Here is a 144,179-nt window from a genome sequence, read left to right on the forward strand (position 1 = left end):
GAGGCGAGAACTGCGTCCTCTTCGATTTGCCAAAGGCCTCGAAATAACTAACCTCTGCAAAGTCATTCAGGTATACGTCCAAGGGATTCGAACATTCGCACTGGTCGATACGGGCTCAGCAATTTCGGTGTTACGCGCAGGACTTTGCCGACGAATAGGAAAAGTAACGACGTCACTTTCCAGAGTGTATTAGAGTACTGCGAGCGCAGAGCCTGTGGAACCGTTGGGAGCCTGCACTGCATGTGTTGTCATCGAGGAGACGCTTCATGTCATTGAATTCGTTGTGCTGCCGTCCTGCTCCCACGATGTTATCCTAGGCTGGGATTTCCTTTCGTCAAACAATGCCATCATTGACTGTGCCCGCGCCGAGGTGGAGTTGTCTTTTCTTGCCGATGCAGCCATGGACCAAGATGCTGTAACGTCTACAAAAATGCTTGTGGCCGAAGTTACTGATATCCTTCCTCAGTCAGCCGTCGTCGTCTCCGTATGTTGCGCATCAGCACATCACGCAACCGTGCTATTCACGCAATGTGACTTCTTCGTCCGTCGCCGTTCTCTTCCGTTGCCCTTTGGCGTGATCGCCCTCAGTGCTTGCAGTGGTGTCATGTGTGTGTGCAATGTGTCTATTCTGCCGATGACTTTGCATCGCGGAGATTGCCTCGGTTACGTTCAAATTGAGGATTCTTCAATGCTCTTCGATGCTCCCAACGACGCACATTCGACGTCCCTCGCCGCCCTCGACAGTGCCAATCGACCGCGGTTGGAGTGCTTCCATCCGTCAATCTCCGGTGATCTGACAACCACACAACGCACGCAACTTGTCAGCTTGCTACGCGAATTCACCGCCCCCTTCGACTGCCATCAACATTATCTCGGTCGCACCACCACAATATCGCACAGCATCGACACCGGTTCGCACGCCCCACTCCGGCAGCGTCCTTGCCATGTCTCAGCTTCTGAACGCCGTGTCATCGACGAACAAGTGGTCAATATGCTTCGGCGTGTCGTGATTCAGCCGTCCCATAGCCCGTGGGCGTCGCCGATTGTCCTCGTAAAAAATAAAGATGGTTCTATTCGCTTCTGCGTAGATTACAGGAAGGAGGAAAGAGAAAAGTAGAAGGCAGAGAGGTTAACCAGAATAACGCCCGCTTGGCTACCCTACACCGGGGGAATGGGAAAGGGGAAAACAAAGATCACAGGGAGAGAGAGGAGGGAAGGAAAGAAGGAAATTGCGGCGAGTTCGCTGACGCGTGTGGTCTTACAGAAATCGCGTTAATAGTCACAGATGGTCGCACAAACCCGTCGTCTTTAAGAAACACAAAAGCGCCTTCACCGCTTTATGGGCCGACGGGCGATGGGGGCGGTGTTCTAGCAGCACCTGCACAGAAAGCGGCCGATTGTCCAGTTTTTGGAAAGCTTTGGCAAGTTCTTGTCTCTCTGAGGCATATCTTGGACAGTGGCACAGCAGGTGGTCGATGTTTTCTTCGGTGCCACAGACCTCGCAAGATTACAGATGCCTTAACAAAATTACGCGCAAATAAGTATATCCCTTACCGCACATAGACGGTGCTCTTGACTGCTTGCAAGGTGCCGAGTTCTTTTCCTCTTTGGATTTGCGGTCTCGATATTGGCAAATCCTCATGGCAGAGGCTGACCAGTCGAAAACCGCCTTCGTCACACCAGACGGATTATACGAATTGAATGTCATGCCATTCGTCCATGCGCCCGCTACTTTCGAGCGTATGATGGACAGCATCTTGTGCGGTCTCAAGTGGCACACGTGTTTGTGCTACCTAGATGATGTCGTTGTCTTCTCACCTGATTTCCTGACTCACCTCCAACGATTAAGAGAGGTGTTAGGCTGCCTTACTAAGGCTGGCCTGCACTTAACATCAAAAATGCTTCTTTGCTGCCCGTAAGCTTACCATCTTAGGCTACGTCGTATCCAAAGAAGGCGTGCTTCCGGATCCTGCAAAACTCCGTGCAGTTGCGGAGTTTTCCAAACACACCAACCTAAAGACACTACGCAATTTCGTCGGCCTCTGCTCCTAATTTCGCAGCTTTGTGAAGAACTTCTCTATGATCATCGCCCCTTTGAACCAACTGCTGGCTGGAGGCAACGCCCTGTCCGCCTGGTCAAATGCATGGGATGACGCGTTCACGACCCTCCACCATCTGCTCACCTCTCCTCCTATTTTGTTACATTTTGACCCCGCTGCCCCAACTGAGGTCTATACAGATGCTAGTCCAGTCGGCCTTGGGGTGGTTCTTGCCCAACGCAAACGTGGTATTGGGGAATACCTCGTTGCTTATGCTGGCCGCACGCTTACAAAGTCGGAGCTAAACTACTGTGTTACATAAAAGGAGTGTTTAGTCATACTCTGGGCCCTTACAAAATTTCGACCTTAATTATACGGCCGCGAATTTGATGTAGTAACGGACCACCATGCGCTGTACTGGCTCTCCTCATTGGAATACCCCTCTGGCCACCTCGCACGCTGGGCGCTCCATTTGCAAGAATACAACATCCGGGTCGTGTACCGCTCTGGACGCAAGCATGCCGATGCCGACGCTCTCTCCCACTCGCCCATTTCACCTGACGCGCACAGTCTTTGCCCACTCAACTTTGTCCTGTAGCACTTGCCATCGATGAAATGCGCTCTGAGCAGAGCAAAGACCCGTGGATCTCTTCGCTTTTGGAGTTTCTCGCTGATCCTGCCACTGTTACAGCATCTAGGACGCTACAGCGGCAGGCGCATCGCTTTGTTGTTCGCGACCAACTTCTACCGTCGCAACTATCTCCCCGAGGGTCCGCAACGGCTCCTCGTAGTATAGCGCGTCATCTTCGGGCTGATTTATGCGCATCGATTCACACTGATCCCCAACGTACACACGGTTGGCGTGTTAAAGAGCTACACCTGTCTTAGGCTCCGGTATTACTGGCCTGGCATGTACAAGTTCGTTCGCAAGTACGTCCTCTGCTGCCTCGACTGCCAGCGCCGAAAGTCAGTCCCTACTTCCACTGCCGCACCTTTGCAGCCGCTTCCTTGTCCGTCCCATCCTATTGACCGCGTCGGAATAGACCTTTACAGTCCACTTCCTTGTACCGGGGCTGGCAGCCGCTGGATTATCGTTTCAGTGGATCATCTCACACGCTATGGAGAAACCGCTGTACTTCCATCTGCCACTGCCCTAGACGTTGAGTCATTCATACTGCGGCATTTTGTTCTTCGTCATGGAGCCCCTCGGGAACTTCTTAGTGATCGAGGCCGCGCTTTTCTATCTGAAGGCGTGAGGTCGCTTCTGAAGGAGTGTAACATCATCCACAGGACCACTAGCACATACCATCCGCAAACGAACGGGTTAACGGAGTGTTGCAACCGTACTCTTGGCGACATGCTCACCATGTACGTCGCGTCCGACCATTCCAACTGGGACGCTGTGCTTCCGTTCATCACGTTCGCCTATAATACTGCCACTCAAGCCACCACTGGTTTTTCTCCGTTTTTCTTACTGTACGGCCTCGAACCTTCCTGCACCATCGATACCATTGTACCCTACCACCCTGATTCATCAGAATCAGTTCCTGTCTCTGAAGCTGCGCAGCATGCCGAAGAATGCAGACAACTCGCCCGCTGTCTTACCACCGCAGATGAGACACACCAGAAGCTTCGTCGGGGTGGTTCTGACCCCCCAAGCTTCCCTTCCGATTCATTGGTTTGGCTGTGGATTCCACCTTTAGCTCCCGGCCTTTCTTCTAATCTGCTCCCACGATATCATGGACCTTAGTGTGTTATTGCACAAATTTCCCCCGTGAACTATGGCTCCGAGTCTGTGTCGCCGTCTTCTGATCAGCGCCGTCGCGGTCGCGAAACTGTTCACGTAGATCGGCTCAAGCGCTTCTACGATCCCTCTATGCTAACTTATACTTAGATCACCAGGATGGCGGCTATTTTTCCGGGGGACAAATGTAACGAAGAAGAAGCGCCGGTTAGCCCGGCGCATCTCCAGTGTATGAAATGTAACGAACAAGTGCCGGTCAGTCAGGCGCATCACCAGCGCTTTACGCGCGGGGCTGGTTCGGACTGCTCGCAGGGTTTTGGCTACCACACCGAGTTTGACCTCTTACACCATGCGTACCCTGTCAATAAACACCTTGACAACATATATATATATATATATATATATATATATATATATATATATATATATCATTCCGGATTCATCTTAATATGGCCTCCGCAGCCGCTAATCGAACCGGGGACTTCGTGCTCAGCAGCAGAACACCCCGTTCTGCCGATGGGCCGCATAATGTTGCAAGTAGTTTTACAAATCACGTCAAAAAAGCTTCCGTGGTTTTACCTGGCCTAATCATGATTTGATTTTGAGCTGCACCGTGGTCGAGGACTCCCGGTTAATTTTTTACCACCAGGGGCTCTTTAATGTGCACCCAGTGCACGGGAAACGCGCGTTTCTGCATTTCATTCCGGTTGAAACGTGGCCGCCGTGGCCGGGATTCGATCCCGCGCCCTCGGGTATAGAAACACAAAGCCATCCTCCATGCCACCACCGTGGGTGCGCGCCGAAAAACGTGGGCACAGGAAAGGAGAACACCTTGAATCTGTAGTGTTTAGGTTTCATTACTAAGGTATTACTCATGTAAGCCTACCCTATAAACGCCGTTCAAAAAAAGAAGCACGCCCACCTGCTAGAATAGGAGAGAGAAAAAAAGCGAAAGCGAAGAGGAGGGCACACCCTATCACATTACATGTCGAGCAGAGTTCGACCATTAAAGATGAAAGTCATGTCCCGTAGTTTACAGGTTTGCAAGCCTCGTATAAGGTTGAAGCGCGACCTTTTCAGAAATCATAAAACGTTCAGCGTAGTTTGAGAAAGATTATGTTGCTTAAACTTGAGCAGCAGCGCAGGGCAACAATGGTGGAAGTTTGCCAAGCTAACAGCAACTCTTCAAGAGTTTTCTGCCGTACCAACAAGCCGGGAATGAAGCTAGGGCTCATCTCACGTCCTTGTTGAAAGCGATGTGGTTCACTAACGCACTGGATACGTAACTCGGTCAAGACATACCTACTGCAGGGGGTTAAAGCCGGGCCATGGGTTTGTCTGGGATGATGATCCCTCGGCAATACGTTCGTTGGAGTTTATTCGGGAGGGCATGTCATCTTGAGCCACGTGAGAAGCCTGCCTGCTGGTGCAGCCTAACTGTAAGAATATTTAGCTGTTCTGCTGGGAGGGGTTCGATGCCAGCATCACGCAAACTTTCTTTTAATCAAATACCGAAACGATACGAGAAAGTAACCTACCTACCTACCACTGGGTGCCTTCAATGAGGCAAGCAATCCGTGGCATTTAAAATATTTGCAATTGTGAAGTGTTGCTCGTTTGTCATATTGGAATATCTTGACTCGAACTTCAGGAAAACTCCACGTACCATATAACAGCTTTGCCAAGTAACTTATAAACTGGAACGTTAATTTTATCCATATTAAGGAATGGATGAACTCTGGTTCTGATAATATCCGTGTGTGCTTTAATGTGGTGTTACGTAGTTAATCTTATGTTTCAAAATTCTAAAACTTTCTTCCGTTTTGGTCAACTCTTCTTAGCAAGTTGTAGCGTCAAACCAATAACATTTCCCCAACAGTCACATTACCGATTCTATCAATTGCATCGTATTTAATTCGCACGTAGAAGCAAATATTTCTGCAGTTCATGACAATTTGTAGAAACGCATCAACTTAACCTCAAAGCGTGAAATAGGCACCCCGGTCATTTACAGATACGATAGCAGCGCCGCTGCTGATTTTCCGAGGTGCTGAAGCGTAACATTCAGCAGCACAACGTAGCGCCACACGTGGATGTAATAGGCGCAGTCGTCCGTTGCGGGTCTCAGAGCTGCGGGTTCAATTTCGTACAGTGCTATGGAAGGTGCTGCTTAATCAAGTGGAGAGAGATCCCACAGACAATAATGAGCCGACGCTCAGCCACTGCATCAGAAGTCGCCGAAAGCATCCTTATACGGAACTACGCGCACCTGATCTGCCTTTTGTTTTTCTTCGCGAAGCAGAAGCAAATAAAGCGGCCGGGTCAAGATTCACTAGCTTTATCTGATGGTTGATTGCTACAGTAAGAATTACGTTTCCGAAGTAAGCCAGCCCCACCGCAGTACAATATCGGCAGCTACAGTCGCCATCACGTGCGGGCTTGATAGCACTGCACGTAATTACTTGGATCGTTCCTCCGTCGAGGTCGCTGGGGCAGGAAAAATTGCGAGAGAGTGCGGTGCGCGCGCGTTGTCAGCGCGCTTGGGCGAGGCACCGCCGCAGTGCGCAGATACGTGCGAACGTTTTACTGCTCGTGCGTTTGCACGCGTCGTCGGACACTGACATTGCTGCACTGCTATGCACCGTAAACAGTGTCCGAGTACGGAGACAGACGGCGATTTGCGCACGTAGTGGCCGTTCCCCGATGCAACCAGGTTGGTTCGTGGTGAGCGTTGCTTATCTATCCTCCTAGTTTTCATAATGGGAAGATTTAAGCAGATATAGTGCGAAGGAATCCTGGAACATATAGTGTAGGAGACAGTAAATGTTAGTTTGGTGGATAGGTGACTCGGCAATATAGGGAACACGATCGGATTAACACATTTAAAATTAGTGTTATCAAACGAACTATGAACTATTGTTTCCCGCGTCAACTCTCCAAGGAGGTGCGTATTACGAGCAGTAAACAGCGCTAAAAAACAGGACGAAGAGTGGGGCACGGACCACAGCGCACTTGGATGTGAGTGAGCGCTGTGGTATGTGTCCCTCTCTACGTCCTGTTGCTTAGCGCTGTTTACTGCTCGTAATCATGTACCAACCAGCCAAAACGCGTACTCTTCTGAGGTGCGTATTAATTGTTGTTTTGAAGATAGGGGATACAAACTCGCAGATGGTTACCATCAATTAGCGGGCCTCTCATTTCACCTATTTTCATATATGTACACATATATGTGCGTGGATTTTTGTAATGATTGTGCATGAATTCGTTGACAATGCCACAGCTTCGCTTATTACTCGTTTTTGTTTAATTTAGAAAGTTGTTAAACTCATACCTGATCAAACACAATAAATTCAATAAATTTCGCAATATTCACCGCCTAAACGATTCGCGACATGTTTCAGCGTGCGTGTTCTTAAATCTATGTGATTATTGCTACTATCACTTACCACATGTAAATAATCATTACATGCTAAGTGGTTAGTGTTCGCAGTGATTACGCGGTATTGATCTTGTTAACTGGCTTGCCCATGTAGCGTGGTAAAGCTTCGTTGGTACGTTGCAATAGGGACCAGTGTATGAATAATGTGTCGAATACATCGCGTGATATAGCGTGCGATGTGGGAATGTGTTTGTAATTTCCCGCCCTATTCCTTTTACGATCATCTCGTTGGGTAGCTCGGTGGACGTGCGCTCGAGCCGGTGCATAGTCCTTCAGATTCCGAACGAGAGATTCTTTACCTAGGTCAAGATGATCGCGACTGTTTTCAACACGATACGCTTTCACAGGATAGAAAGCACTACTTGCAAGATTGTACCTGTAGCGTACTTTCTGCAAGGTGCTTATGGGTCGGTAAGCAGAATGAACTTATCTCTGCCACGGTTTTTGTCAATGGCCAGCGCAATCGCCACATCTTCAGCGCCACGCTAGTGTTTATGTGCATCAGGGTTGTGACTTATGGAGGACAGCTGCACTTTCAGGGTCAGAAGTACAGCCAACAAAGTTATCTATGGTTGCGGCTCGCTTGGGGCTCCTGCATCTATCAGCTCTTTTGCGACCATGAATTTTGAGCTTACTGCTTTGGCATCATATGACACGGTAACAACAGGTCCTGTAATTCGGCTGTCGACTTGTTAATAATTACGGTATTCATTCCATTAATTACTGTTAAATATTATGTGCTATATTGCCTTCGAGGAGACGCAATTTCGAAATTTTGTTGATTGCTTTTTATAACAAGGAAGGTGCACTAAATATGCTTGAACACTTCATTTCACAACCAGTCAAACTATGGTGGGCAAGCAGTCACGACGGTAGCAACCCCCAATGTAGACCACAAGGGAAGGTTTTTGCATAACATCCAGATTATGTCATAAGTAATAGCGATATGAAGCTTACCGTTGCCATAGCATTCAAATCACAAGTTGATAAAATACTAAGATGAAGCTTCTACCTTATGTAACACTCAACAGAGTGGGGATAGGGTTCACGCCCGTACAACCACCCCCGTTTATTTTTGGTATTCAGGTGAAATGTGTTCGAATTATTTCTCTTAAACAATTCCGTTCTCATGCATAATCAGCACAGCTATGACGGCGTTTAACTTACGCACAGTCAAGCTCGTGCGAAAAAAATAATATCCTGGGTCGGTTCATTTTTTTCTTTCTTGCTTTTCATTTTTGCAGGAACGGTTCCAAATGCCAGGTACAAAAATACGCCAGTGTGTCCTGCTTCTCCTTTGGTGCACCAGCGCGCATGGCGGCGATGTAGAACGAGCGACATCTCTCGGCACTGTATTGGGAAGGAAGTTGAGCTTGCTGAACACCATTGTCGAAGAGTACATCGGAATCCCTTATGCGGAGCCTCCATTAGGGGAACTGCGCTTTCGTCCTCCGCTTCCTTCGAGGCCATGGACGGACACATTCGACGCCACGACGGAAAGGACAGCTTGTCCGCAGCGACTTCTTCCGGGCCTCATGGCGGGCGACGTCACTTACACCGAGGATTGCCTCCGCCTCAATGTCTGGACGGCACTTCCGCAGCAATGCCTTGACACAGACCTGTCACCAGTCCTAGTGTGGATCCACGGAGGCGGTTTTTCGTACGGCAGTGCCTCCTACGATAATTACACGGGTTCAATCTTGGCCGCAAAAACGGGCCTCGTGGTGATCTCTATGAACTACCGCCTGGGGGCGCTGGGCTTCCTTGACGCGAGCTCGCCGGAATCTCCAGGCAACGTGGGGCTCATGGACCAGAACCTGGCTCTTCGCTGGATCAGGGACAATGCTGCATTTTTCGGCGGGGATTCCTCCAGAGTCACCCTTTTCGGTCAGAGCGCCGGAGCCCTGAGCGTTCACGGTCACATGCTGTCTCCCATGAGCAACGGTCTCTTCGTGAGAGCCGTCATGCTCAGTGGAGCATTGTATACCGTCGACTCTTACAACTCTCCATCGTACAGCCTACGCACGGGAGAGCGACTCGCCGTGCTGACAGGTTGCGCGGGTGGCGAAAAAAACCTCACTTCGCACCCGAACGAAGTTCTGAAGTGTCTGAGGGAAATTCCAGTCGATAAACTCGTCTTGGCCACTGCTGAAGCTGGCGCGTCGAACGCTTTTACGTTCCTCCCGACTTATCACAACGATTTCCTGCCTAAGGAACCCAGAAAAGCCGTCGACGCTGGTTTTGCCAGCCAAGTTGACCTCATCATCGGGACCACGTCGGATGAGTTGTCATCTGTCCTCCTTTACCCTCCTGTCAAGGAATTCCTACAAGAGAGACTGGATGGCGTCGAGAGCGACAGAATTAAGGGGTTTTTTAATGCTGCCATCGGCGCCTGCTTGAAGTCCCACATGCCGGGAGATGAAAAGCATTACGTGGCCAAGACGAAAGGTGCGAACAACGTTGCACTGACGAGGGCATACATGCAGTACATGTCGGACAGGATGCTTAACTGTCCTGCCCTATACGTGGCGCGCAAGCACGCCGCTGTGGGCAACAATGTGTTCTCTTACGTGTACGACTACACTTACGTGTCATCTGACTTGCCCTCTTGGATCGGTGCGCATCATGGTGCCGAACTGCCCTTTATTTTCGGCTTTCCTCTAATAGACATTCACGGCGTCGCCGACAAACACAGTGCCATGAGCGAAGCACTTATCAAGATTCTTGCATCGTTTGCCGAATCTGGGTGAGCGAAATTGTCTGCTGACTACTTTTCGAAGGTGGCGGGCGTCACGGAGAAATATTGTCTAACTGCAATAGAATCTTGAGTTTGCAGATCATGCATACATTGCCTTTATAAGTACTCCATTTAAATGCAAGGAAGTGACCACAATGGAAAAGAGATATGCAGATCGTACGCGCTGGGGAATCGATGTTATGCGAAGCATTTTGCAGGAAGGCTATCCAGTATCGTGGGGGGTTCCCCAAAGCGTTATCCGGTGTCATTCATATCATGACATTCACATCTTCAATGCACGTCATTCTTGTCACGTCATGTATGCCTGCATGTCATGTGACACACATGTCGTGACATTGATGTCATGCGTATAATGTTATGTCATTGACAATTTGAAAGCATTTGTACTCCCATGCATTTTATATATATGTATACACATTTAAAGAAACGGCCATGGTTGCTTCACGACCGCGAGCATGTCATGTCATGCCTTGCATATGCTGAGATATATCCAGTTAAAGGGAAGCTTAAACACTTTTCGAAAAAAAATGAGTTCCCTGCGGCATTCTACAGTTTTGAGTCCACTGAACACAAATATCTCGTTTAAAAAGGGCGGAAACAAACGCAAGCGGCTGTTTTTTGCAAGAAAACGCGCACCAGCGCCTGAGGGCATCGCGCGAACGCCATTGTTCCCCGTGATTGGTTGGGACCGCTGTGACGTCATTCACGGGGATCGCCGGTCGGCGCCGCGGTTTCAGAGCGTAGCACGCTGTTCTGTTCTGGCTTCACAGTTAAGTTGTAAACATTATGGAACGGTCTCGCTGTCTCGGAGAGCTTGTATTTTCGCCGTACATGTTCGAACCGACAGCCGATACAGAAAACGACGGCGGCAACGAGGGCAACGACAATGTTGAGTGTTCCAACAGCGAGAGCGATGTGTGCACCTTCTTGCGTTGTAAATTTTAGCTGGTACGTATCTCTTTTCACGTAGCTGCACGTTCCAATGACGGGAGAAAAAAACGCGCTAAAGTGTAACTGGGAACTTGCTGCTGGAAGAATGCCGAAGCACTAACATCTCATTAGATTGTAAACACGGGTGCAATTCCGCGATGTCAAGCACCTTGCCGCTGCTTGTCTAAAGTTCCGTGGTTTTTTTGTGTGTTACATGATCGCGAACATAAATGCCGCGTTTGGCTACTTCAAACTCTTCAACATTATCTGCCTGTGTCACACTGGCTTCTTGAAACTCTTGGATTGGTGATGGTAGTGGAACAGGTTCATCAGGAGCTCGGTCCTCAAGGTGCTCTGCTAGAACCTGAAAGCGTGCAAGGCATGGATGTCATGAATTTCAGCATATCATGCATATCAGCAAACATGACAACAGTTGGATTAATTACAGTAATTGAAATACTTTTTCAGTAATGTATGTGATGGATTAGTTGCCTAGTGATTTAGTAATGCGAAATATTTGGTGTCTGTAATTTTATGGCTAAGTAATTTATTAATTGCGTTAAATATGCACCACTGGGCTTTTCTGCGATTTCTGCCCCTTATATTAACAAAACAAAGAAGAAAATGTCAGAACTTTAAATTAATAGGTCTGTTCTTCCCAACCCCAGCAATTCATGTAAATTGAAAACCGTTTCACCTTCCTTTTAAAGAGCTGAGCTCGATCTCATGACGACCCCGGGCAACTACCCAGCGGCCCAAATATCAAGGCATGTCATGCATATCTTGCTACCATTTTAACTCTTTTTTACCTTCACTACAGGCTGAAGTCCCCTCTCAGCGATCTACAATTACGCTTGTCTTGAGCTAGCTGATTTCAACTTCCGTCTGGAAGTTTCTTAATTTCATCACCCCACCTAATTTTCTGCCGTTCTCGACTACGCTTGCCTGCCCTTTGCACCCATACTGTAACTCTAATAACCACCAACATATATCCAGTTAAAGAAACAGCCACGAGCATATCACGGCCACTTACGCATACCTAGTGGCGCGAGCTACTTTGGTAGCTAGTTTCACTGGGTCAGCGTAAGAGACTGCTTAGATACGCTAAAGGTATCTAAAGTAGGAAGAAATGCGTCACACAGTAAAAGGCGATATGTCGTCTCCACCTTCCAGGAGTCGAGCAAATGCGTTTAAATGTCCTTCAAATGAGGCGCACCATAAAGATGCTTAAGTGCTTTTTTTATGTTTTTTCTCGTTCAAATGTTACCTAAGCTTCGGTATGGCTGTTCGTAATCATACGGAAAGCAAATCATTAGCCGGTACGTAGTATATTGCAGGTTCTGGAATATGGTAATGCGGTTGTGTTTACCACTTTTACAGCCTAAGCTGTTACGGGCTCATTCGAATAGGCGTTGCCGTTGGCGATGTTGTCCGCCGCCGTCGCCGGTTTCCGTCGCAGCTATCGCTGGGAATGAGGCAAAATAAATTCCCGGTTCGCGCCACGATCGAACACGCGCCCGCTGCGTGGGAGTCAACTACTCTACTACTGAGCCACGCCAGCGGCTCGCGAGCTTTTGTGGAAACACGCCCTTTAAACGTGTGCTAGCGCGCGAAGAGGCCTGCGATGTGACATGCACGCTGCGTAGCCTCGATAAATGCACACTTGACATTGCAGTTGCATATTATTGCAGCAGGTGGCACACCATGTAGCAGTCGCATCACCCACCAAGTTAATCTGAAAATAAAGGGGAAGCACAGCGCAGCAATAATGAAACATAGAGCATTTTGGGGCCACAATGAATATGATGCGGCGCGCAACTGAAACGGAGTAATGGCACAAGCGCTAAAGTTCGCCAATGCCATTCTGGGCTCAAAATCGGATATATTGTCGGGTTTGGAAGTTAACCAAACGTCAGTAGGCTGGTTGGCTTTGGGAGCCCACGGCAGAACCATGAATGGATCAGTGCAGGGTGATATGGGTTTGACCTCGTTTGAAGTCAGGGAAGCGCAGAGCGAAATTAGTTTTGAAGAAAAGCTGAAGAAGATGGATCAAAATAAATGGGTTGCTTAAGTGCACAAGTATCTGTACCTAAAAAGCGTGTAGACTGAAGGGAGGACGAGGTCAAGAAATTTGGCAATCAAGTACAGGGTAATTGAAAGTGCAAATAGACAACGAGGAACCATCGAAAAGAAAATCAACAGAGACAGTGCATTAGATGTAAAGAATGGAAACAAAAAAGGGTGTGGAGGGTAATTATTTACGAGAAATTTACAAGAACGGGACGAAAAAAATTGGAAGGGAAAATCTGTACAATAACACAAATGGCTGTGCCTTGCTATTTGAGGCTCCAGCTGCTTGCCTAAGGATACAAACAACCCGGAGCAAATATTCGCAACTACACGCGGCATGTGTATGCTGCAACAAAAATCCAGAGACCACTCACCGCATCCTAATGCAATGCGATGGGATTCACCCGGCGAGACTCGTAGGTGACGTGCACCTTCCAGAAGATTTTGGATTTAGAGTGGATGGAAGCATCAAGCAGTCAGCAGTCTAGATAAGCAGGAGACGTTTAATGTATCGGTGAAAAAAAAGCAAAGGAGAGATTGATACGACCGTATCCCTTACAGGAATGGGTGGCCAGCCGTACAAGGTAGATAGGGAATTTAGGAACGTCTGCAGCCGGCATAGTTGGTACATGGCTTTTAGAAATGATTCTAAGCGCAAAAAATAAGACGCGGACATATCCTGTTGTCCGCGTTTTATTTTTTGCGCCTAAAACCATTTTTAAAAGTAGACAGAGAAGTTTTGAGGAATAGGAAAAAGTATAAAGAGCTGTATACGAAAATGTTAGAATGAAATGCATTATAGCAAACCTTAGTAAATAGAGCAGGCTAGATGATTATTTGTCAACGTCCCGTTTGAAACGGGATGCCAATAAATCATCATCACCAGCAGCAGCATAGGTAGCGGTACAAGGCATATAGAAGGTTCGAGGAAGAAAAAGATTATGATGATGTATAAAAATAGCCAAAATAAAAAAAAGCATATATGGGATATCTGAATAAATCAAGCAGACTAGGTGAGTCTTTGTCACTGCCCAAATTCAAAGGAGGTGGCAATAAATGTTTCTCCTCCTCATCATCATCATTAGCAACTTCATTAGGATCGCATTGCGCCACTTAAAAGATGTGCACCGCGTATTGTTGATACGTGCACACTTTGTATTGCAGTTGCATATTAATAAACACGATGGAACACCATGTAGCGGCCGCATAGGTAGTGGTACAAGGTATAGAAGGCTTGAGGGAGAAAAAAACGATTAACGAGATGTATACAAAAATACTAGAAGGAAAAAAACAAACATCGCCGCCAAAGCTCTCCTTACAGATGGTTAACCAGCGAAGCTGGAACGTGCGGCGCCGGTATTTATCACTCGTTTAATCCCGACGTTTCATTAAACGACGGCTTGATAGGCTGTCGGATCCTCGGTGCGCATTTGCTGCTCGATACGTGCAAACTTTGTATCGCAGTTGCGTCGTATTCCACCAGGTGTCCCGACATGTGGCAGTTCCATTTAGCAGATGCATGCAGCATCTAGGCGGACCTGGTTAAGTCAAGCAGGCTAGGTGACTATTTGTCACCGCCCAGTTTTAAATTGGATGTCAATAAATGACCATCATGATCCTCAATAGCATGGTTATCATGCTACGGGTCAAGGTATGTGACTTGTGCGCCGCGTAGTCAGGACACCTGTGTTTAAACAAATTAGTCTTAATTCATCAACTTCTCAACTATTACAATTACATGAAAAGTGTAACATTGTAAATCGTAAATTGTAAGTCTAAGTTGCCGAGCAACATGAAAAACTCCCGATGCAGCTTTATGTTGCTCAATACGTGCTACATAAAGGTGTTTTTCTTAGCGTGAAAGAAGGGCGCGAATACACACAAAGTGCCTCCAGCGGCCAGTCGCGCGGAAATTTTGCGTGCATTTGCGGGCTGCTATCAGGCTATACAGTACCAGTAACACTCACGACGATAAGGTGAGAGAGAATAGTCTAGAGGAACTTGAAATCCCACAAGTAACGCCGGAAGAGGTAAAGAACGCCTTGGGAGCTATGCAAAGGGGGAAGGCAGCTGGGGAGGATCAGGTAACAGCAGATTTGTTGAAGGATGGCGGGAACACTGTCCTAGAAAGATTGGCCGCCCTATATACACAATGCCTCATGACCTCGAACGTACCGGAATCTTGGAAGAACGCTAACATAATCCTAATCCATAAGAAAGGGGACGCCAAAGACTTGAAAAATTATAGACCGACCAGCTTACTGTCCGTTGCCTACAAAGTATATTTACTAAGGTAATCGCAAATAGAATCAGGAACACCTTAGACTTCCGTCAACCAAAGGACCAGGCAGGATTCCGTAAAAGCTACTCAACAATAGACCATATTCACACTATCAATCAGGTGATAGAAAAATGTGCGGAATATAACCAACCTTTATATATAGCTTTCATTGATTACGAGAAAGCGTTTGATTCAGTCGAAACCTCAGCAGTCATGGAGGCATTGCGGAATCAGGGTGTAGACGAGCCGTATGTAAAAATACTGGAAGATATCTATAGCGGCTCCACAGCCACCGTAGTCCTCCACAAAGAAAGCAACAAAATCCCAATAAAGAAAGGCGTCAGACAAGGAGATACGATCTCTCCAATGCTATTCACAGCATGTTTACAGGAGGTATTCAGAGACCTGGAGTGGGAAGAATTGCGGATAATAGTTGATGGAGAATACCTTAGCAACTTGCGATTCGCTGATGATATTGCCTTGCTTAGTAACTCAGGAGACCAATTGCAATGCATGCTCACTGACCTGGAGAGGCGAAGCAGAAGGGTGGGTCTAAAAATTAATCTGCAGAAAACTAATGTTTAACAGTCTCGGAAGAGAACAGCAGTTTACGATAGGTAGCGAGGCACTGGAAGTGGTAAGGGAATGCATCTACTTAGGGCAGGTAGTGACCACGGATCCGGATCATGAGACTGAAATAACCAGAAGAGTAAGAATGGGCTGGGGTGCGTTTGGCAGGCATTCTCAAATCATGAACAGCAGGTTGCCACTATCTCTCAAGAGGAAAGTGTATAACAGCTGTGTGTTACTAGTACTCACGTATGGGGCAGAAACCTGGAGGCTTACGAAAAGGGTTCTGCTGAAATTGAGGACGACGCAACGAGCTATGGAAAGAAGAATGATGGGTGTAACGTTAAGGGATAAGAAAAGAGCAGATTGGGTGAAGGAACAAACGCGGGTAAATGACATCTTAGTTGAAATCAAGAAAAAGAAATGGGCATGGGCCGGACATGTAAGGAGGAGGGAAGATAACCGATGGTCATTAAGGGTTACGGACTGGATTCCAAGGGAAGGGAAGCGTAGCAGGGGGCGGCAGAAAGTTAGGTGGGCGGATGACATTAAGACGTTTGCAGGGACAACATGGCCACAATTAGTACATGACCGGGGTAGTTGGAGAAGTATGGGAGAGGCCTTTGCCCTGCAGTGGGCGTAAGTAGGCTGATGATGATGTTGATGATCAGGCTCGCAAAAACATTTTATGTGTTACGTATTGAGCAGCAGAAAGCTGTATCAGGAGTATTTCAGGGCGCTCTACAATGTTCTCAATGACACTTTTCATCTAATTATAATAATTATAATGATAAGTCAATCAAATAAGACAAATCATCTAACGAAGTGGAATGAAAAAAAAATAATTTTAGTTTCTCCAAGCGACGGCAGACAACATTACCTTGCTGTTTTCCAGGTGTACGTGGCGTTCGTATATTTTTAAACTCTGGCTTAAGTTAGCTGGCACATCTATTATAAGGCGTTCTTAATAAAAGCTGAATAATAATAATTGTTCTAGTGTACTTGAACTTTGGGAAAGATTGGCAAGGCGGTAGAAACGGAGATTGCGAAAGAAAATGCGAAAAGCCTAAATGAAAAAAAAATGAAAGTGTTAAGTACTGTCAATCCATTATAAAGGCCAGTCACCATGAACAAAAGAATATTTAGGGGGACTGTGGCGGAACAGTTTGTTTAGCAGAAGTACGCACTAAAAAGTGTACTCCATATGACATGTATCTTGTCCCCTAACCAATAATCGTCATCCTTCTTGCGCTCATCCCTGTCTTTCCTTCCTTCCTCTCAATATTTCGCTGTCGTTTTGTTGGCGTTTCCTTTGTTGAAAACTCCGCGCTAGTTATTTTCCTGTAAATTATGCTACGCCACAGTGATAATGTACATACCATTCGTGACCTGGACGTACAGGGCGTGCAGCAATAAAGAAAGGAAAGCCGCGCCTGATAGATAACGCTTATTGGTTGGGGACAAGGTAAGTCCCCAAGGCGTGCAACCTCTTTTGAGAGCTTAGTTTTCTAAAAATGAGACTCGCATCATAAGTACCATGCTAGTGCTCATAATTTTGGTACTAATCTGATTCCTCCCAGGGATAAGCAAGAACAGCTCAAGGGTCTCCTCCACAAATTGAGGGACTTTTTTCGTCCTCATCAAGGATACGGCAAACACCTGTTGCTAAGCATCGCAAGATAACGGAGGAATGCATCCGGCCACTTCGTCAAAGCCCGTACCGAGTTCCGACAGGAGAGCGAGAGGCCATAAAGTAATAAGTCGATGAAACGCTGCGCTATCCAACGCATCTCATGTTGTCTTGGAGAAAAAGAATGATGGAACTCTGTGTTATTGCGTCAATTACCGTCGGCTCAACGAAGTCACGAAGAGGCACGTACAAGCCTTTCCACGGGTAGACGACGCACTGGACAGCTTCTGTAATGCAAAATACTTTTCTTCGATGGACCTCAAGACGGGCTACCGACAAATTGAAGTTGACGAGAGGGATCGAGAGAAAATCGCCTTTATCACTCCGGACGGCCTCTTTCAATTGAAGGTCATGCCGTTCAGCCTTTGCTAGGCTCCTGCAATGTTCCAGCGTGTAATGGACGCTGTGTTAGCTGGCTTGAAGTGGCAGACCGGCCTCGTCTACTTAGATGACGTCGTCGTTTTTTCTACAAGTTTCCGCGAGCACTTGATACGCCTTGAAACAGTACTAGAGACAATAAAGTCATCCGGACTCATTTTTAAATTGGAAAACTGTTACTTGGCATACGAAGAGCTGCTGTTCTTGGGTGACGTCATCAGCAAGTCTGGAGTACGGCCGACGCGCAGAAGACTGCTGCGATCGCAAAGTTTGAGCAGCCTATCGACAAGAAGGCCGTGCGTATTTTCCTTGGCATGTGTACCCACTACAGGCGCTTTGTCAAAGACTTTTCACGCATCGCTGAGACGCTGGTACGTGTAACTAAATGCGATGTTGAGATCACATGGGGAACGCCGGGGGCCGACGCATTTGAAGAACTCAAACGACGAACTCAGTCACCATCGGTACTTGCGCACTTCGACGAAGACGCCGACACAGAAATTTACACTGATGCAAGTAGCCTAGGCCTCGGTGCCGTCCTAGTCCAGCGGAAAGGCGGAGTTGAACAAGTGACAGCCTACGCTAGCCGACCGCTGTCAAAAGCGGAAGGCAATTAGTCTACGACCAAAAAGAAATGCCTCGACATCATTTCATCTACATCAAAATTCAGCCCTTATCTTTCCTGTTATGCTTGTAGCTTCTTATGATGGCGGAACCGACACGTGTACTTGTTTACCTTTCCCGGGGACCTCCTTTCACCGGCTAACAAATGTTAAACGTTATCTCTTAGTGCAGGGAGCGCCTGGATGTATCGGAAGTTTCTCGAATGCTATCGATGGTTCTATCCGTTGTCTGTTCTCACGGAACCTTGCGTTCTCTGATTGTATGAGCAGCACGAATTGTGTAATAGTTTCTGTATGTCACGCAGGCACCACCGATTACTCTGGAAGCTTGCATGACTGATGAATAAAAGCCGACGCGCTAGACCCACATATAAGATTTCGACAATCGCCGACTGTGTGCGCCGCTATCGTTGTGCTTTGAGTGTGGCCTGTTTTTGTGGGCACAGGTATGCCCAATAAAAAATTAAACTTTTGTTACTCTGTTTCACCGTCACAACTACGTGACAGTATGCTACAGCAGCTCAAAGAGCAGGCGCCAGCAGTCGTAATAGCGTAGATAATATTATCGAAAACTAACAAAAACGTTTCTAGGAATATCATCGTGAATACGTCCCATGTTTAAAAAAAATCAATGGCTTTGTAAATTTTACGTAAATGACACCGACTTGAAGAATGGAGCATCTCAATAAATAATGCAAGAACGTGTGATGTTAATATTTGCGTTAATCTTCGCGTTCCTCTCTCCACACCATACATTGGGCGCTGTGATGGACCTCCTGTTCGCTTTCGCTATGAGGTACTATTGTGCAGAGCAGTCAAGAAATGTCTGCCCAGTATGTAGATTTCGGTAGGAGTCAGTTGAATGGGTACTGAATTGTTCATTTACTAAGTAGATAAATATTGACAAGTTCTTGATCATCGCGCTGCTACCTAGGCAAGTTTTCGGAAGCGGGTCTAAGCATATGGGCTTCGTATATTTGCAGGACGTGGTTTTCTGTTGATAAGGGAGATGTAAGTAACTTCTCTAGCTGAGAGGAAAGGCGTCTCACTTGGCGGCAGCAGCACAGCGGCTGCGATACACGCTCTACATGGAAATGAGAGGAACGACGCTTCGAGTTGGCTGGAGAGCCTGCGAGTGCGTTAGATGTGGCATCGCGTTCGCACGCAGTCCTGGGATGCCCCTGGACGCTGCAGATGACGTTAGGTTAAGTCTCGGACGCCGCCGCCGTGCCTTTGCAGGCCTTCCCAATTGAATGGTGATTAGCGCGGTCCACCGAGTTTGGATAACGTTGTACACAATTGTACCCCAGTTTTATTGTCGTCGCTTCGCACTCGCGCGCTTAGTTGAAAGCGTCGGGGCCCCTTCGATGCTGTTTGTATCCAATTTTTGGGCCGCGGCTGTTGCATGCGTTGGCCATCAACGACCGCTACTGCTTTCTTTTGCGTAATATGGGCGGCGTATCAAATGGCCACGTGCAACTTCTAGCGCTTCCTGGACGACTATCTGCTGTTCATGGGGCCGGCCTAGTAGCCGTGTCCTCTCGAAACAATACACACGAATTGCGTGGCAGCGTTTTATCAAAGATGCGGGATCGCCTCCCATGCATTAGGGCACACAAGCGGTAACGGCGCCGATAACTTACTGTCACATTTCTGAACTCGAGTCCCAGCCCCTGTGCCTAAGAGCGAAAGTCCATAACACGCCGCCGAGACTAGACGGAGAGCGAGAGCGAAAGTGTCGGTCATCCAGCCTATCTTTTTGTGCCTTTCGTAATGTTTTATTGTTGTAACAAAGGCCGCGTGTCTGGTACGAGAGCTTCTCTAGCATTGGTCGCGCCGGTAGTGACAATCATATGCTACTGATTATAGTGCAACTCTTTGTACCAACATGCGGTTTAAAGGGTGATGTTTTGTGGTAAGGGCAGAGCGGAAGGTCGGGCTTGGCCCCGCGCAGGCACTCTAGCGTTTGTTTGAATAAAAATTATCTTCTTCATACAAAGGCTCTTCACGCACACTGCCTTTGGACCTTAAACACTTTACTTCGTCAAGTGGTGCTCAAGTCAGATTACAATAGATGGTCAAAAAATGAAAGAAACGTAGCTGCATAGGACAATGTTAGGTAGTATTACTATTTTATTTCTTTATTCTTCGTTGCATCGAATTGTACTAGACATATATGTACACATGCGATCAATCGATGTACAAGCCATGAACAGCTCATTCAAAGGTATGATGCTTACATTTAACAATCATTTCGGGGGATACATAGGTGTGGCGTGTCTTACTAGATGCAACCAATTATTCATTGACTATGCAAAATAAAATCATTACTTTAAACTCGACTAGAGCTTCTACTATATGCATAAATAGTTGTCGCTACAATAAAATAAAACATTAGGAGATCCTCTGTACATTAAATATAAGCCATTTGGTACGCCCTATGCTCCTTCGTTTTTCTTTTTGAAGTTGTGCAATCTGCTGTTTGAAATAGCAATCGGCTGTTGTCACCTACACGGTGCTGCGCATGCGCATTTGAGCTCAAGACTTGCTAGCGCTCGTTGGCGTCAGGACGTGTTTTTTTGGAAAGATTCATTAAAGACAATAAATTTTTGCGCGGTTTGTTCTCAAGTGCTACCATTGTACTCACTGTGATCGTTTTCGTTGTACCATCGGCTCGTTTAGGGGTATAGGCACTCGCATTTTCATACAGCTAGTTCAAACGAGATCCCGTATAAGTGCTCGGTTCGAAATAATTGTTGGAAGTCAGCATAGGGTGTAACGAATTTCCTTAGCGTCCTGGTCACGTTGAATGCTATTTAAATATGAAAGAATAATTGTTCACGCAGTTTCGGCAAAGGTGAAATGCTTTAGTTACACCGGCTGTGTCAACTTCTCGTTTCTTATTATTTTCAGGACTCCCGAGCTTCCCAGGGAAGATGAGTGGCCCAAGTACTGCGAGGACCGACCAATCACGGTGGTGCTCGCGCCTGGCAACTATTCGGACATACGGGGGTACCGGGGCGGGGAATGCGATTACTGGATGAAGTACCTCTGAGCTGAAGACCGTATTCACTGCGTCTATTAATTGTTGGGGCTCGGGGTAGGGTTTAGGCCAGGAATCCACCCGGCACAGGTATATGTACGTCTGGTCGTAGGAATGAAGGGAAAACGGTTTATTTTACATTATTTACACTGGTTCCAAATACGGAAGCCCATTCCATTTAGGGGCATATGAAATGTTCGCGTGCACATACGGCACGTCAGCACACTCCTAACTGCACCTAAAGTCTCTGTTTTTAAAACAGTCATCTTCCCTAGGAGACTAGGCTAAGGTATCTGATGACTATATCTCGGCCAATCACAATCGTTGAATCGGTCTCAAAATATCTCCCATGATATCGCATCGTTCCATCGGTCTCCGCCGTCTATGTTCCACCTTTGCCCCTGCATATGGCGCAAGCATTCTCAGATCATGAACAGCGGCTTGCCATTATCCCTCAAAAGGAAAGTGTATAAGAGCTGTGTCTTAGCAGTACTCACATACGGGGCAGAAATCTGGAGGCTTACGAAAAGAGTTCTACTTAAATTGAGGACGACGCAACGAGCTATGGGAAGAAGAATCATGGGTGTAACGTTAAGGGATAAGAAAAAAGCAGATTGGGTGAGGGAACAAATGGGAGTTAATGACATCTTAGTTGAAATCAATAAAATGAAATGTGGCTTGGGCAGGACATGTAATGAGGAGGGAAGATAACCGATGGTCATTAAGGGTTACGGACAGGATTCCAAGAGCAGAGAAGCGTAGCAAGGGGTGGCAGAAAGTTAGGTTGGCGGATGAAATTAAGAAGTTTGCAGGGACAACATGGCCACAATTAGCACATGACTGGCTGGGGTATTTGGAGTAGTATCGGAGAGGCCTGTGCCCTGCAGTGGGCGTAGCCAGGCTGATGATGACGATGTTAATGATGATGATGATGATTATGATGATGATGATGATGATGGCGCAAGCATGTAGCAATCTGGGAATACGAGGTTGAAGGCGTCCCCAGGAAGCTTTCGACGCTCGCCCCTTTCATCAATTAGTTCATCTTGTCAGGTTCAGGTTCAGGCAGAGGGATCTTCGCGGTAGTTGTCCCCTCAAAGTCATCTCCTTGGTTTGCGCGTCAATATCTATGTCAGGCTCCCACGTCGTCTGGGCGCGTGGTGGTGAAAGGCTTGCCTCGTGGGAAGCGTCCAAGGAATGCTCGTCGCCGTAGTGAGATGTAAAGCCCCAACCACTGGCACGCGTCGGCGAGCTTCGGCACGCGCCGAAAATCGAACGCTTCGCTTCGCGTTGGTCGGAGGAAAAGGGCACGCAACCACTGGGCAGGAGCTCTGACAGCTTGACACGACTCTTTCTCTTCGCAATCACTGTTTCTCTCTCGCGTGCCGAAGATCGCTCCTCGGCTGCGGAGCACTGTTGCTGGACTGTTTTGTCTTCATCCGTCAAAGTCCGACCTACAACAGCCTGCTTCAATCTAAGCTTGAAGCAATAAGTTAGTTAGATGTGTGCTCTTTTAGATATAAAAAACACGGTTGATTAATGGATGTACGCCTGCCGCAACAGCTTCTTTTTATCTTTCAAGCAACAATAGTGCACAAATGTCGACAGCAGCGTTCGCGCACGCGTGTCGTCTGTGTACAAGATCGCTTTGCAAACACGTGCATGACAATGCCAAATCATATCAAAAGCTTTTGTACCATTTCATTTTTGGTAGCTCATTTCACAGCCAACTATGTAAGCATTAGGCGTGCAAAGTGTCATTTAAAAAGTCTGTGTTAGAAATATGGACACGTAGTAGTGACGGTGGAAAAAGATGTAGAGTCAAAACTGGGAGTTACAAATTTAACTCTTTTTTGGGTGAACTTGTGCCCAGCAGAAGCAACACTCAGTCGCAGCGATACCAGTGAGCAAAGCCGGCGATTGTCGAAAATCTCATCTGCAGATCAAGCGCATTAGTTTGCATATATCAGTCGTCGAAAGTTCCAGCGTATTCGCTGGTGCCCGCGTGCCTTTCAGAAACTACTACACAATTAGTGTCGCAGATGCACTCAGAATATACAAGGTTCGTCGACAAGAGACAACCGACAGAACCATCGATAACATTCGCGAAACTTCCGATACGTGCAGGCTCGTCTAGCGAAGAGCCACAACGTTCACCATTTTTGTAGCCGGTGAAATAGGGTCACCGGATACAGATAATGTATTCGTGTCAATATAATTATGCTCGTTGGCGGATGAAAAAAAAAATGAAAAAGTGGGTTCAGAGAAAATAAGCAAAAAAGACATGAATAACCTATAGCACTCACCCAAAAAACAACAAAAAAAAAAATTTACGTCTCGATTCGTTATTCTGTCAAATCTTGCCCATGGAGCACCTCATTTATTGTTCTAGGTTGTTTTTATGCATCAACACCGCATCGGGAGGCCTTCAAATTGAGTGTATTGCTAGAAAAAATTCTCACAGTGCAAAGGTCATGTTTTATTCTAACTGGTTTCAACATATCAAGTTTGTCTTTCTGGACGTTAGCAAAATGACATACCGTCAGATAATACAAGCTTGAGAATCGAAGGGTGTTAATAGGTGTGGTTAGTTGCCCTTTGCCAAGTCGTACTATTGAAACGCTTAAATAAATGTATGGGGGCAGGTCATTTGCATAATCTAATATATATATATATATAAACAAGGTAATTTCACAATTTATACACTTCGTCATAACAAAAAATATACCATTTTATTGGTTTCAGCCGGCTATGATATTTTGACTGCGCAAGACATTCAATTTGCTCTCTGAGGCACCCAATAATTGATGTGGTATATTACATTATTGCACACAATTGGATACAGTAGCCACTATTTATTAAAGCTCAGTAGAAAAATTATAGCACAATGCATATGATAGGGCACATAGCATTTTATTGATATTTCTTAATTAACGCCTTTTTTTAATTGCACAAAAGCTACTGCACTGAAATATTTTACTAAAACATAATTAAAAGGCACGATTTTACACTACAATAATATTCAATAAATCAAATGTTTATTATAGTGCCCAGGAACAGCTAGAGAGCATTCGTACTGGTGAACTTGAAGAGCAATATATGAGACAAAATGTACAGTAAACATGAATGTGGTAGACAAAAAAATGCGAGAGAGAGAAACAAATAGAGAAAAAAGAAAACGAGGAAGTGTAAAACGGAGTTAATCATAGGTGATTAGCTACAGATGCACAAAACACAGGAAATGAACTCTGAAGAATATCAATACAGGCACAATTATTAACGTGTTTCGGAGTCGAGTCATATATAGCGCAGTCTTGCAACAAGGCCAGGCAAAGAATATGGAATGCTGGCTGGTCATAATTACCGATATACACCGCAGTATAACTTTCTACGGCACGTTTCTAAGGCAACACCGCATTCACTAGAGGCGATTTTGTCCCGTTTTGTAGGAATGAACTCGTGGCTGAGTGGTAGCGTCTCCGTCTCACACTCCGGAGACCCTGGTTCGATTCCCACCAGCCCATCTTGCAAGATGTTTTTATTTATGAAGTGCCTTCTGGGATTTATCGCTCACGGCCAACGCCGCCGACGACACCGGCTTTTCTGCGACACGACCTCCTTAACGCTGTCGCGTTAAAAACGACAGCAAATCCGCTAAGGAAATTAGCAAAAGAGATAAGTCAAGGAGAGTAAAGGCAAGGAGGTCCACCAGACGAGCTTCCCGTTTGCTACACTATACTGAGGGCAAGGGAAACGGGTAGTTGAAAGAGGGAAAGCTAGAAGAGGGAGGGAACACACAGCGTGGACACGGCAGGATAGAAGGACTTAAAAATTTAATTCTCGAGTTTTATTTGCCAAAATCCACGATATATGTGGCACGCCATAGGGGGAGCTCCGGGTATATTTTGAGCGCCTGGGGTTCTTTAACGAGCACCTAAATCTCAGTACGCGGGTATTCTTGTATTTCGCCCCCATCAAAATGCTACTTCCAGAGCATGGATTTCATCCTGCGACCTCGGGCTTAGCAGGGCAATGCCATAGGAACTAAGCCACCATGGCGGCTTCCAGCGTCACATTATTTCTTTAAAATTGGGCTACCCATCGATACCGTTATTGCTAAAGCTTCCGTCAAATCCCAACTTTGAGTGCGCGAGTTAGGCTCCGACGATCATGAAGCTAGTAGGGTCTGCACGGATTAGCTTGAATGCACGATGGTTAGCAGATGGCTCGTGAGAGAAGAGTAAGCGGTAGCACCGTGCTCTCTAATAAATAGTTGTTCTTGCGCATTGGAACTCACGTGAATGTTAATTTACTTGGTCGACAAGCATGCATTGTGGAGCAGTCATCACATTCCTTCAAAAGGAGGCAAAACTATGCAGATCCCACGCACTGTGGGAATCGATGTTATGCGAAGCATTTCGCAGGTAGCTTGCTACCCAGTATCGTTTAGTGTTACGGTTTGTGTAAAGCGCGTAGCCATGTGGCTGTCGCAAGATCATGTTCGACGACAGCAGCAAGACGGTGTAGATGATCGAGTGATTACAACGCTATCTGTTCCTGCTGCGGCAGTTCAACATCATGTTTACGACATGCCGATTGTTGGCTTCTGCATAGGTATTGGGCGAGCGCACACGAAGGAAATACTGGTTGTGATGCGATTTCCGACTACGTGTTATGCAATTATACGTAGCTATGTGTATGTCATATGGTCTACGTTACAATCGAAAGTAACTAGCGTTTGCGCTCTGGTGATGACAGGATAAAACCTGTTTGAGCTGAACCGATCATGAAGGCGGTAGAGTGATGCACAGGTTCTACGTAGCTTTAGCTGTTAGGAGAAAATCACTTGGGAATCTGGGCCGATCACGAAAGTAGGGAAGTGCGGCACCGCGTCACAAAGCGCGAGCGGCCACGATGGCAGAATGCGGAAACTGACACGTGGCGCACGCGCCCAAATATGTAAAAGAGCTATTAGGCTTTGGCGCGAGAGCAGTGTGCATGCGATCATGACCTTATAGTTAGAGCATCGGGTTACTATGCCGAAGGTCAGACGTTTGAATCCACCACTGGCCACGCAGTTCTTTCTATATACGTGGTCTGAAACTAGGAAGGAAAGGAGCCTTTGTACCAACTGCAATGTGTCTGGAATGAGGCCAAGAGTTGTTCCCGTGAAAAGGCTTTCCAATAAAGATCGGTTCACTTAAATCATAATATCCTTCCCTCCTTACAACCAATAAACCCACGCAGGGATTGTCGGAAATACCCGACCTTGACATGCGCGAAGCCAGGAGTTATCTTTAAAGGGGCCCTGAATCCCTTTTTATCGAAGTGGAGAAAAGCATTTGCAGTATAAATAGGCTATCTCAGAAAAATTTTGCAGAAGAAGTACTTCAGTGCGTTCAGCAGAAGCGGAGTTATTGGCATTCAAACGCGTCCTCTGCTGTGCTCCCGTTCCTTCTTCAATGCCTTGCACTGCGAAGGCTACGGCGTAGTGGGGCGTGCCCACAATTCCGCCTTCTATTGTCGCCGTGGCGCGCACTTCAAATTTCATTTTGAATGTTAACGTAGACGTCACGACTTCCGCCTTTGGTACCTACGACTGGCGCCACCTAGACAGCACAAGGCCTATTCACTACCTCATGCTACTGGCCCGGAATTTTCATTGCCAAGGCTGGAGTGACGAAAGCGGTGATGTCAAAATCACTGTCGCGTACTGGGGAGCATCCCCATTAGATTCTAATGCGGTCGGGCCACTAGCATGGCGTACGGATCGGAGTGAAATGTCCTTCTGCTATCTATAGTCGGATACAAGTTCAGAAAAAAGGGGAGACCCCGCCCAGATGACCGAAGCGCGACAGCCGATTGCCTCCGCGACTAAAATAGTCCTGCTCGAAAAATCGGACTCCTGAAACGCGTAATTCTCGGCATAAACAAAGACTTTTGTATTTTAATGACTGGTTTAGTAGAGCTCTCATGTGCTACAGCACATGCCGGATAGCGACAGAAAAATAACCCCGTGCCTTCTACAACGCTGCCCGTCGTCTGCTCTTTAGCTTCATTGCAAGGGACAAAAGCAGAAAGAGCAGGTCTGGATGGCTTTTGTGCTTGTTTACATGTACACGGCATATCTACTACTCGTTTTCCAAGCTTAAAATGAATCAGTTGCTATTGAAAAAGTACTTATATAAAACAATGCATTTATCGCAACCATTACAATCCTGGGGCGAGGATACGGTCGAGGCAGGAAGGTACAAAAATGCTTCATTCATAGTTTTAAATAAATGCTCTTGGGTTTTAATAGCATAAAATTTATATGTTTTGGTTTATGTTTTTACAATTTCACAGCACGCATTCTACAGCTTGCGCGTGCAGTGAGCACTGGCGGACAGCAATCAATCGACGGTGCTACACAACGCTCGAACACCGTCGCTAGACGCTCGGCTATCTCACTGCTGACAGTGATCGTTCACGCTAAGTTGACGGCGACAAATCTTTGCGTTGAAGGCTTATTATGCAAATATTTTCTGTTGAGACACTCGTAAGTTTGCTTCATGCGCGCACACTTTTCTGATTTCTCCTGAGAATGGTTTTGCTCCATCACTTCACCCCGTCCGACGAAAAACGCAGCGACACAGTACACGAACACACCCGCCGCTAACAGTAGGCACCTGTCTTTGGAAAAGTTTTCTCGTCGTAACTTCACTCGGGAGCAAAATAAAACAACAATGTTTTATTTTGCTCTACGAACAATGTGTGTTCGTAGCGCAGCGCCAGCGATGCTCACTGCAATGTTCCTTCGCTGGATCACGGCTCAGAATAAACGCACGCGGCACAAATGCCGCATCGTAAGCTCGTAGTAATAGTTGCGGCATGATAGACCATCACAAACAGTTCTGGAATTCACTCTGACGAGGGACTGAAGCACACAGCTGACGCGACCTCGCTCAATTCGAAGCGCGGGCGGCCACCTTCTCTGTCGGCGGGCTCACCGGCCGTCCGGCTGATGACGTTAGTCCAGAGTGCGCGCCCATTGGTGGATGCTCGTGTGCCTCCGCCTCCGAGGAGTAAACGCCCCCTTTTTTCTAAAGTTATATCCGACTTATGGACGACCGCACGCCAAGTTTCATCCTAGACGCCAGCGCTCGCTTCTCCCCTGGCGGAACGATTTCATCTCCAACGGGTGTAGGTTTCCGCCGCCGCTTCGCTTAGCGGTCGCGCCCGCGTTCAGTTCGCGCTGCGCGCAAAACGTCTCTTGTTTGCGACGGCGCCTCTTCGGATGACCGGAAATTATTATGGTGTTGTTAACAGTCACGACAGCAATGTAAACACGAAAGGGTTGATGCCACCAGTGAAATTCTGCCGATTCACAAGAAAATGGTACGAAAAAAGCAGACGACACAGCTGGATTACTGCGGTGCGCCGAGCGAAGTAAACAACGGGCAAACGAAGCGAGCTCGTTCATTGATCACTCTTATGACGGTTTTTATATCTAACCCACATGAATTTAATAATTACTCGGTACATAATCCTTTTATTCATATAAAAACTTTAAGTTGTTCGACGAGCGCTTGTTCTGTCTTTCTCGTGTTTCGTTTATGTGTGCGCTGTCCAAGAATGGAAACCACTTCTGTTGTATGCGCTAGCAGTGGCCAAAGTTCACGCGTGCCGAGAAATTGAATATGTGCACGATGCATTGAACATGACCGGAGTTCATTCGCGCTTCACCACTGCACCGATCGATCGAGTTACTGGACGATACACGCCCGCTCTTGGTCGCGCCGGCATTGCTGAAGCAGGAATGATTACTAATACTTTCAACTTCCGTCTCTTGAGCACTCTTAAAAAATCGCCAAGCTGTCTACATTGCTGCTTCCATTCCATATTGTAGGGGACGCACTAGTTAAAGTTGTGTGCGCATGTCCTACATGTGATATATGCAGCGATATATATTGTTTATTTCCGCACAGTGTCGATGGAAGTCTGTTGTCGCCATCAGAGACAACACGGATTTGTAGAAAACATATTGTGAGAAACTGCAAAAATGACTTTAGCTCGTATGTGCCGTATGTATGTACCGCATCGTTTGTGCTGACGATTTTTCCGGCGGTACATACGATGTCGTTTCCAATCACCTGCTCAGCGTCACTTACATGGTTAAGCAGACGCTGCCCTTTCGCCGAATTGCAGCCATAAAAATAATCGTCAAGCGTACCGAACTTCTTAAAGGCAAATAGAAGCGTGTGCAGTCTGTTTCACACTTAGGGGAAAACTCGGAACGTATTGCATCGCGATGCGGCAAGCAATGGAGTCGTGCGGTGGCAGCAGCTCGAGCAGGCGCAGACGCTCGAGGGGCGGAGTCGTGATCTGCGTCGTCTGCTACGGCGGCGCGCGCTGGCCGCATTGTCGGGAAGCGTGCTACTGTCAGGGGCAGTGCACGTATATTTCTTCACTGTGTGTGCTACCGTAATAAGCAGCGACAAGACGCACCAAGATGCGCGCGCAACGTGTTCAGTCTTTGTTTGACTCGAAAGGAAAACAAAGCACTCAACAATGATAACTATGGGAGTCGAACACGATGAAACAAACGGATACGATTAAATGAATGTTTTAGGTTCAGACAATGAGCTGGAAATGATTTTTCTCGACAATCATTCGCTACACCAGACAGACTCTGCCCGCCGGCGGGGAATTGGACACGTCACGCTCGGAACTTCAGTTAGTATCTCGTCATGTCCCCAGCGGCAGCGATGACAGCGCTCATCCTGGAAGGCAGTGAAGTGTAGAATGACTTGATCAGGGATGAGTTCATTCGCAGCACGTCTCAGTCGCTGACGATGGTGGATCGAAGCCTATCCTCGGGTGACTGATAGAGGGGGTGGTGCGCCAGCGATACTTTCAACGAGCCCCAAACGTTTTAAATGATGTTGGCGCCCGGGGATTGAGGCGGCCGCTCCAAGAGAGTGACTGCGCGCTCTTCTAGCAGTTGTTGCACAACACGAGCAGTGTGGATCGGCGACCTATCGCGTTAGAATATATAGTCGCCTTCCAGAAACGGGCCGTCAAGAATGTATGGAATCAGTACGTCGTCTATGACTGCCCTGCAGCGATGAACTTACCTTCGAGGCGTATCAGTTGGCGTCGCACAACGCTTATTAAAGAATACCGGCCCATTTCACGCCGTAACGATGAGATCGGCGCCCTGCAACTGACCGTAGAACGTTTCCCGACAATGCGGCCAGCGCGCGCCGCCGTAGCAGACGACGCCGTTCAAGATTTCGCCCCTCGAGCACCTGCGCGAGCTGCTGCCGCCGCCTGACTCAAGCGCTCGCCGCATCGCGATGCAATGCGCTCCGAGTTTTCCCCTAAATGTGAAGCAGACTGTGCACCGCCCTTCGAAGGAAATCTCCACGCGCACACACGTAGGCACACACCGCGCGCGGCGCGAAACGTGCCCAAACACGCGCAGTGCAGGAGGCAGTCAAGGCGGTGCGAACGAGAAGTGGGAGAGGGGTAGCACCCGCTAATAGAATTTTGCTTCGCATGCGGCGCTCTTAACGCCGGCGCAGCAGCGCCGCTCTCGGTGCCGTTCTCGTCTATAGGTTGTGTTACTACGACGTTTTAAACGCAAGCCGAACGCGGTTATCCTCAGCGAGCCGCAGCACGCTTAGCCAGTGGACTCGTGGCGGCACCCCGCGGCGGTAGCCGTTTCTACGCCTTGTAGCCAACCGCAGTTTGATGTCAGCTATCGGCCTATGGCAGCCGTCTAAGGAAATGACGAAATATTGCGTCCGATGACAAAAGAATACGTCTAGATAAGAGTGAGGACAGGGCTTTCTGCTAAATGGAGAGCGTTTGAGAGAATGTTGACTTCGCGATCCACTTGCGGGCTCGACGCACCGCGTGCGGTAGCAAAACATGGCCGAGATGTTCGCAGTTGCATATGCTAGCCCCAGATTATGTTATTTCCCCAAGGCCGACGGGTGGTTCAGGGTCCCTTTAAATATGACCTTCAATCCCCTTCTGCACTTATAGGCGACTGTGGCGCACGATTGCAACCGTTCTGAAGTATGGTGACTTCAATGGTGCCAAAGTGCGTTATTGTGTGCAGAGTTCCTTACTGACATCAATCGCCAGTGTATTATTTTCGTGTTAAGGTTCACATCCATAAGTTTATTCCGTGCGATGAAACAACGAGCCGCTTGCCTGTTCAGGACACTAAGCCAGCTGGTAGAGCTCCCTGGTGCGCGCAAGTTTCATTGCGGTCAGCGCTGAAGTACGCGGGCTTCAAGGTAGACACACTTGACTCCGAAGGTGCGCTGAGAGTTTTTAAAGCAGAATTTTGTTAACGCGTTCGAGCCACTTTTTCGTACGTCTGGCCTCTAACACCGAGCACCGCGCACGCAGCACGCATGCTTCGATAAGTGGGCAAGCCAGGGCGTTGAGACCCATAGCGCGTTTCGATCCGTTTCTGCACTAGATGAAACCGACGCATCAAAAACACCACTAGTGCAATAGGACACCATGTATCACCATTGAAAATTTAAACATATGATGTACGTGTGAGGTAGTGCGTGTAAATATCTTCATATATTATCCCGCCTGTCTATACTTCTCTGCAAATGCAATCATTTCTTCTTATTCCTTGCCGTTTTTAATAGTATGTATACCTCGAAAACGACATTTCATGTTTGTCCTTGCCTCACAAGATGGTCTAGAGATTGACGCAAGGGAAATAATCACCAGAGGCAAAGCACTACTCTGTGTCCTCACTTCCCCTAGAAACATTTCCTCATTTCCTTGAAGTGGCTCCCGCGGAGTATCTTGAAAGCGCGGGCCCTCAGGGGGAATAGTATTCAACTGAGACAGTTGGTTGATCGCTAAGACGAGAATTAATTGCTGAATTGAAAAGGACGCAAAGGTGCAGAAACCAGGTGGTCGCTTCATTATCAACTCACTTTTATTATCGTGTATGCGGCTATATAGTATACGTGCAATAAAAAAAGCATAGTATTAGATAGCTTTAGTTCAGCGTCCTTACGGCATGCTCCGCTCCGAGTCGCCCCGCTAAGCCACAGCGGAGCAGCGGGCGATTTTCACGGTTTACTTACAAGTTTAGCGTAGCGGAGCCGACCTTTCGTAGTTGCAGCGCCCTCTGGCCAAATTGAGGGTAATTAAAGAAAATAAAAACACCCATTGATCACTTCTATAAAGTAAAACGTGTATATATATATATATAATTTATTTGTCCATTAAGCATCTAGACGTGCGCTTTTAGTGCGTTACCGGTCCATTTTATCCAGTGAAAAATAAAGCGCCGTCTTGGGGAACGCCACGTGATCCCCAGCAATCTTGCTTTCTGCATCCAATCCAAACCTTTCTGACACCAACGCTAGCCAACGTACTGCGCAGCCTACATGACGCCTACATGAGCCTAGCGCAGCCTGCTCCGCTAGGCAGCTTGTACGCGGACCGTGTTTGTCGCTCCGCTAACCCGCTTGTGGCTAAGCGGAGCGCGCATGCCCATCACGCTTTTGCTTCGCTTAGCTACCCGCCGTGGTTGCTCAGTGGCTATGGTGTTGGGCTGCTGAGCACGAGGTCGCGGGATCGAATCCCGGCCACGGCGGCTGCATTTCGATGGGGGCGAAATGCGAAAACACCCGTGTGCTTAGATTTAGGTGCACGTTAAAGAACCCCAGGTGGTCGAAATTTCCGGAGTCCTCCACTACGGCGTGCCTCATAATCAGAAAGTGGTTTTGGCACGTAAAACCCCAAATATTATTATTATTCGCTTAGCTGCTGAGCGGAGCGTAAAAACGCTAAACTAAAACACTATAGACAGTTTTAGCAGAGCGTTTGCTTGCGCTCCGCTCCGCACACGTTTCACGCGCTCCGCTGGCTGCACAGAATGCATTGATTTCGCTTATCTAACAACCGCGTCTCCCAGAGATGCCACTGACGTGCTCTCAGCTTGGCGGTAAAACGATTATGAAAGCAACTACACGCTCCCTGACGCACCGCTAAATCAGGTTCCTAGCGGAACGTGGTCAGCGTCCCACGTTCCGCTGCCGCTATGTGTGCTGTGCGCACGCGCGTCAGTGTTCCCGGTAGCGTTTTGCTGAGCGGCTGCGTGCCAATTGTTGTGGTAGGCCGGTCTGAGCGGAGCGGACCGTAAACGCTCTGCTAAAACTCTCTTATATTGCTGCACATCTAGGAGCACCGTCTGTCAAACCGTACAGCGATGAAAAAACTTGGAACAATGATGGCGACCCGAGATATCTTTTACTATTAGCACCACATACTTGAACTGGTGGCGCCATCTCACGCAACCGCCCAATAGCCTGTCATTAACACACCACTAGAAGACGCCGCCACCGCTGTGCACGGCATGTTTTGGTCGATTTAGGTGCGTTGCAGCGAAAATTCCACGTGAATGTTAACATGTTGAGGCAATAGTCTTGTGCCACGTAGGTTGTACGAAAACATCTGCGAACATGGCAGACACGCCCGAACCGGCGCATTTCTACATATTGTTACGTTTCGCCTCCGACGGGCGGTATAGCCGGCGCGGATGCAACGGACGCCGGGGCTTCATTCAAAGCGGCGGACATTTTGGCCCGTTCAGCGCTGCCGCAACGCCTCCTGCCAAGCGCGTCCAGGCATGTTTCAATGCCACGTGTCTTCGTGTGTGCGTGTGTGTGTGTGTGTGTGTGTGTGCATGTTGGTGCCCACGCTTGTCAAAGCGCGGCAGCCGGGGAGAAGAGCTCCCCAACGGTGAAGCGAGGAGGTCTGACCGCCCAACTAGAGACCGCCGAACTATTTGTCTGGATCGTTACAACCGATTAGCTTCTTGTGGGGAAACCGCCGCGATACTGGTATTCGCAAAGTTTAAAAGCGAAACTTTTATTTACGCACATCAGCGGGTTTTCGTGACCGTGGGTGCTGTGTGGCTGTTCTCTAGCCGAATAGGCCAACCAATCACTGCGGAGGACGCGCGCGACATCGCCGGTGGCTACGTCTACTGCCACGAAATGGCGCTTGATTCCGCGCATCAGCGGCGGCGGTGCGGGGCAAAGGCAAAAAAAAAAAAAAAAAACAGAAAAACGCGTAGTCGTCTTTCGACTCTCTATGCACTCACACAGATCTCTGTACGTAGATTTGAACTCGTTGGGTCGGGTGCATTTTTCTTTAAATTTCTTCCCCCGTTTATTGTTTTTCAACGGCGAATCACTGTTGCAATGTTATCGTCGGGCAGAACATACATCTACAAGTTTTGGTACTTCTCCGAATGTTATTGCCGATTTTGTCGAATAGTGGAGTGCACTTTGGAACGTACGATGAGTCATGTATCAGTAATCGACGCACTTGACTCGTCGATTTTGATGACACGGTAGTGCTCGCCGCTACCGTTCTGCTTTGAGTGTTGGTTCTTTTTTTTAAGCAAGTTCGTGCACTACAGAGTTCTAGGACCCAAAATTTGGCACTAGCAATCATGTCTGTGCGTTTTAAGATTACCTAGCTCTCTCATCTCAACGTTTCTTGTGTGTTGGGGTGGAGATCGCGTCATTTAGCGCAGCCGGCAGAGGCGTGCTCAGAGCTGTTGTAACTCCATTAGAATGTCCGCTTCTGCTTCCGTAGCTTTCATGCGCCCTTTCACAGGCAAATAACAACGTTTGTGAAGGATCTTTTACGCGCTTTATACCGCGTTTAGCGCAATGCAGCCATTGTAATGCGGTGAAGCTTACAAGTGGTAGTAATTCGCTAGTGGAAGTGTCCGTGTTGAAGCGGCTGCTCGTAGACTGATCAGTCAAGAACACGTCGAAGTCTAAACTCCGATCATCCGATCCACACATTAACAGAAACCTTAACTAACACCCGACGCGGCGAAGCGCAATTGTACCCCGAAGAGCTGGTCGTTCGTGGACATTAGTTTTCTCTCGCAAACAGGCGCCAGTGACGCTTCTATGGCTTGCTTTGTCACTCTCGTGTAGCTCCCTCTAGAAATTTCCGCGAGAGACTATGCCGTAATCACAAGTGTCTAACCAAGCCATTAATAAAAGTTGGTTTTTTGAAGCATGTGTTCGTACGGCGTCGTATAAGACGTCTTGCTTCCGCATAGATTTAAATGCATACTCGGTCTGTAAATAGTGAATGCTTTAGGCGGTTTCCTCCACAAACATGAGAGAAAATCTATGACCAGTAGCTCGCTTTTGATGGCAGTCAATGCCATCACGGCTAAGGGTTGCTTTTCGAATGAAAGACTCGCTTGCAAGTGACTTTAGGCGTTAAAGAAACGTATGCGACAGTGGCCTCTACATTTGGAATTCACTTATTATTGCGATAGCAATTATATGGACACACCAGGCGCAATTTTGCCGTAGCCGTCGCCGTGATGTTCCGTGTAACGTCCAAGTGCGATGGCACCGTCGCCGCGCTCCGCAAGCTTTATGTGCGAGTGAAAGCGTGCGAGGGTGAGCCGACGATCGCGGCTCAATCTATTGTACTTCTGCAGCAACTGCGTGTGGCGTGACCACGAGCATTCGCGCGGGCTTTATCTAGAAAGCGATGTGCTTTGGCGGCAGAGTACAGGTGGGCAGACGGCTCGTAGCTTTGCTTATGTGATGTTCTAGCCTGTCAATTAGCATTGAAGCGATAGACATCATGAAGGTCGCTTCGCTCGCTGCTGCTGTCGCGCTTCGTAACGCCAGCGTTTTGATAGCGCATGTCTGCGGTCGTCGAATGTCATGCGTACATGAAAACCACTATGCATACTTCGTATGGCTGTGTACTCATTTGCTTTTGCAATCAATGCTTCGCCTTTTGGGCGAAACTGTCACTTTTTATAACAAATACTACAATTATGAGCGTTTCTTGAACATAGCCAGACCCGGACAGACAATGTTTCACAATGTAATATAAACGAAGAAAGTTTTCGTAGAAGGAGGCCTTTTACATTCTACTCTGGAAGGCCGAAGTATATGACGCGGTAAAGTGTTGGCAGCAACAGCATAGACATTCAACCTCGGTGAAGTTTTTTGGTTATATTCAATACAAATGTTCATTTGAAAACCCAACTAATAAAAAACGAAACGAGAAACGTACTTCACGCATAAAGCTCTAAGAACAAAGTCTCAAAGAAAAAGAGTAATGAAACCGCTAGGCTAGGTGGACCATGTACAAGGTTGCCTTGCCGAAGAAAAAAATAAGCTGCGACTGTAGGGTGAAGACCCTCATGAAAAAGGTCACCGATGATTACGCTACTCCATAATGGGAAATTTGAGCTCAGCTCGATACGTGTTGTAACAGTAGGGGTCGAGCATAAAATAGATGATAGCTGGCCCATGCCGTCGCCCGGCTCATCCACGCTATAGACGTTCTTGAAAGGAGGCACTTGTTCCCATCGAGAACGAGGAATATGAGGATTTATTTACAATATCTACTTGAAGGGCGGAGAACGTTATAGTTCATCAGTCTAGCATGACCGAAAGAGAATGCACACTGAGGAGCCGCAAAACGGTTGCTTAAAAACACGCTGTCCTCCCTAGATCCCTAGGTGAGGGAAGACGGCCCTTCAACCTTCGACCAATGGGAGCGTCCAAAGTTATCGTTGCCAACCTGCCTTTGAGGGAGAGGGTTCACATACTCACTTCCGCAGTTTGGTTTCACTGAACACACCGAGGTTAGAGGGTTCTTGTAGACAAAGGTCTGGATCCGAGCAGGTGCCTCTTCATCCCAGAGCTGACCCCGCACTCAGTAGCCGCTGCGTGTGTCCATTGACTGTGACGACCTCTGGGGCCTGTGGAAAAGCACCGCAAAGCATCCCCTTCCAGGAGTTCTCCCACTGCAAGCAAACCGTGAAGGCGACAGCGAATCGACCAACAATACTCGGTCCGCCGAACGTGGCTAGACATACCGGCACCGTGGGGCTGTTGAAGAGGCGCATTGTTGTCTTTAAAAAGCGAGTCATCGCAGCGGGCCGGAAAAATTTTGCAGGTTGGTGCTCCTGCAGGCCGATCTTAACAGCTCCTCCATGGCCCGGAAAATCTCGACTGGCCAGTGCTGCTAACCACTGGACATGAACAGAATGGCTCGTGGCAAGGGGGGATGCCTAGGCTTGCAGCAACCAGCTGTGAAATGATGACACCACCCCCAAACATCCAACTAGGACAGGCAACTGAAAAGCACACCCCACAACACGGCTCTGCGCCGAGATGTCGTATCTTGGATCTCACTTTAGACCCCCTAGGCTTCAAAGGAAACAAAAGTGCTGAAACAACAAATCCTGCATTTCGCTACGCCAATTTTTGAAGGAATTTCGTGCTGACAAATTCAGCAATCATGGATGGAGACCTGCTAAACGAGAGGGGGTCTTCTTGGCTTAACAAAATTAACAATAACAACGCCAAGATTTAGGCGGGATCCCTAAACGCAGAATTCAAATTAGCCTGCTCAAACCATCCACATTGCTATGCAAATTTCCTTTCTTATATCAAACGGACAAGTTGTACTCTTGGAGAGTGAGGCTCCATCAGAGCAAGTGGCCATTTTTGTGTGACATTTGACTGAGCCACGTCAGAGGAATGTGGTCGGTCTCGAAGAAGAACCTCGCTCCGTACAATTAACACGACAACTTCTAGGCTGCACAAACTAAACAAGAACATTCCTTCTCTGAAGCACTGAAGGCTTCTTCTCTTGGTTAGTTTACGGCTGGCATAGAGGATAGGATGTTCCTCATTATCGTCGCCGACCTGACGAAGTACCACGCCCATAACCCTGTCGCTTGCGTCGCACTGAACTATGAATTCCTTTGGGTAGTCTGGCGTGCGAAGCACAGGAAGAGAAACCAATAGCGTTTTCAAACCTTCGAAAACGTTCTCGTTGTCCTTTTACCAGTGCACGCTACTCAGTGCTCCCTTTCGGAGGGCGTCTGGTAAAGGACTTGCTATTTGCGAGTAATTCGGGATGTACCGTTGATAGTAACCCACAAGTCCCCAAAAATGAGAGAATGTCGGTTTTCGTGCGCGGCTGTGAAAAATCTCCAGTCGTAGCTATCTTCAGCTCGGCCGGCCGTCTCGTGCCCTGGCCGACCACATGGCCCAGATAAGTAACCTGCGAACAGCCAAATCTACACTTTTCCGCCTTCATCCTTAAGCGTGCTTCCCTCAATCGTGAGAAGACCTGTTTGAGGTGCGATACGTGCTGTTTGCAGCTGTCCGAAAAAACTGCTACATCATCAAGATATAGCAATGGCGAACTCCTGCAAGTCGTTTAGGACACTATCCATTAGAGAAGCTAAACGGCGCGTTCTTCAGCCCGAAGCTGAGGGCGAGAGGGCGAAATGTGCCTACAGGTGAGATAAATGCGGCATAGTGGCTGGCACTTTCTGAAAGGAGAACTTGGCAGTATCCCCGCACGAGATCTATAGTTGAAATGTATTTAGCAGCGCTAACTCTTTTTCACTGTGTTTATTTTGACGAAGGCTGCCCCACCATCCGAAATGTTACCCGCCGTGGTTGCTTAGTGGCTATAGTGTTGGGCTGCTAAGCACGAGGTCGCGGGATCGAATCCCGGCGATGGCGGCCGCCTTTCGGTGGCGGAAAAATGTGAAAACACCCGTGTACTTCGATTTATGTGCACTTTAAAGAACCCCAGGGGGTCCAAATTTTTGGAGTCCCCCACTACGGCGTGCCTCATAATCGGATTGGGGTTTTGTCACGTAATACCCCATAATTATTCCTAAATATTAATGAAGCAGATAATTATTACGTGCATCCTCTTCTTCAATTATATATATTAGAGCGCCTGCGGAGACTGCCTGCGTTGACAGTGATGTTGGCTTTCTAACGGCACAGTAATAGAACAGCTCATCTTGCAACTCTTCCAATAAATGATTTTTCAACACAGTTAAACAAACGTCGCATACATGGCACTTTACAACTTTAAGTGTAATCCAGGGTTAGACAAAACATCGACAGGTGAGGGCTGTTGATTATTCTTTAAAATTTTCAGTGTGTAATCAAAATTTTCGATGGTGCCAGGCGAAGGGCCCTTTAAGGTACATAATGTAAAGACACCAGCACGCTTTTTGTTTCTGGTAAGATGGGCCGCAGTAGCCCCATTTGAAACCACAACCTTATATAAATCTAGAGACCAGCATAACCAATGAGGCAACGAGGTTGGTTTCGTGGTCGTGTAAATCGATCTATTCTGTCTCATTAAGCCTTCACCAACGCTTAGCAGACAGACAAGAACGGTCTATGTAGCGCTGCATGTGCATAAGGAAATACAATATTTCGACGTTATTTGCTTTGAGCTTCAGAAACGAGAGGAACGTTGTTCAAACTAAGGCTCCTTACTTAAAATCCTTCAATGAAGAGGGCCGTTGAACGTTAACTTTCAAATGAATTTCTTTCTTCACTTGCGCCGCTTATTGAGCTCTAGAGAAAGCATTATCTGTGGCAAAGAATATAACACGACAAGCTGACTTCCCACAATTCCACAAAATTATAGATTTGTAAACTGAGGCCAACAGAAATTGGGGATGTCAAGCTTGTGTCTGCACAATTTGAAGCCCGCTGCCGTCGTCTCCATTTCATATGCTTTTATTATTTGTTTGTTTCTTAATTAGCTTTTCCAGATTCAGGAAACTGCGGCCACAAAAGGACGTTCTCGCTTCAAGAAACCTGGGGATGCCGACGACAATACGATCGGGCGAAGCATATCCAAGAGGCAGGGGATGAGAGGAAGGGCACACGGCCTTTCGAGATTGCGTCTTCTGGAAGCAATACCAAATCACTTGAATGCCCCGACAAATTGCAACGAAAGTGTTTATTCACAGTCGAGCAGTCGCACGCTCGTCGTATGCGTAGCGCTTATCAGTGATTCTTGGTTCGCGCTCGGTTGTGAAAGCCAATAACGTGGTCTTGCCTTTTTTATTGATATATTTTGTTTTTGTCCGCTACACAGTGCGCGTCATCGCGCGAATTTTGAATCTTGAAGGTCCGTACGCCGCGTCGTGCGGTAACGGTGAACTAAAGCGGTGTACGGAATTCCTGGGTATGATAATACGTCTAGTCACATGCAGCACTGGCCAAGTGCGAGACTTCCTAGATACCAACAATCTGACGAACAGATCAGATCTGAACGAACAGATCTGATGACGAACAGATCGTTGACGAACAGATCGTTGACGAACAGATCATGTCTGTTTCTCTGCAGCGCGCTGTCTACATAACACCCTCGCAGTTTGTACACCCGTGAGCAAACGCATACGGACCACAGGATCACCGAAAAAATTGAATTTCTTGGTCATTAATATCCATAAACTCAAATTTACGAGTGTACTGGAAATTTTGCAATGCCGAGTTCGAACTGCAGTCTTTAATATCAAATTGCATTCCCAGGCAGAGGAGAAACTCAGCTTTATCGCGCAATCCCTGGTCCTTATACTTTTGCTCACGGGTGTACATGGCATTCGCCCAAGTTTGTGTTTACATCGGGTAGCTGCACCGCCCACTTTAACTACGCGCACCATGTGGGACTGGTATAGGCTCAGAGATGGCCCCACCTTCGTTCGCGCGCAATCTTCTGCCATGTATCGCCCACTTCCGCGCCACATTTATTCGGCCTCCTTCCCTGCACTCTAGCCTGCGGACGTGTGCGTTGCGCAACGCCTGCGGCGCACATTTGCACAGTATTCATAATTTCTTGGCCCGCTACCGTGGGAAATTTGCTATGATGATGTGCTGCTGAGCACGATGTCGCCGTATCGGTTCCCAGCAGTAGCGGCCGCATTTCGATGGCGGCGGAATCTAAAAACGGTGGTGTACTGCCTTTTTAGTGCACCTTGAAGAGCCCCTGGTAGTCAAAATGAATGCACGAGTACCCAACTGCAGCGTTCCCACCAACTCACTGGGCAGTATCAAGACCGTAATCTCCGTAACCTTCTCTTTTTTTTTCCCTAATTTCCGGGCACCGCATTCACCAAGCTTTTCGTTCGCAAATGGTTTTTGACATTGGCCTGCCGCCTTCTCTAATAATCTAATGAGAATAACATCAAAACTGATAAAATTTCTCTGCTGATCAATTTTACCGTAAGAGGACTTTCTCAATACACTGACCATTTTGCGATTCTGACCGTCATATGGCAATGCACCTAAAGCTGAAAGCCCCTTCATGCAACATTTTGCTTTATTACAAAGGATGGCTGGCACTGAGTGGAGCCTTCCTCATTTCATGACCTCATTAAAAGCGGCATCTAGCAAACTTGTGACCAGTTTTTACTATAGCGTCGACGGGCACTTTAGTGAATTTATGAGCTTCTGTCGCAAGAACAATCCTGAGCACAATTCCTTGGCCAAAAGCAGTCACAAGTAAACTAAGTGTGGAGGTATTGACATAATGAAATTACTTAAAATCTGATATAACAAAAAATATCGGAAAACGCGTAATTGAAAACGGCATGAACACCGAATATTTCAGTTTGAGGGAATATGTGGAAAAGGAAGGTTGGGGGAGCATAGTAAATGAAATATCGTTTTCAACTGTGTGTTCAGTAAAATGGGCAGCTTATTAATGGCAGGCATGTGCAGTCGCAATAATAAAACAAACGAACTACGCGTGAGCAAAATCCACGTACAGTCATCGCTTTAATATATAATGTGTATATCTTTGCGCGAAAATGGCACCATTACCTTTTATTTCGCGGTGGAATCTGAGCGAGCGCTGCGAGAAATCTTTTCCTGTACTAACGTCCACGTAAATGAAAAGTCACGAAAAAAATTGTGCGGAGACCATCGACGATGATAGTGAATGTACGTGAATAGTCGAACACTTCTGGAACGCTATTTGCTTTATTGAACGAATGATGCGTTTGAAGGCGTGTATTGGTTGCAGCGAGGAAAATATTTAGGCAGCATTTATTGCTCTACTTTTTAATTGCAGTAAGAACAGAGCCCTTTACCAGCGCTTCTTTCCCGGTAGTATAGAAGGGCAGCAGGCGCGTCTAGGAGAGCTTTCTTTGTCGGCGTTGGGTGGCGTATGGTTGCGTGAGGGCGCGTGCCCCGTTTGCTCGAGCCTTCACATCGGTGGGGAAAAGTAAAACCACCTCAAACATCCAAACACCAACCGCGAAAACGGGCGAAAAAGCCAAAGATAGCTATTCGATAAAAATGACAAAAAAAAAGAGGGAGGTGGTTAGCACGTGAGGTCGTCATATGGCTTCATTGTTACATTGCTCAAGGTGCTATCTACAAAAGCAACCGGAACAGTGTTTATTACAGAACCACTCGCGATTCCAACCCTCTGTCACACTGTTCATTGTGACGAAGGGCTCACTGCATGCCCTTCAACTCGAGTTGATGAATGAAAATTGTACCATTTCATACCCGGTTTTTATCACTGGTATAGACGATTGACGACAGAGCACAGAAAGACGAACCAACTAGAGGGCGGACGCGTGTATTTCCGATAAGTCCAGGTCACCGCACTGAGATCACAACATGCTAAGCACGGATACTACGTCGTCAACGAAGCATCATACACAGCTTTTATGCGGCCTGTACCGTCAATGACGCGGCCACGTAGAAATGGCGGTCCCTGGTGGATTCCTAATTAACTCGCTCAATTTGACTTACTTGCTCGCAGTAGTCGAAAAGAAGCATGCAAGAAGCAAGCAATCTAGCACTGAGCAATAGTCATCTAATGCACATTACCGAATAGGAACGGCTTGCCGCGGGGAACGATGAGAACAAAACTAACAGTAAATACAGCTGTTCCGCCCTCCTACAAAAACGCCGGCGCATGTCTTGACAAGCTGAAAACGCCGCAGCTAAATCCCTCAATTTGAGCGTCCATCGATAGCAACTATTAAGGCTCGTTGGTCCTGAAAGTGAAGCTGGTATTGCACTGCAAAGTGCGACTGCCCTTTTCTTGCAGGCTGAATACAGCACTAACGCCCCATCGCAAGACCTCTTCCAGTTATAAATGAACCTGGGAGAATGTACCTTGTACTTAAACCGCGAAACGTTAAAGTCTCGACCGTGTCGTCCATCCTGTCTTAATTCTCAAGCACCACCGGTCACGTCAGCTTTAGACTTCGCCATTATTTCTTTAGAAAATATACGTAAACCAGCATTTCTTAACCTATGGTCAATTTTATACTATGCTATATTGGGTGTTTCACGTAACTTGAGCCGAACTTGAAAAATATGCAAATGTGACGAAGTGGGACCGCACCAATGTAATGTCCTTTGCCATCGCTTGTAGGTGCTCAGATTTTTTTTGTATTCTGCCTAATTATGTAATCAGTCTAAATTCATAAACTTCTCAATTATTATAATTAGATTAAAAGTGACAATGAGAAAATTGTAGAGCAACATGAAAAACTCTTGATACAGGTGTCTGTTGCTCAATACGTGCTACATTAAAGTGTTTTTCCGGGCATGAAAGAAGCCTACAAATACACGCAACAAATGTACAACTGGCCCCTCGAGGCACTTTGGATGTATTCGCGGGCTTCTTTCACGATAAGTGAAACACGTTCGTGTTAAGTGAAACACACTGTATAACTTAAGGCTGAGGTATTATTTACCTGGGTTTGTGTGTGATTTGATTTGATTTTTATTAAAATGTTGATGCACAGGAGCTTTTATTGGCTATTTCAGGCAGAGGGACGAGCTATGTGTTAAGCTGACCTTCACCGACGACTACATAACCTATCTCCGGGGAGTACTCCTAGGCAAACTGTTCTACAGTGATATATTCTACCAAGCCCAGCATCGAGACGTTCTGGGCATCTTTTTCCCGTGAGTAACAAACTGCACAGGTGCAAGAAATATGTATAACTTTCCTGCTTTGCCCTTTTTTTTTATTCTGCGGATGGAGTACGATAAAAGTAGAATTTCTATAAATTACATACAAGAACGCATACTGGAACTAAGTTGAGACAAAAGCGCCTCAACTGAGTCCCACACACTAAGCAAAGGAGCCGGGCGATGGTTTACCCTACATTTTCTTAGAGGCTTACACTGAATTAACGCCCACAAAATGTGAATTTATCGTCGTACCTCGGCGTAGATCAAGTAATGAGTAAGTTCCATGTGCTCAACGTAAATACTATTGGTATCGCGTAGTGGGAAGGGAACCACACTTAGCGCGCAGTTTTCGCGCAAAAAATATCAGCATGGTGCAGTATCGAAGGTACTCAACCGAATAGCGTCCGTGTCACATGGGCACGGAAAATGGCATTAACTTCCTAATGCCTTAAAATTTAATGTCATTTTCATGGTGCCACACGGGCAAATCAAATGGCATTCACCTTAATGCCATTGGCCATCGAAAGCGTTCGCCAGAGCTCGTACTCTCGACGCCATAGTTTGCTCAGTGCGGTTTACTTAAATTATGAGAAACAACATCCTATGTAGTTGGAAACAAATTTTTCAGGCGTTTAAGCCACACAACACACAAAGAAGAGCATCAAGGTTTATATAATGCAAAAAGCAACACGAAAAAAAAAAAACAGAAGAGATGCCATTACGCCAGCGTAGGATTTATCGTGACGTCACACGAAGCAGCTACCCGTTTCGGTACCTTGTTTATCGGTTATTTGAAATTATTGATGAGTTTGTAAGCTAATCTAACCACACTACCGGTGACAGGACTCGCAATGTCATTTGAAAATGACAGTATCCTAATGTGGTTAAAGAAACGCCGGAGTTGCCCTTTAAGCATCAAGTGAACTCGTTACATAGAACTCGTTAGAAGAAAGAATAGCCAGTGAGCCACAGAGTGCGCAAAGAATAAACCTCTGTGCAACTTTAGTGTAATTTCCTAATGGATTAAACACAAAATTCATTAAATTCTTGAGTTTTTGTGGGCCAACCCACGATATGATGATGAGGTGCGCCATAGTGTTGGACTCCGGAATAATTTTGACCACCTGGGCATCTTCAATATGCACCTAATGCACGGCAGACGGCCGTTGTGCATTTGGCCCCCATTAAAATGCACCTAGTGTGATAGACAGCTCAAAGAGATTGGAAACCATGAAATAACGAATTGTCATCCACTGGAAAAATTTAAGAAACAGAAAATGTTGGAGCCTAATGTTAGTGCAGGTCTCCGCACATCTACTGGTGCCGGAACGGACAACTTGATCTAGGTGTGTAGAATAAGCACGATTTGTCAGCGACTTAGACCTTAGGCGCGATTGCGTTTATGTGCGGGCTGGTGCGTTCATTTGGCTACGGCCGCGCTACTGCGATAGTCGAAGGATGATGATGATGTTTGGTGTTTAATGGCGCAAGGGCCAGGGATAGTCGAAGGAGTTCCAGTGCATACAGTGCTCAGAATCGGAATGAATGCGAAAGGCCTACGATGGAAACTTCAAAGATACCGAAGTATCCTGTGCCATCTTTATTGTTCGAAACGTACCCACATCGAGTGCGATGTGACAGTATAAAACAGTCCTAAATCACTACTCCATGCAACGTAGGGTTGCAGTTCTTTCCTAAAGTCTTACGCTACACACAGGATATAAAACTGTTCGTAAAGTCCATTAAAGCACACTGAAAAACCACATATATGTATACCCTACCCATCATAATGATCTACTGTATGACTACATTAAACAGCTACAAGAGTAGTGCGTATAAATGGTAAACTAAATTGAAGGTATAAAAGCCATTTCTCCATTTGCAAAATTACACATTACCTTAAAACATGCACGTTCACATGCCTCAGGCAACGCGGTGCCTTAAATATTGGGAAGAATTTCGCTAAATTTATTCGTCCAGGAACGCCCGCGCGGTGCCTTTGCGAGCAATAAAATCAACTATTTTAAAACCTCTAGAGGGGAACAGCGCGGAAAGACAAAGGAGAACAAAGGAAGCCCATACCAGCGCTGGTGTGCGTTCCCCTTCTTGCCCTTCGTGTTTTCGCGCTGTTCCCCTGCAGAGTACGCACCGACTAGTCCAAGCCGCCACGGTGCAGAATTTTAAAACGTGGGAACAGCGTAGAAACGTCATACAGAGATGGCATTGTAACGATTTTTGGTAAAAGTTGCAGGAAAGGCGCATCATGCAGCCATAGCAGCATAGAGTTGAGTCGTGTGTGCTCACACGTCTTAGAAAACGGAATCAGGTTTGCAGAATATCAGCGTCGACGGGGCATCAGCGCAACACCTAGCGCTTCAAGATAAGCACCCTCGTCAGTGCGGCTGAAACTGGAGCCTCCCAGTTAAGTTCGCCTCTCGTAGAAAGCTGGCACGAGAACAGACACGGGAAATACAGCGGCACGGGGCAAACATTCCAAGTGCCGAAAGATGATGTTGACCGCTTCGCTCCAGAAGGCAATACCCAAGAATGCACGCGAGTACTGTTCACTCCATAGGCTGCTGCCTTTCTGTCCGCGGCGATCCCGACCCTTCTCGGGCACTTGTCACAGAAAAGGTCCGGGCGATAGCGTTGAGGCATCTCGTGGTAGCAGGTCTGTGCGGCACTGCGGCTCTGACGTTAATGTAAGCTCTGCTCACAATACGGCGTACTTCCTCCAGTCGCTCCCGGCGAAGCTTCAGCGAGAATTCCTTGCTTGAGAGTGCTGAATCTTCAGATCCACCCGGTTTTTTCACGTTGTCACTGTTGACACAAGAAAGCATAAATGCAATTTCAGCAGTGCTACTGCAACCACTCGTTGTAGACTTGCAATATAAGCTCTAAAAATAATCCCGGTGTATACCATTGATTTGCAGTGGTTGAATAAGGAATTTGTCAGTCTGGAGCGCACGTTTCGGCAAGAAACAATCTCTTTGTCATGCCTTGTCGTCGTGTGAGTATTAGTACCACGAGTAATGGCAAAGGAAAAAAAAAGTACTTAACGGTCACTGGATTTCTAAGCATTGTTAAAAATTTATAACCAACTAATGGCTGAGCTTCTAACGGAGAAGGTGCTGTCAGGTCTAGCAGACTTTCGATGTCTATCCTATTTATGTCGCCATAACGAATTCTCTAACGTCAAACTTGAATAGTTTTTATTTACGCTCTAGAGTAGCCTGTAAGTAACACTAATACCAACGTTTCAACGAAGTTGCTATCAAGAGGCGTTGGCGACATTTTCACACGACAACTGCACACGACACGACACGTTGGCGACATTTGCACCTCATGTAAGTAAGAGAATGCGTGCGAAAGGCTCGTGTATTATCTTTTAAGAAACAATTGGAATCTTGGACATCCGCATTAAGACGGAGAAAGTGTGGTGTGCTTGCCTGCTGCTCTACGCAGCCGAAACAGTACAAGTAGATAAGTGCGGTTGCTTCGTGCTATTCTGCAGAGTTTGAAACCCCGAGTAATATAGTCGAAAGTGTTAATAAACAGTGGAGCACCATGTATTTAATCTTGTGGTCACAGGAATATGTTATACAGACTATCCACGATGTTGTTGCATAGTAATCGACGATACTACATTGTCTACAGACAGCAAGACAAATAAAATATCTGAACACATTATCTTGCCTGCTTCCGCGGATACTTGAAGCGGTCGTGTTTTGGTCACTGTCGGCGTCAGAGGACAAACTGCTGTCTGTGGATCCTGTATCTTTGATGATTTGCCAACTGGAAGAAAATAAGGGGGAGAGAAATCGCTCAAGCTCTGGAAGCAAAAATGTTACGAAAGAAAATTGGCATTTATCAGTACTCTTAAGCGCTGGCGGTGATGGTGAGCCTGCAAAAGATACACACGACTAAGGAAAGCTCATGCCCAGCTTTACTCGCAAGCTACTGCCAGCACGCGCATGGCGAAATAAAATTTGGGAAAGGGAGTAGCGGAACGACCACCCGAGTAAAAAGAAATGAAACTCTGGCGCTTCATGTGCCAAACCCACGATCTGATTATGAGGCACGTCGATCGTAGTGCAGAACTCCGGATTAATTTTGACCTCTCGGGGTTTTATAATGTGCAGTCAATGCACGGTGCAGGAGCGTTTTTTTTTTTGTTTTTTTTTCATTTGGCCCCATTGAAATGCGGCGAAGACGCGGGGATTCAATCCCGCGTCTTCGGCCATAGCAGCGCAACGCCAAAGCCACCACGCCACCACGGCGAGTGACAACTGTAGAAGTCGGAATGCAAGTACTCTGAGCTTCCACCTAACATTTACTGCGCATCTACCATTCACTAAAGTTAAAACATCGCTTCCTTGTAATAAAATATTTATACAGACAAGAAAGAAAAAAAATTTGGAGGACGCTTAAGCTTCGCCTTCAAGAGTGAAACGCGACAGCGTTCCCGTCGACCGGCCAAGGGGTGCAAGACAATGCGCTACTGCGCAGCGATCACTTACGATGCGCCCCGCATTGGACTTTGCACCCACCAATTACGCGGTGAGCGTCGAGCAACGCAGCCTTCGGCGCGGCAACGAAACGTGCGCCTGAGCAAGCGGAACGAACCAAAGAACTCGGTGTCTCGGAGGGGGAAACGATCTACGCCAGCCAAACATCGTGATCGGCACGGGCAGAGAGATATATAAATAGTGATCAAAAGAGAGGAAGGACGCTTGATTCTGCAACCCTTGAGAGAGCACGGCGAAGCGTCGTCAGGGGAGAGTGAGTCGGGGCCGCGACGCGCCTCGCACCGGTCCCCGCACAGCCCCAATGCGCGCGTGGCGCGCCACCTGTCGGGGCAGCGCCGTACACTGAGAGGAGGGGGCCTCTGTGTTTGCTGCAAGATGGCTCTGCGTGTGCGGAAAGCGCAGAAGAAATGTAGCGGAAACGTACTTCGCTACTCGTGTAACTGCAACTTCTGTAAGTTACATGCTCATAATTACCGATATACACCGCAGTATAACTTTCTACGGCAGGTTTCTAAGACACCACATTCACTAGAGGCGCTTTTGTACCGCTTTGAAGCATCGAACTCGTGGCCTCACACTCCGGAGACCCTGGTTCGATTCCCACGCAGCCCATGTTGCAAGTTGTTTTTATTTATGAATTGCCTGCCGGGATTTTTCGCTCACGGCCAACGCCGCGGACCCCGACGACACCGGCTTTTCTGCGACACGCGCTCCTTAACGCTGTCGCGTTAAAACGGGAAAGGAAGCGGAGTGAGAGAATGTCTTGTTCTGAAAGCTGGACGCTGGATTGGCCGTGACGGCTCATCTTTCCTTTCCATTATGCCACCGCTGCAACTAACTGCTTGTTTGCGTTATCGTGTCATCATCAAGCAGCCTCATTCTCTTTAGGAGGCTAACAAAAACGCAACAATGGCCACTGGTCATCTGGATGCACTATGCAGCGTTGTCGCGAAGCTTTGGTGTTTTGTCATTTGTGGCGGCGTTTGTCCGACACGCTTAGTTAGTGGTGCTGTCTGTGCAGTCAGTTTGGAGGCCACAGTGCTGTAGCTTGTTCCGTATATGATGCAGTGGAACAAGACGACATTTTACCGGGTGGTCCTTTGTGAAATGGTACACGCGAGCGCGTGGCCTGTGCTCTGCGGAGGTAGTGTTCCTGTATGTGCTCCCGCAGGGAGCATATACAGTGTTCATAGTGTTCCTGTATATGCTCCCGCAGGGAGCATATACAGGAACACTATGCGGAGGCTGCTTGGGGCGCCAACAACAGGCAGCAAGGGGAAGCACGTCCGCTTGTAGCGCCATCTACTGGCGGCCAGATTAAGCAGACACGGCTGATAGCCATGCGGCCGTGGACTGCCTCCCACGCCAGGTGGATGCGCAACAGGCGGGGCCTGCAACGCAGCGGCTGCTGCTAGCAAACCAACACTCGGTACGCTAGCACATTGGAAACGTGAAAGGACCAACATATGCCCGCTAGTTAAGGCACTCCTAGCATATCTTTATGCGTAAGCATTCTTCGGCGAGTACCGCAGCAAAATCTGTCCGCCAGGCGAGAAGTTTAATGCCTTGTATCTGCACAAGAATGCGTAATGTGCGAAGTTACTTCATTTAAACATTATAATAGTGGTAATGTAAATGATTGGTAGCTTTATCAGCGATGGGATCAATTGAAAAAAGATTGATTTGAGAGAATAACCACACATGCACATGGGGTCCACAGAAAATCCATGGGGAAGACTATAGTAGGGGTGGGCCAACCTGAAATTTGGGTCTAGGCCAACATAAATTTGAGAGTGAGCCAATTTAAATTTAGGGGTGGACCAACTTGAACTTTGGAGGTGGGCCAACTTGAAATTTGAGGGGGGGCCAACTTGAAATTCGCGGGTGGGCCAACTTGAAATTTTGGAGGTACATCAACTTGAAATTTGGAGAAATTTGGTATTGGGTCAAGTTGAAATTTGGAGTTGGGCTAACTTAAATTTGGGGGTAGGCTTATGCATACTTTCACAACTCCAGTAGAGCTTGTGCGAACTTTTTTGCAGTACGAAGCCCTAGCAACCCCCTCCCCCCATAGGATGAATAAACGCCACCTGGTTCGGAGCGGTTTAAGAGAGAAGTGCACTCAACTGAATCGTAAGCTTAGGTAAATAAACGTAATTATTTTGGTATTTATTATTCAGGCTTAGTTATTCTTATGCTGACGACGTTTGCTTAATTACTCAATTAACCTTAGATAAAATTATGACGGCGACGTTTATATCTGTAATTAATAATTAGGATTACTTAATTAGGTCTAACTAATCTCAGGGTACTCTTAATTCTTGATTAGGCTCCGTTGATAAATCCGTTGAACCTCAGTAGCTTTTGATTAGTCTAATAATTTAACAAACATTGATTTTAATTAGTACTCCTAATTACCCTCTATTAATCGCCGTTACACTTACCTCATTTTATCGTAAGTAATTTTACTAGTCTATTAACCTTACAGTTTTGCCTCTCAGTACTCATTATATATAGTCAAATTCATGAATCTCATTAGTCATACGTAGTAATCAGGCAGTCTCATATACACCTCCATAGCTCATGTATATCTATGCACGCAGCGCATCGTGTCACGCTTTACAGACAGAAAAACTGGACGGCTGGACGGACAAAGTTCCGAGGGAAGAAGCGCTAGAATGCTTACGCATTAATAGAGGTACGCGAGGAGTACCTAATAACTATCGGGCATATATTTACACTTCCACGTTTTCAGTGCACTTGCGTATACAACGCGGTTTGCTAGCAGCACGCGTTGCGCCGCAGGCCCCGATCTTCGCCGAACGGTGATACGAGGAGGAGGAGGGGGGGGGGGGGGGGGGGGGGATTCCAGCTAATTCTAGCAGGCGCTTGCCTATTGGCCATGCCTGGTTATTCTGGATGCCAACAGATGACGCCACAAGCAGACGTGCGTCTGCTTGTGGCGTCTCCTGCTTGTGGCGTCTCCCTGACCAGGCGTCTCCTTGACGCCACTTGCTGGCGCTCTAAGCAGCCTCTGCAGAGCACAAGCCACGCGCTCGCGTGCTCCCTTTCGTAAAGCACCACCCTGTACACACCGCAAAAGAGTAGCAGTTGAGGAGGTGGTAGTGTGCGACGCTACGAGAGCATCCTAGTGTTGCAATAAATGGGCGATTTCTCCGCTTCTGAACTCAAGTCGCTAGAGTTCTTTTTTTCAAGCGCTCCCACACAAGATACCCCAGATCTATCGTTTCTTTGTTGATTCTAAAAAACGGCTCACAAAGCAAAAAAAAAAAAAAGAAAGGAGAGAGAAGCAGATTTCCTGTGCACCGTACTACGCATGTCTAGCATACCGTATTTTCTCGAATCTAAGCACCCCCCGATTCTAAGCACCCCCCTCTATTTTCGCGAAAAAGTTACGAAAAAAGTTTCCATGCGAATCTAAGCACCCCCCTATTTGTTAGGAAGAGTGCGTAGCCAAGGCCGCCAAACGTGCCTGCTCGCTCTGGAACATTGCTCGGCGGACCTGCGGGCACGCGGTTGATGCTTCTGTTGGACGCGTTTCGCGGCCATCTGACCCCGGAGGTAAATACAAAGCTTCGGAACATCAATAGCGACGCGGTTGTGATTCCGGGTGGCATGACGCCAGTGCTGCAATCCCTAGAGGCATTTCAGTCAACAAGCCCTTCAAAGCCAATCTCCGACAGGAGTATGAAGAGTGGGTGCGAAACCCTGACCGGAAGAAGACGCCGACAGGAAAGCTGCAGAAAGCGTCCCCATCAACCATCGCAAAGTGGATTTCGGACGCTTGGAATAAGGTCCAAGTGGACGTTGTGGTCAAATCATTTAAGTGCTAGATGACAAACAACTTCGACGGAACAGAACACGACCTGCTGTGGGAAAAGAGAGCAGCGGTTCAAGCGGTGCGACGAACTCGAGTGGCAGTGATAGTGAGTCCTACACGAGCGGTGGGTTCACTGTCTGCACCGATTTTTCATTTGAATGTTTGCAAAATAAAATGTTATTTCTCGCACCCATCTCGGCGTGATGTCGCAGCGAAAGAGAGAGAGGGGGGGGCATTCTCGATTTCTGGAATCTCACTGGAACCCTCACTTCGGGCATCGCGATCGTGAAAAAAAGGGGGTGCTTAGAATCGAGTAAATACGGTATTCATTGGTTGCCTAGTACTGCAATGTGCAAGTTGTTTGCCTGGTGTATGGTTTGCTGATGTTGATTTAGTTTGTTTCCATGAGCTTCATTTCCGCTTATTTATAAGTGGTCTTTATGTTAATGTTTCAATCATTTTAGTTCTATAATCTGTTCGAAACTCACTCGCTCTGCGCCCCTGTAAGGTATCGTTAATGGGGCCATGACATCAAATTTTTGAGCGTGAATTATGCATTGCGTGTTGCACTGTACGCGTCCCACATCAATACGACAAACTTTGAGCGCATTCGGCGTAGCAACAAATTTATATATGAATTTTTGATATTGCAGTTGAACCGCAATACAGCTGTCTGACAACACTAACTGGTGACGAAATCACCCGAAATCCCAGTTACGAATTCCTCGGAGTAACGAAAGCCGATCTTGACGGTCATGTTTTTCTGCACTGCAAGCACGTGGAAGAAATTGCAGGAACCGGCAATGTGGCATGATCCGTTAAGAGGAAGCTTTAGCTCGGGCCCAACTCCGACGCGGCCTATTCAAATACATCTAAAACGCAAAAACGTTTTTATGAGATAAACCCTGGACAGATTTTGATGAAATTTGTTGCATTTGAAAGAGAAAGTTAAATTCTAGTGACTGTTGGAAGCCGAATTTCGATTTAGGGCTTGAATTTTCTTAAAACGATTTTCAAATATTTGACCGTTCGGAAAAAATAGAAGCACGAAGTTTACAAATTCATAGCTCTGCATCAAGAACTGATATCGCGGTTCTCTAAACGGCATCCATTAGATCATTCAAAGCGGACAAATTCAATACGTCATTTTACATCTTACGTGAATTTGTTACGTTGGTTACAACGGCTTTGCAAAAGTTGTATTTTCCTATGATAAATTTTTTTTATATTCATGTGCAACATAAATTTTGTCCGCTTTAGATGTACTATTATATGCAATTCACAGAATTGTATTATCATTTTTAGTGGTTGAGTTACAGAGTTGTAAACTTGATAGTTTCATTTTTTGAAAATTTTCGATTTTTGCCAATTTGTAATAAAAAATTGACGACCTAACTCAATAATTCGAAACCAACAGTCACTAGATTTTAGGTTTGTCTTTTAAATGCAACAAACCTCGTCAAATTTGGTGCAGTGGTTGCCGAGAAAAACGAATTCTCCTTTTACATGTATTTAGATAGGAGCACCCGAGCTAAAGCTTCCTCTTAAGCAGTGTTTTGTTTTTGCGTGTGCATCTCGGTGGTCAGCCCTAGATAATTTCCGTAGGCGTTGTCTGGTTTGTGCTGTTTCTATCGCACGAATGAAACAATTGAGGGCGCTATTCGACGGCGACGCCTTCGCTGCATCGTTGCGTGTCGGAGCGCGCGGACCAAGACAGCCGACGTGCGTTGGGACTGACCAAGCAGTCAATACAGTGGCGACTCAATACTTTTTTTACCTCACGCAGTTCATGCCAAAATGGCCGTCGTAGTAGATGGCAAAGGTCTTGAAGCAGCGCGATTTCAAACTTAATTTAGAAGTAAACTCAGCGCCGAGAGCCAAGATTTTTTTGTGTGTGTATTACTTCATTTGCCTCTCTACTTTCAATTACAGTGATAAACTAAGATTATTTTGAGGATCGTGTCATAGTCCCGTTAAATTAAATAAAATAGAAGAAAAAAATATGTTGCAGCGGGACTTCCATCAGAAGTGGAAGCGGAGAGAAATGGGGAGGAGGCCAGTTGGGGATAGGGAGCATTTTTCTCGGGAGAATGGTCGGCTGGAAGATCCAGAATGTCGTGTCGACGCTGTGTCCAAGTATGATTCCCGTTGCAGTTGCATGCAGCGACACTATGCACACAGAATCAACAAACACGCTTCAGGGTCCGTTTGTGCGCACTCCCGACACAAGTGATATTTAGTATGCACGAGTCGGATTCTGCGCGCCCATTATTTAGACGCAAAAGTTAGGAGGCTGAAGGAGCGCCGCAGGAATCAGAAGTGTACAAGCATGCGCATGCCGCAGGCGCCGATCTGCAACGACTACACTACGACACACCTTTCATGAATGGCTGTGAGCTCGCTTATAAAAGGGTGTGTTGACGCTGGCGTAAGAACCGGCCTTTCGACTCCCTTGACGTCGTGACCGGGAAGAATTTCGAGGCCGGCGACACCTTGGCCACCCACGGAAGACGAAGGTTTTTCGGCTGCCGCGTTTCTGCAGAAAAATGAGCGTTGGGCTTCAAGGCGAAGAAGGGTACAGCCTATTCGTAGGTACGTTGGGTTAAACAGGATGCAACTGGAGACGTTCGAAGCAGTGCACCGCCAGTTATTGCATCTCACCTACATTAAAAAATAAATACGCTTTAAAAATTATAAATAAAAGAATATTAGGCAGAAACTACCGGTAATTGTCTAAGTCAGCCATGACTTACTCGCATAAACTGCTCCATATAGCCATGCCAACCCTGAATCACGTAACCTTATGGACACTTAGCAAGGTGGCTGACTGTGTTACCGTATTTCCTCTCGCGCTGTACACGCTCCTTGTGGGCTTATCAGCAGATACACGAAGTGGCAGCCTTGTTGTCAGCCGCAATGCCGAATGATCCTGTCGGGCATAGCGACGCGACGCCTGTGTCTATACGCGAATGCAGCGGCACAGACGCCGACGTAGGCAACTACTACAAAATTAAACCGGGCTGCGGGCGGAACATAGTGGTCGGCGCGGGCCGCAGCTAGCTTCGGCACGGTGTTCCCGGAAGCGCGCCCTCGAACTCGCGTAGCAGTGTTGGCCGAAACGTTTCCGTTAGCAGCTCGCACATCATGCGGCGGGCGCGAATCGCTGCGGGTGACACGGGTAGCAGCGATCGTTTTCTCAACGAGCGGCGGGGCACCCATTTGTGCCTTCGAGTGCAGGCCACGGGACTGCGACTTTGCTGAGCATCATAGCGCGCGACGACTACGGTGGTCCTACATCACGACGGCTGGAGGGCGTTTCTGCACCATGGTTTCACGGAGGGGCGGTGGCGACTCTTGCGCGGGACAGCCGTGAATTAACTGGAGAGGACCCGGTGAAGCGGGGCTTTTAAGCAGACCTTAGGGGTGTGTCTGGCGAGACGGATACGGGAACGCGCCCAGTGCGGATCGTGCAAAAAGAAAAGGAACTGCATTTACTCCAGCACGAGTCTCCTTTCATCAGCGACATATACAAGAGCCAGCTTTCTTAGCAGCGGTCAAAAATATGCCTATCAAGAAAAAGACCGCATCTTGAATCTGCCTCTTCACCAAGATAACTTCCTACGTTACATTGACCCAGAAATGAGACCGAAAATTCCACGACCACTTCCTCGACACTTAGAGACATTGTACCATCGTCTTCGACTGAACGTGGCATACACGAACAATTATCTGTACCGCATAGGACTTACCACTAACCCATACTGTGATAACTGTCGCAACTTAGAGACAATTGAGCACATATTACTAGAATGCCCCGCGTACCGCGACGAGAGACAATTTTTTGAGCACCAAATGGACATGATTTGCCACGAACCGTTAACGTTACCGAGCATCTTAGGTCCAATGACCGGCCCTTCAAAACTGCTACGGGTTTTGGATTTATTGTTCAATTACCTGACAGAAATTGGTCAAATCGGAAAGCTTTAAAAATTGCATCCTTCCTATACAAAAGCTTAATTTTACCCGCCATGTCACCTGTAAATATTAGTATCAGGTCCACTCGGACATTTCATATTTACTTTTATTCTTTTTTTTCTCCAACTCTTTTCTGGAATCTTTTAATCCCATTCCCCATCCCCATACAGAGTAGCATGCCAGCAGTTATATACGCGCCGGCAAAATTCTCTGTTTTTCCAATAAAGAGCCCTCTCTCTCTCTCTCTTTAGCAGCGGTCTGCGCTAGAGAAAAGGGCTCGCGAACATCGCTGAACCCACGAGAGAATGTATCTTGTGGTAATCACTGTACACGGGTTCGAACTTCGCATCAAGCCCGTTATCCCCGGTATCAGGTTAAAAGTTTATTTGTCTAAAAGTTAGGTTGTCTATTGCGGATTGGGTGCTATCGCTTTAATATATTTAAGTGTACATACCCTTTCGTCACACCTTGGTACACCCATGCTGAGAGATTGATGAAGAACGGGCACATACCAATATCACAAACGCTGTACCTAAGGTGTATGCTCTGTGGCACACATGCAGTAGCATACAGCATACCGTGGCACGTACACGGTGACCAGAGTTGTCTGCTCGGCCAACGAGCTGCGAGAACCTGCCTAGTTGCCCAAGCTAGTACACAACCTCGGTCACATGGGAATGTGCCGTTGTTTATTGTACGAGATCGTCCAACTATCCTATGCGGCCAAAGTAGCTGAAGAACATTATCAATTTAAAAACAACAAAGATTATTTAACACGCCTAAACACTAACACTTACAAGAGAAAAGAAAAACCAAAATAAACGAATGCGTGCCACTTCATGGAATGATCCGTACGCCAGGCACCATTTTGTCCTTTTAAGTCCATCGTGCAACCTATGCGTCACATGCGTGTTCATTGGTGGGTGAAGACATGGCTTACGTGTTGCCGAATAAAGGGAACAACTTGGCTACAAACTTAGAGCTCTGCGCGATCTTCGAATGCCAGTTTTGGCCATGGCCAGCTAGGGGCCTTAAAAGCACAGCTTTCAATGCAGTGAGATACTATTAGTGCAGCCAATTGGTAAATGCTTGCAATTCGGACATAAATATATATAAAACGAAGCACGGTAAATCTAGCGTAATGGTGCTTGTAGCACACGACCTGATAGATGCGGTGCCATAAAGCGACAATGTGGCACCTGTCTGAAACTCTGCGACAAACACAGAGTGCTTATAGGCATGTCTTTGGACTCTTAGTTCTCTTATGGGATGAACAGTGTTAGCCTCGGGCAAACAAGCGTTTCTTAATTAACGTGTTAAAAAGGCAGGATAGAGCACAGTGTGACACTGTAGCTGCGGAGCTTCTGCCCACATCTTAACCGCATCCAGGTAACGAACGCCATCCGCGACGGCCCTCGGCCGCTCACCTGGCGTTTTGCAAGTAAGGTATCAAACCAGAACTGAACTATAACGTTACAATTTCGGCTCACTCTGGAATGAAACCAAAAAACAGATTTTGGTTCAGATTGACTTGGACCAACTTCTCCAGAGCTTTTCAACAATTCCCTACACTTATGGCTAATCTTTGTTATCTCGTGTGCAAATGCGCACGAGCATACTGCTATTCCATAGGTGTCGCGTTGGGAATTGGACATGTCAGAAAGATACTCGCGAATGACTGAAAATGACGACTGCCAGATAATTCACTGGTTTAGAGAGACCTATATAAGGATAAACACCGACATAAAACGCTATATAGTTAACCAGTCACCCTAGTATGTAAATTTAGGGGAGAGAGAAATGACGTATTGCTTCTGAGGTGTGCTTCTGAAATGTTTTTTATTTCAACTACTTCCGGTCCGAAGTACACCAAGCAAATCTTCATTTGTCCTTCCGTGCAGCTCAGGAGCACCTTTGAGTTTTTTGTGTTCAATAAGTTTATCCTGTTCTCGTGTTTTTTTTTTTTTTAGGTTAGTTCAACAGTTTCTGTTTGGCTGCTAAGTCGAATCGGAATTGAACTGTTATTACTTTAACGGAAGCCAGAACGAAAACAAACTTGACTCGAAACGGCTTGCAAGGAAACGCAACAAACCACTGGTGTAAGCACACCGTCTCAGAGCAAGACACGATGAAACGATCAACCGAGTCTCGCCACCTGTGTGTTACGCGCCTCAAAAGCGCTGTTGGTGTTCTTGCGAGAAACCAGCATTAACGAAACTTTGTAAATATCTCTACGCTATATGTACGTGTGTGACTGTATGTGCTCTTTATATGTTTATTACTGTGTATATCATAATAATCAGGCAGCACCTGGAGTATCAGGTCAGGCGACACGCCAGGCCTAACATCTACAGCACATCTTATAACCTTCTATCTCTCTCTCTCTCTCTCTCTCTCTCTCTCGAATATGGAGTAAGCCTCGGAGTGGCGGCATATATGTAACAAATCTCCAATGTCGATATGTATTCACTACGACGGCAGTGTCGTGGAGCAGTTGCGTTGAATTTTGTTGAACTTGCTCACCGGTTTCTGAACAATCGAGAGCGATCGGTGTAAAAATTGTTCTCTTGTTGGTGGTTACTTCGCTAAAGCATGCAGTAGTTATCGAATATTCTACCTACGTAGTAAATGACCTCTTTTTGGGATTTAACGTTAAAGAATGCACAAGGCCTCTGACAAACACCATAGTGGATTGTTCCATAATAAATTCAAATCAATGGGTTTCTTTGACCTGCATAGAAAGCGAAGTACACAAGCGTCTTTGTTTTATTTTTTGCATTCCGCTCCCGCCCTAGTTTGGCTGCCGCGAATGGAATTTTACCCACCATCAGATGCTTATCAGGAAAACGCCAGAGTCACTGAGCAACCGCCGCGTGTGTACATTAAATTTTGAAAAAGAAAACGCAAAAAAAGAATAAGATCGGGACAGCCATTGTAAATGACTGCGCTTGAGGCAGAGAATTTATCGGTGTGTTTCGAGCATCCACGAACGTCACATGATTATTTTAAACAATCATGTCCTTTCGTGTTATCCATTTACAAATGTGCTTAAACCTTCGTCGATGTGAATTCACGAAGGCGATAATGTGATGTGGCTCCTTTGCATTCGTTAGTTTCATATTGATGCAGCAACAAAATCGGAAATTAGTTGAGCGGAATATAAATCGAAAGGTTTTGTATTTGCCCTAATTAAAATACCCTGTTAGTAGTGGAGATAGCTGAAAGCATCCAGACAGGAACAGGAAAAACATTTACAAAAAGCGCACACCGCATGCTTTGCATAAACATGACAGTAATAAACATTGTTACTGAACGCGAACACCCTGCATGTGATCATTTGCTTTGGTTCTGTACCGGTGTCATTGATAAAATTACTCGCAGACTGGTAAAGCGCTGCACAAATCTACCACACAAATCTTTGCGTGAAATCACGAGGCAATTTGAAAACGGGATACCAGATCATGACTACTTTTATTTTTTTTAAAAAATCCTTTAATTTGTGTGCACACTCACCCGATGGCTGACCTGGCGCATAAACGATCGGCGTTGAAGCGCACGCTATAGAAAGTGAAAGTAATCATCAGTAACTCGCGCCAGGGTTTCAGACAATCAATCTGGCATCCATCACTGACATGAGTGCTTGCCCTATATGCAAGCTTCAAACATCGCTTTGCAACTGTGCAACAAAATGTCAAATCGACAAATCTTCGCATCTGGATAAATCAATAGCTGCGTTACATATATATATATATACACACACACACACACATTATATATATATATATATATATATATATATATATATACCGACCGCTGTCAAGACCGCTATAGATATATAGACCGCTGTCAAGAACAGATGCAGCCCCAAGTCCTCGCTCCCTCGCACGCGAGCTTACGCTAACTCTGTGGAACACCAGCGAATTCACGAACACACATCTTCACAGATTGGATCCAAGTTTGCAACTCCGTCTTCCACCAGGGTTGCCACGAGCGGAAGCAACACTTCTGTGCCGCCTATGGCTCGGCGTGGCATTCCCGAACTCATATTCCTTCCGTATTGGAATGGCCGACAGCCTGCTCGCGACACCTGCGGCTGCGAAGAGACGATCGCGCACCTCCTCTGTGACTTTCCACGTTACAATGTGCAAAGAAAAGTGCTCGTGACCGTGCTCGAAAAACTGGACAATCGCCCCTTCACAGAAGAGAAAGTTCTAGGACACTGGTCCAGGCGGGTTTCGGCACTCAAGGCCTTAAGGGCCTTGCTCAAGTTCTTAAGGACATGTGAATTGTGCGAACGACTTTGACTATTGTTGCGCGTAACATCGCGTTACTGTGTGCATTTTTCTTGTTTTTTTTTCTTCTCTCTTCTTTCTCCTTTTATTCCCTTTACCCCTTTCCCCAGCACAGGGTAGCCAGCCGGTATTTACACTGGCTAACCTCCCTGTCTTTCCTTCCCTTTTGCGTCTCTCTCTCTTCAGAGGATGCGGAAAATACGGCATCAGATGAAGACGACGTCGTAAGCATCGTGAAATTTCTTTTCTGGTGAAAGCGCAATTATTTCAGGAGAAAGCACGATGACATTGTCCACTTTGATCACGTACTGCGAATGCAGTAGAAAATATGGACCAGAGTAATAGCTTAATTCCGTGCGAACTTAAAGAACAAAGGTCTTTTAGCGAGAACAACCGCCTCCACCCCAAATAAAGGCAAGAAAAATAAAATAATTAAATTACCAGTCTCGTCAATTGTGCGTGCTCAGCCATGAACTGTATGTGAGGCCATTCACTGTTTCCTATAGAGTACGCCATTGTGGGTACGGAGTCGAGACATCCATCCAGTCTAAACTCCCCCATTGAGGCAAGCGTGTAACACACCTTGATTGCTCCTGTGGAACTTCCATAGTGACAGACTCTTAAGTAACACGCTGGCACTTCCGTGCACTCGTATTGCGTCGAGGCATGCCTAAAACTAAGTCTGCGTTCGTTCGGGTTCCGAAGAGGCTGCCTCGTTGCTTCATGCCTCGGCGCACAATGCATGCTCCACATTCGTCAAACATGGCGTCACTGTTTTTGGTTACCACAGACAGCCTGTCCGGTCCTGTCGCCTAGTTGGCGTAAAAATCCACAAGCCTACTTCCTCGGTGTGACTCTAACATCAAATTTAAGATGGCGCAAGCATGTTGAAATAATCTGCAATAAGGCTCGTCGAAAACTTTGGTATCTCCAACGTACGTTAAGTAACTCAACAAGAGAATGCAAATTGACTGCATACAAAACTTTGGTTAGGCCCATACTAGAATATGCATCGGTTGTTTGGTCACCTCACCTCAAGCGCGACATAGCTATGTTAGAATCTGTCCAAAAAAAAAGCAATCAGGTTCATTTTTCGTCGCTATGACCGGCGATTCTTGCCTACTTCGCATGCGCACGTTTTCACACTGCAATCTCTCGAACATCGGCGTACTTCTGATCGCGTTATCCTTCTTCATAAGATAGTTCACACCGGCTTGAGTGTTCTGGCGCCGATTTCTTTTGTTGCAGCTTCTGCACGCTGTACTCGACGATCTGATCCCCTGAACATTGTGCCCTTCAGGTCGAATCTTGATTCTTTTAAGTTTTCCTTCTTTCCGCGGACGGTGGATTTATGGAATAAACTTGATGGGTCTCTGCGCAGGCTTGGTACTGAGCATTTTGAAAATGAATTGCGTAATTATGTATTCTGTTAATGTTTTCTTGTATTCTGGTGAATTTTGTTGAAAGTATTTGTAATTGTATTTTTATGTTTTTTACTCTGTACTTACTCCTGCTATGTCTCAGAAACTGAGACAGCAGTATCTGTAAATAAACAAGAAGGCATCCGCGTGCCTTCAACGAAGCGGCCTACAATTTAGTGTTTACGGACGGGGCACTGGCCATAGGAAGCAGACTAACCAGAAAACGGTGGCTGAAGGGAAAACCGGAAGTGTTCCGCGTTCCGGTTGATGCACCCCGAACAGAACACGGTCAACTCGATGTGGCGCCTTCTTAAAATCGGATCTTTCGGAATAGCCAATAACAAGGAAGCTCAGCAGCGAGACGAGTTTAAGTGCGTTGCCTGAACTTGGGAATCCACTATACTGCAGTTCGCTTGCGGGTAACCAGCAACGTGAACGAGCGTCTTAAAAGCGCCAGGCAGAAGAACATAGAAGACTGCAGGGCGCAGAAGTCGTCCGCGGTGACAAACATTTGGTAAGTGCGACGCTGCGTGGCAACGGGCAGGCTTAGCGAAGCGCTTCCTCTCCGAACAGCTGCGCGATAACGTCCCAGATACTCTCCACACCTTCCATCTTTAAATCATGGGAGAGATTCCCAGCTACGTCTCGGACAAACAAGCTACGCACAACTCGGATAAACAAACTAGGTCCCCATACTACACCTGAGCAACTGCAGTTTCATAGCATTATCAGGGTCGGGTCACCGATGCCTTTGATTACACTGTCCCCGGGACTGGGTTGCGTTAGAGAGAGGGCGGAGCTTTTTAGTGAATTCTGGTTATGTTTGGTTAGGGTGCTACTCCAAATGAGAATGATAAAATGTGAAATGATGCGCACAGAGCGTGTCAGCCACAAACGTTCATGCACACATAACACACAACATACAAACTGAATTAAATATATTATTGAGACTAATGTCTTTCAGGAAAGTTAAAGGTGCCTTCATTGCGCGGGATGAACAGGCCCGAGTTACAAGCGACGTTGAAACCCTTTCAAGAACGAATATCATGCTTTGCTGTCAAGATCAGCTCTCTAGGTCACCACTTTTTATTACATAGTCTCCGGGATCGGCCAAGTTTACGCTGCCTCCAGAATTGTCGCCGTTTCTTTGACGGAATATGACACGCCAAAACTTTGAGGTGTAAAGAAATGAAGCTTCGACTTAATATTAGATGTTAACGTACTCGTGTGAAAGAGGCCAGCATACTGTTAGACGCATTTGTCAGCTTCATTGGTCACGGCCGAACACAAATACTCGAGGCGTCATTTTTTGTTTTGCGTTAGAAGCGTGCCTCGGTAAATATCTTTGCCATATAGTACACTTCAAAAATTATTGCTGCAGCTGCTCACACCCAAGTAAAGTTTAGTGCACTTACTGCAAAAATAAATGCAATCGCATGTGTTGAACCTAGTAATACTATTGACCACAGCAGAAGCATTCTCGGCACCATTATGGTTGCGCGTTTACGAAAACTTATACTAAGCAAGTATAGGTTTAACTATTATTACCAGTTGTAGCAGAAGCTTGATGTGCGCGAGTTCGTTGAGCATACTTGATGAAAAAAGAGAGCGCTACGAAGGCGAGGACGAAAGAACAACATGTACGACAGACAAGGCGCCTTGTCTGTCGTACATGTTGTTATTTCGTCCTCGCCTTCGTAGCGCTCTTTTTTCATCAAGTACCAGTTGTAGTTTAAAAGCCACATTTTATCTGGAAAGTCTCAAGGCCGAGCACCACCAAACGTCTTCGCCTCGTCGTCAAATATCTGTTCGACTCGGCGGTCTTCAGAAATGTCCATTAGTAAGTCACTAACACCAAATAACACTGTTCTATGAACGCCTTGTTTAGAATGAAAAACAGACCATAAGCCACGAGCACCACCGCGCGGTCAGGTTTGCCGTCATGGTTGAATCATTCCCGGCACCACAGGAGATTATTTTTACTACGCTAACAATTATGTGGACACTCCAGGCGCATTCCAGCCGTCGTCGTCGCCATCGGCGTTGCCGTGATGTTCCGTATAAAGTCCAAGGGCGATAACGTCGTCCCCGCGCGCCGTATGCTGTATGTGCAAGTGAAAGCGTGCGAGGGTGCGCCAACGATGGCGGCCTAATCTCGCACGCACAAGGGAGAAAGCTGGGTGGAATTACATACATGACCGTGACAAAACAGTCTGTGTAAAGGGATCTTATTCCGAGTCTAAAGGTATAAATCAATGCGTACCACACGGCTCAATACTGGGACCCTTGTGTATTTACATTACCGACTTACCTGATGTTCTAATCTTTCGGATGCTATTCTATATGCTAATGATACCACAATTTACATGTCAGATAAGTATTTAACAACCTTATTCTTTAAACTGAACAATGAACTAGAGAAAGTTGTAGAATGGTGTCTGTTCATGATATTCACATGATATAAACTCAGTTCATGATATTTAAAAGAAAGCAGAGGATGGTGCCGTGTATCCCCCTAGTAATCCTCGATAGTCGCTTTATTCCTGCAGCGGACTGTGTGTCGTTCGTTGGCGCAAAATTACATCGTAACTTGAAGTTTACTAATCATATTTCGTTTCTTAAACAAAAAAACAGCTTTGGGCATAAGAGCACTCAATAAATCACGTACATTTTTTTTCTTCAGAACAAGCATTATTATCTTTATACTTTGCGTTCATTCATAGTCATATCACCTACGGTATTGCTTCCTGGGGAAACAGAACTGCAACCCCTCATCTATTCAACACATACAGAACCAGACTATTCGTGTAATCACCAACAGTTCCTTTTAATCAAATGCTCTCCCGCTACTCCAGGCTAACCATATGCTATCTGTATCTGGTTTGTTTAGGTATCATTTAAGTGTTGTCTTTTTTAAATTACTTAACAAGCAGCTTGCTTACGAATTTGTGGACTCCAGATCACTCACTAATACCAACCAAACTAGGTTTGTGCATAATTTCAACTTTTCACTACCTAAATGTAACACTAACTATGGAAATATGATATCCTCGTTTTTAACATTAAAAATATGGAATGACCTACCAAGTTCACTTAACCAAACGTCATCCGTTAATGTATTCAAACATGAATTAAAGTGATTTATTTTTGTAAATATTTTCAGACCATATCATGTTCTTCTGGATAATTATGCTTTTTGATGTATGTACTTTTTTGTTTGTATTCGCTTAACAATGTATTGCATTACGCCGGTTCATTTGTTTTCTATGTACTTTTCTTAGTTTTGCTGCTTTAACCCACGTTTTGTACACATTTTTTTGTGAATTGAGTGAAACAGTACGACTGCGCCACTACCCTAAAGCCCTATACCGAAAAAAGATATATTAGTTGGGCAGGCCCTACGCCTTTTGATTCGAGAAAAGATGCATAAGGTGAGCCGAAATTTAGTATTTTGTGAAATTCATACATCGAAAACTTTTCCGGTTGTGGTACCAGATTGTGGCTTGAGGTAGTGCTACATCTAGTTCTCTCAGTATTCGCCAACGCCACTCGCGACCATGGTGACTGATGTGGGATTCTATTCAACACTAGCGTCACGCAGTATAACATTACCTTTAACAAATTAAACGTCTTTCACTATCCAAACATTAGCAAGAAAACAATTGTCAAGGAACTTGCCCACTTCTTCCACATTCGTCGTTGGAGTCGGTTGGTGCAGAAAAGTCTCGTGGTGCATCAGGGCCCCGACTGCTCAAGGTGCTTCCGCAGCTGGCATCGTGGCTCGTATCGCTATCGAAGCCTTGGACTGACGGCCCGGCATTGGTCGTGTCCACCTGCAGCGTCCCTTGCCCGGTGTGGCTGGTGCCGGCTGCCGCAGTCTCGTGTACTGAACAGCTGGCATCGTTTTCCCGAGACTCTTCCCCTGCAGCGGTGAAATAGCACCAAATCAATGCTGTTCGCAGTAAATTGTCACTACTTGGAGTTTTTTAATGTGAACCCAATGCACAGAACACGATTTCTTTTTTTTTTTTTTTGCATTTCAGCCCCAGCAATATACGGCCGCCTAGGCCGGGATTTGATCCCGTGACCTCGTGCTTAGCAGCCCAACGCCAAAGCCAGTAAGCAACCAACAGTGGGTTCTGATGAAATATGCCTTTTATAGACGAGCGAGCTTTCGGTAACGCGACCACTACCGCTCAGATCGATGAAATACTGCCTAGCTACGCTTTCCAAACGCCGAACAAGATGCTTGCTCCGATTGAGTCGTCTGTTGCGCGGCAAAGGCGCCATCGGTCCATGCGACACATGCGTGATGAGAGTAATGCCTCTTTCCTCTACACAACGGTACCAAAGTAAGGCGCGTAAGTAGTACGCTTGAAAAGATGTAAGGGACAATACTATTCCATGTTTTCCTTACATGCGATTTTATCAAGCAACCCCTACTGGCCCATTTTAAAGGCGTGTCACGTCTAAATTGACTGCTGAAATAAAGCAAGGCCACAGTTGAAAGCTCTGTGGCGTTGAGAGTGCCGAAATGTAATTCGTTTTATTTTTAGAACTAAGAAGTCAGGAAATTCCCGATTAATACTAGCCATAAAAGAATTTTAGAGAATACAGGAATCATCTAGCAGATTTTGTTTTGTCCTAGCTAGAGAGAGAGAGAGAGAGAGAAGGAAGGAAGGAAGGAAAGGCAGGAAGGTTAACCGGACTGAGTCCAGTTTGCTACCGTACACTTGGGGAGGGGGAGTGAAAGAGAGAGAGAGAAAACATGTCAATATCGCACTTTCACATGCACTAAGTTAGATGCAGGGTCTACAGTCGGGCACTTAAGTCTGTTTGTTGCCTTCAGGTAGTGAAGAAGCGCTCGAATTGCTTTCTGGGCTAATGAACTGTGAGGCCACGGTCCCAAGATATTTGCTTCTGTGAATGGCCTATCGTCTTGTCTATTCAAGATACACTGGAGAGTCTAACGTTGGTTATCAAAGCGAGAACAGTGGCACAGAAGATGACTGATGGTTTACTCACACTTGCACTTTGCGCACGTAGGCAAGTCCGTCATTCGAAAACGATAGCTGTAGGAGTTTGTGAATGCTACTTCTACCCACAGCCGACACAGCAGCGTTGCGTCACGTAGTGAAAGGTTTGCTTGTAATTTCAGTTTCAGTGATGGGACAAGGCTGTATAAACGACAGTTAGAGTTCTATGGTGTATGCCAGGAACTCAACGTGATGGTACGAACGAGATTGCGAAGCTCTCTTGCAGCATCTACTGTCGATTAAGGTACAAGGAGTGTCGGTGTTACAGCCTGGGCACGTCGGGCAGTGTCATCGGCGAGGTGATTACCAAGGATGCCACAATGTCCCGGCAGCATCTGAAAGTTTATATTCCTCGTTCAGAAGCGCAATGGCGAATTTCGTTGATTTGAGACACCAGCTGTTCGTAATTACCACGTCGTAAACCTCCCAAGCTTTGGAGTATTGTCCATTTTCTAGGCGGTTCTTTTTCAATGTATTCGACAGCAGCGCGAAGAGCGGCCAGTTTGAAACCTGTAGAAGTCCTTACGTGTGAAGTCTTAAACTTGATGACGACCGATTGAGATGGTATAACAATGGCGCCTGTCGAATTTTCCGAGACCCAACCTTCATGTATACATGGATTCGGTTACCATACGAACAATGCAAAAGTTCCAATGTAATCTGGTTGAGAGCCGCGGTGGTCAGGGTAGCATTATTCATAATTCCTGGAACAGCAAGGTACACAGGAGGCTTTTTCGAGCACCACGGAGGATGTGGCGTTCTTGTTGCAGTCGAGTACCTCAATGGCAGAGTGCTGGCTAGCCGCAACTGATCTGGAAAACACTACTTTGGGTCTTTTCTCAGGCAAGCAAGTGAGTGAGATGGTGGTCACGGACTCTGGATATTGTGGGGTTCTCACCCGTGCTCTTCGGACAAAGGACCGACCACACCGTAGTGCAAACAATCCCAGAGGCATTTATTGTACCTTTCATATACCACATAGGTGTTTCGCCTGCTAGCCAAGTTGCTATCCACAAAACATGCCGATGGGCGCTCGCCAAATCGAGGAAGTCCGACTCTCCGCGACCGGATAGCCAGCGAACATGTTGGCCCCATGCTGGACACCAACGCCTGGTCGTTCGCACGTACGGTCACGAGAACGGTGGCGCGTTCGAACGATCGTATTCGTCCATTTCGTTATAGGCCTCGCGAGACGGGTCTCGCAGAAGCATGGCTCGACGTACGAGCGGAACGCCCGCACCGCTTGCCGAACCGGAGCCAAAGGGGCAGAGCCTTCTCCTTTTTGCGCCCAAGTAACCCCGCCGTTAGGTGGCGTTAGCAGAGCAACACTCGCGCCATCTCGTACTACCCTGCAAGCAAACCGACCGAAGCCGTAAAGCCACGCGGCGAAGCCGGATTACTTGAGAATGGAGCTATGCGGGAAAACAACATATCAGGGGACGCGTGAGAGTGGCGCATCCCCACAATATATGGCGAACATGCGCCCGGAGTGCGTCGACAGCTATACAAGTCATTATTAGGTGGTCTCTCACGGTGGCAATGGCTGCTACGGTTGAAGCACTTCGAGGTAGCCCCAGGCATGTTCGAAGGGCTGGGCCCTTCCCCATAGGATGCGCTGCATACCCATAGGATGCGCTGTAGCCTGCATCCTATAGAAACTTCCCTGCTAGACACAGCGCACAGTTCCCAAGGAGGTGTTTCCCCACCAAAATCTGCGCATGTCAGAAGCGCACCCCACGCGGAGTGCTCTCTCTATTGCCATGGTTCTCCTCTCCCGAGGAGGTGTCACGGCGTATTTGGAAGTCTGGACGTGCAGACTTTCTCGCTCCGCCTCCAAGCGTCAAGCTTCGGGGCCACAAAAAAAGCCAGCGTATGTGGCGTTAGGTGTTCACCCTTGATATGCAAGAAACGTTTTAAATATTACCTCGTCCTTGCCTGGAATATTTTGAATAATGTTATACTTGGCGGCACACTTGTGGACCTTTTCGGTTGGTTAGCAATGTAAGAAGGGAGGCGTGATTTCTGAAGCCCGTTGCTACCGTGCTTTCCTTAACCATAACTACGCATTTCTACACCGTGTGTCGCATTGCGGATGTTTATTTAGAACTGCACAGTTTCAGTGCAGATTGGCTAACGTTCTGCAGCGGCTTCTGTTCATTTTGCAGAAATACGATGCAAATTGGTAGGGCAAGAAGAAGAAAGAAGTTTTGACTCGCTAATCTAATCCCTACTGCTACTGCTGCTATTTGTGTGCGATTCGAACTGCGCAAGGCAGACTAACGACACTATTGTTGGCCTTAAACACCTCTCAGATGAATGTGACACGCTGTCCGCGATGAGGGAAGCTTTTGTGAAGCTCATACCATTCACTTGCTATAGTTAAAGGCGTTGAAGGCTCCTAACCAGTTCTGGGCGTTATAGACAGACACGCACAGCGCGTAGATCACACGGCGGCAATCGCATTTCTGACAACTCTTCCGATTAACCAGGAGACTCCCAAATTCCGTCTCATCCTTCGAAGTGTACAGGCACGGCCTTAAATTTGCACACGCGCCGTCGCCGGTCACACTATGCCCGCCGAGACATGTAATAATTGTACTAAAATTCATTCAGAAAAGTTTCTGATTCTGCCGTGGCCAGGGAAGAAAAGAGCGAAGTTTTTTCTTGTGCCGTCACCTCGCTATCGCTCCTTCCTCATTCAGCTGCCGCGGAAGGAAGTCATATACTAAGCGATGGATGTAAAGTGATAAATGCATTGTCGGTTAACTGAGTCGACACTCCTGGCTATCTTACCCGCTGCTCTTAGCCATAATGAACGTGGTGCGAACACCCTTGCTGGTCATTACTACTAAGCAGACGATTCAAATTGAGCCTGCAAGGAACGTCGCCGGTTGAGTTCTACCTTAAGTGGGTACCTTTCTGTCGAGTGCTCTAACTAAAAACATTTTGTACGTAATGCTCAGCTTGCTGCATTATGCAACATATACCGCCGACCGAAGGACGTTTCAGACCCCTTAATTACTGATAATTACTGAACATGCGTGCAGCCTGACTTCATGAAGAAAAATTAACAACCAAATGTGCCAAGGAACGAATCTGAACACGGTCTGGAGAAAGAACGTGGAACGGGGAAGTTGTCATGAAGTTTACGTACCTGAGGCCTTGGCCATTCCAATGCTTTCAGCGCCCTTGTTGGCGGTATTTTTACTGAAAATGTCGGGGGAAAAACATTTGATGCTACTATGGTCTCTGGTCTAAATACAAAAACTTACAGGCTTAGCGTTGAAAACTCTTCCGTGCTGATATACTTCAGCATGTTGAAGCAGAAGAAGAATATCTGCAAGTAGAAGCCAATGCAGGGAACAATACTTTTTTCCAAACGTGGTTATCAAAATGTTCAAGGGTGCCAGTCTTCGTAGTGTGGTGGCACACGCAATGGCTGCTCTTGCTGAATGTCGATACCACCGATCCATGTACAGCTAGGAAATGGCTAACGGAGAAAGCTTCAGCTGAACAGTAGTAGTAAAGTTCTTGCGCTGGCTGCTTTTTTGAACTGTCTGCATGCCGTGAGGGTTTCTCTAGCAATTAGACACATACCTAAAGATCATCAGTTGTTAAGCATTCGCTGTGCTCTATTCCCGCCAAGTTCTCAAAACCTCGGAAATCTTGAGCAAGCAGCACTTCCGCAAGAACGCCGTCGAAGGCGTGTAGTTTCTATTTTTCTGTGGGAAAATGACATCATATGTCACATCCGAACAGTAGTCACCTCACAATGCAAGAATAACGTTGAATTCTACAACTGCGCCAGTAACGTCTCTAACAGTGCCTCCGTCTCGACGCACGCTACACTGCTGCCTCCATGAAAGCCAACGCGCGAGGTTGATTTACTCAAAATTCCGCCAAATAATGTGCACTAGCGACAATTAGAAACAGAACCATGCCACCTTTGCGTAATTCGCCATTATTGATTTGACAAATCAAGCCACTTGGTTTGACCCTTTACTCACATCCAAACTTCGGAAGCATTCTCGAGCCCACCCTCAGCGACGATTTCGCGATCTGCGGACCCTCAGCAACTATCAGTGATTTAGAGTTTAATCGCCTAACTTTTTGACTTCTACCATTAACTACAATTATTTTTCACACACTCCAGCAATTTTTATACGTCAGACGGAGGAACTCCGGATGAATTCTTAAAACAGGAACAAGAACGAAAAAAGCTTTCGATACTCAGAGAAAAGCTCACCTCTTCGCTCTTTTGTACCCGGTTAGGTAAGTTATGACTGAAATGGAAGAAAAATAAGAGCACAATTTGCACAAGTGGACAATTATGGAAGAAGGTATCTGAACGATTGCTGATGGTTGACAACAAGCGAATAACTTGCCTGAAGAGGAACCAGTCATACGCGGCAGTTAGGTACGCCATCTCCAATGCCGACAGGTTCTGGTGGATCTTGTTATCGGCCCATAGGGATAAACGCAGCATTGAGATGAAGAGCGCCGTGCGGTCCCAGCCAGAGATACAGTGGACCAAAAGGCTGGAGTCCCCTAAGTGTGTCTCATGTTAGATTTGGCAGTTAAAGCCGCAATGCATACATGAGCAGACATTCAAAGACGTAAACCAAAAACCCAATTTTACGGATCCCAAAAGGACAGAGCTTAGTGTTCCGAACCGTTCTGTACTTTCGGAGAGCTCAAGAGAGAGTCAGAGGAAACAGCGATACATGTAAATTAAGGGGTCAGACAACGGACGGAGAAGAAATATTCTAGTTGGGGACAACATGTGTAGTCGTCGTGCATGTAATATACTGCGTATAACACATCATCTGTGTTGTAGTAAAAAAAGAAACTTCAGTACGACAGAATATTAGAAGAACTTATGAGAATATTAAGCTTGAAGGCATCCGTTAACGTTCGAGGTCGCTGGGACAGACTCATCCTGCCGGAGGGAGGAAAGGGGCGACAATGGCAAACGTACATGATCGTGCAGAACTCAGATCCAGAATGAAGGGAGAGTTATTTCGAAGAAGAATAGTAGTACCTGCCAAGGTGCACGTAAGTTAGCATTGTTGTCAATATAGATAACGCCGGTTTCGCAACATGGCACAGCGGAATATTTGAAAAATCTCACGCCGAACACGATGGCCGCCTTTGCTGAGCAGCTGCAGTGACTTATAGAAATTACAATAGGATAATCTTGAATGAACTGATACTCGCGTGCGGCAGCCATGTCGCGCTCTATGATTAAGCGAACATGAAAACGTAGGCCACAACTCCAGCCATCATTGAGCTTAATAACTAAGGGTACAATACACAACCGATGTAGCCATACTGTTTAATTGAAGCCACGGTAAAGGAAAAACAATTTTGCTTACAACCCTGACATCTGCTCTTTTGACGTTATGCGCAGTCTGTACCATACGGGCTATAAACTCGAGCAAGAAACTCACGGCTCACACAACTAGAGAGAGATAATTTATTTGAATGAAGGCAGAGATGTCGGCCTGCGCTAACGGGCTACTGTGCTACTCTGCACAGAGAGAGGGGGAACAGGGACACAACTAAGCTATAACAAATGGCATACAATGTCTGGCGCTGTATTTTCTGCGTTGCCTGATCATTCCAAGTAATACTTACCCAGTCCGTGTTTAAGGCCAAAAGTTTGCATTCATTGACACAATTGAATAGCTCTTCTATAGACTTCCAGGCTGAGAGGAAATCGCACGCAAAAAAAAAAAAAATGGCCCAGAATTGGGCAACTTAAACCACATATTGGCGAGCAGCTTGCATTTTTACGATAGAGCCGTCGCTTACCTCTCACCCTTCATTTCGGGAAGGCTACTTTATAGTAGGCGAGTAGCACCTTCAGGGGCTTTATGCTTGACCGTCTCATGTGTGGCAGTGCTGAGACCCCTGGTGAGAGTGGTGAAGCTCACGCAAATACGCTTGGGCGTTCAAGATCACCAATATGGGGAATATAATTAGGTTTTAAGAAAACATTGGACAGAAACCCAGGTGGTCACGTAATAAACCCAAGTTATTAACGCGTAGCCCTCCCCCCCCCGTCCTTATCACGTGCCTCATTTTCAGATCTTTCTTTTTGGCACGTAAGACCCCACATTTTTTTTCTATGTAATATACACATGGCGTCACAATTATGTGGGTAAGGGTACGAATTTAATTTAGTTCATTACCTGCGTTATTTACTGCGCAACACATCCGACGCGGATACTGGAACTCCACAGTGTTATTAACTTGCTGGAACTAGTCACATGAGAAATGGAACGTCTTAGAAGAGCATGTCGCAAGCCATATTATAGTGTGCTTCAAATTTTAGCTTCAAAACAAGAACACTAACTTACTGACAAAAAAAAATTGTATTAAACTCGCCACTGAGTAAAAAGACAGCTAAGTGGAGTCAGCAGAGAGACCACAACACGACTGGTCTTAAAAGTGGTCGCAGGGGTAATGTAGAGCAAGGGGACGATGGCATGGCCGATCCATTTATTCATGCGGATGTTTCAGCTGCGTATTTCGATTGCTCATTGCGGCTGTAGTGAATAGCCATACGCGTTATGGAAGTCAACGGACTAGGGAGTTTCCTTACTCACAGGACGTCGTCAAGAGAACAACGTAATTCGTATTCCCAGAGTAACATGCGGCGGTAAGCATCTACCATACTGGGCGCGGCCTAATGTGAAGTGAACTGCTACTGACAGTTCAATGATGTAAAAGCAAACCTTACCGTCGATAATGACCTTCAGTAAGAACTTAAGGTAATTTTTGGTGAGCTCTACCAGGTCCCAATGCTGAAAAGAAAAAAAAATAACACTGATGAAGAGCTTTCTTTATATTGTGTCAGTAAATATCCTGTCATTGCGATGTAGATTGCTTTCTACTAAATGGAGATTACGTTAGAAGGTTCGTAAAACGATATTTACTTACTGACTATCAACGTAGCCACTGAAGCCATCTAAAGGCAAGTGAGACGCACTTGTGGCTCGCCATTGGTGTCACTCCTTACGCTGCAGTTATGAAATGCACTGTCATCCGTGAACGCGTATGAATGAAGAAACAAAAATCGGCCTGAGGTTGGTGGAAGTAACGATGGTGGAACTAACGATGCTGAAGACAACAAAAATATTTAATGGCTGCAGTATTACTCTCTCTTAAGGCCTCGGCGCTGGGATTTAGCCACATGGAAAGTGTGACGCTGTGTGAAAATTAGTTCAAGCAACAAAACGCCTATCACGATAATACTTTCCTTACCATTTCTTATCTTAACTTCTAAATTTATTCTATTGTAATTTATTCAATGAATTCTTTCTTTCAAAATGTATTCGCCCATTCGTCTGAACTGAGTTTTCAGTTACACACTACTTTATTCTCAGTTTTACGTTTTAAAGCTCATTTTTTCTGAATTCATTAACTGTGCGCACAACCGCCCAATTCCTGGCACATACCCCACAGTGGGTACGAGCCATGTCCTGGAAACATCTTCATTCTTACAAACGTGCAAGTAAAACATTTATTTCGATTTTTTACGCTCAAATAATACTATATTCAAGTGTTATAGCGATATATTAATTAGTCAGTTCCATACTGAACTGTTATTGACGGTGGCTGTATCATTTTGACGGTGGCTGTATCGTATCTTCTGTAATAGGAAAAGTATCTGGCAGAAGTTTCCTTATAAGCACTACCTTCTAGACAATGGCTGAAAGTTCTTTTTTTTTTTTTTTTTTTTTTTACACTGACCTTGTAATTCTTCCAGTCAATGTTGAGCTCCGAAGAAATGCTGGTTTCGGGAACTTCCAGCTCGACGTCCACAAAATGCTTCGCAAAGAAGAAACACACAGCAGTTCTTAAAACTACTGCAATATCGTATACAAAACAGCCTTTCCAGCAACATAAGAACTTGCTGTTTGTTTGCGACAACTCAATTCACTTTTTTTTACTTTTTATCACCCAACATTGTTGTACCTTTTGTCACAATGAAGGAGACTAATGTTTTTAGTAGCGGAGGCATTTGTGAACAGCGAGCTTGTAATTAAGCAAAAATGAAATACCGATTATATAAAGATTTTATTGATAAGAAAGACAGAAGTCGACTTGAGGTAGTGCGCTCTAGGGACGAAGAAAGGGGAGTGAAGGTGGGCTGCTAGATGATGAGGAGAAGAGAAGTGAGTGCTTATTTACATTCGACAGTAGCCCTACTAGAGTCGCTTGTCTAGTTTGGTGAGATGCTGGAACTTCAACAGCGCTTTAGTTGTCTGCATTGAAGTTTCAGTGTCAGGTCATGGGCCGAGAAAAGGATGAGTGTGCCTTAACGTCTAGAGCTAGCGATCATGGGAGAAAAGCTCAGGAGAAGTAAAATGTGTCACGGAAGCCCGTCTGGTCAGGATGATACGTATTTAAAGGAAGGGGCCAGGTCACCTACGAATATAGTAGTAAAATTGTTTTTAACGTTTAATCGTTTTAACAAAGCTCCCGCGAAGGAGCCGAAACGTTGGAAACTATTTTAAATCTTTTCCTGGCAGGCGTCCTGCCCCTTCCTTTAGAAAAGCGCAAAAGAAAACCTATCGTCAGGCTCCCATTGCTGAGGATAAATTTCATTTGTCACTGAACCCACCAAGCGTTCATAGGTGCTGTGGTAGAGCTGTTATATGCAGCACCAATTCGGTCAAACAACTTATCAGCACCAAGACCGGCAGATTATTTTTGAAGTGCACTGCGGAGCCAGCCACACCGGTTCCCTTTACGAGTCGCTGTAGCTTTTCGGTATCGCGCTTCGTGGATGACGTGGCACAATTGATTGCAGCCTCAATTGTCAAATAGTAATGCCCCAGGTACAATGCATGCTGTGATGCCTTGTTTGCTTCAAATATTTATAATTGGGTGTTGTAGTACGTGATTAGTTTTGGCATTTTAATAGAGCACTCACGTAACTTAATTCCATATGTGCTCGGTAATGAAAACTGTTCGTTCTACAATGGTAGCCTCGAAACACAGGTACCATTAGCAAGACCTATACCGACACGAGCTAATACAAGCTATAACGGAGATGGAGGACCGTACCTGTGTCCAGTCGAAGTAAAGGCCTTCAGGATTATAGAGCTGCTTTACGTACTTTTCGAAGAACTCGCAACCTGCAGTGGAGATTCAAGGAAAAAAAACAGTAAAATTTTAAGTATATAACTTAAAGTTAGTAGTCTACACCAAAGAGAAGCTGCACAACAAATGAGCGAATGTCATGCGCAGAAAAACGCGCAATAACATATGCGGAAGATAAATACAAAAAGGTACACCGCAGAGCATCAGCTCGCTTGTGGTGAAACTGCAGGAACAGGAGCAGTGCTCGCCTATCAGTCACGCCACAACAATTACACCATGTCAGTTGCGCCATATAGTTAGTCACGATATCTTGCAGACATGAAAGGAGAATCAAGCAATGAACTGCTTTGTCCACTGGTTAGCAATTGAGCAGAATGTCATGGCGAGCCAATAGGCCTCTCCGCCCTTATTTCGCTCAATGACACATGATGCACCAACTAGCCCAACGCTCAACGCTAGTGAACAAAGGGCTAGAATTAGATGAGAAAGTCGGCACATATGCCAGCCTTTGTCCTGGCACTTGGTATACCATGCCTTGTTCTCTTGAATAGGAGTATTAAACGAGGCCAAACGACCTCGCTCGTTGAGCACTAACCACATGCAACACTTACCCGACATGACGCTGCCAAGTAGCTTCTCTCGGTGGATTTGTTGCCGCAGGATGTGAATGCAAACCGCACAATTCAATAATACAGCATACATCGTGTTCCACGGTACAGTGGCTTCAACGCCTTATCATAAATACGTGCAAAATGCATTCCGTGTGGCGAAAGCTTCTCTATAAAAATTTTACGTAGGTGATGCTTCTAGTCAACAGTAAGCACCCTAGGGTGATTCAAACAATGTTTAAAGAATAGTAGCGCTGGTCACTTTGTAGACATGAACGCAAAGAGCAGGGCGCGAAAGGCACATAGCAATGTTGTGTAGCACCGAAAACAATGTCAATCAGGAATTTGTAAAGTCTGCTTCTTTCCCATTTAAATAAGATTCCCTAACAATAGCATATCGACCGCCAAGACAACTCGCTGGCAACTACTGTTTTAGGCACATACTTTGCTTACTTCAATGCAAGAAGCTCGTCCCTTCCACGACAATTCTCGGCTAGCTAGGAAAAAATGACAAACTTACCCGGGTAAGGAAGCTTAAAAATGGTAAAGTCGCGGTATCTCCCGAACTTGTCAACCTTCTCCGAGGACGTCATCCTGCAGTAAGGTAAGCTTTACATACAAGCAGATTCAAAGGCTGAGCAATAAACTTGTAAGGTTGCACAAGTTAAAAACAGAGATAATGTGTCTTCAAAAAATTACGCAGAAGCCATCTCTAATGATTGTCAACGTAGGCGAATAGGCGAACGCTGCTGGAGAGCTATTCGCTTTATTAAAAAAATTATGGGCTTGAACGTGTATTATGTAGTGAAGATATTAAGGTGTAGCTCACCTTTTATTGCGTAATAACCGCAGAGGATAGCTGTTAACCAGCCCCCCCCCCCCTGTAGCGGTAGTGTAGGTGGCTGACATACTAGTTATAAGCCGATTCTTGACAGTGTAAGCACTATTAACGTACTTCGTTTTCATTTGTACATAGCCATCATCATCTTTCCTGTTCTACTTGTTCGCGCATGAGCTGGGGCATTCCCTTTTTTTTATAAGAAGCGCTTGACAGCTTGGTCGGTCTCGGTCTTCTACAGTGGTGGAGGTACGTCAAGACCCCGACATCCTCTCGCGTTCCCGTCGTCCCTGGAGCTACGTTCCGGTCACCGCCTGCGCCCAGCTACACCTACAACGATGGACACTTCCAACCCCGGCTTTTCTAGTGCCAACCCTACCACACAGACGACTGTGACGACTGGACTGTGAGGAGCCCTGGGACTCCGTGTTGATGACGTCGACGATTGGATTGACCACTACGACCGCGTGAGTTCTTGCAATAAGTGGAACGACACCGAGAAATTCAGGCACGTCGTATTTTACTTGACCGGTGTTGCAGAGACGTGGTATTTCAACCACGAATCCGACATCGCGGATTGGTCCACGTTTACCTCCAAGCTGCGGCAAATCTTCGCTTCCTCGTCTGGCCGTGCGGAAGTCGCCAAAAAGAAGCTGGGCACGCAACTTCAACTTCCACAAGTCTTACACCTCATACATACATACAGGATGTCTTAGCACTGTGCCGCCGTGCGAACCCTAGCATGACGGAAGCCGAATGCGTTCGCCACATATTAAAAGGCATTGGGTCTGTCGCGTTCAACGCCTTAATCGTGCAAAATCCGGCTTCTGTCCCAGACATCACTTCAACGTGTCAGCGCCTAGGCGAGCTGCAGGCTCTTCGTCTTCAACACGACAGCAGCCATCCTCACGTTCCCCATTCAGATCTACGTGCTCTTACCCGCACCATCATCCGCCAAGAGCTCCAAATACAAGACCTGAGGCGTTCACCTGCTGCCTATGCCCCGACCCCCACCTTCGACTTGTGCGAGGTCGTAGAGCAAGAGTCGACAGCGATGACTACACCCACGACGCATCTTGCTCTGGTAGCGCGTCCCACACCTACCTACGCGGATGTTCCGTCGCTACGCACCCCTACCGTGACCTCCGTGCCTACTGACGTTACCTATGACCATTTGGCTTCGATGGGAACCAGAGCACTTGCTGCACGATCCTACCCTCAGTGGCGTCCACCTCGGCTGGTTAGTTTTTACTGTGGTATATGCGGCCATATATCTCGCTTTTGCCGCCGTCGCCAGCAGGATGAAAGACGAGGCAATGCTGAACAGGAGAGAGACCGCACTCGCCGACCAGACGCCTACTATCCTGGATCGTACTCCTTCCCTCAGCAGCGTTCTCAGTCTCCTCCAGCTGCTCCCAACCTGTATCATAGTTCCCGTTCAGCCAGACGTCGTTCTCCTTCGCCTTACCGGCGCTGTACATCACCGCTTCGCCCCACTTCCCATCTTGCCCACCAGCACTCGGAAAATTAACTGTTGCAATTTTTGGAGGGCAAACTATTTCCTATTGGTCTTCAAAATTTCCTCCTGTTCGCCCGGCCAACATGCTTTATGTAACTGTCGATGGTGTTCCCGCATCAGCTCTCATCGATACCGGTGCCGCCGTTTCTGTTCTTCGTAGTGATCTGTGTTCACGGCTCCGGAAAGTAAGAACGCCTTATCTTGGACCTATTTGGCGTGGTGCTAATGCATTCATTCACCCCGACGGACAGTGTACTGCTCGTGTTCTCATCGACGGCATACGCCACCACATTGAGTTTATCATCCTTCGAACTTGTATTCATGAGCTCATACTGGGTTGGGACTTCCTACATTCTGCTTCAGCCGTCATTTCATGTAGAGAGGAAGTTGTCCATATTACGGATACAGCGCTTGCACCTGTTACGGACTCTTCACCTTGATGCGTCAACTCTGCCATCGCTATATACTACGTCCTGCGTCCAGGTAACGGAGACGTTGTAGCCGTAACATCCAGTCAGATCGACTACGGAGACGCTCTAGTGGTCCCTTTTTCCCGCTCTATTTCTCGCGGAATTCTCATTGCCGCCTGCCTCGTCCTGCTTTCACGTGGCCGCGCCCTTCTCTTTGCTTGCAACACGACCCCAGGTCCTGTGATGCTGTCCAAAGGGATGACTGTGGCAACCCTCGCCGACACTCAACCTATCTCTTTAATCATGCTTTGTCCATCGCCAGCACCAGCCTTAGGTTTGGATGATTCTTTCCCTCCCCCAGCCGTTTTTGGTTCTGACCTAACAACCGCGCAGTCCAAAGCCTTACTGGTGGTCTTGGCGAAGCACAAAGCCTGTTTCGACAGCTGTTCCCCTGTGTTGAGCCAAACTTCTACGGCTAGACACCGCATCGAAACCGATGGTTCCGCAATAAGATGACGCCCCTATCGTGTATCGCCGTCCGAACGAAAGGCATTGAAGAACAGGTTGCTGACATGCTTGCGTGGAAGATAATATGAGTATTAGAGGCACTTCACGACGACGTATCGGCTGGCCACTTAGGCTTCCACAAGACTTACGACCGCATCAAGACCCGCTGCTGCTGGCCTGGCCTATCCACAACGGTGGCCGAATACATTGCCTCTTGTGCATCATGTCAGCACCGCAAACGCTCGACATCCCCTCCTGCCGGTTTACTCCAACCTCTCCCTTGCCTAGACGCACCTTTTGAATTTGTTGACATTGATTTATATGGTCCCTTGCCTTTGGCACACTCCTGTCACCGTTGTATTGTCACTTCGGTCGACCATTTTACAAGATATGCCGAGACTGCCCCTCTGCGATCCGGTACCGCTTCTGAGGTCGCAGACTATCTTGGGCTCCATCGTCTTGCGCCTCGGTACACCTCGTGTTCTTATGAGTGACCGTGGCAAGACGTTTATTTTCCGCTGATACCGTCCAGGAATCTACTTCTACCTATCATCCGCAAACCAATGACCTTACTGAGAGCTTCCACCGTATGCTGTGACATGATTTCCATGTACACCCGTCATCAGCACACTTACTGGTATAAAATGCTTCCTTTTGTGACATTCGCATTCGCTATTCAACGGACTACCGGCTACAGCCCTTTCTTCCTTGTGTATGGACGATCTCCTTCCACCATATTGGACAGAGAATTCTTTTTAGCACCTTCTTCACCTAACGCGTCCCTTCCAGAAGATTTTGCTGCCCGAGTTACACATTTCCGTCAAATCGCCCGGCAAAGCACAGAAGCGACCCAAGCTGAGCGCAAACGTCGCTGCGACAACAAATGCCGTTAGCTCCGTTTTCACCCTGGAGACCAAGTACTGCTTTGGACTCCAGTCCGCACTCTAGGCCCCTGTGAGAAGTTCCTTCAACGCCACATTGGCCCATACACCGTTGTGCAGCAAACATCTGCAGTGAACTATCTCGCCCGCCCAGCACACTCCGTCACTGACCGGCGCCACCGGAATGCCGAAATTGTTCACCTCTCGCGGATGAAGCCCTTTACTCCCCGTTTCGATAATCTCTAATCTGCAGCCAGGCTGGCCGCTTCCATGACGAGGGGAAGTTAGTGTAAGCACTATTAACGTACTTCATCGTTTTCATTTGTACATTGCCATCATCTCTCCTGTTTTATTTCTTCGCGCATGAGCTGGGGCCTTCCCTTTTTTAGAATAAAAAGCGCTTGACAGCTTGGTCGGTCTCGGTCTTATAATATGTGGGTTGTCTCCAGTGGCGCAAGCAGCGGTATGAAAGGTAGCTGCCATCCTCCCTCTGTCGCTGCCGGACCGTCTCGCAGCTGCCACAGGTCGGCGGCGGAAGAAGAGGCCTGTCCTCCCAAAGCGCTCCACAGTATCATTACTTTAGACCTTCAGACGCCCCAAAGCTCTCACGTGACAGCACATGAGTCTTAAAGAGCTATAATAGTTGGCACGCCCCTCAACTCCGCTGCGCGTGAGCATATGTCACCACCCCGACAACGAGAAAAAGAGCCAAACAGCTATTCGCATTAATACGTAGCAAGACGCGAAAGACAACCAAGGGGCGTAAGAAACATTTCCATAGGCAGCTTGCCTTGAAAATTCAAGTTGCTTTTCCATCTTGTGCTACTTGGCTGAAAAGAAAGAAAAAGAGGAGGGGTAAGAAACAGTAGACTCACTTCAAACAGAATTTTTCCTTTTTGCCTTCAACCATCAAGTCGCAAATCTGGCGTACTGACAGGAGCCTGAGGAGCTCTATGTCTTCCTTCCGCAGTTCGGCGTGCAGTGAGGCATCGCTGTGGGGAGAAGTCCATTATAAATGCGCTTGCAAGTAGCGCTTATTGAGCAACATCGAGCAAAATCAGCCTAATATATAGGGGCACGGTTCTGAGCAGGAAGCATATGAAGTCAAGGGATAATCGAGCTAAGGACAACACAAAGTAGATTTTTTTCATTTAAGTCCATAATTAGGAAAGTATTTTAATTGTACGATAACGCACGCGCTTTTAACAAAATTGAAGTATGAGGAAACAGCATTTTCCGCTGGATGAGAGCCGAACGAAAAATATCCCCATGACGTGTGCGCTTCTCGAAAAGTTGCGCTACGATGGCGGCTGCACCTGCTTGCATTTTCTAGGGTAACTGTGTCTATTGGGCCTAACTGAGTATTACCCAGCGCTACTCGCTACAATGACAGTGGATGTGAACAATCATTTCCGTCAAGATTCTAGAACAGGCAAAAGAAAAGGTACCTGCTACGGTGTAGAATTAAAACTGAATGCAAAGCAATTTAATTGATGCTTAGGAACGATGTTACAATCTTCCCTGACACCTTATCCTTCCCTGATAAGTGTTCGGAAGCTTTGTTTTTCCATCCTACAGCTTGAATACGCCCACCGTGACAGAGATTTGAACACTGGGCATATTCAGCAAAATTGAAATTTACCCACGGCGAAGGCCATTCCTTGGTTTGTGTGAATTTATATCAAGGCGAAAATGCGTGAAGTGACATTAGTCAAGCAGTAGTTGTATGAAGCGAACTCCAAGAGAAGAATAAAAATAAAGGAAACACAGGTTAACCAGAGGATATCTACGGTTGGCTACCCTGTACCGGGGAAGGGGGATATTGGTGCGAAACACAAATGATAAAGAAGAAACAATAGAACTGCCTCTGCGCCATGGCCTACATGGCGCCAAAAACGCCATGTAGTCACACACAGTCTGAACGTCCCACTAATACGGTTCAACCTCACACAGTGCAAAGTGACAATTGGCCACACAGTTCACTATCTCTTACATAACGCAGCAGCGCCTTTATAGCGGCTCGCGCTTCTTTTTATAGGTCAGTGTAAAATAATTTTTTCTTTCCATGGGTGGGCGCGTGTCCATCTGATCTAGCGTGGCTCTTTGTTGGTTGTAACCAAGGCACTAGCAAAGATTGTACGTGATGGCATCGTGGCACCCGCAGAAGTCACAGAGTGGGCTATTGGCCATTCCAATCATGATGGAATACGCATTTGAAACCTCTACTGCAAGCCATAGATGGGTAAGAAAAGTGAAGTCACGTCAGGGAAGGTCGGACGGAATACGAAGCTTCAAATTAGGGTTGAGGGTATGAACACGCGCGCTTGAGCAGTTGGATGAATGTCATTGATGAAATGATAAGTTCCGCGTAAGAGCGCCAAGTTTTTTTGCTATGTAGGCTCTCGAAAGAGAATGGCACTGCAATTGATGCTTTTATGACTGATGGGTAGATCGGACAGCGGCGCCTGTATGATCATTTACATGGACGCCGCAGCGACTAGCAACCATGGAAATGCTATCTCGGGTCCTTCGTCAACTACTCGATAGTGAAATTGCCTGACCTCTGAGACGAACTGCTCACATGATCCATGACGTACTCCAAATTGCAAATGAAACTGTAGACATCACACTATTTGCATCAAGCGCTGCTTTTGAATGCTGAAACGTGATGTCTCGCAAAAAAAATGGCCTTTCTCATCCACGGTGCGCGGAACTTCACCTTCTGCTTTTGAACAGATAAAGTTCAGTTGTTGTTCGCAGTCACTAACAACGTTAAGAAACTTATCGGTTAAAGTTTAGGGAAAATTTGTCAGGAAAGTTGTACGTGCGTGATTAGTCGACTCATGTATTGGTAGAGTGTGAGGAAATGATTTGAAATAGCAAGTTGTTTCTCACTCTTGAGGCAAAGGCGACGTGCTTTCTGCTCCTTGAGAGAGGTCTTCGTATTCCTCTCGGGCCCTGGGGGTCGACGGAAGACCAGCGCTGTCGGGCTCGTCTGTGCAGACAGTCCATCAAATACGCAATATTTGCACCGTCCTATTTACGAAGTTTTGTAGATGGTTCCGTATAATTCAGCTAAACACAACGCGACTGCCTAAGGCAAGGAAAATTAAAGGCAGTAACATTATGGACTGGTTAGGCTCCAGGTAACAGTGGATGCCACTGTAGTTGAAATTGCGAAAGTTGTTGCTAGTGAAGTCATGTGACACGTACGAGGCGTGCTGATAGATCATTGTTACTGTGACAGAAAGTGCTAAAGAAATGAAGAGATGCGTTCAGGAGATTCGGGAACCTGTTAGTTTCAAACGAATTCAGTTTTCGCAGCACAGGGGTAAACAGGTATGCCTATAGGAATGGTCTTTGCTTTGTAAAAACCTAATTTCGTAATGCTGGCAGATAAAGCTGACAGTCACTTATGGAGCTGACTGACACATGCAACTGTTGTCTAGGCTATCATAGATTCAGTACAACTCGAAAAAGATTCTGAGGTGTTACGTACCGAAAAGCGTAATCTAATTATACGGCACACAGTAAGGGACTCAAAATTAATTTCGATAATCTGGGGCTTTTTTAACGTGCATATGAATGTGAGTACGCGAGCGTTTCTGCATCTCATCGTCATCTACATGTGGCGGCCGCGGCGAGGACTCAAACATACGACCTCATGCTTAGCAGCGCCACGCCAGAGCCGCTAAGCCACCGCGGAAGGTATCAGCATTAGACAAAACAGGAAAGGTGAAATCAGTGCATCAACATAACTTCGATAATGCCGCACTGAGCACTGATAAGCAGCTCAGTTGCAAGCTTTTTTTTTTTCGTAGCGTCATTCTGAACGTTTTCACGTGTTACAATTACGGACCCAAAACATGTATTTAAAGCCATCTATGCTGCCATAACATATAAAGGGCCAAATAGCTTCATCACATGAACAAAGTGAATTGTGCAAATTTAAGAATTTAAGCCGATGTTTTAAGGTACTCTGGGTTTCCTTGGGAAAGTCACTATGCAGAATTTCTGAAATTCACTACGTGTGTGGTCACGCTTCAAAACAAAGGGTATGTACATAAAATGGCTAATTCCTATTATCCCACGCATTGCTGTCAGTGGATCAGAGTTCTCAGTGTAGACGCAGTAAGGCAGAAATCCATGCCAAATGCATCGTCGAAAAGGAATTTTGCAAATAGAAAAATGGTCTCCGTAGAGATTAGGGCAAGGAAAGATTTGCTATTTACAACAGAAATTTTGTTGCCCCAGTTTACGCGCTCTGTCACTTTTGCTGATTTATGTGTATATGTACGACTGAGTGTTTATTAAACTTGATCTCCTTTCTGCAAGTTCCTGCAAGTTCCGTTTGACTGAGAGTTACGTCCATTGGCTATACGGGGCTCTGCACACCCGCTCTTGCGAGGGGCGCGCTCACCTTGAAAGCCTTACGTCCAGAGACTAGCTTTTGGAGCCCCCCTGCCCGGAGGTCGATGGGCTCGCCTTAGCCTCTCAGCTCCACTTGCCGCTACAAACAATAACAGAGGCATCTGGTGTGGCAGAGTTTAGGGAAGGTAGGGCAGCCTTGGCTTCTACCGTGGGGCCGCGTGGCGGTGCCGCGCGCTCGCTGTGCATGACGGGGCAGCCGCCAAGTGGCGTTGTCGTCCTGCCCCCTGATGCACCACTTCGGCAAAAGATATGTTTTGTGCGAATGGTCGGAAAATATCTTTCAGGGAAGCACTGCAATCTAAGTTTTCTTTGATCTTAATAGCTATAATCTCCATTTCTTGCTTCCAGACTGCACATGACCTAGAGTACTCAAATTAAGCCTCTGACAGTAATCATGGTTCAATGTGCAGTAACGGTGATGAAGATCTATATCACCGAATGCCACAAAGTTGATTCGTACTGCGCTTTGTCTCAGACCTCGAGTGGCAGATGCCCACTGGCCATCTTGGTGACTTTGTAGCCAGCTGTAACGGTCTGAGACACTTTAATACTATGAATGGTCAAATCATTCTGGCCTGTTTTTCAACTCTGACTATAGACAACGCGAAACTTCGTGAAAGTCTGTTCTTCAAAAACTGGGACGCAACATCCGCGCATCCCTTTTTGAGGGACGATCAATTATGTAAGGCATGGAAGTTCCCATGCGGCGACGATGCCGGTCACCCAGCACCGAGCCCAACGAGGGGACAGAGCAAAGTATGAGGTGAAGCCAGCCCTACCATGCCAACTGTATATTGTCGCTATAACAATATATGTATAACCAAGGACGGTTACATGCAGCGCACCAGGTTAACCCAGGCCGACCGGGAATACGAAGACAATGGGGGAAATAGGAGCAGAAGGCAGAGATTGCAAAAAGAAGACCAGAGAGGGAATGGCAGGAGAAAAGATAGGAAAAGGCGACCGACCGATTTCCTCGGGCTGGGTCACCCTGGTGGTGCCGTCTACGTGAAGCGGAGGACAAAGAGGTGTGTTGCCTCCGCCCAGTGGTCACAAAGGTCTAAACACCCGGCGTCGGCTCAAGCCCCAGGATCACCTTTTCACATGATATGGCTAAGCCACGCACTCCTAGGCACGGGAGGGTGCAACCCCCCCGTGCTCTAGTAAGTGGTGTCGCAATGCACCAAACGCCTGCTGACGCAGACGCTTGTGCCGGGCCAGTAACATTAAATTAAACGCAAACGACTGCTCCATATACTTTGAAGTTAATATTGACACGGCTACAACTGTCTGTAGGAATACACCAGCTCTGCATTAACATGGTGCTGTAGATGGAACACGAGTCATTTCCAAATGCAGTGTAGCCAGGTTCACGAATAAAAAGCGGCCATTTGTTAAGGATTACTTTAGGCATGCACTTCCTTATCTAATGTGACCCAGTACAAAAACTCAGACGTTCTTCTAATAAGTAATTTGTCCTGGAAAGTCCACGTTGACTATATAACAGCAAGGGCAAGCCGATTCCTGAACATTCTTCGGCTTACCTGCTGACGAGCACGTTTAAAACTAAATAGAAACAATGTATATGACGCGTACAAGGGTGGAAGCGTAGGCGAATCGGTAATAGTAAATAAGAAGCGCTTTCTCCTCTCTATTTTTCTTAAAGCCATTCGCGCGCTGCGCAAAACACTGCTATGTACTGCACATGACGAATGTGGACCCAACCTTGCAGCACGTGGGATCCTTCTGCGATCACGTTTGTTGATATGCAGGAGCTGTTTCAAAGGCAGGCAGCTCGGTTTAAGACCTGCAGCTGTGATTTACGAAGAAGCTCATCAGATATAGTCATATCGCAAAGCTGGCCCTTGCTCTCTGTAAGGCTTACATTCTTAAGGCTGTCATTGTTTTAGAATATACTAAACAACAAACTGGTATTGACAAGGACAAGTGTTGCAAAAAACCCACCTGCGTGTTCTCACGCGTAGACCACGCGAGTATAACAGGCGCATTAACTTATTCAAGTACGCATTCATTCCCCGTAGTGCACATGAAAAACAGTTTACCGGAATAAATTGTTATTGCGCTTCCTTCGTCTTTCTTTATTGCTAACACAATCTATTTGGAACGCTGAGAATTGTTGAAGCGATTTCCGTGTTTTGCTTATTTGCAGTATAGTGCTACGCTTGTGTCAAGCACCAGCAGTGTTTCACGTTGGATGTATTTTTAATCTTTTTTTTTTACTTCCTCCCTACGGTGATGCCGAAAAGCGTGCTGTAGGAATCTGTATAAATATAAATGAGTAGGCCAACTTGTCACGAACAAAAGCCGCAAGACCCTAGAGACATTTTTCAAACTTACCACGTTTACGGATATCTTCTTTTGTAATGATCCAGCTTTTCAAGCGGAGGTTAAAGCAGCCAAGATTTAAAATTAGGTGACACTGACACACGAAATATTTCACGACGTATACCTGGGGACTAAAAGCGGAGCCGAACGATGGAATCTGCAAGCATGCGTGTCTAGAAGCATGGAACAGCACCAGCGAATATACTTGCCTATGGACTCTGGAGATTCGGGCATTAGCTCTTCAGTAGCTTCACTGCTACTGTCCGTCGGGCGTTGAGCTGAAACAGTACAATGTTACGAATGGTAAATGTCAGGCTTCAAGTGACCGGTCCAGCGCACCAACCGTTTTATTGTCCTAGAAAGATGCATTTAAAGAAGACTTACGAAGCCTGCGAAACAAAATATCTTGAGTGATGCCTGCTGTTTAATGGCGCAACGGCCAGCTGTGGCCGATGAGCACCATGATATATGGTAATAAATACTGTTTTCTGTATGAAATTATCAAATGAGTTGCAAATGGCAGTTGTAATGTGGCTGTAAGAAGGCCTAAAGAAGGGTCTCTGTGAAATGCATAAAATATATAAGCATGAAACTAATGTCAGTGACTCATGATGTGAGCTATGAGCATAAACGTTTGGCTACGTTGAAGTGCCCCAATAAAATGTAAACAATCACTACTGCCTGCGCAGAACTCTTAAAGTCAAGGGCTGAGGCACGTGCTATAAAATTTTGTCACCGCGGCTACAGCCTCGAAGGCGAGACTGTGCTACACATGACATGGCCAAATGATTTCGAAGAGGTTAACTTCACCTAAAAAGTTACACCGTTTTCATGTACAAAAAGTGCTTCGTTACTGTGAAAGAATTCTGGATGGAGTGGAATATGCTGAAAATACGCAGAATTAAAGTACTTTTTCCGCTCCCTTTCTCTTTCCCTGCACTGGATGAGGACATGGAGAAGTGTAAGGCTTTCACCACACTTTCGACATGACGGATGATTACTTCCAGTCTGTTGGTAAGAGTGTGTGCCGAAGGTATGAACTTTTCTCAATCGACAGAGGAGCACTTCCTTGTATCGTGCTGTTTTCTCCGTTAACCAGTAGCCTAACTTGGGTTTGATCAGGCATAATTTATTGGATTCCCGAGTATCCCACTGTTTCTACCAGTGCTTCAAATTATGCCGCAAGTATGGTTGATAGTCTGAGGTTGTAATGGGTGTGTTTATGTCGGTGTCGCTAAAAACTACTGAGGAAGCGTTTTCGTCAGCAGCTTCATTGCCTTTTATGCCACTGTGGCCAGGAACCCAGCATAGGATGATAGCTTAATTGTAAGCCCATTTAAGCTTAAGACAGTAGTGCCTACAGTTCGCTGAAAACAGTGTTTTTATGTTTTCGTAGACTCATTTCGGCTTGGACAACACTTAATGAGTCCGTGAACACAATAGCCCTTGTGAGATTTGTTGGTTTCACCGCAGGAATGATCGCATACGATTCAGCCGTAAAAATCCTTGTATATAGACTCAATGCATCGGACATTAAAAAAGATGGTCCTAGAGCTGCGTAAAACAAAATCTCTACCTTACGTCTTAAGGACATGGGCCTGAAGTACTATGCAGCAATGTAGTACGTTAGCATCACTGCACAGCGCTGTTAGCTTTTATTGCGATAGCAATTATATGGACACTCAAAGCGAACTTCTGCCGTCGGCCTCGCTGTGAGGGTCTGTGTTCAGCACAAGGGCGATAACACCGTGGCCGCGCGCCCTGTGCTCTATGTGCGAATGAAAGCGCGCGGGGGGGAGGGGGGGGTAGCCGGTGACCGCGGCTCAGTCTCGCCCACGCGAAAGGGGCGAATGCAAAGAGGAAGCGCGCCGTCTTCGCTCGCGTGCGAGGCACCTAATTTATTTATTTATTTATTTATTTATTTATTTATTTGAGTATCCTAAGGGCCCGTTAGGGCTTTACATAGGGGGGGACGAAAAAGTTCAAGCAGGAGTGAAATGTGTACAATGCAAATATATGAAGGGATTAGGAACCATTAAAAAATGGTCTAAAGATCTAGCAGAAGCAAAAATAAAGAAAAACAAAAAGAAGAAAGGAAGAAAAGGGAAACGGAGTTTATAAAATGCTTAATAGCGTGAAACACGCATAAAACATAAAATGCGATTCAAACAATCAGTACCCATCAGTACACGAGTTTAGGGATACAATCGAATGATGATTTAGGCAAACAGCCTACACAGATACACATCAGATGAACCGGAATGAATTTTATACAATGCCAAGCACATGAAAACACTGTTTAAGCAATGATGCGAGGCACCTAATGATGCGTGTAAGTACACGGGTGTTCTCGCATTTCGCCTCCATCGAACTGCAACCGCCGTGGCCTGGATTCGATCCCGCGACTTCGTGCTTAACAGCCCAACGCCATAGCCACTAAGCAACCACGGCGGCTAAACGTACACTTTATAAGGGGCTTGTTTTCTTCAGGTTTACGGTCTTTAGGCGCGGACTTTACAGATACGGCCGTACCTACGTTTTAAGTGGCATTCCATGGATATACAAGGTGTCCCAAAGATCATGCACCAAGATTTTAAAATATGCAAATGCCACGTAGCTGCACAGAAGCAAGGTAATGTTTGCCATATCGCTTAGAGATTCCCAGATTATTTTCTGCATTCAGCTTAATTACATTCTCTTAATTACTCAATTTAAGTAATATAATTAGATGAAAAGTGTCAATGAGAAAATTGTTGAACAATATGAAAAACTCGCGATACAGCTTTCCGTTGCTCAATGCGTGCTACATAAAAGTGTCTTTCAGAGCGTGAAAGATGCCCGCGAGTACACGCAAAGTGCCTCGGACGGCCAGTTGCGTGGCCACAAAACAGACAACACTGACGTTCTCTTACCTAGTCCTAAGGAAGCCCGAAATTGTGAAAATGAGCAGGGTGAAGGACCTGCATAACAATAAATATATGTATATCAAGTTGATGTATGTAACTAACAGCTATCGCTGCCTCAGGTACCACGTACTACCGTGAAGCAATACAAGTAGCCTAACATGAAGAGATTTATTTTAAACTGTTAGAAAAAGAGGTCGCGTCAATTAGTAACAATAAGCTAGCAACATCTCTCCGAATTAACTAAGATTCTAGTAAAGACAGTTTATAATCGTGCAGTAGTTGTATTCACTACCCAAATAAGTGGTGTAGACGGTCAGCACAGGTAGTTAGTTTACAAACGACAGGGAGTAATGGCACAGATATGGTGGAATTTGCTAGCCAATCAGGTTTGTGGACATTTTTCTTTGTAAGAGGCGCTTCCATTGCCACACTTTAGGTCACTTCTGTTCTAAAAGAGTATTCTAAACACGTATACAAAGGAAATGAAAAGCGACAACCTCATTGCCACACCGTTTAGGGATAATTTATAACTCCATCAATTAACGGCACGTAAGAGTTATGACAGGAACACCAGGTTGCGTGCAATAAACTGCACTGTGCAGATGTTTTATGGCTTTTAATGGCGCAAGGGCCAGCTATCGCCATATAGCGCCATGACATAGGGTAATGAATGGTGTAAGTTATGAAATGATTAAATTGAGTTGCAAATGTAGATCTTATGTGGCTGTAAGGAGGCCTAAAAACTGGTCCCTGTAAACTACGTAAAATATATAAGAATCAAAATAATTACGACTCATAATAAGAAGGGCATAAAACTTTCGTTATGAAAAGGTGATATAAATAATAGGATGCATACACGTGCCATACATGTGGGGGTATGTAAAGCGAGCAGATGGCAATGAGTTTGTTTAGAAGAACAACTCGAACCACCACTGCTTCAAGGGGCGTTTGTAGCTGTAAACGTTGACACGCTATGCTTTTATGAATTACAATGGCAATGCCGCCTGATGTTGCGAAAGCATCATCCTGATCTTTACGAAACGTAACACACTGTCAGTTAAAGTTGGCGTGCTTCGATTTTATGCGCGTTTCCTTTAGACACAGAACTATTGGATTGTGTACACGGATAAATCCTTGAACATCATCGATGTTTCTGAGAAGATCTCTGACGTTCCATTGTATGATTTGTGTGTCCACACAGAAAGTAAATTGGTCCTTTGTGTACAAAAACCGAAGTGGTCTTAAATTACACAGCTATTTCGAGGCCCTGTAACGTGGGGTATGTATATTCTGGAGCGGTGGAGGCAGCCTCGCCGCTCTTTAGACGCTTGGTGCGCCGTCAGGACATGTGTAGTGTCCATTGCTTCTTGTGAGGTGCCGGAGACGCGCTCTTGCGAGCGAAAAGTTCGGCGAGGGAGTCTCGTTTCGGAGGACGAGACCCCTGAGTTGACCAGCTCGGAGGTCCATGGGAGCTGCCTTTGTGTCTGAACTGCGCCGGCTGTTGCCACCGCCAGCAGGGGCCAGGAAGGTGCGGTAGCGTTGACACGCGCCCATCTTGAGGGCTGCTGGCGGTCCTGCGGGATCGTTACGCGTAGCGCAGGTTGCCGCCCATAACTTTTGTGGTGCTGGCAACCCTAGGGTAGCCTGGCCCGTTTGCTGGTTGGGTGGGTTAGGCTTAGCTACTTCCACCCGGGGGCAGGAGCCGCAAGCGACAGCTCGCTGCGCGCGGGCTGGGCACTTCTCAGTGGCCACTGCGAAGCTGCCCCCTGACGCGCCACATCAGCATAAGGTTTGCTGTGGAAGGGTGAGCAGCTCTTATGGGCTTCCTTAAAAGCAATATTTTCTTTGACTTTTAAGGTGATTGCCTTTCTTTCCACTTCGGACAGGAACGTAAGTAGGCTGGGTGATCACCACTGCAGTTGACACAGTGAGGTGTGCCACTACAGTTGTCGGAAGGGTGGCCCTGGACTCCACACTTTGCACAGGTTATTTGACCACGACAGCTCTACGATCGATGGCCAAATCTTTGGCATTGTGTGCATCGTCTAGGGTTTGGGATATATGGTCGGACAGTTAACCTAATGCATCCTGTTTCAATGGTTTCCGGCAGAACGCTAGATGCCAATGTTAGGATAAGATGTTTGGTGGGAATTTCTTTGTTGTCCTGTCTAATAATGATAAGTTTAACATTGGTGACATTTTGATCTTTCCACCCTTGCAGGAGTTTAGCTTCTGACAATTCCAGGTCTGCTTCTGATACGACTCGGCGTGAGCTATTCATTGATCGGTGTGTTGTGACAGAATTTGGTATGTTTCCAAACGTCACAAGACTGCCGAGCTTCTCCTACTGATATTTCTGAGGGATCTCGAGAAGAAGGTCTCCGCTAGCCATTTTTATCGCTTCATAACCTGACACTAAGCTTCAGTCAAAGATTTTGCTACTATGAATGGAGAAATTAATCTGGCCTGTTTTTTTGATTCACATTGTGTACAACATAGAATTTCGAATAGGTCTCTTTTGGTCGGTTGAAATGTTTAGGTGTTTAGTTCCTCGGTGCATCCTCTCTTTTGAGGGTGACGATCAAGTATGCTGGTCTTCCCATAGTAGTTCGGTTTCTTTTCGGCAGCAATGGCAGCCGCCAACCACGGAGCCCAGCTAGGGGACGCTGCAGCGCTTAACGCGTAAGTCTGCAGGCGCCAACCGTACATTGCCACTATACCCTAATATATCACACCCAAGGGAGGGCACACACACAAGGTTAACGCAAGACGCCTAGGAAAAATAGGAAGTGACTGAAAAGAAGAGGCGATAGGAGAGTACAAGAAAGAAGATAGGAAAGAAAGATTGAAGAGGGAGACAGGAAAAGGCGACTGCCGATTTCCCCCAGGTGGGTCAGTCTGGAGGTGCCATCTACGAGAAGCAGAGGCCAATGAGGTGTGTTACCTCCGCCGAGGGGCCTTAACGGTACGAACACCCAGCATCGGCTCAACCCCCAGGATCCCCTTTCCCCGGACACAGCTAAACCGCGCTCGGCTACACACGGGAGGTCCAGTCCACGTGTGCTTGGGTACGTGGGTCCGTAACACACGAAACGCTTGCTGACGGAGACGCCCCGGCGGGGTGCACTGTACAGAAAAGAACAAACGACAAAATGGAACAACGTATCGCACAATACGATCGGTATACTATGGGTGGCACGTTTCTAGGAATAACCTGGTGGCGCAGCACATAACTATTAAGGCGAAAGCCTTTAAAGGCTCATACTCGCGGCGTCCGACCGTCCGTCCGCCCGTGCCCTGGAACGGTACCAGCTGTGGCCTCTCCCCCTCACACTCTCTCAGCAATCACGTGATGGCACAGCGGCGCATAGCAACAGCCGCGCCGCTACAGCTGTGACCTCTCCCCCTTAAACTCTCTCAGGAATCACGTGATAGCACAGCGGCGGATGCGGCAACGCTCCTTCGTCAGCCGTCTTGGTGCAGCTGTCGAGTTAAGCAGGAGACACACGGTACGATTCGGCGTCCGATCCGACGTGCGGCGCCGCATGCTCCGGCATGCGGCATACGACGATTCGGGGCACACGGTGCGTGCATCCGAAAGATTGAGCGGCGCGTAAGCTCCACCCAGATCCAGCCCCCCCCCCCCCGCTTGACTTCATAGCCACGTCGAGAAACGCAATATAAACAACTCTGCACAACATTGCTTCGCTTTACGCGAACACTGTCAATAAAATTATGCCCCTGCGAGTGGCAGAACACTTCACGACGGCGCGTTATCCACTGACGACTCCGCTAACAGCCAGCGATAGGGCCACTAGGCCTAGCTAGGCAGACGCCGCGGTCGACGGCGCTTACGATCCAACCCGAGCTCGTCGAAGAGCGCTTATGTTTGCCAAAACAATTAACACTGTACACTTAGGTAGCCAGTAATTAAATACAATTGGTTTACTCAACGCAGTCGTTGCGAAGGGCAAATGTGCAAGCGAAGCGAGCAGCCTCGCCGAGACGTACGGCCGGTGTGTGGTCTGCCCACGAAATGCCCTCGCGTCGCGGCTCCTGATCTCGCCAGTAGCCTAGTGCTAGTGTACTAGGCGCTGCTTTGCATAACAGGAACACGTTCGAGATAATTTTACTGAACTGGTAACTATTTCGTGTCGGAAACAAACTGCAGCAGGCAAGGAAAACAAAAAAAAACAAAATACAATGCGAGAAACCGGCCAGCCAGCGCCGCCTCCGTGGAGGGAACGTCAGAGAACGTCACATGCCAGCCGCGCTGTCATTGGCTGCGGCCAGACGACGGTGCGGTTGTCGGACGCGTCGGACGATGAAAATCTGCCCGGCTTGTCGCACGCCGGACGTCCGATCCGGCGCTTCGGCACGGCAAAACACCTCGATTCCGGCTGCCGTTCCGGCGCGTCGGACGCCGGATCGGACGCCGAATCGGACCGTGTGTCTCCCGCTTTAGTCGGATGGCTGCCAAGCGGCCCGGTGATGATTCCACGCCAAGCGGTTCGGAGAAGTGCCCAAGAATGTGGATTCCCCCGATGCCAAACGCCAGAAGAAGAATGAGCGAATGCGCAAGCGGCGGGCTAACATGTCACCGGGCACCAAGGCCAGGGAAGCGGTACGGAAGCGATTAAGGCGAAAGGCTTTAATCACTCATACTCGCGGCGTCCGACCGTCCGTCCGTCCGTGCCCTGGAAGATTGTCGGGGATTTCAACCAATACGCTATAGGAACAGATGTGCATTTGTCTGTGGTCTACAAAGTTCACTAGCATTTCAGTTGGTCACACCGACGACAACAGCCACCACGCAGCATGGCAGCTGTCTTGATCTCGTCATCCAGACATGTCCAACCACCAAAGATCTCGAGTGCATATCAGTATATTTCAGTGATCACAAGGCAGCTATCGTAGACGTCGACCCAGCCAAGCATAAGGAATTCATGGGGCAATAAAGCAAAGACACAAATAATTCATGAATACACAGTCCATCGTTTACTTCAAAGCACACTTTATCAATCTTCGTCAAAAGGAATTGAACGACACTTTGTAAGTTCCGAAGTGTGTTCGGCACATGTAAATTCCGAAGTGTGTTCGGCACAAGCCTGTGCCCATTCCACTGGGAGTGCCATGCACAAAAAAAAAAAAAGGACATGGCATAGTCAGTCGAATGGGAACAGCCTTTCGCCGAATACACTTTGGAATTTGCAAAGTGTCCAATTTTAATCAAACATAATGGATCATGTTAGTCTATCGCATGCAGACCAGCACTACAGAGCATAATACAGCCCGGGTCAGGCGAGGTAGGAGCTTTTACTAACTCGTCTATCACACGTAGTAACTTCTTTGTAAAAGTACCACTTCATATAACTAGATTATTGGAGGTAGTAAACAGCTAGTCAGGTGGTAATAACGAGTGGTATATTTAGTAATGCACCGGTTACTACCTTTTTTTTCGAAGAAGATAGGGAATATTTTTTCAAAGTAACACTGACACAACATTTAGGCATATTTAAGCTTGATTACTTATCGCAAAAACAACACTCTGCTCCGACATCAAAATGTAAGTGAGAACTGACAGTATTAGTTGAAATACGCACGAAAGCGGCAACAGATGAGGGTGCTGGAAAACTGAGTACCTACCGCAAAGATAATCCGCCAGAGTTCGTGTGTAGATCTCTATTCCTCCAGAAAGCGTTGCAGACCTGCATATATGCTGCGGTGGAAAGTAAAATGCGCAATCCGACATAATATCTAACCAATGAATCATACAGTATTAGTAGCTCAAGTAAGCTCAAGTATACACCTTTGTATGCTGAAAGGGATAAGCGTGCACGTGCAAGTTATCGTGCGGTTTCGAAGTCTTAAATTGTTCTAGGAGCTTCGGCCTCTAGTACCTGAAGCGTCGACCGAGGAGGTTGCTTGGCCAGCTCTAATTGTTCGTAGCTCTAACAGCCAAAAAGTGCGTCTTACGTCGGAACGGATCGGGTAAAAATGAGTCGCTGATAACGTTATTGCGTAGAGGCACTGAAATATCCATACAGCAGCAATTAAAAACCATAGGCAGACAAATTAATTGAATCTCTTATCCTCACCCATCGTTCATATTACCATACAAGTTTCTCAGCGGTATAGTCGATAATTCGGTAAATATTCACCGATGATTTCCGTAATACCAAGCTGTAGCCAAGCGTCATCCAAGGAATACATTTTGTGCGAATAGTAAAAAGAGCTGGGCTAATACATCTTTCAAGAAATAAGACGCAGGATATGACGTTCACAAATGCTACTCTAGAGTATTCAATTCTGGACAGAGCGAATAGCAATTACAGCTTTCACGGGGTGACAGTCAACCGTTTTACATGAAAAATATTCATTAGAGGATCGTGCACAGAGCGTGCTCCACGGCCCGACCGTCGTACACATGCGAGCACGTCATACCTTTCCGTCGTATAATATGACGGGAACAACAAAACGTGTGCGTGCCCTGGCCACTCGCGACTTCTGCATGTGCATCCGAAGTTCGTGAGTGCGTCGTTGATGGTCATTGCTGGAAAGAGCGAGACACGAGCCAAGAATTGTGGGTGAAACCAGGAAAAGTGGGATGCATGAAAAAGGGCAGCAACGCGCAATATTATAGCATACATCTGACTGTGTTAGTGAACTACATGTTGGTCTGAAATCAACACCAACTTTCAATAGAAATTGACATATAGGACACAGTAGGTGACACGCGGCAATTCATTCACCACGTCCTTTATTTAGATTGGCGACCTCGCCCTTGCATCAACAGACACCTTTCAAAGTAGTTTACTTTCCTAAGAATTACAACTGCTTCACTAATCGAGATTTGCTTTTAAAACAAAGGATAGCACAGGCACCATAAGGACTGCTTCACAATGGCCGCTCACAATCGAACGCAAGGAGTTTCCGCGTTGAGTTCCCGACATATAATTGCTGAACTACTTGAATAACGCAAAAGAGGCATCCTGTATCACCCGTCGTGTCAATCTCTCGTGCGCAAACTTTTAATAATAAAAATAGCAGATGTGCTGTTCTCGCTTACAGGCGTAAAAGAGAAAGAAAAAAGAATAACTCAGTTTTACGACGCGAAACAGTAATGTGTGCCACGAGGGCCGCCATATGGGGTGATCAGGATTGATCTAGCCGTACCTAAATGACACACTAGTGCTTTTGCAGTCCACGACCATTGATATGCGGGCCCGCCCAGGCCGAGATTCAGTGCCGCCGACCCCGCTGCTCGGGGCCAGAAACCATGGGCTCTTGGACCCCCCGGAGGGTCGAACACAAATGGAAGACTTAGAGGTATGTAACTTGCCTGTCGCCATCATTACTGTCGCCGTTATCAGCCGGAAGCGCCAAGGACACTATCTTGTTGGGATAAGTGGCGCTCAGCTTCCCACGATCGTTGTCTATCACCTGTGCAGCAGAAATGGATTTACAACAGAATTCCGCTTGCTTAAAAAAGTTGTCACGTTATCACACAATATCAACAGTAGCTTACAAATAAGTGCACTCTCCAGAAGCAGTCGCGTGATTATTGGAAAAGGAGAGGAGTGGAAATTTAGTTAAATTCTCGGTTTTAGGTTCCTAAACCATGATTGATTTGAAGGCATGCCATCGTAGGCGGGTATACGATATAATTTTGACCATCTTAGGTTCCTAAACGTGCATCTAAATCCCAGCGTTTTTGCATTTCGTGACCATCGAAATTGGGGCGCCGTGGTAGAGGTCGCACTCATGAATTCGAGCTCAGCAGCGCACCACCATAGTCACTAAGCTACCATGGCACGTGGCTGGTAAGGTGTAAAGTAAAAATTAAATGACGGGACTTTATGTGTGAAAGCAACGCATGGGTTGTGAGAGACGCCGTAATGAGTCTGATCACTGCCGACCCCTTTAACTACACAAGCGTTTTGTCACTACACTACTATCCAAATTCGGTACCCGTAGCCGGCATTCCAACCCGTAACCTCGTGCTTGACAACTGAGCATCACCACTAAGCGACAGCGGGCAGGTGATCGTAAGCACTATGCCTCTCAAGTTAATTGTTTTAGTTGTAGCCGCATGCAACCTGCTGCATTTTGGGTAGCAGTTTTATTCATACAGCATTGCGCACTGCTGTCTTAAAAGGTCGCAGTAGGGTGGCCAGTACAATGCAAAATAAAAAAAAAACATCCGCATCAAAACCAGCAACAAGAACACATAAGAACGATGATAATGCCCCAGTGTCTCATCTGCTTCAATTAAACAATTCCAATCACTTCGAGTATGAGAAAAAAAATTGGCTGAAGGCTTAGCTTGGTTAAGCCTGGAAGATTGCTGCGCCTTGGTTCGGCTGATGGTGTGGACATGGTTGCCCTTTGTTAAACTTATGGCTATACATCATTTGACATAGCGCAAGGCAGCGCGCCGACCACTGCGAGGAGCCGAGCTGTAGCCCCATTTATCCTCCTAGCATGACGCCACACCAGCGAGCGCCCTCTCTCGGTAGCGCCGCAGCAGCGGCGCGCAAGGCTTCGCCTCCACCATCGATGCCGCGCATGGAGGAAGGAAACTGAGGAGAGGCCCTACCCCCTCCGCGCCCTATGAGAAAAGTGTGGAGGAAATGAGGTAGTAGGTTCTCCTTTGTTTTGCTGTTTTTTTATTTCTTTGCTGTAGTAGCCCCACCTTTCGGGCCACAATGGCGGCTTTGTTATTCTGTGCGCTCACACGTGTAGCTCCGTAGGTTTCGTACCGTGGCAAAGGCGCCATGTGGGCGGGTTTGCGTTGGTCTCCGTGTTTTGTCGCGCTGCGTTATCTGGACCGTGCTCTACTGGATGTTGCTGTGGCCAGATGGGACAGGAGGAACTAAAGTTCGTGAAATGAACGCGCATGCAACGCTGTACGCTATGTAGCGCGCCACGGCGATGGCTACGGACGAATAAATATTCGCGGGAAATGTTGCCCTCTTTCGCGGAATCATGCTAACGTGCTAACGATTGCATAGTATCGCTGCGGAGCGGACGGGTCCGTGCAGCACGGTTGCGCGCAGCGCGGCGTGGTTTGGCGAGACATGTTTGGCCCGATAGGCGGAGCAACGCCATGAGCAACGCCAACTTCCGGCTTCACTTTAGCTTCACAAAGAGTGATGTCAGGGCCTCTCCTTAGTTTCCTTCCTCCGTGATGCCGCGAGCTGAGGCCCCGTCTCTCGGTCTGGCGTGACGTCACACCAGCGAGCGCCCTCTCGGTAGCACCGCAGTAGCGGCGCGCAAGGCTTCACCTCCACCATCGATGCCGCGAGCTGGGGCCCCGTCTCTCGTTCTGGCGTGACGTCACACGGTCACGTGACGCGCATCTGTGTAAGGAGGCGCCACGACCACCGATGGGCCGAAAGTGCGAGCAGTATTGCTTTCGCATTAAAAATTAACAGGTCGGTGCGTTCAGTAATAGCATTGGTGCTGTATTTTCTTATCTTTCTTTTCTGCGGCATCCGATAGGTCTTCTAGTTAAAGGTGATAAAAAATTGCTGGCTCTCCCGTAATCGAGAGTAGATGCAAACATGAAATGGCAACGAGCAAAGCAGATTGGTTGGAGATGATACTAGCCACAATCTTAAAATGGGTGTAGTGCATGTTCGCAACGGCACGCCCCGCCACATCACACCGCACCATGCCATACTGTGCGCTAGAAGAAAACCGGCTAATGCCGCATGACAGGCAACGAAAGACGTCAGGGAGACAGAGCGCACTGCCCAGCCAGAAAAAGAATGCATTGAATTGTGGGGTTTTACGTGCCAAAATCACGATCTGATTGCGAGGCATGGCGTAGTGGGTGACTCCGGATTCATTTTGACCACCAGGGAATCTAACGTGCCCCCGATGCACGGGACACGCATGTCTTTGCGTTTGGCCTCCATCGAAATGCGACCGTATTTGATGCCGCAACGTCGTGCTAAGCAGCGCAACACCTTAAGGCTAAACCCCATGAGCGCGATTATGTGCGCGACAGCGACGAGCGACTGATCGGGCCGTCGCTTCAACACATCGCTCGGTCTTGGGCGGAATCTTATAACGGTGTGGTTGGGGAACCGTTCCTTTGGCCCCAGTCGATTGGCCAAAATTTTGATTACGTCACAGGTAGTCAGAGGCAGCGGGGCGGTATCGCAATTTTTGAATACGTCACGCATCTGTCAATCATCTTCAAAGCGAACCGGTCGTAGGAACCGGCGAAGGGGTAGTCGGCTTTGGGTTCCGTTGCTGTGGCTTCACTGTTGGCTTATGACCCTGGCCGCGCGCGCCGGTCGCACGACCCCGGAGACACGCGGGCGTCGAGCGCGCGTGCGTTGGTGACTTCTGAGGCTATTACTTGCCTTCGTCGTCTGTTTGGCGTTGCTCTTTCCGTGTCGACCACGGCTGGAAGTGCGATACGCGTTCGAAGTGGCGGATAATGAGTTGCACCGCCCTTGCTGGCTTTCTAAGTAGACCTTTTAGCAGGCTACGCTATCAAATGTAGGAGACTCGGGTGCAAGGCGTACGAGTGGCCATTCCACGCAGAGGAAGTAATATTGCGCGCTGCGGTTCATCGCCACCGGCAGCTCCCAGAGGTCAGTCGGATACGAAGCATTAATCGGAATGGCCTAGATCTCTGCTGCCGACACTGTCCACAAAGTTGCTCTCGCAATTACTGTGTTGGCCGGTTGAAGGGCTGGGTCAGCTTTCCCGTGACCTCGGCTTCAAAGCCAATGCCAAGGAGATATTTGCATGGTGAGATCGAATTCCCAGTGCTATCGCCAGCGCGAATAGCTTGCAGATCGCCGTTCAGCAGTCAGAAGCGTTCAACCTAGGCTGGCTCAGCGCTTCCTTCGTTCGGCTGATAAAACTATACAGTCAGGACGGGAAGATATTGTGGAGATCTCTTATTTGGCTGCCCTTTTTTCTCTAGTTCTGGGAGTGCCGCACTTTGTTCCTCGATTTCACGGCACAGCGCGCACCGTCAGCACCACACTCTTCGATTTGACTTCGCGCAGGCAATACAGGGCCCGTATATCGTAATGTTCGATTTCAAGTTCCATTGCTTCTATCACACGACGCGCCGTGGGGCAGATGGCAGGGACAGCGGCAGCGCGGTGGCGAGCGAGTCATGTCCGAGCCGATGACGAAGGGGGAAAAATGAAGGAAAATTGATATAATCGGCTAGTAATGGTGTGCCTAAGAACCAGTTCATGGTTTTGTCGCGCTAGCTACTTAAGAAGTGCTGGCAGTGCGTTCGTGTTGCGTGCATCGTGCGAGCTCCTGGCAGCAGACGACATAGCGCTGCGCTCTGCCAACTCATTTACGCTTGCGATACCGCCTGTGGGCTGAGAATGAAAAAGAATGACATTAATCAATTACTTCTGCATTGCGTAAACGCCCGGCATCACAAGTTTATACTTCAGAACTTGGCGTATCATATTTAATTTATATTTTACATTTATTTAACAAGCAGAAACATTCTGCAATTCCTCGAATAACTCGTCATATAGTGACGTGCACTTCAGAGGTGGCACCCTCTCATCTATTAATCGCGTCCTCCCCTTCTTTCACCACCGGCTTGGGAGTGGCACATCTAGTGACGTAAGCGGCGAAGCGAACGCTTCGTATTCCGAACCGTTATAAGATTCGGCCCCTTGTCGCGCGATCGCTCGGTTCTGTAAATCTAGAATTCGTCGCTCGTCGCCCGGAAGTGCTATAAGCGACTAGCCAATAGCGCGAAGCCGGAATTGGATGTACATCAATCAATTACTACCGATTGTGGCGCGGAACGAGCAAACGATTGAATTTGTATAGTACAAGGATAAGAACCTACTGGAAGACGTTCAGAAATATTTTATGCTGCATTTTATAGTAAAACACATCAACTTAAGTTAATAAAGCACGCGTCACGCTAGTTTCGGCGCTTATATTGCTGCCCTCATACCAACAACACTGGGGAGACGTCGCTCGAAGTCATCGCTCGCATGGGGTGCAACTTGTAGGCGACGAGCGAACGCGATAGCCATCTCCATCGCGTCTCTTGTCGCTGTCGCGCGCAATATCGCTTGCATGGAGTTTGTACTTTAACCGATAACCCACCGCGGTGAGTAGAAGCGCCTGAAGGTGACTCCACGCTGCTTGGCGCCATCTCTCGAAGAGATGTAAAACCCGCACCGCGGAACTCGCAGACCGCTGGCGTTCGAAAGAGCTCTCAGCGCCATAAGGTGACAATGAAGTATATCGTGCCCTGTATCTGCCTTTTGAACGTCGCTATTTGAAATGACAAATAAAACTTCAGCGTACTAGACGTTACAGCTTGAGTGATATTGTCAAACATTAGGAAGACATCGAAAGCAATGTTTTTTTTAACTTGTTTAGGCAGTAACTAACGTGTGTAATGCATTTTTGCACAACGGGTTGGGGGCTAGAGACTACATTTTCCTAAGTTTTGACTGGTTGCCCGGATGAACTCGTTTTGTTCTCGCAACTTGTCCGGACAACGGCTCTGGCTTTTGGCCCAAGGTCTGTTGAAGGTCGTCAACAATGGGAGCTAAAAGCATTTCATCTTTATTATGATTATAAATCGAGGGCCAATTTGCTATTGAAAAGTTCAGAGATAAAATCTGTTCTAAACCTCTTATTTGAGTACATCCAGTGGTAGTATGTTAGTAGTGTGCATTAAGCCTGAGGGGGTGAAATAAATCCTGGGGGTTTTACGTGCCAAAACCACTATCTGGTTACGAGGCACGCTGTAGTGAAGGACTCTGGACTAATCTAGACAACCTGGCAACCAATGCGCGGTACACGGACGTTTTTGCATTTCACCAGCATCGCAATGAGGCCGCCGCGGCTGGTATTCGATGCGGCCCCGTCGGGCTTAGTAGGGCAACGCCATAACCACTACGCTACCAAGACGGGGGCCGGAGGTGGTAATCTAACGCTGCAGATCTTAAAAATACACCTGACAGGTTAACTTTGATTTTGTTCAGGGTAATTATTGTTATATTTAGTACACGGACACCTTAGAACACATGCAACAGTGAAGTGTCGCAGCGAAGTTTAAGGTTCAGAAGTTAAGGTTGATGCTTCAGGAAACTGCTTCCGAGTTGGATGAACATATGCCACTAGTTTATGTACTTTATGTAGGTTGTACTGCATTTTCTGAGACCGTGCTGGTGTGGTTGCAAGAATACGAAGAACATGTTATTACTGCACCGTACAGCTGTACAATGCAACTAACACAGAGATCAGATCATAAAGTAACACTGAAATCATGAGCAAACTATACAAAAACAAAGAACGCAGCAGCTAAACCAAGCGCGACATAAACAGAATGAAGTGTTATACAAGCAAAGTACAATGTAGCCGAGAAGTCAGCCAGAACATACAACAATGCCATGCAAAGATTGATGAGTGAAGCAACCTCGCGTTCCAATGTACGTGGAGAATCAAATGGGAGTACGTCAGGCGGTAACCAGCTCCGCTCAGTGATTCTGCGAAAAAAAAACACGCCGAAAATGGGAGCCAATTGTGATCACGGCGACGCCTGTGTGGGCGTGACGAAAAGGGTTTCACATATGTGTGGGTGTCCAGTGAAGTCCTAAAAGTAGTGTAATTAAATGTAACTATTTCAAAATATCCTAGAAGTATGTACCATCGCGCGGGATTGCCTGCCCACCGCAGCGGTCGCATGTCGATGGGGGCGAAATGCAAAAACGCCCCTGTACCGTTATGTGCATGTTAAAGAGCTCCAGATGGTCAAAATTATACCGGCGTCCACTACTCGGGCGTGCCTCAATGATATCGTGATTTTGGTAAGTAATCCTATAGAATTTAATGATTTTTCATTTATTTACCTCACTGATATTTGCATTACTTGTTGACTTTGTCCAACACATTGAGGAAACTAAATGATCATCCTCTGAGTGAACCGACAGCCCTAGAACACCGTCCCCACCGATCATCGGCTCAGAAGGCAGTGAAGGCATTGTCGTGCTTTCTGAGAATGTCTGATTTGTTCGAGCGGCTTTGACTCAAGTACTGCAAGTGCACGTCTCTATACCCTCTCTCTCTCCTTTCTCCCTTCCCCCAGCGTAGGGTAGCCAATCGGACTCTTGACTGGTTAACATTCCTGCCTTCCTTATATCCCCATCTCTCTCTCTCTTTCTCTCTTGTGTTGGCAGGGCAGTAACTTGAAAGAAGTTGACTTTTCTCGTAGTCAGTATCATTCCCTCATTGCTTAAACCATTTATGTGGATTGCCAAGATTAGCACCGCGGTCATTGTAACTAATTAGAGCTCGCGATTTCTTTGAACAAAGTACAATCTTCAGCGCATAATCAAAATTGTTCACAAGGTATTCAGAATATACGAGACTAAACTTGGGGCAAATGATGACTATCCAAGCTTGCGATTGGCTTTCTTTTGAGATGAAAATTAATTTATTGTACGCTAAATAAGTATTTGATGCTCTGTGTACACCTTACACACTGTGAGCACTCTTTACACGCTATTTATACTAAGTTAGGTAGACTTAATTGACGAAACATGTGCGTTGAAATAGCGCATTAGAGAGCTTTGGGTGCTTCGTGAAAACGATTGATAGCCAAAAAGAAAACTTTTCTGACAATGCCAAGAATGAATAAATTAATTTTCATCTAAGAAACGCTACTCGCATAATTGTATAGTCGTAGTTTAGTTCTGCCCCAATGTTTTTTTAGACTGCGCAACCTTCGGGATCTGCCCATATTTTTGGTTAAATAGGCGGAAAGAAAACCGTTTCGACAATGATAAGCAAGCTATTGACACTAAATGTACAAGGCCTGCCATGCTGCCTTGGCATATAAGATGTGACCACAGCCTCACTGAATTTATTAGAGAGAGGCCATGAACCAGTCTAAAGAGCCCAATTAATTTCATAGTGTCTTCACGTTGATTTTCCCGATTCTTCAAGGAACAGTTTCACTCCAGCGCAGTCAAGTTCAAATATAGATGCACAGACCAAGCAACGGTGAGACAGGAATGAAGCAGTTGCCGAAATCATCGAGTCATCTGCAACATTCAGTGCGTGCTTTGCCATCAGTCGCGCTACTGCTTAATTCTTGCATTGATATTGCGTTTCCGGCGTCTGTTTAGTCGAGCGCTTCACTGTACATAGAGACGTTGGGGCTGGAGCCCCGTGCAACCTGGAGACTTGCAGCTCCTGTAGTCCGAGAGCTGAACGCCAAGATGCTGAATAATTGAAGTCCGAAGGAAACCATGGTAGACGAACGCACATGCGATGCAACAAAATACTGCCTGGTGTAGCACAGACAGCTTTCGGACACAGCGCTCCGCGGATCCTTGTTTCATCTCTACCGTGGACCTACTGTAAGTATAGCACTAGGAATTTGCAGCAATGTCGTACCTGCTCCTTTTTTGCGCTTCGCATAAGTTCCTTAGTTAAACTTGTACGAGCTCTCAACTTTTCAATGAATAAATGCTAATAGCAGGCATTCTTCCTGTCAGAATGCATTTTATGCCTTAAGTATGAACCAAGGTACAATTTCCACAAACCCTTTGTGGAAATTTCCTTTTGTTTATTCCCTAAGATTAATCCGCTTTTTGAAAAACGAGTTTCAAATGGTGTGCCATTGCAACCGGCGATTTTTTTGAACTCGCAAAACACACTTCAGCCGTGAAAACGGTAATGTTCAATCTTTCTTGCCTTAATAAAGCAAAATATGAATGGAAAACCTCAACCAGAATTGTGATAAAAGAGTAACCCCCATTAGTTAAAAGAGTAGTTGCACTCATTGGCTAAACAGACATTTCAAAACTTTTGTACGTTAACTAGTGCTGCCCTTGAGGTCGCAGTTAAACGAATTCGCTTAAAGAAAAAATAATGCAGCAAGAATGTTTGGGGCGACTATTGTATACACATTATGGTAAACAAACAGACGCAAGGGAATGCGATCAAGTTAAAATGCTACTTTTAGACGCTATCAACAGATGCCACGCAACATCTGCATCCGCCACTGTCGCATGCGTAATTAAGTTTAATTCACCGATTTTTTGTCCTCATTCCTGAAACATTCCTAGTTTTCCCTGGCGTTTAACACATACTTTTTTTGCCACTGATAGCGCACAGTAGTGGGAATACATTGCTTTAACTACTAAAGGCGAAAGCAGCACTTGTCCATGTAGCTACGCTCTTCAGCGACCGTTTCGCTTTGCCGTGCGTTTGGGACGATGACGGATAGCACTCGCTGGAACGTGGGTAGATGGCGCATTGTATTTTAACTGCATTTGTATTTGATTTTGCCTACTCTAACATCCAAGATAATGTGAGTGTGAAGAGGACTGCAGCTATAATGAAACTGAACACTTGGTGGCTACATTATACAATGTATGTTCAATGAAGACAGCCACGAATGCTATGAAATCTTTAGTTCTGAAAATTATTTTTGCCCTTTTATTAATGTTATCCCTTTTCCTATATGTTCCCCAGTAAGTGAAATGCACGCACGGGACCCGCCGTTTTCTACCAAGTCTACAGATAACATAACTGAAGCCAATCTCGTGATATATACTTAAGAGTTCGCCTTCTTCTACGCCTTGTTTCATTTGAAAGCATTGTTCTTTTTTTCTTTAGTTAGTTATTGCTAGCATTGCCACGATCCGCTTACCCATCCAACAGTACAGATGCGGCATTGTCAAACTTATTTATGTACCTCACGCTGAAGAAGACATTGTTTTGACATGGAACAAGCTGTTGTTAAAGCATTGGAGGCGAACTTTAAGTATGAGTGTCACAAGATTGTTTGACACATGTTGTCTAGGCTTGGTACCGATGATAGCACACGTGCATTTCACTTACTTGGGATCATAAAGGATGGGATCCAAGTACCGACGAATAATTTGAGAAGTAAATGTTTTAAGAGCATCAGCATTTATTTGAACAATCCTGTATGTCATGTGCAAGGAATTTTGAAAGTAGTAATGGTGCCAGCACTAATGCTCGAAAACGGCATTCTGTTGATCTTGTGAATTGCTAATAGGTTGAACTGTTGATCTTCAAGAAAACTTGAACAGTAACGCAAAAGGCAGTGACTTGCAATTTCAGGCCTAGGCTGGCTGCCTGATGACCATACAGGGACAAACACAGAGCGAGAGCAAGAGAAAAGGAAGGGAAAGGTATGCACGTAAATCAGAAAAGCGTATGGTTGGCTACCCTACACTAGAGGAAGGGAAAACGGGAATATAAAGAAGGGGAAGAGTAAAGCGGTGAATGTGTGCACGCGTGCGGACAGCACCACGCAGTTAAAGCCGCTCACACAAGCCAGTCGGTTTAAAAATGCAGAAAAGGGCTTTCACTACCTTCTGGACCGATGAACGGTGCGGACGGCAGTCCAGTAGTGCCTGCACACTGCTATCGCCTGAACGCGTTCCACATTGATTATCATTGTCTCTCGAATTGAGGACTGGGGCCCTAATAGGGGGCATATGTCCTCCTCGCAGCCGCAGACATCACATGCAAGACTATCGGACATTCCCATAAGTGCTGAATGAGCACTCGTGGAAGTCATTACCCACATAATTAAGTATTCAAAACATTGAGGTTTGTGTTTGTTGCTGCCGATTCCCGGCAATGACTGAGCATATAGTAAGTAATGCCAAGATATTCAACCAGCAAGACCCGTAGGTAACATCCACCTTTCAGCAGCATTGGGATTCAAAGATGATGGAAGCGTTAACTGGTCAGCAGTGGAGATAAAGGTATGGGTGGAAAGAAAGCAGGGGAGACATCTACAGAGCACGGGTGGTTGCAGGCATAGGCAAGTCTATATTATATACATAAAGGCTTTGTTGAAGAAAAGATCAAGGAGACGTTGGCAAAGTGCTATAGACTGAAAATATGTAATATCTGATGCGCTCAGCCAGGCTACAGGTCATTGTTGCCGCCGCGTTTCGAAAGGGGATGCTGATAAAAATCCCCATCATCGCCTATTACCTGATTGACTAGAATGCTTCATAATGACGTTCACTGGACGGCTGCTTTTCCAGATTCCTATATTCTGAGCGTAGAATGGTGTGCCCCGAGCCGCAGTCGCCAGTTCTGATTGCGTCTCTTGCGCAGGTTTCGTTTCACAGTCCCGAGCTAAAACTGTTGCAGAATACGTGCACGATTTTTCGAGCTCAGTATATCAGCTGAGCCCGTGGGAAACCAAATTACCAAGGAAAGTAGCTATAGTTACTGGAAAGAATGATGGCGCCGGTGTTTATAAATCGAAGTCTCGGGGCAGCAAATGGATCTGAAAATTAACACTTCGCTTTCACTTGAATTGTAGTACAGAATAAAGGGAAAGATGCGAAAAAGGCATTTATATCCCTAGCTCGGTGCTAGTTGAGATCCATACAAAAATATCGTGTAAGAAGCAAAGCAAAATACAGGTAGCACATATAAAAGTACGTACTTAACACTAAGAAGGTACCTTTCCATAAGAGAAGGTGAACAATACAACACAAATACTTTTCACAGTGCAGGGTGTATAGATAGCAGTTCACGGATAGGAGAGGTACCAGAAAAATTTAATTCTGAGGTTTTACGTGCCAAAAGCACGATCTGATTTTGAGGCACGCTGTAGTGGCGGACTGCGGATTCATTTTGACCACCTGGGGTTCTTTAACGTGCACCTAAATATAAGTATACGGACGTTTTCCTATTTCGCCCCCATGGAAATGCGGTCGCCGTGGCCGGGATTTGATCCCGCGAGCTCGTGCTTAGCTGCGCAACGCGAAAGCCACTAAGCGACTATGGCGGGTGGGGATGCACCAGGAAATGCGTGTGATAACTATAATCAGAAAAACGGAGACCATAATAAAACTGCGGGGGCGCCTAAGCAATTCTGATGATGTGTAAGTGCGAGAGCATCGCTTGTCGCTGAATTATGTCGCTCGCTTGTCTGCTCGTCGGGGACTTGGATGGTGAACGCGTTCTAGCTGCAGCCGCTCGCCCTGCCTTTCGCGTTATCGGGGCTTGGGTGGTGAACGCTGTTTCGCTGCAGCAGTTCACTTCGCACGTTTCGCTGCATTGCGGTCGTCTCGTATGTCGTCGTAAGTGAACTGACAGCGCGGGCTACGCTTCGCTGTCTCGCCTGATGTAGACGCGAGCGACTCAACTTCGGACGATGAAGACTCCATAGCGCCGACAGTGGCGCCACTCCTATCATCCGCCATCTACTGAAACTCCCGCCAGGCAGAGCCCGACCACGTGCGCAGCATTGAAGATATTCATCACTATTGCCTGTTGTAACGTTGGCGCAGTGGTAAGCACACACGGCTACGGAGCGGTAGAAGTGGCGGTGGGGCAGAGGATTGAATATTCAGCGTGGCCACTGTCTTATTCCTTTTTTTTTTTTTAGTTATATGAAGGTGACGTAATTTGTGTGCCGTTTTTCGGCCCCGGCTTTTTGATGACGGTGGCGTCGCGCCATGAGCCAATTGAGGCTGTCGCAATGAAACAGCTGTAATAATATCCACGTTGCTGCCAGTTTTTCTTCGCTGGGTGGGAGGTGTCACTAGCTAGGGCACAACTTGATATTCACTTACCGTACCTTTCTCCCTTTTAGAGCTTGACAAAATATTTTTACGACACTGCGTGTATTGCATAGTGATTCGGCCAAGTTTGCCGCCGAGAGTAGGCAGTTGGTAGCAATGCTATTAATGATTAGAAGAGTTAAAATATACTAATGAAGTAAATGGTAAAATATTTATTAGTTGAACCAGCGGTGTAGTATTGGCACTGTAATGTGAAGAAGTCATAAAACGGGTTCCTATATTTTGAATTTACATAACTGTCTCAGTGTATGAGCCATAAGTATGGCTTCAAGAAGTAACACAGTACGACAGATGACTGTAGAACAAGGTGAAAAGTTATTCGAAAGATATTTGCATAAGAAAATTCGAGGACACCTAAGCACTTCTTGTGAGTTGTGAATTCGAAAGCTTTAATGTCTAATTGAATGCCGCTGAGCTGTCCTTCGACTTTTGCACTGCGAATAATGTACCGTAGCGGTACGTGCTGCCCGAGTCAGCAAGCAGCAGCAGCAGCCTGCGGTGACAACACCGCATGCCACTGACGTCCTGCGTGACAAGAGGCCGAAAAATCATCAGTGGCCAACAAGGCCGGCAGGCGCGCGCAGCAGCTAAGCCCAGCGGGAGAGCGATACGGACCGGGCGCCGGCTTCCGGGAGCGAGAGTGACGTGGCGTCGCAGCGATGCCCTCTCCCCTCACGCAACACCTGGCGCGCTAGCCAAACATCATGTGTACCCTTTCGCCCACTCTACTCCGTCGAGCCGCCCTCGTGACGTGGCGTCGCAGCCAATGGCAATTCGACCGTAGGTGCCGTTTCGCTGCTACAGACGACAGACGCCGGCTTTTTCGCTCAATTGGCGATTTGACGCTTCTTCAACAATAATTTCGGCACCTTAGTTGGACATAACTGGCTCTGATTAGGTTTTTCCAAAGCTTATTGATGGGGTTTCCAGTGAAACGACTCACCGAACATAACGACCAAGTATGAAAGAGCGTTTACGTCTTGGAGTGTGTTGCCAATAATATCTAGTGGGAAAAGAACATTCGTCGGTATCTTCGACTGGTAGTTGAAAGCTTTGAACTGCGTCTGTCTTCCGTTGAGAGGACGTTTATTTCACAATAACCACTGGGTAACAAGGGAAAGTTCATTATTGGCAATTCCAACCGCCTCAACTGGAGAGTCGTGTACGAAGGGGACAGTGCCACCGACAAATATTATAGCAGAGGGACTGACTGCTACTTCTGGCTAGTTATTCATATACGAAAAAGTACATACCTTTACTGTGTAGTCCTTGTCAAAAAGTTCCACGCACTTCTGTTGGATATCGTCGAATGTACGAACCTTGAGAAAGAAAGAAACTATCTGTAGTGGGAAGAGGCAATAAAGCAGTGAGCTTACGTTTATCTCGTCAGAAAAACGGCTCTCGTATAACGAAGCTAATAGTGGGATTTCTCGGCCTCGGAAAACATGGCAGCGCACAAGACAGAATTAAAGAAACGTAGAAGACACCTCGGTACGCCGCGTCAATTCATTGCGCCCCCACCCCCGACTCCCTTTCCTCTCTAATCAAAACCACTCTCAGTTTCACTTGCATTGCAAGAATACATTTTCTTTAGGCGATAGACTAACCAATGCGACACTGGCACATGCCGTCTACGCTCTTGTGATAACGTTCGCTAAAATTATTTCGTGCACCGTCTTGACCTCGTGCCAATAGAATACAACAGCAAAGGCGCGCCGCTGCATTGTACAGAAAGGTGGCCATCGGAAAATGCAACGCCTGAAAGTGATTATCATTTCGCATGACGGCTCGTGCCCCATATACTTAGTCTTCTCTTGATCTCAATTATATATCTTCCACGTCGCCATGACGCTCGTTGATCATACGCAGGTCATACACGTGGTTGAATCATGTGCATCGCTTCGCCACCGTTGCTATCAATGAAGTGGGAAAAAAACTAGGGAAGTGGATGCGGACTCATGGCTATAACTAACAGTGAGACTAGAAGAAAAATGAGGGCGAGCGACAGAGCTTACGTTGTGTAGCTAGCCTTCGTCTTAGCTTTCGCTGGGCTGTTAGTTTTCCCCAGCAACCCGCTATTCGGAGCAGCGCACTCTGTGCGGACGTATTTCGATTTACGATCTGTGCGGTATAGCAATCGCAAGATAATAACGGCCTTGGTCTTCCTTTCCTTGAACTTCGATAGATTTAATTCTCCCCTATGCAATACCACTTCTTGCTCGTGCAGACCGGCACGGCCCACTCTGCTTGAGCCCAGCAATGCTTTGCTCGTCCCGCGCATAAAACCTGCACTGGGTGTAGCGAATGCTGACGTGCAGTTGCTGCCGTGCTGAACTGGTGAAAAGAATAGCGAAGTGCAGCACCTCATGAGCAGTAGTTCAGAAAGTTCAGGCAGATCGCATAAACCATAGGTTACTACACCGGCCAAGGCCGGCAATGTAGGAGGTGAGCTCAATGCCCGGCATTAGGCGTGGGAACTATAGATCGCATGCGGTGGAAATTTTAGCGCTTGCTACAGCATGTAGCCAAACCACAAATGCGACAACACCGTCTGCCGCCGATCACGCACACATGAAAAGCGAGCACGGGTTTAGAAGTGCGATTTCTTGCTTTTGTTTTTCGATAACACCGCCTAATGTTCGCACCATGCTAAGATAGTGCCGCGACAGCTTACTTCGTAAAGCACCGCATGGGTAATGAGGAGTACGGGGATTTAGTCCCGATCTAAGACAAGTTATTTTTTCGTCCACCTTCATTTCCCCCTTTACGTTAATATTTCTGCGCTTCAGTTACGATAACGTTCTCTTCGCTTTCTCTCGCTTCACTGAGTCACTTCGTAGGTTTGTGACGAACAAAAAAAAATTCAGGCAGAAACTATTCTGGAAGTTGTCGAAGTATGCGAACGCATTGTGCCACTTGCTCATCTCCACGCATCCCGGTGTCATTATCAGTGGTATCAAACTTGATCTGACCACTCTAAACCACAGCGCTGCGGCGACACGAGTTGCTGCGCCTGGCGGCGCAAGGTGAATTGATGAAGCAAGCCAACTACTGCAGGTGGCGGCTCCAGGTGCACTGATGACGTTCTGATCGTTATAAGTCATTATCGCTCTTTGGCGCCTTATCCATTGGCGTTGAACCATCATCAACTGTGATCAACCGTGCTCCGGTGGCGGCTGCGTATGGCGCGGCCGCACGGACCTGTGTTCTCGCCGCTTAGTTCGCGTTGAAGCGAGACGCGTGGGCCCTATCTTGAAAGCGATCTGCCATGGGGACACCGTGCGCAGAGTGCTGATAGCTTCGTGTGCACTGTGTTCTCGCGGCTTACTTCGCGTCGCAGCGAGAGGCAGCACGAAAGTGAATCCGCGCCATGCTGTGGGCCCCACCTTGAAAGCGATCGTCTGACACGACGGACGGACGGGTTTCGTCGTTGGGTATACGCATCAAAAATATTACACATTTAAAACCGAGCGCCTTGGATTGCCTTATTGTCGCTTGGCGCACTTGATTGTAACTTCGAAACAAGACATTCACGGACGATCGGAGTTTACTTTCTATGTTATCTGGGCTCCTCAAAGTATCTGGTAAATGGACTGAAGTTCAGCGAAGAATATTTGTACCAAATAAACTAAAGGCGTTATTTTTCACAGAATTCGAAAAACCTACGTTAGCAGCACATTCGTTAAAAGGTCCTGAACCATCCCGCGGGCTTGGTAAAACAAAAGATAATTCTCGGATAGCATACGCTGCTGTAAACATCTCAGTTGAGTTTTGCTGTCGGACGTCACCTGTGGAGCTCGCAAGCGGAGCGCGAAGTCACCTTGTCAAACGCCCTCTTTTCAAGAGAAGCCTGCTCCTCATTCTCTTCTGGACGCTCCATTTCGTAATAAAGCCTATTCCCATACGCAGCTGCTATTGGCCAATAGCTGACGTCATTCAAGAAGGGTGTTTCGATCGGTGCGCTTCTTCCTACTGTTACTGCGTATATTTATTGACGAAGTTCAATAAACAGGCTGACGTAAGCGAAAGTATGCTTTCGGATTTCGATAGTAATTGCGTCCTTCCGGAAAAAGCCGTCTATCATCTGCTCACGCTCGGCCACGGCCGGCCACATAGAAATTAAACTTTGGCCATCCTGCCTATCGGTGTCGTAGCCGGCGGGTCTCGCTGATTTCGACTAGTTTTGAACACTCAACTAGCCACGAATGACGCGGAACTTAAGCTCAGACCACACAGACGACTGCCAGCCAACGCACGCTCACTCCTGGCCGCTCCTGGTTAGACAAGCCATGGCAGTGCTTCAAAAATGGCTACTATCCGTCGGTCAAACTGGTGAAGGACATAGCTGCTTCCGCACCACGTAGCATGGTCAGATTCGTTGCACATGAGCGCAAGCACGCACTCGAGCCCTGTCGTGCGCAAAGCAAGCGCTGCACATACGCACTACAGTTGTACTACGTCGGTCTGCTACGTAACGCACATACCGTGGTCGCCGCGGGGTGCCGCGACGACACTATGGCTTAGCGCACTGCGGCTCGCTGGGGACAACCGCGTTTGGCTCACGTTTGGCGCGTCGTAGTCACCAAAATCGCAAGTAGTGGCGTCCACGTTAACATCCAAAATCGAATTTAACTGAGCGCCACGTGACATTTCGAAGGCGGAGCGCTATGGGCACGCCCAGCTTTTCTGCAGCCTTAGCAGTTCAAGGCAATGAAGAAGAGTTGAAGCACCGCGAAAGACGTGTTCGATGGCCAATAACTCCACCTTTGCTGAACGCATTAAAGTATTTTTTTGCAGCAAAGCATTTCTGAAATGGCTTATATTAACTTCAAATGCATTTCTCCTCTTCGATAAAAAGGGCTTAAGGGGCCATTGAAATATTAGCATGCCAACATGCCATACGCGCGGCACATATCACAGAAAAGAGCGAGCAAGATGCCTCAAGTAAGTAGCCAAACATCATTTGTACAGAAGCCAGATTTAAAGTGTCGATGAATTAAATACACAAAACCAGCCATGTTCAGACTGCAGCTAGGCAGCATGACTATGCTGCAACATTGGCAACAGCCGCATAATTCATTGTTTCTGAAGAAGCATATAGCTAGTATCGAGCTCGAATTCAGATTCGCTTATTTGCAACGAAATTTTGGGGGTCACTCATGTGAAAAGCTGTTACAAACAGCTTCAGTGTGCCTAGGGGTCCGTTATGGCAACAGCAGATTCCCATCACAGAAATTATACATGCACAATTTTGAATCGGTAAATCAAAATATAGCCGAAGACACAAAGAATGCAAGACAATTATGCAGATAACAAAAACGCAAATATAACATAGAAAACAGGTATGATTGTCGTATATCCCTTGTTAGGCATCATTAGAATACAATAGTTACATGAATACATCTTCAAAAGCACAATATACACAAATAATCAGTGAAAAAACAAAAACCGAACTTAAGAAAAAGAGCATCGACTAATTTAATTCAGGAAATGTTCTCGCATTTGCTTCCGGGCGAAGGTACTGACTTGAACGTTTTCATTTTGGTGTTTATTTAGAAATGCAAGTATTCTGTATGTTAATGACTGCAATAAGTAAGTGTGCCTGCATGAGACAACCGCGGGCACGCGAATCGATTACGCGGGTGGGCACGGGTAAGCGAATTGTTAAGTTCGCGATTGAGCGTTGATAAGCAAGTGAGTAACGCAACGAAATTCTGCGATACGAAAGAAAAGGAACACAAAAAGCGGAGCTCAAGTGTAATAGATAGTTGTGACGTCATAGACCCATCTCACCATGCTATAGTATAACCAGACATGGCGGTCACAATGACATCTGCGAACCGTATCACGAGTACATCGTTTTGCTTATTCACTGTGACCGTTTCTTTCACCGGGTTATCGCTTATTCATTGGTCGCTCAGTGCGTCTTGCATCTTAGGATATATACCACGAGAAGCTGCGTAAACAAGAAACGTGGCAGCTATACAGGTATGCCCTAAGATGGTGTCCACGATGAAGTCAATGCAAACCGTCTACACTGAACTTTATCGATTCACAGCGTGGAAGAAGTTGCGCAATAGAGTGGTGGAAAGGAACATGGAGCAACGCACCTAGGACTGATTTCACAACCAATGATACGGGGTTAAATTTAGCGCGTGCAAGTTCTTCGATTCCGACTTCACAGGCGAGGGACGCGTCTGCATATCGGCGTCACACAGCGCATTCCTGTGGCCACAAAATTACTATTTTTGCTTGTGTTGACTTTACAAATTTATTCCGACCGCAATGTGACCACGACGTATAGCATGGACGGGCACAAACTTCTGCCTGTTCGAGGCAAGCCATTTTCGCGGAAGCAATGCATACATCCTTTTCCTGCGACTTATGCTACATCAGCTGGGTTGATAGAAGAACTCGAAACGCCCGAGCAGCCATAAACACTCCGCATTCTCGGCTGGCATCATTTGGAGCTTCTTAACCACTCAAGTAGTCGTGCTACCCTAAGGTGTACAAATGAATTGCTGCCGACAATTGCAGCCTTGAAGGTTCCTCGTAGACGTTGAAACGCTTTCAATTGTACCTCCCAGGCATCTGACACTAGGGATAGGGTGCATTCGAAAAATTTCCAAACAATATAACACTGCAGGTAACCTGCAGACAGTGCCGCCGTCATAAGCGCCTAGTGTAAGGGATGTTTTATCACGACGAAAAAGGAAACGAGCCGTACTGATGGAGCAGCGAGAAAGCGCAGGACTACGGGCGGCTGGTTCCTGCTTGCTTGAACAGTCCTGCTTGCGCGACGCTTTTTTTTTTTTTTCTCGTCTTCTGACACAAACTGGCCCGATCGTAAAATCGCTAGTTCGCTATATCAAGGTTCACAGCTAGTTTTCTTGCTTACCTTTTCAGGATCGGTAGCATTGGAAGTGAAGACGTTGTTCGCAAAGACGGACACGAGATAGTCGAGATCGAAGTCCTGAACGAGTTCCGGCGTCGACTTCTTGCCCGGCGAACTCATCTTTCCTGTGCGAATCCCGCAAGCCTATGCGCACGCAAGAGTGTAGCAGCACCCCTCGTTGCAACAGTCAGACGTATGTATGAATGATCATGTGATGCTTCACATGACGTGTCGTGTCATTGCACGCGGGGGCGCTAGAAGCCACATGCTCGGATGTAATATTATTGCATGAAAGTCGTATTGTTGTAGGAAATAAAACACTTTTTCTGTCACCTAAAACTAAGTACGTGGTTGGTATCTTACTGTTTAACAAGAAAACGTGTTGACCATCTACTCTCTTTCTTTATTAACGACGGCGTGGTCACAATTGCAAACACAAAATAACAAGAAATGCATAGCGCGCTTCATATATTTGCAGCCGCGGAATGTTACGGACCAGCGGCGCGGCGACGGCTGAGCTACACGTCCGTATCCAGCTATTCTGGACAGGAGGGTTTAGTACCCCTGAGTGCCACCCCATGGCGTACTCACCTTAAACTTTTCAAACTTACCGCGGTGACGCGGGGATGACGTCAAGAAAACTATACAAAATAATTGAAAGTTATGCCTGCGCAGTGATCTTTGCCACAATGCTTGCCCCCACCGTCGTTATCAGTGTTCTTGGTAAAGCGTAGTCGCTCGTTGCCTGGAAATGACTCATCATCTTAAGCGCGTTTAGTCGCGACGAGCGATGATTTCTTCTGAGTGTTTAATACAGTTCTTTCTTTTTCTTCCTTTTTCTTTTCCTTTCTTCTCTTTTTTTTTCTTTCCTTTTTTTCTTTTTTTTGTTTTTTTTTTTTGTTTTTTTTTTTTTTTTTTGCTGCTACGGAGTAAGCAAGCTAGGGTAACCGCCAGAAGCACTCCTTGGCAGCCGTTCTTCACTCGGCACACATTCTTATGCCATCTTCGGCAGGTCGTTTCCGAGCGCTCTCGCGAGCGGCGTTGTCTTCGGCTTGTTGAAAAAGGGTGCGCGCCCTGCGTTCGGCTGTTGGGCTGGTTCTTCTCGATTGCTCTCCTCCATCTTCGAGCGCTCTGAGGCGCTCCGAGCCCTGTCGTCGGAGCCTGTCTTCGAGATTGAAACGTCATCACAGCACCGCGTCGCTGCCGTTGGCGACGGCCCACCGTAACCTTGGCAACCTAGGCCACTGCATGCCGGCGTCTCGACGAACGCTCGTCCCGCCGGCGCGTCCTCCGGTTTTCCCGGCAGCGCCGGGAACTTTGGATAGGCGAAACATCGGACGTCGGCAGTAGGCACGTGGTTTCGCATCTGCCATTTCCTCCTCCGAGAGCGAGTCGCACGTTCGGCTTGCGCGCTTTTCTTCTACCTCTGAGCTCGGGGAACGCCGGATCTGCCCGACTCTGCTTCGGGGGATGGAGGCGACCAGTCGAAGATACTATTAATGTCCGAACATCGCACATCGTCCACGAGAGACGCCGTCATGGACGGCTTTTGAGTTTGACCTATCGATTTTGCTAAGGTGCACCCAATTATTTTCCTAGCGACTTTGCTGTCCGCCCTCATGGGCTACTGCAGCAGCTCTAAATCGAGATGTGCTTATGTATTAAGAAATATAGATGTATATGTTAATTTTGCACCTTGAGCAAAAGTCGCGACACAAGAATTGAGCAAGCTGTCTCTGTGTCGTCGTCCGTTAGCATGCTATGGCCGAAGCTTCTCGTAGTATTATGTCACATTTACTGGCCACCGGGCAAGGTACACCTTTGGGTGTGGCATACATAGTACTTGCAGTTAGTTCCCAAAGCAGTCTCCTGTCACAGTTACCCACGTGCGTGAAGGAAGACAGCTATTTAAAGTTATTGTGCAGTAATACGTGGAGCATTTGTCTGTTCTCGATATTGTCGACCATGTTGCCGTTCCGCCTTTATAATATAGCCGCAATGTAGACTACGAGGTCTCGACCGCCATAAAGGCTTCCCACATACTAAGAGACCTCGCGCACAACTCCTGACACTTCTATTCATGAGTTGTGTGACGGTCAAGGACATCCTTAACGAATGTTACATAATAAATTATGGCGTTTTACGTGCCAAAACCACTTTCCGATTATGAGGCACGCCGCAGTGGTGGTCTCCGTAAATGTCGACCCCCTGGGGATCTTTAACGTGCACCTGAATCTAAGTACACGGGTGTTTTCGCATTTCGCCCCCATCGAAATGCGATCGCCGCGGCCGAGATTCGATCCCGCGACCTCGTGCTCAACAGCCCAATACCATAGCCACTGAACAACCACGGCGGGTCTGCCCGAATTTTTGTCGGCCTCTGTTCTTATTTTGGAGGATTTTTAATAAACGTTGAAACCATAGCACCGCCCCCTGACCACGCTGCTGAAGAAGTCGTTTTATTTTCCTGAGGCCTTGTGCAAGCTTCTGCCTTCTTGCCTGTTATCAACCTTCTGATTTCCCTATCATCTGTGTCCCATTTTGACGACTACAATCTCACGGAAGTTGGCAATGATGTAATGGCCAATTCTACCCATTATCCGCCTACCTTCTACCTGCCCCCTCTCTACCATTCTATCTGCCTCTCTTGAGGACTTCCATGTTATGACAAGGGTAAGCGCTGCAGTTTCTGCAATGCTTTTTTCGGAGGGTCACGGATAATTGCACATGTCAAGAGGCTAATGTGACGTTGCCCAGGGAGCTCCAGAGGGCACTGTGTACATGTGACGAAATGGAAAGGTCGAAACGAGTTTCTTGTGCCGCCTTTTCTCTTTTTCAAGCTCCTTGAATGTATATGTACGCTCTGAACCCTCCTCCGACACGGCGTGCAAGACAGTAACAGCATCAGTAGAAAAGTCCAAGGAAGAAGCAAAGACAGCTTCACTTTAAAAACGTTGTCTTTGTTGGCGTACAGTGGCGTGTCGTCGTGGCGTTTTCGCGTCCTTTGCGCGATTTCGAAGCGGGGGGGGGGGGGGAGGGGGGAGGGGTTTGCTCTTGTGCCGTAGAAACGTCCTTCGGACGTCTCTGATGTGCTAGTTATTTTAAGCGCCCAATGTAAGCTGTCATCGCCGCAACTCCATGATATCCTGGTGGCAGGCCACCATGGCGTGTCGCGCAAATATGACCACGCTGATTCATTTGGGTTGGCATATACTGTTTTGTGCGTCATACTTCGCCACATTTATTTCTCAAACTATGCCAGAGCTCGAAAAGGCCGCCCAACTCACTGGGCCCATTTTTTTTCATTTATTTCCGCAAAGAGTGTGTCTATCGCATTGGTTACCAAATATGCCCAAACACCTGAGCAACTGAAGTCGCAGGCTTTCTTCAACACAGCGTTGTCGTTAGATAAGGCCATATTAAAGTGCTTTTCGCGGACTTCGCTCACCGCCTTCTCTCCAGTGTCATCTCTTACACTACTCGCTCGTGCTAAACACAACACAAACACGCCGCGACCTTCACGAAGTATCAATTACACACCAGTTGACGTGCTGTCGATGCACATTTCCGCTGATCACCGGGATAGCAGCGTGATGTTGTCTGTGGTGACATTATCGATCTCCAGCCTCGCTCAACAACACCGCTCGTTACTCATCACTTTTTTTTTTTTTTTGACAGGAGCATACTGTATTTCCATTGAATATACATTCGGCTTTAGGTGTGACCTTGCACGCCCGCGTATTCTGTTTCGCCGACGGCGACCGTTCTCCTCAGATTGCCGCCTCGTTCCGAGCTTCGCCGTCACCAGAGAGCACAGAAAGCTGTCTTTAGAAACAAACCACCTGGAATCGAGCCCATGTATCCGCAGCATTCTGCATTTTGGAGCTTGTCACGCTAACCATTACGCTACCACCTCCCCACACCACTTTCCGTTTATCTGCCTTCCCAATTCTCCATTTCGTCGCAGACGCAGGCAGAACGAACACAGAAACGACAAAAAATGTAAAGTTTGCTTGAGCCGCTAGGCTTACACATGGCCTCAACTTTGACAGGCTAGTCTCACTGGAGCGCATGTGGGCTTGCGGCTGCGTGCAGATGGTTGGTCGCCTTAGCTTCATCGTAAATTTGCTTTCACCGACTCTTTTCTGTTAAAACTGAAACACCGGACAAAATGAGACCTACCGTGGTATTTTTTTTTCTTGTTTTCTTGGTTTAAACCAAAAACGCTCATCCCTAAATTTAAAGCAGCAACAGTTCCTTCATCAGCGACTTGAACGCTCATTTACACAAATAGTAATTTTTTAAAGAAATGGCATAAGGATACTATTTCGAGGTCATGTCGCTGCCAATACGGGCCGGAACCACGTATCGAAGAAAAAGCATCGCACTACCGATGCACGCGGCAGGTTACTGAATGATGAAAACAGAAAATACGACTGGTTTTCAGTTCACGCAATTTATTCTACACAAGGCAACCGCCACCACGACACAATTTTTTCGACAACAGCGACACATAACGGCGGACTGATAGACTTCTTAAAGGGTTTTAATTTTATGATTCATCGCAGAACCGCAAGCGCAGGGAGCGCCGCGTACTGTAGCCGCGCTCCTTTTCCTCTAGCAATAGGCCCGCCGGCGGCTTCAGGCGTTCCGATAGGCGGTGGCTGGGACTGGCACAGCAGAAGTTGTAAGTATATAACGTTTTTGCATAGAAACGACAGCATGGTTGCTAATAGATTGTTGGTTTGGATATGTTTGGCACGAGGCCCAAGACGGCACCCTGTCTTCTAACGCGTTCTTAGGTTCGCGTTCGCGTCTCTGTCTTGAAGGGACGTGCACCGTAACATGCTGAAATCGTGCTTCCGTTGAGCGTATATAAGGCGAGAAACGCTGCTGTAAACTGTCTTTTCTATAACTTTTGCAGTAAAATCATGTTTATAGTATTCCCGCATTCGCAAGAGTCACGAGTACGGTAACCGCAAGCATCACGGTATGGCCGTAACTTGTCGCGACAGGGCAGTTGTAATCGTCAGACCCTGCCAATAAAGAATACGCGGCGGGGTATGCCCGATGAATAAGTAATTGCCAAGATTATTTTTCAGTAAACATTTATTACCAAGAACGGCGGGTGCTTATACTACCGCAAAGGACGGATGCTTGGAGGTAACTCCAAACCTTTACTCGCCACATCAAACATCTACGCTAGAATTCAGCCAGTTTCACCAACTCTCGCTTATATTCTCTCGACCCCAAACTGTGACTTCGCCTGCCACCCGAAATCCAGCTTTTCCTCTCTTTGTCTCCTGCTCATTTCCCAATGTGCTGAGACGTGCTTCCACCGATGCTTGCTCCTCCTTTTTCTCAATAAATGAAGGCAATCATTCATTGATTCCTAAATTGCTGTAGAACATAGCGTGTCTTTATCTCCATAACCACCCTGTCTCTTACCTGGACTCTCCCATCGCAAAACAATGTTGCTATGTTGTCATGCTATAACTCATTATAAAGGTGAACTTGCGCTGGTAAAGCAAATAACACAAAGCACAACGATGGCTGCGCGAAAAGTAGTGCTTCATCTGAATCTGATGTACGGTTCAAGGCATCGGTTCATCAGATTGGAATGCTCGTACACTGCAGCGAAATCTCGGGTCCTCAAATGGGATGGATTATGTAGGCCAGTATTCGCTTCACTCCCGCAATCTGATAAGATAACGCTCATTCGCTATTGAATCCGTGACAAGATACTGGATATTAGAAACACATGCAGGCGCGTCTTGAGCTAACCGATAACTTTGTAACAGTAGTTAGACGCTAAAAAAAACTCCCCCTCCCCTCTCCCCTAGCCTAAAATATAGTACACAGTTTATTTTAATACTGGCTGAAACATAGTGCTCGTGGTAAAAAGGGCCCCCAAGGCTGCGCAGCGGCGCCGACATACCAAAAATTCAAGAGCTAAACGTTTTCCAATTACTGGTATTTATCTAACCACCATATCGTAGTTCAATGTAGCCCTGTAGTCCAGGGGACAGTTCCACCACGGGTACTGTGTCGTAGCTCATTTGGCATGTCAGCATTAATTGTCACAAAATGGCAGCATTTTTTCTTTAGATCTTCACATTAGACAGCCAAAATACATGCAGCGAAACCCTTATCGTAATACTTCACTAGTTTTCGTTCTAACGCACATGTCCGCGCTGATCCATATGTTATAAAGCACTGAAAATGTATTCAATGCTTTGCCCCAGGTAGCTGTTTTTATTCCTGATGATGCCAGGAAACCGAGCCTGATGCCACCAACGCTCAGAAATCTAATTGGAAGCGCGCACAATGTTCTCGCACACTTTGGGTGATGTACCGTAGCGCTGAGGTGCTTCTTGTATAATGTAGAATAGTCCGTTGTAAAGGCAGAAGTTCACGGTTGGCCACATGTACTTAAGCTCATAAAGTTGACTTGAACCAAGATAACCTGTCCAAGCTTTCACACTTACTTTATAAGAAGTCTACAGCACCACCAATATGCCGGCTGCTTTTAACTGCACCGAACAAAACTATTAAACCAATACAAGTATTGGTGACATAATTTTATCATTCGAGTGTTCAGATTGGTAACCTCTGGATGCTGAGTAAGTTGAGAAGTTTTGTGCGTAATTAACAAAGCTACGTTAGTTAAATTTTCGGTAATTGATCTTAGGTGGCTAAAGAAAATGAGCAGTTTGGAGCCCGTCCTCGAGATAATCTAGCCGAGCAAAGAAATTTTGAATAAACATGCTTCAGCAAGAGCCATGCGACCAAAAATTTTCAAATAAACGCTGTTGGAAAGGGTAACTGACGCAGAAAAAGAACATCTGTAAAGTCACAGAAAGCACAGCACTTCAAGACCGGACACAAATGAGGAACCACACACATACTGCGCTAAGAACTTGAAGCGCTGCTTGCTATCATAATGAACCAACTAGCCCGTCAGACAATCTTTGCGAACCTGCAAAGTCAACCTGACCGCACCTAGCCTTTTGTGGTGCTGTCATCAATAGTATGGCGCCTTCAGCATGTTCCTTGTGGTGAGCCGGCTTTCGATTTTTAATCACGCTGTTTTTTCGAAGGCAAGCAGTTTAAAGCTTCAATGTCAATATAGCAGTGGACGTGTGTCGCCGAAAGCTTGCTTGGTCGCAGAAGCGATGCATGGCACAACATGGTGCAGATTTAGCCCGTCGCTGGCACGAAGACGCGTCGCTGGCTGCCGCCAAGGGAAGGAAGATAACGAAAGTGCACAGCTTGATAGCTGCTCATGGAGCCGTGCCGATGGTGACGGTGCCATCGTGACGAAATCTGGGGCGGTGATATTGGCGGCTGAGGAGGGTTTTTCTCTTTACTTCTTTTTTTTTTTTTTTTTAGTAGCGAAGCCGTTAAGGGGAAGCTTTAGCTCGGGCTCAACTCCGACGCGGCCTATTCAAATAGATTTAAAACGCAGAAACGCATTTCTGAGATCACTCCTGGACCGATCTTATTAAAGTTTGTTTGATTTAAAAGAGAAAGGCAAATTCTAGGGACTGTTACAAGAGGAACTTTTATTTAGGGCCTGAATTTTGTTAAAAGAATCTTCAAAAATTGGAAAGTGCAAAAATAATGGAAGCACGAAGTTTACAAATTAAAAGCTCTGCATCAACAGATATCGCCGTTCTGTCAACAGAATCCATTAGATCATTAAAATCGGACACATACGATATGTCGATTTATATTTTATGTAAATTCGTTACGTTGTGCACAAGGGCTCTGCAAAAGCGGCATTTCCGTATTACTAAATTTTTTGACGTTCTTGTGTAATATTTTGCCCGCTTTAGATAAACTGTTAAATGCAATGCACAGAATTGTGATGTACTTTTCCATTGCCGAAAGACAGACTTGTAAACTTCATGGTTTCGTTTTCTGAAAATTTGCGATTTTTGCCAATTTTTAATAAACAAATGATGACCTAAATCAAAAATTCGAAAACCTAGTCACTACATTTAAGTTTTTCTTTTAAATTCAATAAACATCGTCAATGTTGGTGGAGTGGTAGCCGAAGAAAAACGAATGCTCCTTTTACACGTATTTTGATAGGAGTACCCGAGCAAACGCTTCTTCTTAAGGGCTACTTTCCCCACTATCGTGTCCGCGTGTAGAACAACATCCCGAAGATAGTGAAATGCCGGGCCGACCCGCGGCGGAGTTGCAGTTCGCCATTAAGGGGCCCACATACACAGCTTCGCTGGTCATACTTCAGAGAGTGGAAGGGAACTGCGTTTACTTTTTTTTTTTTTGCATTAATTTCGCTTTTAGAAAGAGATAAAATGTTATAAATGCAATGTCATACATTCTTGTCTCGTAGATTTAAATATGGGTGTATATAAACTCTATATCCCATTCATCCGCAAGACTAGGTGTAAGCGAAGAAATGCTCGCTCGCTTTGTGTGTGTGCGCGCACACACACACACACACACGCACGCACACGCACACGCACATACACAGATATACTGCAAACGCTCACCCGCTTTCACATTTACGCGCGCCCACGCATGCACACACGCAGAAAAATGTACGCACGCGCGCACACGGAACTGCACGCACACACAAACACGCGTATGCTCGCACACGCATATGCACGCAACCGTACGCACGCATATTCAACTACTGATGCACAAACACGCGCCCACGCGCAAATGCAAATACACACGCACGCTCAAGGTGTTCACATGCATATACACTCCCTCTCCTTCTCTGTTGCCTCACAATAACACGCGCCTGCAAACATACTGAATGACACTTGCTCTGAAATTACTGTTCAAATCTCCAGCTGTAACCAATCGCTTTACGGTTTCGATTTCGCGCTTCTTCAAGTCAATGTGCCCTCTGCTGAGAGGGGGCAAAACCATTTACTTCTGTCTTGTGAGATAACCGGCCATCGCTGCCCAAAACGCTGCTTCAAGGCACCACCAATGTTCCGACTAAGTGTCATAAATGCATGTGTTGTTATAAGGGACTACCCTCTTGGCGCAGACAGTTGAAACTTTTTTTGATACTCGGCTGTTATATCGAAATAATTTTTTTTTAATTTCGTTGATTTGGTTACGCATGTACGTTGCCGTGAAGTTCCACAGGATGGTGAAGGTGCAATGTCAAGAATTCCTGAGTATGTCCATGCTACAAGGCACGATAGCAGTTTCTTTTTTCACGCAACACAAGGACATGCGCATGCTTGTTGTTATATTGTTCAAGGAATAATATCTGATAATAAAAACGATGACTTGACAAATAAGCAACCCACTGCTACGTTTTAGGAAGTAAAGATAGAAGTTATAATATTTGAAGAGCCCTTCTGAAAAAAAAACTAATATTGAGTTTTGTGTTTCGGTCATCTTTGGCGCGATCGGAGATCTTTGTTCGATATGCGTTCTGTTCACTTTCTGCGACGTCACAAAGTGGCAGTATGCAAAATTTGTGAGAACGGGGCGGAGAGAGCGGCCAGTCGGCATGTGGTGAACTGCCCGGAAGTTTACTTCCGTCGTTTGTCGTCTGCTTGCAGACAGTATACTACAAAACGAAACGTTTCTCGTCTTCCAATGAATGAAATCTTTATCTAAAAAATGTCTTTTTTCTTCTGAAGCCTAAACACGTTTTCAAATAGTAGTACGTGTGACTACTACAAGTTATAACTCTGCGTCGTCCCTAGGTGGTGTCGCGCACTTTTCAAGAGGAAGCAAAACATTCCAGTGGCTCTCTGGCACCCGATGATGTGGTCAATTTCGGTGTACAACCAACGCAGTTTGTTTCGAGAAACGAAATCAATGCCGAAAATTGCTTTCTGCCATTTCTTCTAACGCGTTTCGCACCTCCACTCGCTCGGCTTCCTTCTTGAGCAACGCCAGCGCAACAAACGAAGTTCCCAACGCAAGCACCATTTTCTCGAATTAAACTATGGATTGGATCCGAACGTGCCATTCCACAGCCGCAGCCGCCAGTAACCGGCAACGAGCTCGTCTACCCCGTGTAGATGCTGCAGCCCGGGCGTGTTTTTACAATTGCTAGTAGGTACAGCGGGTCGTGGCGTTTATCACGGCGCTCGACGTTTCTGCGCAGGCGCGAGTAAGAGCGCGAGGGAGAAAATGTGGGGGCCTTTGTTCCTTGAATATGTGAGTCTGCCTAGGCACTATGGAGGAGGTTTCTTAACGCGTGTTGTTTGTGTTTGACCCCTAGGCTTGCCGGCATTGCGGAGTGTGGTCAAGTTTGTTTACGCTCCGCCGCTGGCTGCCCGCGCATTGAGGCAATGGGCACGGACGCCCCACTTGGTGATCGCTGTGTCTGGAGGGGCAAGGTTCTGTCAGGTGTTGTATAAGTCGCGGGTCACTTTTTTAGTCACGACGACAGATTGCATTTTTTACAAGCACTGCACCAGGAGGGCACATGTAACCCGCAAACGGAGGCCTCAGGAGAGCACCTGAGGTTATATTAAAGCAGGAGGCGCAGGATCTCCGGGGCACCCAAGCGGGGCACGCTTCGGCCGCGGAGGCCGAAGCGTGCCAGGGGGTGTTCGCATAAAAAAATGCCGGACAGCCGATCTTATACACCCCTGGCACGCGCAGGCCTGGGCGAGCCCCAACCTACGGACCAGTCCGGGTTTTAGCTTTGGTGTCCCCGTTGCCGCTTTGATGTCCTGGGGTCGCTGCCAATAATGCGAAATAATGGTACGTTGTTTCAATTAGTAGAAAACAGGATCGAGTAAATATAATTACGTCCAGCCGCCAATTTGCGAGGCTAAACCGCGCCCCGCGACTTCTGCCGGCACGCCTAGGGACAAACGCATACAACACGCGCTAAAAAACTCCTCCGTAGTGCCGAGGCAGAGTCGTATATTCTAGGAGCAAAAATCCTCACATTTACTCTCTCGCACCCGCTCTTGCTCGCGCATGCGCGCAAACGTCCGTCGTCTCCGCAAGTGCCACGCCCGCTGTACCCACTAGCAATGAGGAAGGAAACTCAGGAGAGACCCTGGCATCACTCGTTGTGAAGCTAAAGTGAAGCCGGAAGTGGGCGTTGCTCATGGCGTTGCTCCACCTATTGGGCCAGCTCTCCTCTCTTGTTTACCTTTCTCGCGAAACCACGCCGCGCTGTGCGCAAGCGGGCTGCTGGGAAGCGCGCGCTCCGCAGCAATACTAAACAATCGCGATGTCTCATTGCATTACCGTTGGCGAAATCATGTTGAAAGAAGTTCATAATGAGCTTCGCAAATGGGGCCTTGAGGTCGAATCGGCTGCTTTTACCGGCTTTTCTGAAAAGAAACATGCCATATAAGGCCAGCCAACTGAACTGTTCTCATTAACCGCAAGTACCGGTCGCAGCCCCGTTCTTGCGTGTTTTTAAAAAAAAGGTCACGTTTATCGCTGCCCTCTACTTATTTTTCTCTGCTTGGGCTTCCTCGGACTCTCAGACGGTCTTGCGAGCTAGATGTCTGGCGATACGAAAAAAATGTACGTATTCTCACTGCACTGCAAGAACGCACTGAAGACACGTACGAGACACCGACCCATTTGCGATCCATTTGGAGTTAATGAGCACAAACACATTCTCGCTTGAGGAATCGTCGTGCTTCTTTGAACAAACTTCGAGTGGCCGCTCATCAATACGACAGCGCGCCGGTGACAAGGCGGAATGTAATTACTGACTCCGCATTTAGATTCATTGACTGCGGCCTGAGGTGCCTTCTTACAACGGTAAGTGAAGCATCACGGAACCAAAGTTTTGCGATAGCCGGCGCACGGTCCAGAACAGTACGCGCGTAGAACCGGCCAACATGAGGCCACGGAACATCCGTTTGATGTGTTCGCAGGCGTACGTTCTGTGGAGCCTTGCCGACCCTTGCAGCGCATCCGCTAACCTTCACTTCCCTGCGCTTCTCGCGCACACAGATAAGATATGCCTGCGTTAGGGAGGATTTGTTCCTTAAGTCGAAGCAGCCGCTTCTATCCGATCTTCCTGGATGAAGCGTCGACTAGCCGGCGCATGGTGCCAAGGGCAGCACAATGCACATATTCTGCGTAACGCTCTCTCAGCACGTGTATTGAGATACACCTGTGCAGGTGTGCATGAACCTCGAACGCGCTCTGCTTAAAAGACTTCGTGCTGTGGCGAGTACTGCGAGGAACAAGCAACAGTTAAGCGACATATGTTCTGATATGCACAAAAGCAAGTTGTTTCTGAACACGAACTACGCTTTCATAACGTACGTTCTACGTGCCGCAAATGCACCATATGCGCTGTCAAAAGCAGGAATCACTGACCTGCAAGTCGTTCATTGTACAGATTCTGAAACGCATCGGCTTGCGACGGCACGTTAGCATGATTCCGCCAAAGAGGGCAAAACTTCCCGCCGATATTCCTTCGTCCGTTGCCATTGCCGTGGCGCGGTACATTGCGTACAGCGTTGCATGTGCGTTCATTTCCCGAACTTTAGTTCCTCCTGTCCCACCTGGCCACAGTAACATCTGGGAGAGCACGGTCCAGATAACGCAGCGCAACAAAACACGGAGACCAACGCAAACCTGGCCGCACGGCGCCTTTGCCACTGTACGAAACTTACGGAGCAACACGTGTGAGCCCACAGAACCATAAAAAAGCCGCCATTGTGGCCCGAAAGGCGTGGCCGTTACAGCAAAGAAATAAAAAAACTGCAAAAAGAGGAGAACGTACTACGTCATTTCCTCCACACTTTTCTCCTAGCGCGCGGAGGGCGCAGGGCCTCTCCTCAGTTTCCATCCTCCATGCTACTAGCAATTGTAAATACGCAGCCCGGGCACAACTGTTTTGCTTTATCGGGAACGTTACGTTTAGTACCTATATCACAGTTTCTTAGGCGAAACTTCAAACTTGCGTCACGTTACGAAAGCAAATTTGGGGCCGTCAGCATAGTTTTGTGCGCGTTGCATCCACGTCGCGCCTCTTAGAACATGGCGGATTATCCAGAATAGAGCCCCAGGGCCGTTTATGCACGCCCGGTTCTCGAGACAACGTCAATGGGCTGCATAGACGATAGGCACCGTGACGTCATAGCGAGAGCACCACTTGCGTGAGTCATCTGCGTTGCTAAGAAACTGCACCCTACGCTTGCGAAGCTCACGCCCGGTGTGGTTTGGCAAAATGCAATTAGTAAGAGTCGGCTACTTGAATGCTGTTCATTTTTCGTTATGGTCCATTGTTTCATGTGCCCCGACGGCGGAATGAAAACAAAGCAAATGTACAGTCATCGCTATAAATATAAGATGAACTTATACTACCAATAAGCAATATCAACAGTTGAATGGTAACCTGTGAACACTTATTTAGAACAGATATTTATTAGACCAAAGATATCAAACGCCCTGAAAGAAAGAGGTAGAGGCGGCCATTGTAAGAGGCTGCCATTGTAAACTGAACCTGGCAACGTTTAGCGCCAGGACGTTATCTAGTGAGGCGAGTCGAGCAGTGCTATCGGAGGAATTAGCGGGCATTAAATGGGATATAATAGGATTCAGTGAGGTTGGGAGGACAAATGAAGCATATACAGTGTTAAAAAGCGGGCCCGTCCTGAGCTACCGGGGCTTAGCGCAGAGACGATAACTAGGAGTCGGATTCCTGATTAATAGAGATATTGCTGGTAACATGCAGGAATTCTATAGCATTAACGAGAGAGTGGCAGGTCTTGTGAACCTTAATAAGAGGTACAAATTGAAGGTCGTACAGGTCTACGCGCCTACATCCAGTCATGATGACCAGCAAGTCGAAAGCTTTTATGAGGACGTGGAATCGGCGATGGGTAAAGTCACAACAAAATACACTATACTGATTGATGGGCGACTTCAATGCCAGGGTAGGCAAGAAGCAAGCTGGAGGTAAGTCAGTGGGGGAATATGGCATAGGTTCTATAGGAATAACAGGGGAGAGTTATTAGTACAGTTTACTGAACGGAATAATTTTCGGATAATGAATACCTTCCTCCACAAGCGGAATAACCTAAAGTGGACGTGCAGGAGCCCGAATGGCGACACTAGAAATGAAACAGACTTCATACTCTGCGCTAACCCTGGCATCGTAGAAGATGTGGACGTGCTCGGCAAGGTGCGCTGCAGTGACCATAGGATGGTAAGATATCGAATTAGCCTAGACTTGACAAGGGAACGGAAAAAACTGGCACATAAATAGCCGATAAATAAGTTAGCGGTAAGAGGGAAAATAGAGGATTTCCAGATCAAGCTGCAGAACAGGTATTCGGCGTTAACTCAGGAAGACGGCCCTAGTGTTGAATCAATGAAGAAGAATCTTATGGGCATCATTAAGGAATGTGCTATAGAAGTCGGTGGTAACTTCGTTAGACAAGATACCGGTAAGCTATCGCAGGAGACGAACGATCTGATTAAAAAACGCCAATGTATGAAAGCCTCTAATCCTACGGCTAGAATAGAACTGGCAGAACTTTCCAAGTTAATCAACAAGCGTAAGACAGCTGACATAAGGAAGTATAACATGGATAGAATTGAACATACATTCAGAAACGGAAGAAGCCTAAAAGCAGTGAAGAAGAAACTAGGAATAGGCAAGAATCAGATGGATGCGTTAAGAGACAAAGCGGGCAATATCATTACTAATATGGATGAGATAGTTCAAGTGGCTGAGGAGTTCTATAGAGATTTATACACTACCAGTAGCACCCACGACGATAATGTGAGCGAGAATAGCCAAGAGGAATATGAAATCGCACAAGTAACGCCGGAAGAAGTAAAGAACGCCTTGGGAGCTATGCAAAGGGGGAGGGCAGCTGGGGAGGATCAGGTGACAGCAGATTTGTTGAAGGATGGTGGGCACATTATTCTAGAAAAACTGGCCACCCTATATACACAATGCCTAATGACCTCGAGCGTACCGGAATCTTGGAAGAACGCTAAAATAATCCTAATCTATATGAAAGGGGACGCCAAAGCCTTGAAAAATTATAGACCGATCAGCTTACTGTCCGTTGCCTACAAAGGTAATCGCAAATAGAATCAGGAACACCTTCGACTTCTGTCAACCAAAGGACCAGGCAGGATTTCGTAAAAGCTACTCAACAATAGACCATATTCACAGTATCACTTAGGTGATAGAGAACCCTGCTGAATATAACCAACACCTATATATAGCTTTCATTGATTACGAGAAAGCGTGTGATTCAGTCAGAACCTGAACAGTCATGCAGGCATTACAGAATCAGGGTTTAGACGAGCGATATGTAAGAATACTGAAAGATATCTATAGCGGCTCCACAGCCACCGTAGTCCTCCATAAAGAAAGAAACGAAATCCCAAATAAAGAAGGGGGTTGAGCAGGGAGCTACGATCTCTGCAATGGTATTCAGAACGTGTTTACAGGAGGTATTCAGAGACCTGAATTGGGAAGAATTGGGGATAAGACTTAATGGAGAATGCCTTAGCAACTACCGATTCGCTGATGATATTGCCTTGCTAGTGACTCAGGGGACCAATTCCAATGCATGCTCACGGACCTGGACAGGCAAAGCAGAAGGGTGGGTCTAAAAATTATTCTGCAGAAAACTAAAGTAATGTTTAACAGTCTCGGAAGAGAAGAGTAGTTTACGATAGGTAGCGAGGCACTGGAAGTGGTAAGGGAATACATCCACTTAGGACAGGTAGTGACCACGGATCCGGATCATGAGACTGAAATAATGAGAAGAATAAGAATGGGCTGGGGTGCGTTTGGCAGGCATTCTCATATTATGAACAGCAGGTTGCCGTTATCCCTCAAGAGAAAAGTGTATAACAGCACTGTCTTACCAGTACTCACCTACGGCGCAGGAACCTGGAGGCTTACGAAAAGGGTTCTACTTAAATTGAGGACGACACAGCGAGCTATGGAAAGAAGAATGATGGGTGTAACATTAACGGATAGAGAGCAGATTGCGTGAGGGAACAAACGCGAGTTAATGACACTTTAGTTCAAATCAAGAAAAAAACATGGGCATGGGCAGGACAAATAATGAGGAGGGAAGATAACCGGTGGTCATTAAGGGTTAGTGACTGGATTCCAAGAGAAGGGAAGCGTAGCAGGGGGCGGCAGTAAGTTATGTGGGTGGAGGAGATCGAGAAGTTTGCAGGGACAACATGGCCACAATTAGCACATGACTGTGGTAGTTTGAGAAGTATGGGAGAGGCCTTTGCCCTGCAGTGGGCATAGCCAGGATGATGATGACGATGATGATGATGATGATGTGAGCTAAGTTGATACCTGATTCGAAAGTAAGCAGCGCTAAAGAACGCTAAGAGGACATGAGGCAGTGCGCTGAAGAGATGCAAGGTGATGGAAGGAGAGAAGAGATAAAACTAATTTTCAAAATTGCACGCATTTTATCGCGATCCAATGCGCTGAAACTACGCAGTGGGATATTAGAGACGCCCTGCGTTAATTTTGACCACCTGATGTGTCTTTTTAACGTGAACTCAAAGCACAGTACGTGCGAGCGTTTTTGCATTTCGCCCTATCGAAGTGCTGCTATTTATTAGGAATGGAACCTGCGACATCGCGCTAGAAAGCACGACGTTATGTGACTTAGACATAGCGGCTGATATTTGCAACAACAATGTGGAGCAATTTTCCTCATAGAAGTAGTAAGAACTGCTGAGTTCGTGCCAACAGCGGCTAGGTAACATATATAGAAACAATAGCAGGAACAAAAAAATTGACTCGCCATCCCGACCCAGCGAAAGTGGACGGCCAGCGAAGCTGTTAGAAAGCCACTCAAATGGCGTCGAGGGGGATATGAAATGTTTTATTGTTATGCCTAGTCTTAGCGCGACAACGTTGTTGAGCATTATGACTTTGCCCTCTTCAACGCTCATCGTATTCACGCTGCTCTTAGGGAGTCTCAACTTTGCGTGGTCCACCCATAGCCGTCTTGTCATGAACTAAATGAGTTGCTAGGCAGGTCTCCCTTTTATATTTGATGTTTGGTGACGTCGCTCATTGATTCGTATGCTGCTGTTTCCCCTTTCCCACAGGAGCAGCTTATGCAACCATAATCTTTACCGAAAAGCACTCGCGGGGAGAAGGAACGTTCCTCGCATTGTTCACAGGCGCCTTATAATCGATGTTGCAGTTTTGAGGTTTGTTTTGTGCTTCTCTTTATTGAAATGAATATTCAGCTGTAAGTTGTATCCCTGATTACAAAGTAGATATGTAGTTTCTTTTTCTTTCTTTTCTTTTTTGCTGACGGACACGAAGAACCTGACCTACTAGAGGCTATCAGCTTCGCTGTAAAATGCAGCCGGAGGAAGCAATGTCGGTAGTAATCAATACATGAGTGCACGATGAGACACGGTAATGATACGGGGGGTCGTAACTAACGTTAGCCAGCACGCAAAAAAAAATAATGAAAAGGAATAAGAAACTGGTGCAATATACGATGTGAGAGCAATGCGGAGTTCGGTTGTCAGTCCTCTTCCGCTACCCGGTTAATCTTTGTGCATAGTTATCTTGGATAGTAGTAGAATACTATTAGTTTGACTTTTGAATTGCTGGCATCACTCTTGATAGGAAGGATGTTCTGGCGCACGAAAGCCTCATGTACGTTCGTTTCCGGCACGCAATACATCTCGTAATTATTTTTTGTCGCACTTTACTGGTAGATTGCGAGATACAAAAAAATATGCACATCCCACGCACTGTGGGAATCAATGTACGCGGAGCGTTCTGCGCTATTTGCGGTGATTGACGATGTTTGGTGGTGAAGGATGACGGCATACGACAGTCGTGAGGCGATGTTAAGAGTTACCTTGCGTACATCACGTGTTTGTTTACGTAGTGCACAGAGCCCACAGCGATACGTATTAGCTCGAGGCGTTGTCGATCGTGCGCCATTATTCATAGCCTACGAGAACGTTGTTAGCACTGTCATTTCTTCACATGGCGCATTGCATCGTCGCTGAAGTGTTGCTTCGCTTGCGAATTATCGTCTTGACGCATGCTGCGGTGCTTTAATGCGACTTGCGTCACTTGTCCGGATGGACGAGAAACTTGCACGGCGTTTACTTTTCAGAAATAGCAGAAACGCCCCATACCGTAGCTTGAATTTCAATTTTTCCAGTTTGTCCGCAGCTTTCGACATATCTATACTCTGCGCCACCCTACCTTGGCAACGGGTAGGGCTGCGGGCGGTCTGGGTCAATAGTATGGCGGTAGAATGCCACGTGACTGCTCTCAGTCGATCACTCCACCCGCCACAGCCGCGGTGGGTTGCCCGAGCTGCCGTCTGGTCAAGAAAAAGAAAATAAAGCTATAGACTTTTTTGTTTCATGTGCGCCGCCATAATGCGTAGACAGTGGCGCCATCTATCAGCAGTCGACACGCTGGCTTGGTCAAGTGCGCCGTGTTGTATGCCAGGTATACGCTCGGCGGCAGTTTCTGATTGTTGTTTTCGCGTTCGCGTGGTCTGTTTCACATAACGTGGCATCTTCTACGTGGCAAACGGTTCTGCGAGATGTACTAAAGTCGTTTAAGTCAGCATGGCTGGGGTTTCTGCTGGCCTTGAGGCGGACGAAGCAAGCAACGCGATGCGTGCGCGCGTGTTAATTTGAGCCTACAATCAGCCTCGGAGATCAGTTGTGTATTTCTGAAAATCCATTTCACGAATGTGATCTTACGGCAGCATTCTCGCTGTAATTCTGAGCTGTGGCTTAGCAGCAGTGAGTAGTTACGAAACATATGACGATAAATAATAGCATGGGTACCCTTCTGCTGCAGAATGAGCTGTACTCTTTATTTTGACAAGCATTCAAAACTTATCTGTAGATACATTGCGCGACCACCTCATTTCTTGGACGAGGTTTCGGCCCACGAATAAAACAGGTTAAGTTAGTAATAACACCATACTGTGCAGTGTGAATCACAGTTGTCGAGTGGTCGAGCGACCAGCAGCGGACAGCGCGAGCATGCAAAGCAATGGTAGGTGCTTGGTTATAGATATGTTCCTTATAGCGCATGGTACAAGCTTGGCAAACCAGACTCTTGTTTTCGGGTTAACCTCCCTGCCTTTCCCACCTCGTTTATCTCTCCCTCTTGTGCGGCATGACCTTGCGACGTCTTGGTAAACCAGCATGATACGTATAAGTTTTGTGCTTAACCATTGCTGTTATGTCCTGTAAAGCAGTAATATCCAAAGGGGATCGCATAAGAATCCGACGGCTATTCGCGACGAGGCAATTTCCGCAAAATAAAAATAATTGGGTTTTACGTGCCAAAACTACGATCTGATTATGAGGCGCGCCTCAGTGGGGGACTCCAGAAATTTGGACCACGTGGGTTTTCTTAACGGGCTCCTGAATCTTAGTACACGGGTGTTTTCGTCCCATCGAAATGCAGCCGCCGTGGCCAGGATTTGATCCCGCGACCTCGTGCTTAGCATTCGTAGACAGTAGCGCCATCTATCGGCAGACGACATGCTGGCAATCACGGCGGGTGCGTTACCGCAAAATAGGTGAGTGCGTCGTACAGGGCGGCACCACGAAGACAGAAAAATGATTCTCATGCTCTTCTGGCATGAGAAAACAAAAAACAAAGAACAAGAAAATCCAAGATACCGCTGGCTAACAAAAATTGGCAAAATTCAGAAAACGAAACTAGGAAGTTTACAACTCTGTAACTCAACAAGGAAAAATATATGTCACAATTCCGTGAATTGCGTCTGATAGCACATCTAAAGTGGACAAAATTGATATGTTACACATGAACCTAAAAAAATTCATTAATATAGAAATACAGCTTTCGGGGAACCCTTGTATACAACGTTACAAATTCAGGTAAGATATCAATTGACATATCGAATTTGTCCGCTTTGAATTATCTTAAGGATGCGGTTTACAGAACCGCGACATCTCTTCTTGATGGAGAGCTATTAATTTATAAATTTCATGCGACTACGTTTTTCAAACTTTTGAATTTTTGAAATTTCTTTTAACGAAAATCGTGCCCTAAATCAAAATTTCGCTTCCAACAGTCAGCAGAATTTAACTTTCTCTCTCAAATGCAACAAATTTCATTAAAATTGGTCGAGCTCGGGGTTATCTCAGAAGAAGCGTTTTTGCGTTTTACATGTATTTGAATAGGTCGCGTCGGTGTTGCACCCGAGCTAAAGCGTCCTCTTAAGTTCCCCAAATATTTGCAAGCATAGATTACGCCATTTTTAAGTGTCAGATAATTTTGTTGCTTTGAGAACGGCTTTTCATCGAGCACATATAGACAGGCAAGTGGAGTTCCACAGGGCTCAGTGCTATCTGGTTTTATTTATTAGTTTACTGCGCTCCATTCCATCCCAAGAGGACGTGTAAACTTACGTGTATGCGGATGACATTGCATTCTTCTCATCGGCAAAGGATATTCAAGCACTTCACGAAGGCCTACAACGGTATTTATCTGTTCTGGAAGCTTGGCTGAATTCCATTCGTCTGGCTCTAAACGTTAACAAGTGCTCATTGATCGTATTTCCTCTGAAGGACCCAGTACATATATCTCTGTCGTACCAGCTTGATTTCATTCCACAAGTAGATGTTAAGTGTCTTGGTGATATACACGATAGCTCTCTTTCATGGCGTGTGTACATAGATTATTTGCAGCTAAAGGCGTTCGAACGGCGAGTTTGTTACGTGGGCTGAGCAACAGTCCATCAGGGATGCGCAGGGCCACCTTCTTATCAATCTACCCTATGTATGTACGTCCTGTCCGGGAATTCGGCTGTGTACTGTACTCTGGGGCACCTGCCTATAAGCTTCGCCCCCTTGTTGTTCCAGAAAAGCAGGCGTTAGGGCTACGTTTAGGGCAGCCTAAATTTGTAGCAAATCCTGCTTTGTATGTAGAAGCAAGAATTCATTCTCTTGTAACTCGGTTTCGTGCGCTCGCCGTACAAACATTTGTAAGGGCGTACGAATCACCGATGAGACGTTGCCAAACAGTGTTCATTTCTCAGCCTAGTATGTTTTTCGATGCACATTGATCTCGATTCCACATTCCTCATGTTAATATTGTACAAACTCTTCTCGATCCGTTCAACGTTAGGATCACAGAGGTAAAGCCCATTTGTGATGGGTAAAATTCTCTGAATGTACAATTTGACGATATTTTTCCAAGTAACGCAAAACAGATACCTTACTGAATGTTAAATGCTATTTTACAGGATTATTTAATAAAATCACAAACAAATGTAGTCACAGCGACTGATGTCACGCAGAACCAAAAAATAAATGTGGCATTGGTATATTCAGGCCTATTTTCGATTGGTCCAGACTTTGTAGCAATATTTCTTGCACAATATTTAGCAGTAGTACTGGCCCTTCGTAAATTAAGCCAAGCAATAGCTTATGTAGTCATTGTTACTGATTCTTTGTCCTTGTGTAGTTCACTCATAGCACGTAATGAATCTCGGATTCTGCGAGTGTTTAAAACCTTAGTACCTCAATACTTAAATAATATCAATTTAGCCTGGGTACCTGGACATACCGGCCTAGTTCTGAGTGAAACGGCTCATTCATTGGCGAAAGCGTCGCCATCTGTCCCAGCCATTCAAGTTCTCCCTATATCAGTCTTCATCATTGGCTGCAAGGTTTCGGAGACAAATGATGATGCGAGAATTCCCTGTACCATCAACAAATTCCTCGCATTTTGAACACTTATCGTATACCCTGGAAAAGTAATCTTTGCCAATCTAGAAAAACTGAAGTAACTATTAGGAGGCTTCGCTGTAGCATACCTTCTTTAAGTTTTTATTTATGCAGGGCTGGTCTGGCACCCTCACCGATTTGTCACGTGTGGCGAAGACGAAAGCACAGAATATCCTTTTTTTTTATTTTCTTGTCGACGGTTTATTTGCTTAAGAAAACGAACCCTAGAAACACCCCTCCGCCTTTTTGGATTAGATTTACCTGCTCAAAATGTGCTTTCGTTGGGTGCCTTACACTTGGGCATAACGACGGAAAGGTTATTGCTGCCATCCACGATTTTCTTTTGGGATAAATGAGATTTAAACTCTGAATACTAAATTTTTAGCCACGTTTTCCTTCACCAAAACTGAACTTGAATTGTTTTTACTTTATGGCAATGGTAGAATTTTCAGTTTTACAAAATCATGCAGGCTCTGCAATCTCTGTCTTTCGATTATAACTTACCTATTACCAAATTTTGACATATTTTACATTTTACGATAACCTACCCGATTCTTGGCCAATCCCCCAGGGTGGGTATGCGCCAATGCATCACAAAGGATCTACATAACGTGCGGCGCGCTGCCGAAAGCGCCACCTCGTTTCTCTAGAGCAAACTGCTTCGCGAAACAGGCCAATATTTACGGGCGCAGTTTTATAAACAGGCTAAAGTAAGCGAAAATGTGCTTTCGAATTTCGATAATAATTACGTACTCAGGAAATCCAGGGTTCCATGGAAACCCGTCTGGTCGGGAAAGTTCCTGGCGGGAAATATCGAGCGCCGACCACTCGCTGAAAACAAAAGATGTTTCGGTAGTGCGAACAAGGGCTCCCTAGCAGGGCTGAAACTTCTTTTGTTTTCAAAGCTTGGTCGGCGCTCGGGGATATTTCCCGCCACACGTACTTCCGGAAGAAGCTGACTGTCGTCAGCTCACGCTCCACCGCAGCCGCCCGCGTAGGAATTAAAGCTTGGCCACCTTACTTATCGGCGTCGTAGCCGGCGGGTCTCGCTGATTTCGACTAGTTTTCAACCCTGCACCGTAGCCTCAAACCGCGCAAAACTTAAGGTCAGACAACACGCCCGCATGCCAGCGCACGCTCACGTTTGGCCGTTCCTGGTTAGACGCCTTGGGAGACTTTGCTTCGCAATGATCGGGCTGTCCTGCAGCTGGTGCAGGACGAAGTTGGTCGTCCGCTCCGCGTACCACAGCCATACATATGAGCGGGATCGCACACTCTTGCACTTGTAGTAGACAAAGCAAACTCAGCAGGGCTGCAGTTGCATGTTGCTGCGGTCTGCTATACGTAGCGCAGATATCGCGACCGCCGTGGGGTGCCGCGACGAGTCCACTGGCCGATCGCACTGCGGCTGGCCGAGGTCAACCGCGTTTGGCGCGTCGTATGGGTGCCAAAATCGGGAATTGTACGTGGCGCCTACGTGAGCGTGCAAAATGAAATTTGAACTGCACGCCACGGTGACGCTCAGTAGGCGGAGCCTTGTGGACACTCCGCGCCGGCGTAGCCTTCGCACTGATGATCGTGCATGACGAAGCCTCAATTAAGGGCACATTAATGAGGTATAGGCCACGAATCGGGTGGTGATGTGATTGAAAAATGACATAAAGATGCTAATAAATAAATAACGTAAACGGAAAATAAACGAATAATCCAAGATGAGAAGTAAACTTAATAAATGAAATAAAGTAGTGTTTAATAAGATAGCTTTGCCTAGACAGTAGTAGTAGCAAGAACTTCTTAGTGAAATGCACAAAGGAAATACTTAAACATGAGCAAGTTAAATTTTCAATAATAGTATTATTTATATTTTAACTATAAATTTTTATTTTTACTTTTTGAGTTTCTAAATTTGTAATTTATTGAAGGAGAAGTAAATAAATCATGGAAACTGCGAAACATTAATAAGGCATTCTTTTTGTCTCACATAGGGAACTATGAATGGCTCGGCAAACGTTCCTGTGACTGTATCGATGCTAATACCGTTGGTCTAGGGGAGAGTATAGCAGTACTGCTTTAAGGCAGTCCTAGATTTCGAAGCGCAATTATTAATCATCGTTTTCGATGAGAACAAAACCGCCAACACAATATTAGAAGATGATCGATGGATTCCGGCTCATTGCAGAGGTAACATAAAGCGGATACCACCTGACCACATCTGTGCAAGTAAAAATTAACTGTTGGAATGCGGCAATGTAACCTTGTAAATGATACCGCGAATGGCCTGTTAGGATACCATTGCTGGTTCCAAGGATCATTTACATAAATGAAATCTGTATATTTTGCTAATGAGAGGCCTTTTTTTTTGTCTTCATGGGGACGAAATACGAAAACACCCGTGTACTTAGATTTAGGTGCGCGTTAAAGAACCACCGGTGGTTGAAATTTCCGGAGTCCTCCACTACGGAGTGCCTCATAATCAGAAAGTGGTTTTGGCACGTAACACCCCTTGATTTTATTTTTGTCTTTGGTCAAAGAAAACTGCCTGTATCAGGCTGCAGTGACGCGCGCAGTTGCCGGCAGCACAGATATCACCGGACATGTTAAAGAAACTCATGCTAAGGAATCAGCCCAAATCATTGAAGAAGGAGAGGAAGCACTACGAACAGTATGCTTGATTGCTAGTAACTCCGCTTCTGCTGAACGCATTGTAGAACCTTTTGCGGCAATGTATTTTTGAAATAGCTAATTTAACTTAAGATGCATTTCTCGACTTTGTTAGAGGATGCTTGGGGGCCCCTTTAAAAATTTGCATCGTCGTCGTCTTCAATTTTATTGTAAAAACATCAGCAGCGATAATAAAACTCACTGCACGCCCGGCAGGAGTGGACAATGTTGCAAATCATGGACACCTTCCCCACCAAATCATAGCTATGTAATATTATTTTTTTTTAGAGTATAGATATACCTTTGTCCGTAAAGTTCGGACACTGAGTCCATTAAAAAAAATGCGTTTACCATTGAAATCATTTCTGCAGCTCGCATTCAGGATAGTCTCCCTTGCAGTCCATACACAGCTTCCAACGCTTCTTGAGGTCTTGGAAACAGTTGGAAAACGCTTCATTTAGCAGGGCTGTCAGCAGTGGCGTAGCAACAGGGGGGGCCGGGGGGCCGTGGGCCCCGGGTGCAAGGGGCCAGTGGCGGGGGGGGGGGGGGGGGGGGTGTCATATACGTCTGAATACACCCGGAATTTGTTGATATCCTCGCCTTCCTCGACTACACCCGGGGGGAGGGGGGTGACAGAAGACCTATGGGCCCCGGGTGCCAGACGACCTAGCTACGCCACTGGCTGTCAGCTCCTTTGTCGTGGCGTCTTGAATGGCCTCCACGCTCCCCATCCAGCGACCTTTCAGGGCTCTCTTCCGAAGTGGAAACAGGAAAAAATCACATGGGGAGAGGTCAGGCGAGTATGGCGGATGGGGAAGTACACTAATGCTGTGCTTGGCGAAAAATTTTGTCAGGCTGAGAGCAGTGTGCGGCCTTGCGTTATCGTGGAGAAGGCTCCAGCGCTCGTCTCGTGTTCCTGCTTCGTCCTTGTGTCGCTCTTGCGCTATGTATCCCAGTGTACGAATGCTCCATTGTCCATATGCCCATAAGTCAGAGCGACGGCGTCGCAGTGCATCGCGCATGCGTTGGAGCACGCGGATATAAAACTCCTGATTGACCGTCTGTGCTTGTGGGACGAAATCTTCGTGTATGACACCTCTGGCATCGAAAAAAACTACCAGCATCGTCTTTGTTTTGGTCTTCTGTCACCGCACCTTTCGCGACGCCGGAGAGCTTGTGGACCACCATTCGGCGCTCTGCCTCTTTGTTTGAGGATCGTATTGAAAACACCACGTTTCGTCTTCAGTAATGATGCTGTCGACGAATGCAGCATCCTCCTCTGCCTTGAAGAGCAAATCAGCGCTCACTGATGCCCGCGTGTCCTTCTGGTCCTGTGTGAGGGAGTGCGGCACAAGTCTGGCCTTCAGCTTTCGTTTCCCAAAGTTCTCACGCAAAATTTGGTGGCATGTTGTCTTACTAATGTCGAGGGCATCTGATAGCATGCCGACTGTAATGGTGCGGTTTTGCTGTACGATCTCCCTGATCCGAGCCACGTTGTTTTCATTCCGTGAGGTTATAGGGCGCCCCTGCCGTCTGTCGTCTGCCGCCGATATTCTCCCCGAAACGAACCTCTTGTGCCACTCGAAAACTCGCGCCCGCAATAATGTCTCTTTGCCGTAGGCGCCACGAAGGAGCTCATGCGTCTGTGTGGCTGTCTTGCCAAGCTTCACACAGAATTTTATGTTTAGACGCTGTTCGAGGTGGACGTCCATCTCTCCACATTCACTCACAGTAGAATGCGCATTAATACTTTAGTCTCCAAGTCACGCATGGTTCCAGATATTTATAATCTAATTTCAACGCTCAATCCAGGCAATACCGAAGCCGAGCACGCCTGGAGGGCGCAACAGACCTCACCGCGATCATATCAGACGGAAACGCCCTGTGATGAAAACACGCTACGAGTTTTGAAGTGAACCTTACTCCCAGTCGTGGCAGATACTGATACGCAGCGTTCTGCCTCTCCAACACTTATCGTGGCGACCTGCTCTATAAGTTTTTGCCCCCGCGACCTGCTATCCTCACTCAAACTTTTTCATACACTTCGTCAGTGGTAGTTGCCGTCTGTCGTTAAACCGGGAGAGCCTTTTGAGCAGTCCCGGCCCCTTCAATTCTGTTATTAATGCGTCTGCATTAGCATTGTCAGCATCAAAAGAGTATTCTATATATGTGTGTGTATATATTGCAAGGGATGGTGGTCTGTTCCCGACCACAGTTATTTGCACTTCACTCCTCGAGGAAACAGAAGCTGTGTTTCGAGTGAGCCCCTAAA

At 46.7% G+C, this 144,179-nt stretch overlaps 3 protein-coding genes across 3 annotated transcripts; 2 read left to right on the top strand and 1 right to left on the bottom strand.

Moving 5' to 3' along the window:
* The first annotated feature begins 4,560 nt into the window (after positions 1 to 4,560).
* Positions 4,561 to 9,271, top strand: LOC140219363 (acetylcholinesterase-like). Its single transcript, XM_072289134.1, has 3 exons — positions 4,561 to 4,623; positions 8,620 to 9,193; positions 9,240 to 9,271. The coding sequence occupies exons 1-3, from the start codon at positions 4,561 to 4,563 to the stop codon at positions 9,269 to 9,271; spliced, it is 669 nt and encodes a 222-aa protein (XP_072145235.1).
* A 25-nt stretch (positions 9,272 to 9,296) lies between these two features.
* Positions 9,297 to 21,730, top strand: LOC126516811 (acetylcholinesterase-like). The gene is made up of 2 exons (XM_050166914.3): positions 9,297 to 9,968; positions 21,436 to 21,730. Exons 1-2 carry the CDS (start codon positions 9,631 to 9,633, stop codon positions 21,575 to 21,577), a joined length of 480 nt encoding a protein of 159 aa, XP_050022871.2. The 5' UTR covers positions 9,297 to 9,630; the 3' UTR covers positions 21,578 to 21,730.
* A 24,210-nt stretch (positions 21,731 to 45,940) lies between these two features.
* On the bottom strand, positions 45,941 to 117,818 carry LOC126516941 (uncharacterized). The gene is made up of 20 exons (XM_055063792.2): positions 117,545 to 117,818; positions 111,900 to 111,965; positions 98,373 to 98,473; positions 97,475 to 97,583; positions 96,677 to 96,749; positions 91,037 to 91,084; positions 88,334 to 88,402; positions 84,243 to 84,342; positions 82,223 to 82,339; positions 77,713 to 77,786; positions 76,549 to 76,619; positions 75,229 to 75,306; positions 74,216 to 74,279; positions 71,856 to 72,018; positions 71,717 to 71,753; positions 70,743 to 70,807; positions 70,625 to 70,677; positions 66,113 to 66,356; positions 48,073 to 48,171; positions 45,941 to 47,196 (listed from the first exon to the last, which is right to left on the bottom strand). Exons 1-20 carry the CDS (start codon positions 117,659 to 117,661, stop codon positions 46,941 to 46,943), a joined length of 2,004 nt encoding a protein of 667 aa, XP_054919767.1. The 5' UTR covers positions 117,662 to 117,818; the 3' UTR covers positions 45,941 to 46,940.
* Between the last annotated feature and the right edge of the window lie 26,361 nt (positions 117,819 to 144,179).

Source organism: Dermacentor andersoni, chromosome 1 (assembly GCF_023375885.2).
Source record: "Dermacentor andersoni chromosome 1, qqDerAnde1_hic_scaffold, whole genome shotgun sequence".
In the NCBI taxonomy this organism is placed as follows: domain Eukaryota; kingdom Metazoa; phylum Arthropoda; class Arachnida; order Ixodida; family Ixodidae; genus Dermacentor; species Dermacentor andersoni.

Bases quoted from the DNA above. Each gene is read 5' to 3' on its own strand.
- LOC126516811 (XM_050166914.3), top strand. From the start codon at position 9,631: ATGCCGGGAGATGAAAAGCATTACGTGGCCAAGACGAAAGGTGCGAAC. The intron at 9,969-21,435 runs GTGAGCGAAATT...TATTATTTTCAG, and splicing joins GCATCGTTTGCCGAATCTGG to GACTCCCGAGCTTCCCAGGG.
- LOC140219363 (XM_072289134.1), top strand. From the start codon at position 4,561: ATGCCACCACCGTGGGTGCGCGCCGAAAAACGTGGGCACAGGAAAGGA. The intron at 4,624-8,619 runs GTAGTGTTTAGG...ATTGTCGAAGAG, and splicing joins AAGGAGAACACCTTGAATCT to TACATCGGAATCCCTTATGC. The intron at 9,194-9,239 runs GTGGAGCATTGT...TCCATCGTACAG, and splicing joins CGTGAGAGCCGTCATGCTCA to CCTACGCACGGGAGAGCGAC.
- LOC126516941 (XM_055063792.2), bottom strand. From the start codon at position 117,661: ATGAGTTCGCCGGGCAAGAAGTCGACGCCGGAACTCGTTCAGGACTTC. The intron at 98,474-111,899 runs GTATGTACTTTT...TCTGCTGCACAG, and splicing joins ACAAGGACTACACAGTAAAG to GTGATAGACAACGATCGTGG. The intron at 74,280-75,228 runs GTCAGTGTAAAA...TTTTCTTTTCAG, and splicing joins TTGACTGGAAGAATTACAAG to CATTGGGACCTGGTAGAGCT.